General features: G+C 37.0%; 3 protein-coding genes and 2 long non-coding RNA genes across 5 annotated transcripts; 2 read left to right on the plus strand and 3 right to left on the minus strand.

Moving 5' to 3' along the window:
* Positions 1–32,742: 32,742 nt before the first annotated feature.
* On the minus strand, positions 32,743–34,117 carry eny2 (ENY2 transcription and export complex 2 subunit). The gene is made up of 5 exons (XM_065239875.2): positions 33,983–34,117; positions 33,597–33,670; positions 33,287–33,357; positions 33,136–33,210; positions 32,743–32,973 (listed from the first exon to the last, which is right to left on the minus strand). Exons 2-5 carry the CDS (start codon positions 33,662–33,664, stop codon positions 32,900–32,902), a joined length of 288 nt encoding a protein of 95 aa, XP_065095947.1. The 5' UTR covers positions 33,665–33,670; positions 33,983–34,117; the 3' UTR covers positions 32,743–32,899.
* Position 34,118: 1 nt separating this feature from the next.
* On the plus strand, positions 34,119–115,878 carry LOC135717684 (uncharacterized). Its single transcript, XR_010520336.1, has 3 exons — positions 34,119–34,174; positions 34,450–34,538; positions 115,636–115,878. It is a non-coding gene; the product is annotated as an uncharacterized lncRNA (long non-coding RNA).
* On the minus strand, positions 88,547–93,975 carry trhra (thyrotropin-releasing hormone receptor a). Its single transcript, XM_065298537.2, has 2 exons — positions 92,763–93,975; positions 88,547–92,116 (listed from the first exon to the last, which is right to left on the minus strand). Exons 1-2 carry the CDS (start codon positions 93,540–93,542, stop codon positions 91,685–91,687), a joined length of 1,212 nt encoding a protein of 403 aa, XP_065154609.1. The 5' UTR covers positions 93,543–93,975; the 3' UTR covers positions 88,547–91,684.
* Positions 100,288–103,349, plus strand: tmem74 (transmembrane protein 74). The gene is made up of 2 exons (XM_065239874.1): positions 100,288–100,672; positions 101,310–103,349. The coding sequence occupies exon 2, from the start codon at positions 101,363–101,365 to the stop codon at positions 102,212–102,214; it is 852 nt and encodes a 283-aa protein (XP_065095946.1). The 5' UTR covers positions 100,288–100,672; positions 101,310–101,362; the 3' UTR covers positions 102,215–103,349.
* A 7,866-nt stretch (positions 115,879–123,744) lies between the features above and the next one.
* Positions 123,745–125,381, minus strand: LOC135717681 (uncharacterized). The gene is made up of 4 exons (XR_010520335.2): positions 125,185–125,381; positions 124,739–124,787; positions 124,299–124,342; positions 123,745–123,876 (listed from the first exon to the last, which is right to left on the minus strand). It is a non-coding gene; the product is annotated as an uncharacterized lncRNA (long non-coding RNA).
* Between the last annotated feature and the right edge of the window lie 18,798 nt (positions 125,382–144,179).

The following is a 144,179-nucleotide window of genomic DNA, read 5'->3' on the forward strand; positions in this document are numbered from 1 at the left end:
CCAACTAGCATGCACTCAAAGCATGTGGCTCACTTTCTCTCTTTACCTAACTGCTAGCTAGAGGTTAAAACCATTAGGTCTTAAAGTTGCTGTCATTAAATGCGGCCTATGCTATCATCAATTGTTGCCCGTGCTGGATTTATCTCCTAAGAGGACAATTGCAGAGATACAGATCTCTCCAGCTTACATAGGTGTTGTCCGCTTCATCAAGCAAACATTTCGAGATTGTCAAAAGGAATTTGAAGCATTAAAGTTTATTACACGATTCTACTTGATGCTGAATTATTGAAGCAGCCCTTAAGAAAATTCACAAAGGTAACTTTTCTACCAAAGTACTGTATAGTAAATAATAAAAAATACATTTATGGGAGATATTTTGCAATTTTGTTATTGCACACCAAGTTACAAATTTCACAGCAAGTTACCATAGTTTTATTGTAATAGACATGACATAATATTATTTGTGGGTCATTCCATCGAACCAGTGCCATTTGCATGTTGTAACTCATCAAAATAATGGATGCATTTTGATAACAGGACATAGCACATAGATGAAATATAGCTGCATTAAATATTTGCTAATAGCATAAAGACACTTGGTGATCTACCAAAAAGTTTTATTTTAAAATAAGCCGATAACATTAAAGAAATAGCATAGGTAACAGGACTGAACATTAAGATTGACATTTACAGTCATAACATCAAAATCATAAAATGTACAGAAAAGAAAATGAGAAAAGGGACTTTTGATCTTCACATGACCTTCAGAAGATCTAGATGATGTCACTTCCTATTGAAAATGTGAATTGGGGGATATTTCTACATTTTTAGAGGGGGGAACGTGTTGGGTAACAGGACTGAGTGAAATCCTGGAGGCATAACTAAAATGTGCATTTATCTAAAATATTAAGACTTTTCAATGGTAAAAAATATTTAAAGCAAACATGGGATATGGACCCACACAAAAATACAAAAAAATAAGATATTCAAAGAATTGTTTGCTTTATATTTAAAGGTAAAGTATAGAGTTAAAGAGCCAGAACAGATAAAAGTGTTATTTTCCAGTGTTCTGTGTAGATTTTATTAATGTTTTAAAATATTTAGTTTACATTTGGTGTTAGATTAACATGTAGGAAACTTTGCTTAAAAATAAAATGTATTTTAGAGTTAGTTTTCTTGCATATAATGACCTGGGAACAGAAATGGCACTGGTTCGGTGGAATGATGCTTAGTGATCTTATTAATAATAAAATAATTGTTTATGGTCTTAAAAAAAGCTTAAATGCTCTTTCATAAGTCCCGTTGGATAAAACTTCGGCTAAAAGAACAATTGTCAATTTTGAATGATTTTTAACACTAACTTTTTACAAACTAATTTGTTCCCATGTATTACATGAATGGCATACTTGCAACACGGACCAGCCTGCTATATTTTAAGACCTTGTGTCACATGGAGTTGTTTTAATCTGGTTTTATATCTACGTCAACCTGTAGGATTAAACTATATTATTGTGTTATATTATTGTAGATCCGCAAACCTGTTGCGAATTTCAAGCAAGCCTTACATAAACAAACGGCTTTCGAAACAGGACTGTAAAATAAAGTGCTGCATATTACGCAGTTATTACATAGGACCTACCACCTAGTATACATACGCCACTGTGAGTTAATTAACTAGTTAATTAAAACAATAAATATGATGCATACAAATGCAAATGCAACTTTTTGTTCAAAGCTATACAAAATGTATGTAATTTTTGTGAATTTGTATCTTTAAAATAATTAAGTTTTCATAGATTTTTTTTTTTATTTCAGGTTGAGGTAAGTTGTCATTAATGTTTTTATATTATGCAATTGTATGCAGTTCATTAACAGCAACTTCTGTTGCCATTAGCAATATTATTTTCATTAATTGTTTCATAAATAGTTTAGTGTCTTATACAGTTGTTTTTGGAAAAGTCTGTGATAGTTTATGTGAAGTTTCCAGCTCTCCTGAAAAATGAACTGCATCCTTTTTCCTAAGCAGTAATGGTAAAATTGTTTAATAGCACTCCACAAAAATTGTAACAACTGACCCCCATACCCCTCCCACTTCTTTGTTCCATTTAAAAGAGATATAATTGGTTGTGTTTCTATGTCTATTTTAGCAAATGACACTGTATAGGCAACAAGCTTATTTCACAGTGGTAATGGCTTTTGAAGTTAGCTAATTCCTTGGTTTTTGGTGGGCTGTGACCCCGTGCTAAAGAGGTGGATTGTGTATATGTTTGTGCTTGTGTGTGTGTATTAGAGAGGAACTGTGTCTATGTAAAAGTGTGTGTGTGCATGGAGGAGAGAACAAAAACAGTACAAAGTTGACGGTCAGTGTTTCTGACTTGATAGCCGGTTTGCCCTCTCGTTCACCTTTAATCCCTGACTGCGGAAGGGGTCACAGAATGGTACTGCGGGGTTTAACCCAAATGACTCGATGGACTGTGGAAATCCCATATAAAATTGTGTCACTCACTGGCAAACACGAGGCATTTCCTCTCTTGGCTGGTCTGAGTTACGCTGAGCCATGAAGCAGGTATAAGAAAAGACAAAAAAATAGGGTTGTTTCAACAGAAAATACTGTGTTTGAATCCATTGTTGGGTCAAGTATAAACATTTTTATTTAACCCAATGACTTGGTTTCTCCCTTGTTGACCCATTGCTGCTTTTTTAAACAGTGTATGTTTTTCTAAAACCCAGTGGTGGCCGGTGACTTATTTTTTTGAGGGCGCTCGATGCGAAGTTGGTCACAACATGTATGTAGCCCGTCATGTGTGTGGTTTGTAATTTCAAAATATGTGTTCTGCGCGTCGAGTGAAACTATGTGCATCACGTGTCTTGTCAAAATAAGTTCCTGCTGCACACGCGTCTAAAGGGTTTATGATAAAAGAGATGCTCGCACTTGGCAGATACTCGCGTAATCAGAGTTTACTGTTAAGGGAGTGTTTTGCGTGTATTTTGTGAACGTGAGCGTCTCTTTTATCATAAATGGTTTTGACGTGTGTGCAGCAGGCACTTATTTTGACAAAACACGTGATGCACACGGTTCACATGATGCAACAAACACATATTTTGAAAACATGAGCAACACACATGACACTCCGAACACATATTTTGAATTTGCACCCCTCGGATGAGCATTCACAGGCCGCCACTGCTAAAACCATGGTTTTACAAATGGTAATCAATACGCCAAGTAAAATGATTACTAGACTTTTGCTATAATAAAAGCATGGTCATTTTCATAACCACTATTTTCTTCCTGACTCCAACTGACAAATTTTGACAGACAGTTAGATAGACATACAAGAGATAAGGTTGTAAATAAGATTTTATCTGACCTCTGTGTATTGAGGACTAATACATTTGTAAAATCTGGACCTGTGTCCAGCACATTTCTCTTGGACGTTGTAAACTACACGCTCAATAACAAATCTCACCGAATTTTGGTTTCACAATCGGACTATGTATTTAAACAGCTGCTGTGAAACTTCTGTGGATCGTTGCAAACCGTCATGTCACAAAATAGTTAGAGCGTAACATTAACAATGTAAAGGAGTCTCTAAAGGATAAAGTGCAAACAGTTTGTTCACTCCAATTTAGGGTTTGTGACACTCTGTGTCAGCACTTTCTAAGGAAATAAAATGCAGAGACTTAACTAGTTTGACATTTTTTTGTGGAGAGAGACAAAATATATCAATAATGAATTTGCTAAAATTTAAACACAATGACCATGTAAGCATTGCTACCTCCAAACTGATTCCTTTTTGTAAGATGGAAGCAATTTCTATACAGTACTTTGTTTTCTATATTTAAGAATATTAAATATAAACAAGTTAAAAGTGAAATTTTTTGCAAACAAATTGGACATACTGTAAGAGATAAGATGTCAAAAATCCCATACTGGGATGTGGTGAGCCTGGACTAGGTGAGGCGCAGAGAACACTCAAGCTAAATAAAGCTGCTCCATTAGGGACTGCAGGCAGGGGTGCCCGCTCTTCAAATCTGCCTAATGGGTCGACCGGGACTTTCATGTGATAAATGTTGTTTACATTAGGCCTCAGGACCCCTACATTACTGTCCTTTAAATGCCTCTTGGCCTAGTTGAAGCCGGGTGTTTCTAACTACTTGAGGGTCCTCCTACGGACTGGCTGTGGAGAACGGAAAAGGATGGTAATTGAGCAGGAGTAGGTGAAGTAGTGGAGTGTGGAGTGGAAAGTATGCGGCCATTGTGATCACCCGGAGGGTCTCAAGTAATGTGGATCTTACCTGAGTGTGGGCTGTTGAGAGCAAACACTGCCCCCTAAAGGCTTGGATATGCTACTGCTTGTTGCATGATCAGGTGTGAACTTGACTGCTCATCCGAGGGGCGCTAATTCAAAATAAGTGTTCGGAGTGTCATGTGTGTTGCTTGCGTTTTCAAAATATGTGTTTGCTGCATCATGTAAACCATGTGCATCACGTGTTTTGTCAAAATAAGTGCCTGCTGCACCCGCGTCAAAACCGTTTATGATAAAAGAGACGCTCACGTTCACAAAATACACGCAAGACACTCTGTGTAAACTCTGATCACGCATGAAATTATACAAGTATCTGGCAAAGCGAGCGTCTCTTTTATCGTAAACCATTTAGATACGTCTGCAGCAGGCACTTTTTTGACAAGACACGTGATGCACATGGTTTACATGACGTGTAAATGACATGTGTGTTTCCTGTGATCTAAGCCATGATCTTTGCATTGCTGGCACAGTGTTTTGACCAATTGAGTTATACAAATTTAGAATGTTTTTAAAATTTGATTTATTTATTTGATTTATTATTAATATATCAATGAGCTTTGAAGATTCTTTGGGTTTAAATGTAAGCCTTGACTTAAGAAGTTTTGACTTAAACTCTTTGGGGACTCAAGTCTCCAAACACAAGTCTTTCCAACCCGTTATGACGCTTTACGCTAGACGTGAATTGATAGAAGGAGAGGCTGGGCTTTCACTTGCAAAACAACAACTTGGCGTTAAAGCTCGTCATCGCACTCCCTTTGGTTATGCGAGAGCACAGCTGCATGGCAGGGCGCCTTCACAGGTCACCTGACGCCACAGTGGGCCACAGAGCAGTATGGATGTGTATACTAAACCTATTATGAATCATTAGAGATGAAGCTTTATACATATTTGACAGCAGGGGAAATGGTTTTGGAATCAGTATGCTTCACTCTGCATGGCTAACAAGGTCTCTTTTGGCTTGTGGTTTTGATTCAGGTGAGATTCTCTTACTGCTGCTGAGATACAACAAAAGAAGTTGATCCGGATATACCAGAAGCACAGTTCAACGCGCAATACGAAGCCCTTCCACTCGGCACAGTACGCACATTATAACCTCCCAAACTTATTTGTTCCCGTGGAGAGGCGGTGTTACGTGAGAACAGAACACTCAACACTGTTTCCTAAGAAACAAGCTAGTGGTTTCTTGTTTTTAAATGTATGATTATCTTACAAACCCCCAGAGGTAGTTTAGCACGGGGCCAAAAAGTAAAAAGGGGGGAAATATAGTGTTGAAAAGACTGACGATGCAGCGCAAGGAAAGAATCGGAACAACACGTGTGAAAGTGTAAAAAAGCTCATTGCAGTCAATCAAGAGACAAAAAGCATCATGCTGGTTTGGTTTCTTTATTCTGGTTTGTAAAATTTAAGCATACAAGATGCCACATCAAGAATCGTATTCAAAACTTTGTTGCAGGGCTGCTTTATAAGCCATGTCATACAAACAGTAGAGGAAAACTCAGATTTTGAGGAATAAAAAATGACCCTGTCTAAAATCCAGGCGGGGCTGTTTCCCGGACAGGGCTTATGCTACTCCCAGAATAAATTTCTTAAAAATATCTTGCATTGACATATCATGACACATACCAGTGTCATTGTTTTGTTCTCGAGATGGACACCAGTATTGATTTTTGTAATTTATGTTTGCAAAAACTACTTAAATGTCATAATATAACTAAGGCCTAGTCCTGGTTTAACCTAAAGCCTGTCCGGGAAACAGCCCCTTAATCTAATTTTGAGATTAGTGCATCAAAGTTTAAATTCATTGATTGATTTCACTTTAATTTCAATATTTGACATGGCCTTACTCAGTCAATATTAAAGGGACACTCCACTTTTTTTTATATATATATTTTCATTTTCCAGCACCTCTTGAGTTAAATATTTGATTTTTACAGTTTTGGAATCTATTTAGCCGATCTTCGGGTCTAGCTGTACCACTTTTTGCATAGCTTAGCACTAAGTTACTAAGGGGACTATTTTCGGTTGCTGTGTAATATCATCGCACCTCCTGCAGCCATGTTACGGTGGTTAAGTCCTTGATTATTACGCCAGAATGAGAGTATAGTTCCTAGCCATATCTTCCTAGAAAATCACAACTTTTAATTTTCTGTCGGTCTTAGTGCATGTTGTAACTACAGAAGAGTCAAGTTTTAAATAAGAAAAATATTGAAACTCTTCTCGATGCTAATGGTCTAATCAGATTCAATGGATTATGCTAAGCTATGCTAAAAGTGCTAGCGCCAGACCCGGAGATCAGCTGAATGGATTCCAAAACAGTAAAAATGAAATGTTTAACTCTAGGGGAACTGGAAAATGAATATATTTTCGAAAAAAATGTGGAATGTCCCTTTAAAGAAAGATATCAAGGTTATATTTTGACAGAATGATCTTTATATTATGTGGGATTATGTTACTGTAGAAAACATTAAATCACTTAAAATGACTTTAGCTGGGTTTTCACAGATTTCTGTATTCTGATTACAAATGGAAATAATTAGCAGAAGAAACTTTGGGAATCAGGTCATTCGGAGAGCCGCATAGTTTCCTGTACGATACATACAAGTGTCAGACTCCTGCAATTGACAGTTATTTTCCAAAGGAAGCAGAATTGCAAAAATCCCAGTGGATCAGTTTGATTTTTTGTTTGTGCGTGTGAATTTATATTTGAAAGAGAGAAAGAGAGGCGGCAAATAGCAGAAACAGGAATAGCACTGAGAAACAGACACACAATGTAGACTTCGGAAAACTCAGACTTAATTAAGAGCTGGGAATGTGCCAAGCAGACAAAAGTAATTGTTCGAATTTGTCTTGGCCAATGCCATTCCCATATGTGCTGACAACATGTTATGATTTAGATTTCGTTATGACATAAACATAGATTGACCTAGATGTGGGACCAATACAGCAGGGCCATTATAAACACCCATTCCTTACTTAACAATAATATTATATAGCACCTTATGTGAAAATCAGGATCTCTGGCTGAATGCAAGTAAATCTGTTCAACATATAGATGACATTCCAAAGGGCGTTGCAAGTGAGATCACTCAGAAACCACCAGTTGCTTTCTCTTTTTCACACTTTGAGCACTGTGAAAACCCTAAGCTTTTGCCCATGTTTATTCACTCAATTAATTGCCCGTTTGGCTCTGTATGACTCTTAGGAGAGCAATGAAAGTGTGTCTTTAAATCTATGCATGTGTTGATATTATTTCATATCAGGCCCTTTCCTCTCTGGGCTGTGTCGAAATGTGCCAAGCCAAATGTTAATGAGTCCCACCTGTACCACTGCGAAAGCGCTCTGCTCATTGGCACTTGTCTAAATGAGCAAAATATTAAAAACACACAATAGCTCCAAAATCTAAGGATGTAGGGATACCACACAAATAGCACCCCATCTGGAATTAATGGATTGATTTAAATGGATTTTAATAGATTTTTAATTGTTTTGTTGGTAAGTTGCTAAAGCTAATGATGTAGTTTCTGTATCTTAAAGTAGTTCATGTAACTAATGATACTTGCATGCGTAATCAGAGTTTACTGTTAAGGGAGTGTCTTCCGTGTATTTTGTGAACGTGAGCGTCTCTTTTATCATAAACGGTTTTGACGCGTGTGCAGCAGGCACTTATTTTGACAAAACACGTGATGCACATGGTTCACATGACTCAACAAACACATATTTTGAAAACGCAAGCAACACACATGACACTCCGAACACTTATTTTGAATGATCTCCCGTCGGATGAGCAGTCACCAGCCGCCACTGGTTTATATGCAAGGATTAAGAAGCCATTTAGTCAGGACTTTTGTGCAAACTAAGCAAAGAACTGATCAGTATTCTAACCTCACCTCTCAGGACTGTTCATGCCCTTCTCGACCTCTCCTTACAAAGCGAATTCTGACCGCCAGCTGAAAATTTAGATCACTGAAATTAAAGTATACTTTCCCCACAATAAGGCGAATGGCAGTCAGCATCAGTGTCACTAATTTGGCAGTCCGTCCCATGATGCTGTTCCTGAGTTTCGTATGAGCTGGTGTTGAAAGAAGGCTGTTTATTGCCCTCGTTCATGGAAGGTTAAGTTACAACTAAGGTTTCATTAGCATTAAATCACATTGCAAGCCATCCACTCCCAGTGGGACAGCGTTGCTCTTTAAGCCCTCAAGCTGGTATTTCACTGGTCTGTGGGGGGGAAGGCTCTTCAGATTGACTGAATGCTTGAGATCGCTGGCTCTTGTCCTTCAGGCTTTTTTGCCTTCAGTAAGTCTTAGCTCTTAATTGTGTGACTAAACCAATTGTTCTTTTAATTGATGCCACTTAACCTCTCCAGCAGACTCTCCCTAAGGTGTGGCACAGGTGAGTACCCTTAGTCCCGTGCGCAACCTGATAGATAAGCGATGACAATGTAGATTTTAGGTGATATATTTTCCACACAACGGTTACTACGGTACACTACCAGTTTAGTTTGACTTTTATTTATGATAAAAAAAAAGATTAAGAAAACCTTTTGCTCTAAAGCTGTATAAATTAAATTAGTTCTGCACACGAAATGCAGTTGTGTTGACATAAATATCTTTTATTTAAAGCTAAAATATATATATTTTTAAATAACATTTTTTTATTGCATTGCTTTAGGTTTATTTTTAAAGAAAGCAGCCAATAGGAGTTTAGTATAAATGGCAAATATTTTTTTTATATTTTTAATTGTCATGTACCTCAAGACGGGACGATTACCGGTTTCACGGTTAAACTTGATAAAATGTCCTGACGGTTAGTATTATCATTTTTAAATTGAAGTATCATTACAAACATGTTTGATTACTGTGATTTAGGGACAATGTATTGCATTCATTCACGGTAAACTTATTAGACAGATTTATTTATTTTTTTACCTGGGACATGAAATATTAAATTGTGATTTTCAAAAATAAAACTTGTTCAAATGTTTTCAGTTTATGTATCAGTTCTTTTTGAACATTTCCATCTCATTTTAACAAAACCGTGATAACATTGATAACCGTGATAACTTTGGTCACTATAATCATGATATGAAATTTTCATACTGTCCCATCCCTACTCAAGACAATTATAATTTCAAAAGTACAGTTTTGCTAGATTTAGGTACTTACTGTACACTGTAAAACATGCTTTTAACCACACATTATGTCAAAAGGGACAAACCCAGCCGTTGGGTTAAATAACCCCCCAAATTTTTTTTTGACTAAACAATGGATTTAAAACAACCCAGCATTTTGTGTTGAAACAACCCAGCATAGTTTAAATTATAACCCAAGACGACCCTTTTTGACCCAGCACTGGGTTTAAAATAATCCAGCATGTTTTAAGTGTGTGCTTTCTTTAAAAAGCTGAGTGGCTATAACACATAGTTTGGTAAAATAAACCCAACTGTTAAGTTTAACTTAGAAATGACCCTACCACTGGTTGAAACAACCCAGCATTTGTTCAACCCAGCTTTTTTTGTGTATTTTTTAATTATATAATTCCACATAGTTACAAAAAGTTACATTTGTGTTATTCCGTAATTTGAATAAGTTAAGTGCAAAAAAGTAAAAGAAAATTATGAGTAAGTGATCCTTTGGCCAGTAGCGTACATTAGTGAACAGTATTTGAAGAGTTTGGTTCCAAAACGCAATAAAAAATCCCTGTTTTTTTTTTAAATGAGTTACCACCAAAATCAGTATTGTCTCAGCTCAGTATTAAAAAGTAATTTCTTAATTTTACGCAAAAGCCAATATCCGCTGTGTTAATCTGTCATCTATTCTCCCTTTTTTCCCAAAACGCAATAAACGCCAGTCCTCCTTCTCTGCAGAATGCAATAAATCCGCTCAACAAATCACAACGCACTATTCCACGCACTGTATGGCGGCGCGTTGAATACACACGAATACACATCTACTTTGTACTTCGTGATCAACAAACAAACAAAATCAAATTAATACTTTGATGGCATTGATAAACCTGTGGTGGTTTTCTGTGACGCGGAAGAAATGTAAGCCATCAAAAAACACTCATCAATTTATGCGAGAGGTACTCGGGAGACGGAAAAATGCCGGCTGTTGCTTGTTCTCCCGACAACATCAAGCTTCTGTCATGCTTACACATTGACACCAGGGGATCTTATGAAAAACTCTCCATTATTTTACTCAAAGTCAACGGAAATTGAGCAGGACCAAAACAATTTACATCTGATCACTGTCAAAAAAGTTCAGCGACGACGTCCCAAGTATAACAGCAGCAATGACAGTGTTCTTAATATGACAAAGTAAGTGTTTTGATTAATGCCATTAATGTTTATTTTTTGTATATCACTAGTCAACTAAATGAATATAACATGGCAAAGATAAATGCACATTTATATATTGATTCAATAGATTTACAGCCTTCTGAAGAAAAAAACTTGTCACTGATTTATTGCATTTTGTGGAAAAATAATCTGTTTTTTTATAATAAATCTTTGAAAATCTTATGTTTTAATAACCTAAAGATGCTATGTGAAAGTTTGTAACAGAAAATAGTGGTTTTCATCTTGTCACTTTCTTGGTATAGAAAACACATTTTTAGCGAAATTAGTCCAAATGGATTTATTGCGTTTTGGAACCAAACTCTTCATTTTAACACACTCCACCTAGTAGTATTAACACATACAGTAAGTATAAAAATAAGAACTTGTAAAGTAGCATACCCAATTAAAGTTGCATTTTTGTGTTTCCTTGTAACTAGAAATGATTTAAAACCCCATCTTACTGGCTGTTGCCATAATAGGCCATAACATGAATTGGCTGCTCGTAAATATGGATATTTGAATATGAACCTGCACACGGGGAAATGACCTCGTGAAATAGCAGAGGTAAAATTTCCTCCTCAAAATTTATGGCTGCTAGGGGTATAGCCAATACTTTTATTGCGGTCTTACGGTAGATCTGGTCACTTGTACGCGAATGCCAGGACCAATGAAGACTATGGGGTTGCTGAAATATGGAAGTAATATTTCCATGTCTTTTTTTTAACCCTCTGAAGTAGTATTTTATAGCTGACAAATCGTCCGTCAGTTTCCCTAAGTTTCCATCATTTATTGTCTCAAAATGCGCATGGCCACGGCACAGCGACTTTGAAGAGCCTAAACCCTGGAGCACCTGTGAAACCGTTTCTTTCTCAGAGTGGCATTTTAACGTTAATTCCTCATTTTGACGAATTCACAGGTCCAAAGTGTACTGCAGGGTGGAGGGCAGAAGCCTTAACACAAGTGAGGTGTTTCAGAAAGAACCGCCCTCCAACTAAATGGAAAAAAACGCAAGCTTAGGCCAAGTTTTGTTTTCACCTGAAGCAGCCATTTGTCTTGGCATTTGCCCAGCACTAAACCGCTGTGTATGTTTCTATGGTCTCGATGGACTCGAATGTGCACTTCAAACACTTAATGTGGTAGGAGAACCGAAGATCCCTGTAATAATCTTGAAATTGTGAAACCGCACCATTTCCTCGCACCAAGGCTACATGAGAAAAGCACATTCTACTTCAGCTTCGGCCAAAAGAATGCCAACTCATCAGCCAAACTCACAGTTAATCAAACAGGGGTATAAAGAGGTACTTGACCTCATGAGGTTGAGAGTCTTCCAAGAGACTTCCTCTGAAAAGTGCTGGATTCTAGTTAAGCACATCACAGGTCTGTGCCACTTGGCTTTAAAGAATGATCTGTTTAAATGCAACGCTGACTGTCACATTTTACAAGGATAAGGCCCCCGAGGGCTGGACCTGATCTCCATGTGGATCTGATAAAAAGCGCGAGTTTGTGGGCTGATCCGTCGTTGTGTCCCTCACCTGCACGGCAATGATGCATTCCTCGCGCCTCATTTAAGAGAACGGGATGGAAGAGGATTACGGGCTGCTTTTGAGACAAGCCATCGCACAACCAGAAAATAAAAAATGACTACCCCCCCAAAAAATGCAGGCCACTTTTCTCAGGAGCTTCTCCGGGATAGAGATCTCTCCAGAGAACTTCCTGGAACATAACTTTGGATTAAACTCATGTCCCTGACATAAAGAAGGCTCTGATAATTTATGGAAGGGATTTAACTGTGAGCCATGGTTGCATAAAAAGGGGATCGTCTGTGTTGGTCCTCTCTGATTAACTGTAAGTGGATGCAGGGTCCACATGTTATCACAACCATATGGGGTATAGGTTATGAACATTACAATTTAGTGTCAACATGACCTTTTAGAAACCATATCCGTACCACAGCAGTGATGTTTGCCAGATAATCGCAGATTTTGTCTAACTTTGAACAAGTCGGAGTTTGATGTTATATAGGGGATTATCACGCTGATACATAGTACTTCCCCTTTTATCGATCTTTGTGCACGTCCACTTTCGGTGGATCGTAATGACAGTCCTGCTGGTCCAGATTGAACAGAAAAGTTGCTGAGAAAGGTACGCAAAGGAACGGTGGTGTTGTAAAAATGTAGTAAAGTAGGGTGACCATACGTGCCATTCTTCCCGGACGCATCCCGTCAAGGATTTCGGTGCGTCTTCCGGAAGTCGTATTTGTTCACTGCATACGCCATTCAGTTAAAAACAATAAGATATACAATCGTAGTTTCATTCTTACCTTAAAATGTAATGGTTGCTTTTCTGTAGTAATCATAATAATCCTCTATGACGTATGCGGTCGACAAATACGACTTCCAAAAGACGAACACAAAATCCTGGACGGGATGCGTCCGGGAAGAATGGCACGTATGGTCACCCTAAGTAAAGTATGGCCAGGACACGTCCCGAAAAATGGCACGTATGGTTACACCGGTTTACACCGGTGGCCGGCATATGTTTTTAATTGTTTCCAATGGTAGCGCTTTTAAAAAATGCCAGCAGCTGGCAGAGCTGACATTGAAAAATGTCAATGCCACTTCTCACTCAGCTGTCCAATCACAGTAAAGGATAGGCGGGACAAATATCACAACAACCAACCAGCGCATCGTTCAACAATTGATAAACAAAGCCGAAGTAACATAGCAACCAAAGCCCTCAGCTGAAAAAGTTGGGAAGCGGCTATAGTCGCCATCCGCCGGTCATTTTCAGCTGCGTTTAAATGCTTTGGTGTGCACGCCCACTAAGTCTGAAGTTCAAGATATATACACTATATGGATTCTGCAGTGCACTCAAACATATGTGAGAATAGCAGGGTGGACCCTAAAGCTGTGTGTGATCAGACCACTGATCGTGACTGGCCAGTGAGGCCCCAGTAAGGTGGGTCCCGGGGTCCTGGGGAGTTATTTTGAATGATCCCTATGACATAGCACTGGACTGATGTGTGCGTGATGTGCGTGCTCTCCGCGCCCAGCCTGTCTCACCTCTGCCGCAATGGAAGTGTTGGAGTTTTGACAGCTGGGTTTGGAGGACTCTGATGGCAGTCTGGAGGAAAAGGGCGTGTGCTCGACATGTGTATGTGTGTGTGAGAGAGCTAGTGTGCGCTTTCACATCAGGTGCATGTGGATTTCTCAAGGGCAATTCTCCAAATATGTAGACCTTTTGACCACATTTGAATTCACTTCATTTGTCTTGCACGAAATGTGGTGATGAATATGTTTATTATCATGTTATTATTAATCATAAAATGACAACCTGGCTTTTTTAAGTGTGTTATTTTAACATTTAACATTTATTCACATTTATTATATTTATTAGACTGTAAAAAGTGGACAGTTAAATCAACTTTTAAAAATTTTCTTCAATAGGTAACTTTAAAGAAATATTCCATTTTCTTAAAAGAAATATCCAGATAATTTACTCACCACCATGTCATCCAAAATGTTGATGTCTTTCTTTGTTCAGTCCAGAAGAAATTATGTTTTTTGAGGAAAACATTGCAGGATTTTTCTCATTTTAATGGACTTTAATAGAGCCCAACATTTAATACTTAACTAAACACTTAACAGTTTTTTTCAACGGAGTTTCAAAGGTCTATAAACGATCCCAAACGAGGCATAAGGGTCTTATCTAGCAATACACTTGTCATTTTTGAAAAGAAAAATAAAAAATATGTACTTTTAAACCACAACTTTTCGTGTAGGTCCGGTCCAGGCGCAACCTAACGTAAATGCGTAGTGATGTAGGGAGGTCACGTGTTACATATATAAAACGCACATTTGCGGACCATTTTAAACAATAAACTGCCACAAAGACATTAATTAGTATCAGTTGACATACAACAACGTAGGAACGGTCCTCTTTCAAGACGCTTTTAAACACTGGGGCGGAGTTTCGCGTTCGTCCTCTGTGACCTCTTGACGTATTGCGTGGGGTCAGCTGGCGCATCACGACCGGATCTACATGACGAGAAGTTGTGGTTTAAAAGAGCATATTTTTTATTTTTCTTGTCAAAAATGACAATCGTTTTGCTAGATAAGACCCTTATGCCTCGTTTGGGATCGTTTATAGACCTTTGAAACTCTGTTGAAAAAAACTGTTAAGTGTTGAGTTAAGTATTAAATGTTGGGCTCTATTAAAGTCCATTAAAATGAGAAAAATCCTGCAATGTTTTCCTCAAAAAACATAATTTCTTCTCGACTAAACAAAGAAAGACATCAACATTTTGGATGACATGGTGGTGAGTAAATTATCTGGATTTTTCTTTTAAGAAAATGGACTAATCCTTTAATTAAGTTGTTTCCTTTAAAGTGAAGCTAAAGTGATTTTTTTTAATTAAAAAAAAAACTTTAAATACAGTGTAGGGTCTGGTGAGGGAGCATTTTGCTTCACAAAGGATGCAAAGAGGAATTGTATAATATGCCATTAGACAGATGCCAATAAACAATAAAATCATTACATTATACCATTCAATCTTTTGCTTTTACTTTCACGTGATATTAAATTATGTAACACTATGTGTCAATGAACAGAATGATGTAAATCAGTAACTTCTTCAAGTTTGATAAAGCCGTCGCATGTGCACTTCTGAATACACATTTGCACATTTGCTTCCTCTTTCTCTGAACTTTGACCTTGTAGGCCTACTTTATCTTATAAATACTAGTTTTATAATTACTAAGATATGATAGTTGTGAAGATGATATACTGTATGAGGAGCTCAGTTGTAAAAGCCTTTAAACCCCAGCTTGGTCAAAAATGAGATAATGATATTAACCGAATGCTCTCAGCACGTATGATGCATTCATCGAATACTTGCTAATCTTAAAATCTGCTTAATCCCGGCCTCAGGCCATTCAGAAATACCAGTGTGTTGGCAGAATCCATCTGATAAAACTACTAATTTACAAGAAAACATGTCAGATAGAGGGGTTTGCATCTGAGCTCTTGTCTTGGTGGGATACTAAGTGGTCACAATGTGCAAAGTAATAAATGCTGTGAACAGGGTGGAGATGTATAGTGTGTGCATGTTTTTTGTATGGAGGAAATAACAGTACTGTGTGTTACCCTCATCAACGGTGCCGGAGCTTTGGGAATAAACCTGGAATGTGGGCTGAGTGGGGGCTCAGCCCTGTTGGGATGCGGGAAACATGGTCTCAGCTGATCCCAATGTGAAGAGGATACCCACTTCCTGCTTTACCTTAGACATCCTCTCCCTAGAAGATGGCTTCATTAAGATCTAGAAATAATATCTAACCTTAAAGCAAATTCCATCTTTGCGTACAATATATAACTAAACTTAAATTGACGTCAGCCAGATGGTGGTTAAAGTGCAGATGGCCAATAAACTTGCTTATATCCAGGTCAACAGAACTGAATTGAGTTAGATTTCAGCAAACACCAGACCTGCTTTTCCTTCTTTGTGCATATGATGTATTGGTGGGGTGATTGCTTTATTATTTTTACTGGCAAGCGACAGCTCTTTCACAGCTGTGAATTAAAACAAACTTATTAAGTCAGATAAGTTCACAAAGGACCATACAAGATGAATCAGTCATACCGCGTGCCTGGCACCTGTGCAACAAACAAGCCGTGTTCCTGCAGCGTTACCGTAACAATGTTGCACGTTTTTTCCAGCAGCATGCTTATGGCTATGATGACTTCTCGCTAAGCAGTAAAACCTTCACACCTTCGTAAGTGCTTTATTGCAGGTACCTTGACTCTAGTTTACAGACAAACACTGTTCTTTATCAGCAAAGCTGACACGGGAAAGAAATCCGGGAAACAAAGAGGAATGCAGTGATATACCGGTTTGCTAATAATTACTCTGACCTTAGCATCATTACACAACATCACCATCATTAGAGAGATGTGTGTTGTTCCATCTTTTAGCTAAGCCTATAAAACCTCCAAAAAAGGTTCATATTTCTTGGATGTGTCCTCTGGGAAGGAAAGTGAATCAACGCTGAACCTACTTTGTTTCTTTTCTCCTGCTGTTTTTCAGGATGGTCATAACCTTAGGTGGTTACTCTCTCGTGGTTGAATCAGGAAGCAGTTCCCATTTTCCCCCATTTTGCCCAAGAAGCTCATAAAAACACAGGACATCCTGTGGACTTTTAATGACACTGTGCGCATTGTAATGAAATGAGTCAAATAAACACTCCCGGTCATGTCAACCAATAAACAAGCATGACCCAGGGAATGGGTAATTTTATGTATCTATTATTCATCCCATTTCATAAAAGGATATTAAATGGTGCACCTGGCGATAGAAATCGGCACGCTCTGTTTACCCTTTGAACCCATGGGTTCATAAATCTTTTGATTATTGTCAATGCCAACTGCTTCAGTCTCCATCCGAGACCTCAGTTGTGGTCACAGTGGAGTTTGGACCTGGCTATTTTTGAATCGGGAAGACTTTGGTGTTGCTACGCCATCAGGTGGCTATTTTGCATCATTGCCCGTTCTGCATGATTTACTGCAACGCATTTTAGTGTGGAATTTAAAGAGAACAGATGGTGCAATAGCAACCCAAGATGACTACAACATATAATGTCCCTCAAGAAAAACATTTAACCACATAAGAAGATATTTTGCAATTTATTATTCGATTCCCACTGATTTTTACCACCAAAGAAAAGCAAGATGAACTGACCGGTGGCTTTTATCTTTCTTTCTGTGGTTTCGTTTATGATGGTGCTGATCATGTTTTAACCGTTGGAATATTTATAGTGAATTTACTTTGAATTAGTCCAAACAATCCAAAGTTGTGATGAAAGTGGTTGCTTTAAAAAAAAATGAGCATAGATAAAAGTGTTTTGCTTTTCAGTTTTCTTATAGCTTTTCCAGATACAGGACCATTAAAAATAATTCAGAATGCCTATTGACAGGTAGCAGAACTCAAGTATGTTAATTCAGACCATTAAAATAACATGTAATGTAATGGCCTCATTAGGAATATCGGCTTGCATGCTTTGCTAAGCTGTAAGTTCTCAAACCTATAAGAACGGAGGTTTGAATCCCCTTTTGGCATGAGCCCATACCATAAGAGCTACTGTGGATGTAGATGGTGCAAATGTTGTTCCTGTTCAAGATGTTGGGTTTTGTATTCTACACTTGTAAGTCGATTTCAATTAAAGGAAAACACCACAGTTTTTCAATATTTTACTATGTTCTTTCTTTAACTTAGACAAATTAATACATACCTATCTTTTTTCAATGCGTGCACTTAATCTTTGTACAGCGCGTTTTGAATGTGTTAGCATTTAGCCTAGCCCCATTCATTCCTTAGGATCCAAACAGGGATGAATTTAGAAACCACCAAACACATCCATGTTTTCCCTATTTAAAGACTGTTACATGAGTAGTTACATGAATAAGTATGGTGGCACAAAATAAAGGTGGCGATTTTTTAGGCGGATAAAAATGAGAACTATATTGTATTACAGAAGAGCACTTAGTTTGCAGCACTTCGACCTCGGGCGCAGTAATATTTACGAAAGTTTGAGCGTTAGGGGGAGTAGTCAGGAGTAGAGCCCTGCAAGCCCGTCGGGGCACAATGGGGCCCGACAGGCTAAGCCCATTATAAATATTATACATCGCCTAAGAAAGTAACACAAACGCAACATGCATACACGCATGCGCTTCACTCACGTGCATTAAATGTGTTCTTCAATTCAGTTACTGAAAAGCCAAGAAAAGTTAGGCCGTTTATTTTCTTTTTTTTTTTGATTGATTGGTCTCGGGTCAGGTCGGGCTGAAAAAATAGCAGGCATTGTCAGGCTGGGGTCGAGTAGGGCTTGAACACTACGGGCCAGGGCCGGGTTAGGGCTGGAGTTTTTGGCCCGTGCAGGGCTCTAGTCAGGAGTGATGATGTTAAAGTGCGCCGAGGTCGAAGTGCTGCAAACTAAGTGCTCTTCCACCATACAATATAGCAGAGATGGGGACTCGAGTTTGAGACTCGGACTCGAGTGCGACTTAAGTCGCACACACAGTGACTTCAGACTCGACTTGAGACTCGTCCTCAAAGACTTCAGACTCGACTCAGACTCGAGCCGTGGGACTCGTGAACAATGTTTATTTTTAGGAAACATCTGATGAGCTCGCAGTTATTATTCCCCTCCCTCCGTTACCTACAACCTGCCCACGACGTAACACGTGACGTATCTGCTCCGCGCGCGTAGACAGTCGGCCAAACATTTTTTTTCTCCTAGGGGGTTTTTCAATCCGGGGAGGCAGCCTTTTTGGGCTTAACTTCTATACGTTACATTAGTAATACGTTGCTTATAATGTTGATTTATAGCCACAGCAAATTTAGCTGCTTGTGCTATCGTGTATTATGTTAAGCTATCTGTCGATTTTCTGTGCTTTTCACTACATCTATTATGTAAAGCTGCTTTGATACAATTACCAAATTGTGAAAAGCGCTATATAAATAAAATTTAATTGAATTGAATTGAATTGAATTAGCGAATATACATGGAAACTACACCAGCCACTGCTGTGCTATTCATCGGAAGCTGTGAAGGAGCCGCGGTTCACCTCGCATGCGATTCGCGGATTAATATGCAATTTAAATAGGGTAAGTTTATCATTAACATGTTTCTAAGGCTTGCAAATGTTTAAATGGTTAAACAATTTAACCGCAAAAAGGCGCTTAAGAGCAGATTTCTGTACGCACATGCGGTTAAATGTGTCTGGTCCAGCTCCAATCAGGTCCAGAGTTGCGCTACTGTGTGTCATACTGTAGGCCATTAACATACATTTGCTGAATAGAGCAATGAAAAACAACGTAACGTTTTTATGTGATGCGACTGCATCTTCTTCCTGAAGCACTGTTTGGAATTCGCCCTCCACCTGTGTGTGAGCACACGTTTAAGTGCCCTCAGTAGTGCACATGGAGAGAAGTGTTTCAAAAAGTAAGCCAACATAAAATCGTTCTGTTCTTGACAGGGCACATACACACAAAATAATCTCACATTATTCTTTTTGTAATAAAAACATTTGTTTATGTCTTAAGAAACCAGTCAGAAACCAGTCTGTGCTTATTTTTTTCTTAAAGAGACAGTAACCTTAATTAACCTACTTAAGTCTGTGTCATTAATGTTAATCAAACAACCCAAGACAAACAGAAAATCACTTTTGTTGCCCTAAAAATAATAATCATAATATTTAATTTGTACAATAAAGATTTGTTGATAGAAGTGTTATTATTCATTTAATTTGATTTCTGTACCTAATGCTAATTTTAGACCCTACTTAATGTGCAACTTTGTTTTTTTCATAAATTATTTGTTATTAGCGTTTCATTTGTTACAATGAGACTTGAGACTTGACTTGGACTCTAGCCCGGAGACTTGAGACTTGACTTGGACTCAAGCTTAAAGACTTGAGACTTGACTTGGACTCGAGCTCAAAGATTTGTGAGCATCTCTGCAATATAGTTCAAATTTTTATCCACGTTTTATTTTGTGCAACCATACTTACTGTGCTTTTACACCGGCGAGAGCGTCATTAGCATCAATTTTTAATGAGAGCCCATCGGTGAGCTCCGGCAAATAACGGTGCGGCACGTCATGTGCGGTGTGAGCGTCGAGGAGAGATGAAATCAGCTCAACTTTATGGTAATGAGCTATGACGCAGGTCGGCGGCAACCAATCGGAAGGCGGAAACCTCCACTTGAGAGGAGTGCAGAGAATGCATTCGGGCATAGGGAAAACATGGAAGTATTTGGTGGCTTCTAAATTCATCGCTGCTTGGATCCTAAGGAACCCAGATAGCAAAATCTGCCTGGCCCACCACTGGGCCACATATTTGCTTGAGTTCTGGCCCAGTTCTGGCTGGGTCCCCGGCCCAGAACTGGTCCACACACTAAAAATTGGATCAAACTATTAAATCTGGGCCAGTTGTGGCCCACACCCAGTAAAATAGATCTTACATACTGACTTGGCCCAGATTTGGCCAGCACACTGTTAAGTGACCTAAATTGTTTATTTGGCCCAGGTCTGGCTACCACACTGTAAAGTGACTTAAATTGCTTATTTGGCCCAGGTCTGGCTAGCACACTGTAAAGGGACTTAAATTGCTTATTTGGCCCAGGTCTGGCCTAGACCCTTTGTTTTATATGGCCGTCAACATCTGCATGGTCCCTGGGCCAGATGTGGCCCAGAAGCTGGTAAATATTGTATATTTTTTATTTTTCAAGAAAAATACACCCATTTAAGAAGATTAAGAGCCTTTTATTAAAAAAAATACACACATCACATTAATGTGAATTAACAGTTAACAAATACATAAATATGAACATGTTTTAACATGTACCAGCAATTAACCAAATACATTGTAATTTTGAACATATTAATTCTTAACAAATTCAGTACACTTTACAAAAACTCAACAAATACAAACAGACATATATCTCTTACACAACACATTTTACAAGCACATAACCCACTTTATAAACAATTTAAAGGGATAGTTCACCCTTAAAATTATAATTTTCTCATAAACCACTTACCCCTGTGTCGTTCTAAACAACCAAGTGCTCCGATTGTCTTCAGAATACATTTTTAGAATTTTTTTATGAAAACCGGGAGGCTTTTGTCTGTCCCATTGACTTAAGTTAGTCTCACAATCCGTTTCCCAGAAAAGAATGAAAGACATCGCCAAAAAGGTCCATGTTCCATTAGTAGTTTAATAATAATATTATGAAGTGACAAGAACACTTTGTGCACAAAGAAAATAAAACGAACGATTTCAACAATTTGTTCTCCTCCTTAGTTGTTGAAAGTGTATTCAAGACCAGACTACAGCGATGCTGCTGACATCACCTGCAGCTCACGTCACTTGCTGATGTGGTTACCAATGTTTTTTTTCTACGCTCTTTTTTTTAAAGCATAATGCAAACATTGTAACAACACTTAAACAGCCCAAATAAATGTACAAATTACTTGGCAGCCTATTCTGTCTGTACGCTGGCAACTACGTCAGCAGGTGACGTCAGCAGCAGGTGACGTCAGCATGATGCGCCGTAGTCTGGTCATTAACACGCTTTGAACGACCAAGGAGAAGAACAAACTGTTGAAAAAAAAATTAATTGAAATACTGATGGAACACTGAACTTTTTGGCAATGTCTTTCATTCTTTTCTGTGAAACGGATTGTAAAATAACTGAAATCAATGGGACGGACAGAAGCCTCCCAGTTTTCATCAAAAATATCTAAAAACGTGTTCTAAAGACAATCTAAGCACTTGTTGGTTTAGAACGACAGAGGGGAAGTGATTGATAAAATTGCAATTTTGGGGTGATCTATCCCCTTAAGCAATTACAGCGAGACAACATGTAAAACAAATTAATTAACATTTAAAGAAAAAAATTCTCTCTCAAACACACACCACACACACACGTTGGCATATATGGTTTACTGGGACAATTTCATAGACACAATGCATTTTATACTGTACAAACTGTATATTCTATTGCCTTAACTTACCCCATTCCCTAAGCCCAACCATAACAAAAATCCGTTGGAAGTCTTTAATCTATGAAAAAGTATCACTTAGTATTGTGTCCCTTTAAAGCACGTTTATAGCATATTAAACATGTCATTATACACTATTCCCCATAAACCACATATACCAACCCACCCGCACACACACCTCTCACACACAAACCAAGTAATTAAAACAAGTTAAACACATTTAACCAAAACACCACCACTCTTTTTACAGAACAAAACATTCTCCTTTGCAGACAGAAACACAGGCGCTAACACAAACTGCTTTTCTTTTGCTAAAGTTGTCTCTTGCACCCACCCTCTCGATCGAGCCACCTCTTCATTGTCCCCTCCACAACTGTAAGGGACCTTCTCCGAACTGCATCTTTAAAATAATTAATCCATATTGTCATTGTGAAATCTTTAACATTTAATGAGCATATTAAAAAGAAATGTCTAATTTTTATTAACAAATAATTAACAGATATATTTACCAATCACTACCTCTATGAGTTGGAGGGTGGCAAATAAAGTCTTTTCCATCCAGTTGAGGTTTTAAGCCAGGGATTTGTCAGTCGCCCTCTTCAATGCCATGTGCAGTCTCGTACATCTGTCCCGCCAATAAGCCCCAACCAGTTAACCTGAAACAGATTTATAGTCTTAATAGTTGGTCATAGTTTCATACACACAGGTCATACAGTAGTTGATTGCTTATATCAAAGAGGTGATGCATGCTATTTTTTTGTGTGCTAATTTAAGAAAAGTTGTGTGCAATCCATAGAAGTAAACTGTTGTGTGTTTGTTGAAGTCCAAGAAAAGAGATTTAAGTTGAAGAAGATAACTGGCGTCATTGTTTACTTACACTGTAAAAAATTTCTGTAGAAATTACAGTTTTACTGGGTATTACTGGCAACTAGCTGCCAGTAACTTACTGTAGATTTTACATTTATGTTATTTACTGGCAACAGTTTGTTCAAGTTAAATGAACATGAAACATTTTCAGTCTTTAACTTCTACAGTAAGTTACTGGCAACCAGCTGCATAATTACAGCATTTTTTACAGTGTAGGGTTTTGTACATTTGCACATCGTTCACATGTCTCTAACACTTACACATCAAAGGGTGTGTAAATTCTTGAATCTGAAAATATGTGCCCTGCTGAAAAAAACAGCATACCAGCAAGACCAGCATATGTTGTGTTTTGGTGCTGGTTTGCTAGTGAACACCAGCTAAAACAGCCTCAAACCAGCACCATCACCAAACCAGCATTAGCACCAGCATCCCATGCTGGTCATACCAGCAAGCCACAGCATGTTGTGTTTTGGTGCTGTTATGCTGGTGACCACCAGCAAAGACCAGCATAATTCCCATGCTGGTTTGATGCTGGATTTTTCAGCAGGGTGCTCTTTAACTTCTTAACTACTTTAGCTCAAATAAGGTTGTGTGTACTGCTCCTTTTTATGAAGACATGAACGTGTGTCTGAATTCTCTGCTTGATTTTTAAAAACCTGTTAACCTGCACGAGGACGACGACTGGTTATTTACATCTTTCTAAATGGATTCAGCTTACTAACAACAATATTTAAGCTAACGTGATGAGACAGGGGTAGCTGCAGCTTGGAGCAATGGGCGTGGCAAGAGGTAGGGGCGTGGCAGGAGGTATGGGGCGTGGTAAGAGGTTTCTCATTGGTCAAAGGAGCTTCCTCCTGGCAACTGCGTTGGCCAATCAGCCGTAACCATAGTTATACGTCATTTCCTTTAGCTAAAAAGAAATCGTAATTTTCTTTTGATGGAAAGAAGAAGATGGATATAATACATGTGCGATATAATTTGATGGTCTCTTTGCTTGATGTCTTTTCAGCTTCGGGGATTATTTAATTGTTGTTGACAGATACATGTTACAGTGAGAAAAATTAATGACTGCATTTGCATCGAAGACATCCGAGTCGGCGATTTATGTCGATGTCCGTTCTGTGCTCTCAGTGTTGTTAGAATATCGCAAGATACAAAGCCATTTGCAAAGCCACAGACTTCGCGCGGTTCGCCATGAAGGGGGGTCACTGTGCGTTCTATTTAGATAGAGAGTTTGATGGCTTCTGTTCGAAGGAATGAGTTTTGAACACAAGAACACAAGCCTTTGATGACAACTTCAATTGACGTTTCAAAAAAATTATTGTAAAAATGACTGAATAAATGTTTTTTGGATAAAATGGTGTTTGTTTTGCTTAATTGATTAATGTCACTTAAAAGAAGTGTATTAAACCGTTTTTACTTCATTTAATAATTATATGGTTTGATCAAACACGTATATGCCTTTATACAGCCAAAACATTTGCTGTACCATTTTTATAAAAAATAACATTACTTTTAGAGACATTTTTATCTTTAAAATAATATTTTGTTTTTTAATGATTTTTTTATTGTATTATTTAGTTCAAATACAGACATTTCAAGTATAATGCAATAAAAAATTATGAATACAAAGCAATGTAAATACAGCTCAAAATGTGTAAATCGGAGAATAACAAGTATAAAATGAAAAATACAAATGAATACAAAATAAAAGTTTATGAGTCAAAGTAGTTATAGATATTTTCAAAAACTTTTTGTTTTGTTATCTCATGTTTGAAAGGGTTTCAAAGTATACTGCGGGGTCTTATAAAAGGTAATATAGGAGGGTTTCTTTTATTTGTGTATTATGCATATAAAACGTCGACAAAATAATTTAATTATATACATTTTTTCCAGAAAAATATGGGTTTTGGAAACAAAGTAAAATGTCATGAGGTTCTAAATTCTAATACTGGGAATTTCTATTTTAGGAATATCTATTTTGAAGTCAGTCCAAAATGAAATAGAAAAAGGGCAATACAAAAATAAATGTTTAATATCTTTAATTGATGTTTTACAAAAAGTGCATTTATCACAAACATTATAAATGTTTTTAATGATTGATCCTGAAAAAGTTGCGGTGGTGATGACGTCATGTAACCCGCGCCATACAGAAGGTGTCGAAGGTAACGTACTTTTGAATGAATTCTCAATATCAATATTGTTATTTTAACAGTGAAAGAAATGTATTTTGTATAGTGTTATATATGCAGCTAAATGTTGTGCTATATGAAGAGTTGTCATTAGGGGGCAACAGTGTTCTATATTAGAGTGAGTTCTGTACTGAATAAAGCAGTAAAAGAAGTGAGTGAATCAGCAAACAGCGTGTGAGTGTTGCTCTATGTGTTACGATAAAATTGTTTATATACATACATCAGCAAGCAACATAGTATATAGTGATTAAGTTTATGGCTCGCTTTTATGCGGATCAGGAAGGTTTTCGCGTCCAATTGAAAAGACCTTACGGCACGCCCCATTCCTCGTGGCACGCCCCATTTCTTTCCGACCTCTTGCCACGCCCATTGCTCCAGCCTGCAGCTACCTCTACTTGAACGTGATAGCTGGCTAAATGTGCAGGAAAATTCACGGTTTTGAATATGTAGCAAACAATTCCTTTTCATTGTTATCATGCATTTTTAACATATAAAAACTAAATCAGTGACTTACCAGTTATTGATGATGGTGTCTGTGTCGAACGGGAGCTCAGCTTTGTGCTCTGCTTGATTCAAATCATAACAGCAGTCGTGATGTTCCCGTTCAACAGCTAGAGGGCTGATTGCCACATCACGGAATCGGGCCGTGTACTGTATACTGTCCGTCTGAAGCATAAACATTTTTAAATTGCCGCCAAACAGCGTTACAACCGGCATGTGTCAGTTGCACTGGCATCGGGCCACATACTGAATTTCTGACATCATACACATCTTGGCAGTATCATATCAAACCATAATCGGTCCAGGCACAATGCAATGTAGTCGGTCCGACTACACAATGCCAGATTCGGCCCGATTACACTGAGACACTACTTTAGTAGACCCGGACTTAAGCTGAGTATGCTTACACTCGGGCCAACAGCTATAAATAGTGTTTACTACTGGTATACTATTTCCTCATCTGGGCCAGTTCTGGCGCATACACTAAAAATCTGTCCGGCTTTCAGCCGACACTGGCGGAAAAAAGCCAGAATCGGGCCAGAACTGACTGCTATCTGGGAATGAATGGGGCTAGGCTAATGCTAACACATTCATGACGCGCTGTACAAAGATTAAGTGTACGCATTAAAAAAAGATAAGTATGTATTAATTTGTCTAAGTTGAGGTAAGAATATAGTAAAATATTGAAAAACGGTGGTGTTTTCCTTTAAAGTGTTTGCTGAATGTGTAAATGTGTGGTAGCAGAAGAATTGCTGTCTTAATGGCTTTGATAAGAACATCATGGTGATTACTGACTAAGATAAGATTACTACTGATAAATAGATCTCATCTCCACAACATATATCCAATGTATTTTTCATGCTTTAAACACAAATTATTAAATTACAAGTAATTATAGCAAAACAGCAATCATAAAGGTTCCTAAAATGTTTATTAGTCCTATATATACTATAAAATGAAATAAATGGTTCTTTTAAGAACCTTTGCCTGAAAGATCCTTTGAGGAACCAAAAATCTCTTCTATGGCATTACTGTGAAGAACTGTTTAAAAGTTGTTGATGAAGCTATGTACACGCAAGCATGTCCTTGTCTATTGCAAAACATCTCCATTTGTGAAGAAGGATGGAATGGAAACAGCATGAGGGTGAATAAATGATGATCTTTTAGTTGTTGGTATTGCCTGCCACCTGTTTGTATGATGGTCATATCATTTTTGAAGTATTTCATGGCATAACACCTGGTTCCATGCCAGCTTTTGGATGGGCTAGTTGCTGCGCTACACAGGTCATGCACTCTCCACCTCCTGCAGTGAGTCTTTTTCAGACATGATTAACTGCCGTTCCTTCTCCCACTCTTTCTTTCTCTTTCCCTCTTTTCCTGTTGAGATTCTTCCTCTTAAATTTAGCATCATGTATTCCAAGTTTGTGGCCCATGTAAGAGCACATGTGTGTTCCAAATTCCCACAAGTAAACTGCCGGAGGTTTCATGGTTGATGAGAGGGGTGAACAGAATGGGACGGTGGGGCTGTTGTGGAGGGGTTACGAAACGCTGCTGTAAATTCAGGCGGGGGGGCAAAATCCAGTAAGATGAAACCGTTTTCTGCTCGTGCATCAGCACACAACTCGGGCCGAGACAAGAGAGAAGAGGCAGGCAGTAAATCCATTGGAGTTCACTGATAGCGTTGTTTGCACAGGCCAGCCGCCTCCTTTGATCAAATCGCCGGGGGAGTGGGGGTCGTGTGTCGCTGCCAAAGGTCGGCTATATATTACGCTCCTAAAAGTGATTACTGAAATTCTTAACTGAAAACATTCTGCTGCCAGGGTGTGCCTGCAGCCCCTGCAGTGGCGTCTGGCCCGCTCAGGGGCCTCTCTCCTGCTTTGTCCACCAAAGACATCGTCTCTCTGGATGTGTTTCCTATCACGGGAGGAGGGCCTAAGAGAGCCCCGCTTGGAAACATGCTATCCAATTGCAGCACCATTGGGTAAAATCCCGCAGCTAAAGCTTTGAGTCAGGAAATATAAATGTGCGCCGCACTTCAAAGGGAGGAACAGCAAATTAAGCCGAGTCTTGGAACAAGACAATAAGTGGCCTCGCAACTGAAACAGTATAAACAATGTCTGGTTTGTGTTTACCTCCCTGCCTATCTTTTTCACTGCGCTGGACACACCAACTCACCAGCTGCTCAGTCTCATATTGTTGGTGTTGTTTTAAATAAATGATCATGGAAATGTTTTAGTAATGAGTAAATAGAAGTGGCTCAATTTAAACAAATATGTACCATGTTAGCTACCAATACCTAACATAACCCTGCTGAAAAAAACAGCATCAAACCAGCATGGACCAGCATGGGAATTATGCTGGTCTATGCTGGTGTAGCTGGTGGTCACCAGCATACCAGCACCAAAACACAACAAATGCTGGTATGACCAGCATGGGATGCTGGTGCTAATGCTAGTTTGGTGCTGGTTTAGCTGGTGCTGATGCTAGGGTGCCCATTCGTGCCAGTTCGGCCGGACACGTCCCAAACATGTTTTCGGCATCATTATCCGGAAGTCGCGTTGCTCGACCGCATACGTCATCGAGGTTCTCACATTTCAGTTAAAAAACATTAGAAAATTAAGATTAATTTCTTTTAGGACATAAAATCATTGTAGTTTCATTCTTACCTTGAAATTGAACGGTTGCTTTTTTGAAATGAAACACGAAATATTACACCTTGATGACGTATGCGGTCGACCAACACGACTTCCGGAGAACGAACCCGAAAACATGTTCGGGACGTGTCCGGCGGAACTGGCACGAATGGCCACCCTAGCTGATGCTGGTGCTGATGCTGGTGCTGATGCTGGTTTGATGCTGGTTTGATGCTGGTTTAGCTGGTGTTCACTAGCAAACCAGCACCAAAACACAACATATACTGGTCTTGCTGGTATGCTGTTTTTTCAGCAGGGAAAGAAATACATAATTGCCAAATAAATTGGAAACAACATGAGGGTATGAGTAAATGATGATCTTTTAGTTAGGCATTACCTGCCACCTGTTTGTATAATGGGGACCAAAGCCCACCTGGCACCCGCGAGGCAGTGGAAAATCTGTGTCCTTTTCAGAAGAACTGTTTGGAAGAAGTCCCACAGTGTGTGTTGCTGGGAGCGACTCCATGCTCTGGCCCTCAGGTTTGGAAAAGAAAGACCGTTACCGATCCAACTTCATATGTTTCAATTACATTGGGTTATGCTTGTAAGACAACAAATAAATCTGCACTTCCACAACATTCCTTCCATAGCTGCTGCAGATTTAAAATGTTGCCGTTGTGGGATAAACAAGAGAAATGTGAAGTCGTGCTCAATGAAACTTAATACACATTTGCTGATCATTACCTTGCCTTGTGTTAACTTTGGCAGAACTCGGCTTGGCTCTTAAATTTAAAGGGATGATGTATTTCCTCTTGTTTGTTATTTGCAACAGGCTACTGAGAAAAGATATAAAAGAGAGGGAAACAGATAGAGAGGCGAGAGAGAGAAAGAAAGAAAATTATGCCTGTTTGACCGGCAGGCACATGCCAGAAATAACAGAGTGGACCCGGCTCTAGAGTCTCATTAGCCAGTGGAAAACAGTTCCCGGGAGGCACAATGGGGTGTAAATACATTTAAAACTGCTTAGACCTGAGGAAGCCCTCTGCCAGCTTTTCCTTACTCATTCTCAGAGAGGGAGACTGATGCTCAGCCATACCAATGCAGACCTGTGTCGTATGTGTCATAAATTCAGGCGCTGCAAAGTAAATTTTACTGAGTGTATAGCATACTTCCTGGGAAAGCTGAAAAAACAATAAACCCTAGAAATGTTATACATTCTGTGTCTATCCTTGGTTTCACGACAAACTAAAAATAAATTACAAATCGTTTTGACTTTTTCTTTAGACGGTTAGTGCACTTTAGTGCAAAATTCCATTAATCAAGGTTATACCATCTGTCGTTTTGTTTTAAACCTCTGACAAAAATTGCTTATTTTTACAGCTGAAACATTATAATATTTCCAGACGCTGTTAAAAAGCAAAAAAGGTTTCAGTTTTATTATACAACATTAAAATTATATTAGCTTTAAATAGCTACAAGTAAAAAGTGTTGGAGCATGTTTTAGTTTAAACTTGAGTTTGCATTTAAACAGATTTTCAAATGAAATTGTTTTAAAGGGGACATTTCACGAGACTTTTTTAAGATTTAAAAGAAATCTTTGCTGTTCCCAGAGTATGTATGTGAAGTTCTAGCTCAAAATAACACATAGATTATTATAACATGTTAAAATTGGCACTTTGTAGGTGTGAACAAAAATGTGGCGTTTTGGGGTGTGCCATTTTAAATGCAAATGAGTTGATCTCTGCACTAAATGGCAGTGCCGTGGTTGGATAGTGCAGATTAAGGGGAGGTATTATCCCCTTCTGACATCACAAGGGGAGCCAAATTTCAATGTCCTATTTTTTCACATGCTTACAGAGAATGCTTTACCAAAACTATACTGGATTGTTCTTTTTCAAATTTTCTAGGTTGATAGAAGCAATTGGGACCCAATTATAGCACTTAAACATGGAAAAAGTCGGATTTTCATGATATATCCCCTTTAAATTATAAGCATTATAAGCATTTTAAGGCTGGATTTAAGTTACTGGGGGGAATTAGTATTTTTAAGTTTTGATATGTAGTTTTATAAGAGTGGCACATGTAGTTGGAATTTTGATACCACCGATATAGTTTACCTTAAATAAGGTTAACTAATTTTTCATCTGAAATTAATGTGGCCATGAAAAACATTTAGCTTACATTAAAATGTAAGTTTACACAAGAAAGATTAAGATTGACTTTGGATAGCTTTGTTACATCCACATCAAAAGCTAAATGTTATTGCATAGTTCCATCATACTGTATGAGGTGTGTGTTATTACTTTTTAGCCTGTTTGTTTTAAGTTTGCTGTTGTTTTAAAAATTGTTAATAACCTGCCTCTTCAAGCCAACTATCAGAAGGGTGGCATAGCTCGGCTTCCACCCCAACGTTACCCAAACTCTGGCTCAATTAACTATTGACACAGCTGCTATAATACGGCACTGATATTATTCTGAGCCTCTTAACATTCCTGACCTAGACACAGTCTCACTGAGAAATTAGAAAAATAAAATCCCCTTTAAGAACTTTGAAAAAAGGGGGCTGAACATGTTTTTACTGAATCTAATGATATCAAACTAAAGTATGTTAAAATTCATGGTAAATTAATCATGAACTGAATGATTGTTAATTTGCTAAAGATGTATTTACTTCTTTGTGTTTGCCGGATAGGGTTTAGATTAATTCAGGACTAGTCTTTAGGGTGCTTTCCCGTACAGGGATTAGCTTAAACCAGGACTAGACCTTAGTTTAATTAGGAAATATAACTAGTTTTAACAAACATGCCTTACTAAAAACATTACTGGTGTGCATTTTCAGGCAAATCAAAGAGCACTGATTTTAAGATATGTCAGTGCAAGTTGTTTTCAGTTTGGAAAGCTCTTACATTTATTTAGTCTAATAAGTCTAGGACTAGTCTAATCCCTGTATGGGAAACTGCCCCTAAGACATTTAAGTTGTTTTTACAAACAAACCTTTCAATACAGGTGTGCATCTTGAGACAAATCTATGGCACTGACATATGTCAGTACAAGGTGTTTTTAAATTAAGACAGCTCAAAGGTCATTTTAGTCTGAGACTAGGATAAGCCCTGTCCTGGAAACTGCCCCGTAGAGCATGGCTAGACTGGAAAGAAAGAAAATTGTATCAGGCTAAACATACATTTGCATCAAAACAGTTCAACTTGTCATATGCAAATCTTTAGGTTCAATCTTTAGAACAGTGGTTCTCAAACTTTTTGGCGTGTGGCCCCCCTTATGTACAATGCATGCGTTTATGCCCCCCAAAAGAAAATTTAGGACATAAAACTTCCAAAACTTACCATTTTAATTAGACAAAACACATTAAAGTACACAATGTGCTGTTGGCTAGTAGCCTTATTTTTCTGAGGTTTGATTACACAGAATTTATATTAAATTAATGTATTTTATAAAATGTGATTAAACCGGGGCCCCCTGGCACCATCTCAGGGGCCAAAGTTTGAGAACCACTGCTTTAGAATTTAACACTTCATCAGAATTGTTCAAATCAGTAGTAGTCGGCAGTAGAATTAACATGTGTTGGACTATAATGCTTTTAACAATCAAATTAATTAACATTTTCAATGGACCTAAATGGGTACAATACTGATTAAAAGTTTGTAAACACTTATTCTTTATATTTTTTTCCACATTATAATGGAATAATAGTAAAGTTATCAAAAACATAAAATAACACAAATGTAACTATAGGAATTTATGTTGTGATTAAATGCATGAAAAATAAATATTTTATCATCTGCAGTGTACTCATCCTTTGACTAGAATGTGCAAAATCTTACTTTTGGTGTTTTATCAAGCAGATTTAAGAATTTAAGGAGTTCATATCTGTTCTTGGCTCTTATTGGCTGCTTTTTCTTCAATGTTCAGTGTAAGGCATCATTTCAAAAACATATAATAAAACTTTAGTTTTCTAACAAAATTAATAGGTTTGGCACAAGTTTAAAAACGTAATTTCAAACATTTAGAAGTGGTTTCCCGGACAGGGATTAGCATAAGGCCTTTGCTTAATTAGGAAATATGAGTAGTTTGAACAAACATGCCTTACCTAAAACATTACTTGTGTGCATTTTGAGGCAAACCAAAGGGGAATGATGTATTTTAAGATTTGTCAGTGCAAGTTATTTTCAGTTCGCTATTTATTTTAAGTCTAGGACTAGTCTAATCCCTGTCCGGGAAACCGCCCCATAACATAAACCTTCAGAAAAAAATTATAATTGTAAACGGTTTACTCAAATGTTTCCAAACTGTACTTTTAAATGAATGAAGGCTGTAGAAAATAAAATATGTACAAACATGATCGTTTTATTGGCAGTAACAAAAATACACGAAGAGCAAAATCACACCATAAAACCAGTTGAACCCATTTTTAGTACTCTGGCATAACTGTTGGCATAATTCCAATACAAAAATGACAGATACTCTCAGAATATACTGAGCATCATGTAGAGTGCTGGGCAAGGAAAGCTCTTATTCTCTGCAGTAGCTCCTTCTTTACACTGTCAGGAACCAGGGCTGAGAAAAAAAGGACTCAAATTTAATCCAGCCATTTGTGATTGATTAACAATCTTTATACAAAGAAAAGCAGTATGCTATAAATGCTTTACTCTCTTGTATGTTTGACAATTTTTGTTTAATATGTAAATTGTGCTGGATGCACAAGTAAAATCATCTTACCTCTTCCTTTAGGAGTAACTCCAGCGACCAAGTCCTCTACAGTAACATTCTCAATACCCTTTTCCTTTATCACATCTGCAAAAACAAACAACGCTGCTTTATGTTGAAATAAATACGCTAAGACCAGAGAAGATCGCAGCAGTACTCTTACCTTTGCACAATGCTTTAAGCTGGTCTCTCCAGCCACACTCAATGAGCTTGGCACGGAGCAACTCCTTTAACCTGATCAAACCAAAACAAAGAATGTGATTCATGTAAAGAAAGATTTAGCCGGTACACATGGGTTGCGTCAAAAAAAAAACTAAATTCTAAAAGTGGCCTTTATGTAAAATTGCCTGTTAATCCTGGCTTACTAGGTATTGATGCTATTATACCTAGTTTTTTAGAGGTAACTAGCAACTGTATAGCGCAGATCTAATCAGATGCAGCCATATAGGAATGTGTTAAAGATAGGCACTCACCTCTCCCTCTCACCCATCTCAATTAACTTCTGGTTAATGGCAGCCCTCATTTGTGATTCTTTATTCATATTATTCTGAAATAATAAAAACAATAGAAATAGTGAAACGTGACGTAAAATGAAGCTCGTAATTCCAGTGACACCAACTGCTTTTAAAACACTATTGAATATTCTGGTTTCTTTCAGTTTACGTAAAATATAGTATATAAAATTCTAACTATACTAAATGCACACTGCCAGATAAACACTACGGTATGCAATACTGAATTGCTACTAAAGCAACGAGCAAATGTAAGTGTGCATTTTTTGCAAGAGCATTACAGCTGTGTTAGCATATTAGCCTCGTTGTTAATATATTTCAAACAATGTAATTTCAAATTAAAATACCAAACAAAGATGAAAATACGCATAATGTTCTCATCGGCGAGTGTTGAATCTTCTTTGCTGTTGTTTGTGGCCGGCCGATGCGCACAGCGTTTAACATCCCCGCAGAAACACGTCCACCTGCCGAAGGTTCCTACTTGCAAGTTCCTAAGCAATAACAACTTCCGCAGCGTGGTTTATTAAGCCAAATAAGGGGTGAGCCTAAAACGTTTATTTTTCATACACATATGAGTGCATATAAACATAGATGGATGCTACATTTATCTAATTACATTAATTTAACCATGACATGAGGAGTCAACATGGATTTAACGTTAGGCCTACTTCTGTTAACTGGGGTACACATTTAAATAGTCAAATTAACCAGTTAATTTAAACCACAGATACATTTAACAAGTAATTTGGTGTTTTTTAATCATTACAGACTTTGACGAAATGTAACTTTACATATTTCTTCACTATTCATGTAGGTATCATGAACCACAAGATGGCATTGTTGCATTTTGTAGAAAGCCGCATACAACATCCACAGGTGCATGTGGTCGTCTTCTTAAAACAGGTAAGAGATGTATTTTAATGAAATACACACTAACAACTTTATTTGCCATCACAAAACAACAAAACTAGTTTGATTGGGACATTTTTACATTTACTTATTTAGTAAGTGCTTTTATCTCCAAATGAGGTAACATAGCAGGTCAAATCAACAAAATATAGCAACAGTGCATAAGAGCTCCGAAACTATAATAAAAGTTATATTATAATAAAAGGAAAATAAAATTATAATAAAAGGAAAGGAGAGAATAGGAGAATAGAAGTTAAAACTAATTGTTTTTGTCTATATAAAAAATAGTTAAAAGTAGTAAAATCTAGGAGAAAGATCACATGACCTAATATATCATCAATAAGAGTCAGGCCTCCACAGACTACATTTTGATGTATTTCATTCATGCTTTAAAGGGATAGTTCACCAAAAAATGAAAATTCTGTCGTCATTTACTCAGCCTCATTCTGTTACAAATATGTATTAATTTTGTTGTTTTGATGAATACAAAGAAAGATATTTTGAGAAATGTTTGTAACCAAACCGTTCGTAGACCCCATTCACTTCTATAAGAAGATTATAGAAGTAAATGGGGTCCACGAACAGTAAATTATCAGTAATTAAAGCGCAATCAGTAATTTTAAAGAGCTCCTATGCTCAGATTCACGATTTTGCATTTCCTTTGCTGTGCAAGTGTGTATTAGTAGGCTACATGTTAACGCCATGCGAAAGGTACAAACCCCAAAGTAAACGATGACACAATGTAAATCTCTTTTCTTGGACTACAACAAACACACGGATTGTAGGCAACAGTTTACTTCCTGGTGCTTGTTGACGTAAACAAGACCGACATTATCATAATTCCTGCCTGTAAGTTAACTCCTGTCAGCATTGCATTATGAGTGAATCTTTCAAACATGATAAGGAGCGTCACATTTCCGTCTGACATCAGAGCTATTCAGGCCAATCAGAACATACAGATTTGCTGGCCAATCAGGGACACAGTGCTCTTCAAATCAATGAGTTTTGTACAAAATCAGTGCATTTCATGAGCTACAAAAAAATACGGTATGTGAAAAACAATGTGTTTTTTGAACCATAAACCACGTGAATACATTGTATTATACCAAATACACAAAATAACGTTTGTTTTAAGTAATGAAATGGTGCACTTTAACATGGGTCCTGTTTTTGCTTGTCTTCTCATTGTTACAGCGTTAACATTTACTGTATGTATTGGTGTAAATTGTGTCAATGTAACTTTTAATGTCTCATTTGTAGTCACAGATCTCATTTCGAAAGAAGGGAAACTGTATTGGTGGGACAAAAATGATCTAAATTTTACTTTCCAACCATCAGCTAATTAATCCATGGAACTGTCATAAGCTGTTATAAAGTGTGACGTTGTGCTTCTTATGGGGCCTTATTAAACATGATTTGAGAACCCCATGCGACAGTCTATTACCATGGATTTGCTCAACTTTAGTTTAATTAACCACTCTGCTGAGCTCCTGAATGCCTCATGATTTTTAATTGCCCACTGTTTGAGTTCTAGGCATCACAAGCTGTGTTGAAAGGGCTTGTGTTTATAATGTCTTAAGCAAGTTTCAAATGTGGATTTTTATGTATGAAAAATGTTCCAATATATTGTGTGTTGAGTTTAATATGGATGAGTTTGTTTGTTAAAGTCACGAACTGAGGTTATGAGATGGAGGAATGGCTAAGCGTTCAAGTGGAAACCTTCTGTTTTGACAGAATGATTGATGGGTTATGAAGTCTATTATGGAGTCATTGTTTCCACCTAAATGAGAGAAAAGTATGTGAAGATTGATCTTATTCACCTGTGAAATCCAGAAACAGCCTGTTACCTGACAGATTTCTGCTTGTTTAGTCTCTCCTGCAAACGTTTTGTGCAATTAGAAGTTTGATTTTGAATTGATCAACGAGCTGTGGAAACATGATGTGTTTGATGGCGATGTGGAACACAATCTGTCAGTGTTATAAATGCTTGAAGATGAAGTTTTATTATTGTTCATCACAGTTTTGTGAGTGATGGGAACCATTTTTATCCACTAACCATTACCAGTGAAGTGAAGTGAAGTGTGCAGATGCTGAGACAAGCGGAGGAATTGATTGGGATGGAGCTTTTCCATAAATGAACAGTTAAGCTCCTGAAAAAATGGCAAGTTGGTGATCGCACTTTTCAGGATCATTTCATTGTTACAGAAAGTTTCTCCAGGTCGTGACTGTTTATTGTGGTGATTTTTCTCCTCTACAGCCCACTTACTGTTGCTAATGCCTGGCAACTTCACATCCGCCATTTAGTTTGACACAAACCAGAGCCATTTGCCTTTGTTATATAATCAAGACGTCACCAAGAAAATCGTGATCTGGCTTGGCATTATTAAGAAAGCCATTACATGGTGACTAATACTGTTTAAGGGCATCAGATGTTTGTAGGAAATTCCTGCTTTTTGGTTTGAATCACTGTTTGTCAATTCCAGTCCTCGCACTCCCCTTTCAGAATGTTTGGGATGTCACCCTATATAAACCTATATAAATGAACTCATCAGCTTGTTAGTGTATTAATAAGGAGACAACTACAGCATTAGGCTTGTTTGACTTCAGTGGCGCTGGGCAAAAAAAAAGATTTTTCGATTAATCGTTTTTTTAAATGTGGTCGATTCAAAATCGATTCTCAAAGAGCAGAATCGATTTTTTCCTTCATATGTATTTCCGCAAACATTGAACGTAAGATTAACGTTAATCTAATTACTAGTCTTTACTAGATGTCACCCTCTTTTTTGCCTTGCGCTATGTTACCAAGGAGCGAGAGGCAAGCCTGTCATTCATTCATTCAGTGCTTAAAATGGCAGGTTCATGTGTTTCATCGACGTTGATGCCACCTTCACATAAAAAGTCAGAAGTATGGAAGCATTTTAGATTTCACAAGCAAGACGACGACCATATTGTGTCTTTTAATTTCTTTTTATTAATTACCCACTTGTAAACTGCTGTTCACAGTTCTTTTTTATTAATATAGTATTTGTATTAAATCTATATTCATTGAGTTGAATCGAGAATCGAGTATAAAATCCGACCCGAGAACCGGAATAGAAAATTGAATCAAGGATCGAAATCGAACCGATTTGATAGCTTGTGAATCGAAATCAAATCGATTTGTAACATCTGAATCGATACCCAGCCCTACATCGTAGTACCACGAAAGCGATTCTGTGTGCTTTCAAATCGCAGTAATGTGATGCCACACGCTGATTCTTTTGTCCGGTGCGGATGAAGTCGAGAAATCATTTAACTGGCTGATGAATTGAATCAGGTGCTTAAAGGGATAGTTCATCCAAAAATGAAAATTATATCATCCTCTTCTTACGCTCATGTAGGATGACCGCACAACCTACTGCACAGTAGTTCTGTGCATGTACTGCACAGCATTTTGAACCTTTGTACAACGCGCCGCATATAATGGAAATTTGGATTTTTATCAGTGTTGTTAAAGCCCCCCTAACCTAGAAAATGCACTTTTAAACGTGTTTCTTCTAGCAGAAAATGAGTCGTCTGTGTGTGTGCAGAAACATCCTGTTATCAGGGTTTCCCACAGCATTTTGCAGTTCGGGTGGCCCGCCTAAGGAAACCCTACCGCCTTAACTAGGTCATCCAAAAAAAGGAAACCCTGTGTTATTATACAAATCCATCTTTTCTTCTTTTTGTAAACTCCTTTAAACCGCAATAGTTACACAAAACAGGCTGTTGGGGATCCCCTATCTATGTGATGTCACATTGATTACACCCCAACCATAAACGCTCACAAACTTCGCCTTATAAGCATCTAGTTCAACTTCCTGCCAGAGACACATGTTTTAATGTGGTCCAAAGCATATGTGTAAGCGCTCTACCCCATACTGTGCATATGCGGAGAGGGAACAAAAGCTTTCTTTGCATTTAAAGAAACACACACACAAAAACAGCACCTTTTTATTGCAGCCACAAATGGCCATGTTCAACATCGTATTATGAAAGATCTGTAGTGTATTTTGAGCTGAAACTTTACAGGCACATTCTGGGGATACCAGAGACTATTTTTGTATTGCTAAAAACACCTAGGTTAGTGGCCCTTTAATTGTCATGTTAAGAAAACATGCATGCGTTATTTAAAGGGTCTTAAAATTGTGGCGTTGTTTCTACACTATTTGACAGCGCTACGTCAAAAGCAGAAACCCTGCTCACACAAATAGGTGCGTTCAACTTCACGGGGCACCGCAAGAACTGACAGGCAGATGACATCAAAGGGCCGAAAGAACGATTTAAAAGCAGACTCCTTTGTATAATTTCTCACATCGCTCTCGCGGTACTTTGATGGTTCTTGCGGTGACGCATGGAGGTGAACACACCTAAATAAAACAACAATTTTTAAGCCTGACTTTTATCCAGTGGTTGAGAGAAAAGCAGAGAATGCTGTTAATAAGAGCCTGTGACAGCCGTCAATTTGGTGTCTCTCTCTCCGTCCATGTGAAAGAAGATATTTTGATAAATTATGGTAAACGCATATTTGACAGTAGTGACTTGGGTACTGTGCTTCCAATCATTTATCAAAATATCTTCTTTTGTGTTCAACAGAAGAAAGAAATTCATACAGGTTTAGAACAACATTACTATAACATAAAAAATAAATAATGTTTTTTTGGGGAACAATCCCTTTTATTAAATAATAAGACATCTGAAGCATTCTGGGATGGGGTGGGCCGTATGTACTGGAATTAAGAAACACTGTTTTAAATAAACATTGTTTTGTCTATAAGCCAAATAGTTTCATCTTTCAATGCATTTCTTTCCGGTTCGAGCTTTTGCGCTACTTGGAACTTGTGAGTATTAAACCGAAAATATTGTTGGGTTTTGCCTGGCAAATCAGTAGCAACGTTTCTGATTTGCTTTGAATAAAGGCATCTGCAGACTGCATAATATGACTAAATGTGAACTTGAATTCAGTTTACTAACTAAATGGTATTCAGTCTTTTTGACATCACCTCCACGAACAACCTGGAAGTTTGGTGGGACGCTCAAGAGTAGGGCTGCAGCTATCGATTCTTTTTGTAATCGATTAATCTAGCACTGAATCGATCGATTAATCGAGTAATCGGATAAAAATTTTGTTTGTGTTTTTAAACAACCAAAACAAATAATGCATAACGAAAATGACGTGGCTGTAAAATGTTCAAGCATTTGGCTTTTATTTCTAAAAAAAACAGAGGTATTTGGCTCCAAAAAATAAGCCTATTAATTTATTATTTATTATATTTATTTTATTTATTATTAAATTGAGTGCCAGTGCCAACAATTAAGCACTTTAATTTATTAATATGCATAACAGGTTTCATGCTGTAATCTAGCACTGACATCAAAGTAAATATCTGGTTTATGTACATTTCTACACCTGCAGCATTTACCATTAGGCTACTAACATGTAATATATAATTTCTGGGGTGAGCCTATTTGCTATGGTAACAACCTGTGTGTGTGTGCGCGCGCACGTGCACCTGTGTTTCTGTGTGCACGCGTGCTGTGCTTGAGGAAGAGTGACACCCCAGTCAGACGTTCAGTTGCTTCATTGCATTTTGGTACGGCAGAAAAACATACATTCCTTTTCAATAGAACGCTGCATTTGGTTTGCATCACTTGCATTGCGGTGCATTTTAGGTTAAGAATCCGTTCGAAAAAAACGCGTTACGACATCACGTCCCGCTGTATACAGTGAATGCATGCTGAAATTATTGTTGCATGGCTACATAAAAGTTTAAGCATATGATGCATTGCGAGATCGGTCTGACTCGCGTGAGAGAGAATAACTTATGCTAAACTCCAATAAAACAGAGATTATTATAATGGAACAAAATATGTCAGATTACAAGTTGCCCATAAATGATTGCACTGTGGAGCCGTTTTTTTGGTACACACACCTGTAAAGTGCATGCGTGTTTGTGAAGGGGTTCTTTTTTAAGCAATTGAACGTGAATACGAAAACATCAAAGCTAAACATCATATCTAGTCAAACCGCTACAAATACAGTATGGGATTAAAATCAGCGAAAGCTATGTTACCTTGTTTCATCGACGCTTGGTGAAACAGCAGTGGATGTTTTCAGTTCAGATGCTGAATGTAATGATAATGTAATTGATCCCAAACTTTAGACAGTCTCTCTCTGCCGTTTATGGACATATTCGCTCCGCCATCGCGCCAACTAAATTCAAAATGTACCACGCGCTATGATGTGCTTCCTGAACATTGAACAACGGTCCGTGTGAATCAGATCTCGGCGCGTGTAGTGCGCGTCATAGGAATTTAACGAGGCTTCGAGGCAGAATTTTTGCCTCGAGGAATTTTTTGAATCGAGTAAATCGAGTAACTCGATGAATCGTTTCAGCCCTACTCAAGAGTGTAACTAAACTCGTGTTCAAAGGCGAGCGCTTTAGACGCGGCGCGACCTGCGTTTTCTATGCATATGTTAATGAACCCTAATGAAAGAATTCTTCCAATAAGTGGTCGGGACTCGGGACACAATCAACTTTGGCATAAAGCGGTGGGGACATCTTTTACCCACAAAATTACGTGAGTGTGGCTGCTGTGAGTGCTGGCAGCATAGGGACTGCAGCAACCTTTAACCCGCATGACAACAACGGCCCTTGTGGCCAAAAAAACAGACCGGCCCAACAGGAATTCTCCCGGTCCTCCCTATGGCCAATCCGGGCCTGGTTAGGATGCGCAACCATCAGTGGCGGCTGGTGACTGCTCGTCCTAGGGGCGCTAATTCAAAATAAGTGTTCGGAGTGTCAGGTGTGGTTCCTTTTTCCAAAATATGTGTTCTGCGCTTTGAGAGATCCTGTGTGCATCACGTGTTTTGTCAAAATAAGTGCCTGCTGCACACGTGTCAAAACCATTTATGATAAAAGAGACGCTCATGTTCACAAAATACACACAAGACACTTCCTTAACAGTAAACTTTGATTACGCATGAGTTTATGCAAGTATCTGGCAAACGGGAGATTCTCTTTTATGATAAAACCGTTTAGACGCGTCTGCAGAAGGCACTTATTTTGACAAGACACGGGATGCACACAGGATCTCTCGACCCGCAGAACACATATTTTGAAAAAAGGGGCAACATACATGTTTTGTCGAACTTCGCATCGAGCGCCCTCGAAAAAAGAAGTCACCGGCCGCCACTTGCAACCCTACTTCTAATATGGCAAAGTGATTTCTTTTGAATGTTGCACACAACATACTTTCTGATATATATATTACTGAAATAAGTGTCCTAAGAAATCAGACCTGTCTCTCTGACAGCTCTGCACTTTATCACCGATGGCCATTCAAAAAAGCAACCATGCATTCTGATCCAAGCAACACATAAATGAGGATCGCACCAGCCAAACAACTTTAAGATGGAAATGCTAATGTATGTATTGCTTTCTTCTGGTATTATAGACTCCCTTGGACTCAACAGTAGAAGATGCAAGGAGAAGTCATTATTTGTAAAGGTGCAAGATTCCACACATGGCCCGGAAAATCGCACAGACATGCTATAAAAAGTGTGAAAATAGCAGTTGAGGAGGTTACCCTAGACGTAAACAGTGCAAGAGAGTATACCACAGTAAACGTGACATATTAATACTTTGAAAAATAATATATAGGGAAGGCAGTGCTTAATAAAGCCAGATGATGTTCCTGTTCCAGCAAAATATATCTGTCAGATTTCAATAGTGTGATAAAAGCACTAAAGTAAATTATCCTAAAGTCTTTTTGCCTGTGCTCATTAACTGATGCCGTTGAAGAGATGTTCTCTTGAGAGCTGGAGATCAAGAGGGAAACACTGAAGATTTAGGGCTCAGGTGGGAACGCTGAAGTGTAGGGAATGTTTCCTGCTCATCAGCGCTAAGAGATTCACTCCAGCTTTAATCAGGGACGAACTGTTTCGGTTCCGAGCATGCAGTGGCATTCATTTCATGATTAGAGGCTGCTGTGGGAAATTGGTGATTGTGCCATTGATGAGATCTTGTTTGAGGTGCCAAAGAGAAAGCATTGTAAGTGCATCCCTCCAGAGAAGCAGCAAGGGCACGCTCGTGTCTGGCACCAGAGCCGTCAATGACTGTCAATTCCAGAGCTTCATTAACAGGGCATCAGCATTCGCTTCATACCCTCCAACCCCAGGGTAACCCTTATCCCATAATTCCTCCATCTGCTGCAGCCGTTACGGCCTAAACATAGGCTCAACTTGTTTGGTTTCCCTTTCCACTTCACATCTATACATAGCATCTAATCTCAACGCCACAAATGGTTTTCGCTCAGAGTTTTCTCAGTGACCACCTGAGGTGAGATGCTTGTATCATTTCTTTGACTCTGCAGTGCTTGGCCACCTGCAGCTCTACAGTGTTGTCGCTTGCTTAATGAGGTAAGCCAACGTTGAATTCGAAATGAGGCAGTCTGTTGTGGTCGATAGAAATGCTGCAAATAAATCAAGAGGTGAACTTCATAAAGGAAGGGGGATTTATGAGGCCAGCTTCCACCCATGTATTTCATCACAGGAAGAGATGTTTTAAAGCATCAGCAACACTGCTTAAGGGCGTAGATATAGCGAAAATAAAAAATTGAGAACCCTTCGGTCCACCTTAGGTAGGTTGCCACTGACATTATCAGTCAATAGTCTCACTCTCTGTGTATCTTGTGAAGGCAATAAGCCACTGTGGTGTTGTGTTTACTGGACTGGAGTTAATTATATTTTGACGGGTGATGATAGACTCAATGTTTTTTCATTCTTGCTCCCAGTCTTTTTCATTTCCTTGTCTGCTTTTTTCAAATGTGGCAGTATAAGGAAGTAGCACTTGCACATGAAGCGTGAATGCTTCAAGCTTGCAACCTGTGTATTAACCAAATCTTAGCGTTACCCTTACTTTACTTTTTTAAAGTGCAATACTACCAGAACCATGTGCAATAGCTGTTAAGACTTGTTTACTTGCATATATGTTTTTATATACTATTTAAATTCATCACAGCTCTGTGAAATATCCCAGAAGCTCCATTGTCATGGTCACAAAATGGTCCCTAGCTGTCAGCAAGGGTGTCCCTAGATATGCATCGATACATTGATTTTATTTCTAACGATCTGATCTATCGATGCCAAGCATTAAAAATAGTTTTGAGGTACCTTTATTTTGACACTCTCCACGTCCTCATTGTTTGATGTAATGTCCATCTACACATTTTCACCAAAACGCACATTTTTGTTTATTTTTATCTGCTAGCATCAGCAAGTGAATGCGATGCAGCAAAAAACAACAACAACGAAAAAAAAAACGGTTGTAGCAGCGAAAACCCAGCAAATAAGTCAAGCAACTGGGCAGTGGACAAAAAATAATAGGCTGTATTTACTTAAAAATGCTGTGCATCATTTTTGCATCTACTTTTTAAAGTAAATTTTACATGGAATTTTAAACCTATAAGTATTTAAAAAAATGGATGCAAAAATTATGCACTGTATTTTAATATTTTTTAGTAAATTCACAGTATTATTCAGTCCCTCCAGAAAAACGTGATTATGCGATCGCATGAATGAACGCATAATCACCCAAAGTCCGCATATTTATGCGGGGGACGCATTTTTCAAATACGCCGCACTTTTGTAGAATATAGATTTCCGTGCACAAAATATGCGGGCTTGCATGATTTCATAATTCCTGCATTTTCGTAGCAAAAATCACATCTATCTTAGCAGAAAAGGATAAGAACTAGAACCACTTGTTTTGCCAAGAGTACTTACCCACAGGCTGTGAGGGCCCTCAACTCACATTTGTTCTTATGTGTTTTATTACTATTTATTGGTAGGAATTCAAGTATTTGTTTTCTTTTTAAATTGTATATGTGCGGCATTAACGGCATTAACTGCACAGAGCCGTAGTTCACTGACAATCGGGACAATTTTGCATTTACTATCGCATACATATCGCATGTGTTCCCATTTTAACAGGGCACATGGCTATGCTTGTGTGAGGTAAATGCAACATTTTTTAACTTACAAGTTCAAGTCTTTATTTTGCCAGAGCGACCTTCATCGCCTGGAATTCATTTTGGTGATTTGGCTCACACAAGACAATACAACATAGTATTGTCTTGTGTGAGCCAAATCACCAAAATGAATGAAAAAATGTTGCATTTACCTCACACAAGCATAGCCATGTCCCCTGTTAAAATGGGAACGCAGGCGATACGTCTGCGATAATTAATACAAAATTGTCCCGATTGTCAGTGAACTATGGCTCTGTGCAGTTAATGCCGCTCCATCTGAAAGCAGCTGATGGCAATTTAATACTAATCAAGGACCTGACATTACTGACGAGATGCGCATGAAAATCACATGCGATTTATCGTGCAGCCCTAGTAAAAGTAATTGGTTAACTAGGCACGTAAAAATCGGTAAATGAATCGGATCGAATCGGAGAAAATCTATATCCTATCGTATCAAGATGAACGGTCCGATTTACACTCCTAGCTGTCACTAGGGCCCTTTCGAAAAGTAAACCTTTGCACCTAAAGACCTAAAGTTCATATTAGTACACTCTAAAAACAAACGGTGCTAAATAGCACAAAAAGTGGTTCTTGGCTCGTAATCATAGAGGAACCATTTTTAGTGCCATATAGCACCTATGAAGCACCTATGAAGAACCATACGGGGGTAATACAGGCACTTAAAATGGTTCCTCTATGATTACGAGCCAAGAACCACTTTTAATGCTATTTAGCATAGTTTGTTTTTAGAGTGTACCTCAAAAGTACACAGCATATTGGTACCAAATGTATCCAGTTCTATACCTAAATTATACCTTTTTAAAGGGTATTGCCCATGAAGGTCTCACTGGGACTATTATTTCCGACAGTGCAGCTTTGGACTATACCATCAGGTTGCCAGATACATTTCACTGCTAATTCTCTCATGAACAAAAGCAAATGTGAATAGGATATGATTTTTATAGGGGAAGTTTTTTTTTGTGAGGGTGAAAACGGTTTGCTTTGGGGCTGTTGTCAGTATGTGAGCTCCTGTTCCGTTGTTTACCATGCAGCAGTGGGCAGAGGTACACTGAGGATATTTTTCATGTCATGTTAGTGAGGTAGACAGCAGCATTGCCCCACAGGAAATAGAGTTAAGAAATAGATCCACCTTGGCAGGGTGCAGTGCACTCGTCTGCATTAATAATCTGTATTCATGTCATTTTTCTATTCAACCTTTGTAATTTTCTCCTTATGCAGAGGTCATTAGAAAGGATACATTATACAAAATAGGCTAATTATAAGCTCTAACTACATGGGTAATTCACACCACCACAACACACGTTTTTGGAAGCACATTTTTTTTATATCAGTAACTGAATAGAATAGAATAGAATAGAATAGAATAGAATAGAATAGAATAGAATAACTGTGGTTGCAGTCAATGTTTTTTGGATAAAAAGACCAAATCAGGTTGTATGGCTTAAATCTAATAAGCACCAGCCTCTTCAATCAGCACCAGTCACCATACCAAATTTGACCACTAGCTCGACCAGTGAGACATTGTGAAGGATAATACTAATGGGTTATTGATGATCTTCTCTAGCCACTAGTTGAAGAAGCTTTGCCACAATGATTTATGTGCAGAGTAGACTCATATGGTGAATGAGCTTAGATCAAGAAGACTCAGACTAAAAGACAAATAACCCAAGCTTGGACCTATAGTTTTCTAAACCAAAGAAGGTTTCCAGGTGGTATGTTTACCTACAGTATAATTGGATTAGTAGTATTGGTAATATAAAAAAATGCACCAAAAATGCCCAAAAAAGTATATATATACAATTTATATATAAAATATTATTATTATTATTATTATTATTATTATTATTATTATATACAGAAGTTATTATTATAACTTCCAGCTACGACTCAGGAAGTTGCTCAAATCCCTGTCGAGCCACAGAGCGCCACTCACATAGTTTAACATTAAATAACATCATATTTATCCCTAATCATTAAAGATTAGCATTGGCTGCTAACGCATATTTTACATTTTGAAGTAGACGCTATCTGACGAAGCTCGCGCTATCAAACGTGCACTTCCACTTTACGATAACTCCGAGTTGTCCTATAGACGCGACTTGATGCGTTGCGGCGCTGAGTTGCACGTCCGGTACAAATTATGTCACTGGGGCATTATCATTTTATAAAGAGTGCATATTAGTACCTCACAGATGAATATTGGTACTTCACAGGTACATATCTGTACCTAAATTGTACATATTAGGACTGTCTTAAAGGGTACAGTCCAAGTGACAGTTTTTGTACCATTTTCCTGATGATTTACCATGAAAGTGAACAGAAACCATATCGGCCCTGATCCACTTTTACTGTGTGAGAAACAGAAGCTGCTATATTCCCTTAGGTAAAAAAAATTCAATTATTGGTGAACTATACCATTGAGAATGAGAAGGTGATGTGGTTGCCAATAATATGTGTGCACGTGGCTCTTGTTAGGACTGTACATTTAGTGCTTTATGGTTAATCTTTGTTTTACCATCATAGATTTACTCTAAATGACCAGAAAGTGCTATTCATTTACCTTTGGAGATAAACCGTATATACCATGCAATCAATAGTGTTTACACAAGGTTCCTGATGTTAATATACACATAAAGATTACCCATGTGGTCTAAAATGGTACTCGTTTTAACCAGTTAAATAAAAGAATAAACCCTTTATATTAAATTCACCTTCTAAATAAATGTTTTTACAGCCAACCAATTCTTCAAATGTCTTACTGGGACCAATTTATGGTTGTCACTTATTGACTTTGGCCTTGACTTGATTTGTTTCCTTTACAAGCTATAGACCAATTTTCCCAGCACGTTGTAGTATGACCTTGTAGGTTACTTTTGACAAGGGGCATTTGTCAAGAAAAGCGATGTTAACAGTAAATGTAAACCATTCCATTTTTGTGACCGTTATACTTTATCAAGCAGTTCTGTAGTGTGTCTTTGTAATTTTGAACTATAATCCTAGCTGGAAATAAGAGATTGGATATATAAAATATGAGATTGTTCAATTTTATGTACCATGGAATTAGTTTTAAAGATTCGGTCCAGTGCTAAAGAGCCAGTTCATTATTAGAAGAGAAGCGAGCAGTGTTTCATCTTCTACCACCACTTAATATTCAAAGACAATTTGAAGGTTGATTGTCTTTGAAGATACTGCTAGACAGAAACCAGTGAGATACAAAAATAGTCAAAGTTTCAGGTCGATAGCACTGCACTGTTAGACATTTCTGTAATTTTTACAGTTATTTACTGTATATCACCCAGTATAATACTGTAAACTATTTATACAGTACATAACTGTAATTCGCGTTGCATTTTGGGAATTTTCGGTGACATCATACATCATATACAGTAATCTACTTTATTTTTGAAAATTGCTGTATGCTACTGTATATTTTCTAACAGTTTTTTGGCGGTATTTTCCTTATTCACACAAATCCTTATATTATTTTTCTCAAAATCATCATTTTTGACAATTGTATACACACAGGCGTTGACTTATTTTAGCTAAGGAACCATGTAGCAGCACAGGTGTTCAGAGGACCGATTTCAGGTGTGCACATAAACTGAAGAGTTTTCAAACAAGCCTTTCCCTGGGACAGCGGCGCTTTTCAGTTGAAGATACACGAGAGGAGAGACTGAAAAAAGACCAGCAAGGTAAAATAATCTATATAAGTTATTTATTATCAGACCCGCGGTTGTTGTTTACACGAACGGGACATTTTAAAACCGTTAACCGGACGCGTTGCTTAACGTATAACGGTAATATTAGTTTGCAAAGTCAGTATAAACCAAATTAATAAATCATACTATGTGTATGCAAGCCTACGAGCACACGCGATGCGTTAAATTACACGCTAGTGTTTTCCTTTTATAAAACTATTATGAAGAAATGCTTAACGTAGCCTAATGTATACGTCACTGATATGAAAAGATCAGATTTAACGTTACCTGAGAGAATAATTTATTAATATAAAAGCATATTTAACAAAGTACCCTAAATTACATGAAGCTGGGAGGAAAACTCTAAATGTGTAAGTTACCACGTTGTGTTTATATTCTCATCCGCTTGGCTTTACCTGTTACATAAATTATGCGTTATTAATAAGGTGTATAACTAAATTTTATCTTTCAAATTCGTTAAACTACGTTAAGCATTTTAGCGTATGTTATGTGTGTGTGGTGGCCAATCGGAAAAACATTATATTTTAAATGTGAATATGTTTAAACATAAAGGCTGAAACCTAATTTGCATAAAATAAAGTTTTAAAATGTGTTTTTGTTTTGTATTAAATTGCTTTTGAGACCAAGGTAGCTGTACAGTAAATATTCAGCCTCGATCAGAAAACCACGTCCCACTGTCATAACACACAGACCTGTGGCCATGTGTAGTGATTTGAGTAGTGTACATCTACTCTGGTTATCATTTCAAAACAGTATTTACTGAAAAATATGAGTGTTTAGCATCATGTATTAAATGTGTTAAATATGTCCTTTTTTTCCCTGCCTTTATTCTGCTGTCTAAAATTCTTTGGGAGGATAAATGAAGGAGGATATAACAAAATACACTGCAAGAACTGGAATGAGAGACAAGTGAGGATGAAGAGGACAACAGAATATCCATCCTTTCTTCACCACCTCACAGAGTTTGAGTGAAACAACTTGTATTAGGTGAGACACTTCTCAATAAGATACAGTGTGTGCTCCATAAATGGGTTAGTTAGGTCTCCCTAATTAACTATCAGCTGTAACAAACAGTACTGTAATAAACTGTGGTTCAAAATAATTATGACCATCTTTCTTTTGCTTACAGGACTCACAGGATTATTTTATAACAAGACTGATTATTTTATACCAGAAGTATGGTATTTTTTTGAAGCTACTGTATTATTTCTTATGACAATTCATTTTGATGTGCATTCAGAACTGTAAGTTGGTAAGTACATTTACTGTATTTACTGTAAGTAAAGGCTAAAGAGTATATCTCCTCTAGTTCTAAGTTCTAGTTCTAAGTTTTAACAACGTTCCCAAAGGTCCCAATAATGTTAAGCCAACATAAAAGTGTCCAGTTTTTAAATTGTTTAGGAATGTTTCTTGATTGTGCGAATGTTAGAGGAATGTTACATTTTATTTTCAGACAATGTCATGTTTAAATGTACTCACAATGTTTAAAACACATGTTTAGTATATTTTATGAATGTTTATAAATAATAAATAATAGAATGTAATGTTTTTTTATCATTACAAGCAAAAACATTCATAACGTTATTCGGAACTTTGGGAACTTTCAAGGAACGTTCTTAGACCTTTCTCTGTGGTTGAGCATTGTGTTAGCATCATTAAACGCCATGGGTTCAAACAAGGGAATGCACATGCTGATAAAAAATGTATACTTTGCATTGCACTGTATGTTATTTGCCTTTTTCTGTAAATGTGAAGATAAATGTAAAGACAGACAGTCATTGTTTCATTTTAAACCAGTTCTATTTTAAGAGAACTTAACTAGACTAAATAAAATGGTCACAAAAAATTTAATTTTGCTATTATGATGCTGGTTTTCTGGTTACAGTGGTAGTGGATCATGATCACCTCTCTAGCTTCAAAAGTAGGATGCAGAATGTATAACACCAAATCATTATAGCATAACTCCATGTAACTTGACATAATTTAAAGTCATCTAAAGGCAGACATGATTGGGTGTGTGAAGTCCTATGCCAAAGACTCTCCAAATACTGCATCTACACATTCTTCCTGATGTGTATATTTTGTTGGTATATCCTGGTTGTTGCAGACCTGACAGTAAACTTGACTGTGAGCATCCTATCCATCAGGTATAGCTGTTTACTTGCATTACTCATTTAGAGAAATGACGGGTCAAAATTGATTATATGGATTATATTTTCATCACCCCTTTTTGTATGTCTTTTGGACACTTGAAATATATAGCATGTATAATGTGGAGCCATTTTATAATGCGGTCACAGACTACTCCCATTGTAACTGGAAAACCAAAGAAAATCATTGTTTAAATTATACAATTATAATTTTTGGATTAACTAAACCTGTAATCAGTGATATATGTATGTATGTTTATAATTTATGTTATTTTAAATGTATTAAATGAATTGTAATTTCACACAACTTCTTAAAGTATTTGTATTGTTTTAAATAAAGGCTTCAATATTTGAAATTGTCTCTTTGAATTAAATGTTAGCAGTATCTGTAGGTTAAAATGTAAAAATTAATTTTATCTAAAAATTATAGCTAATTTAAATATAATAAAAATGAATGTATAAAAAAAAAGAATAGTAGTATGTTATACAGTAGTATACTGCAAACCTGGGTTTTTTTACGGTAGCACACTGTATTACATATTTACAGTAGCATTTAAATACTGTAAAATGGAAATACAGTTTAGAACTGTAAATCTTATTTACAGTAGCCTACTGGCAACAGTGTTGCCAGTAGGTTACTGTAAAAATCCTTGAAAATGTCTAACAGTGTGGCGAGACAGAGAGCCATGCTTTTTTCCAGGGAATTTGAAAAGATGGGGCTGTACCTATTTAAAAAGCATCTAAAGGGTGCATTTTAGTACTTCATCAGGACCTTAAAGTTATATATGTACCTATGTACTGTATATTAGGGATGTGCATTTATGTCATTTTTTCATTTTGAATAATCCATAGGTCTGAAAAACGAGTACTAAAAACGAGTACTCGATTAACTGGGGGCGGTGCAATCAAAGGGGCGGAGAGTATACGTCATGGTGAAAATGAAAATATTTTTATTAAAAACACTCAAATAAAACTTAATTTTGAACAATTTGACAGAACAAAGAACACATAGATTATTAATTAATTAAATGTTTTTAACAGAAACCTCTAACATGAAAAGCTGTGTGATGAAGTGAAACTAAAGGGTTAATAAACACAAACTGATGCGATTTCTATATGACGCACTCTACATAATATTAAGCCTTATATACAACATAAATGTATTATACAACATGCATATATCTCCACAAAATGCAAGACTTAAACTAAGTTATGTACTGGACAGAAAGTTTAACTCCTGTTGTGGATGTGCACAGCGTGCTTTAAAACACATCCAGTCAAAGCACAAGCTTGATAACATTAAGCAGCTTTTGCTATCATTTTAGCATTTAGCTGTTTCGTGTCATCCTCTCGCCTGTTTTCAGTCAAGCTTGTATGGCTCTCTGGGATCTGTTGACATTTGATGTTTAAATATGAAATGATATGAGGAAACTTGTGACGTCACGGTACATTTTGCATCTGACTGACTGTATTTTCGTCCTACCAGAATGAGTCCCAAAATCACGGCATCCTTTTTAACCATAGTGCCTCAGTGATGTGAAGTGTGTTTAGGCTTCACAGCATTGCGCGGAGTGGCGGGTTGCAGTGGCGCGGGTGTGTGAACTTTATCTGTTTGTTTTTTAATCATGCATGTTAACGTTACTGATGTCACATGCCGGTCTGCGTAGCTCAACACAATGTCAAACACGCACCCATCCTTTACTACCACAAGCTTTTAATGCTAACAAGACATCGAAATGCTGCCATAACCACAAATTAATTAATTAGTTAATAAACCCACATGATCATCGTTTTCGTGATCGATCATCGATGCCACGTTCAAGTCCTCAAGCAATCGAGTACTCGTGCCCATCCCTATTGTATATGGTACATATTAGGACCTTTTCGAAGGGTACCTTCCTTGTGACAGCTCTTGTACCTTTTCTTCTGACAGTGTAGCACATACAGTGTTGCATATCACATTATTCAGTCAGTTATCGTCATGCTAAAACACATTGCCATAATTATCTGCAACACGTGCTTTCAGATGGAGCAGCATTGACTACACAGAGCCATGTTTCACCGAAAAGCTTGCCCATGATTATGAATGTGATTTTGCCTATACACTGTCAGAAATAAAGGTACAAAACTGTACCTTTTCTGTCACTGGGGCTGCACCCTAAGTTTCCGTTTGATACCTTTACAGGAATACAAAGTTTTGGGTAGATTAACGTACCTTAAGGACCTACATTGTTATAAAAAGTCAAAATTAGTACCTTTGAGATACTAATATGTATTTTTGAGGTACTAATAAGCTCTCTTTGGTCCCAGAATGTACTTCTGAGGTACTAAATTAAATCCTTTGGTGCAAAGCTGTACTTTTTGAAAGGGTACAGCCCCAGTGACAGAAAAGGTACAGTTTTGTACCTTTATTTCTGAGAGTGTAGCTTCTTGGTTAAATGTGGCTCTGTGTAGTAAATGCCACTCTATTTGAAAGCAGGTGATGGTGATTTACTACTAATCACGAAACTGGCTTTACCAATGAGATACGCATGAGAATCACAGGTGATTTTCGCCCACCAATTACTTTAGGGCGATTTTCCTACACTCTAAAAAATATTGGGTTGTTTTTAACCCAGGGCTGGGTAACTATTGGACAGAACACATTTCTGGGTTAAAAAAGACCCAAATAATGGGTTGTTTTAACCCAACTGCTGTGTTGTTTCAACATGGTTGATTAACAATAACCCAGCAGTTGGGTAAAACAACCCATTATTTGGGTCATTTTAACCCAGAATTTTTTTCTGTCCAATAGTTACCCAGCCCTGGTTTAAAAACAACCCAACATTTTTTAGAGTGTAAAAAATCTTGTCCCTTCGTTTTCTTCTTATATTACTTTCTTTAGGTTTAAAATAGATGTGTTGCGTACCGCCAGACACAATCTTTCAAGGAGCAGACAGCCCCAAGCACGGCCCTTGAGTGAAGGACTTGTGCCACTGAGAGTGATGGTGTCAGTTTCTCTATGGAGACTCAGAGAGGCCTTACCCTTCCACTCAAAACATCACTGGCAGACAGTGATTAATAACCACTGAACCATTAAAAGTCGAAGGACTGACTTTTGTGGCATACTGGTGGCTTACTGTAGCACTGTTAATCATTAACTTTGTTTATGTGGTGAGTGAGTCACAGTTTAAAATAGTGTTAATACAACCACGACACTCAGTTTAAAACATTGACATGTTGTTTTCTCGGAATATTGCGCAAATGCACCTTCTTAGGAACCATATAGAAATATGTGTCTCTGCAATAGCCGAATTGAAATCAAACAGCATTTAATTGTTTAAGACAAAAGGATTGATAGTATTTTACTGTAATACACTAAACACCTTTACAATCTCTGCTTGGTTTCAGCATCATATAAAGCACTACGATACGATTACCTGCTGCTCTCAGAGGGTGAAAGACACTTTGACTGCTTGGTAATTATATATTGTTCACCGCTCTTTGTTCTTGTAGTAGCTTGAACGTCATTTCATCATTTTCCACCTTTGCTTTTCATTCATATTTTCATCACCTGTGCAGATAACAAATATAATGAATGTTGTTTTTTTTAAGCATCTCATTCTTGTTAATGTACTATAAGATAGTTGTAAAGTTGGTGGTAGCACATTTGTGTATGAAATGGATTTGATGTTTTTTATTACTTTAATATATATAAAAATGACATTGCACCCCCCCCCCAAGTTCATTGACCATTTACAGTACCATTATGTTGTTCGTAACACATAGGACTTCCTCTACTTTAATTTAATATACGTAATACATTAGCAATACATTAAACAGTAAAATTATCACTTTTGTTTAAGAGTGTACCATAGCCCCTCATGAAGTGAATGGCTCATTGTGAATGCTGCTGCTTCTGATTAAATGCAAGTAAGGTAATGAGGCAGCTGCCATAATTTTACTGTATAAAAATTAACCAAGAGCAGCCTGAGAATAATATTTCGTGCTTCAGCCTACATAAGCTACATATATTTTTTGCGGACACCTTGGGTGCCTTTTAATCATTGAAATGGATCATAATGTACTCTCATTGTATTTAATTCTCCTAAATGGATATTCATAAAATTTTTCCCTTCCACAAAAAGAAAGAAAGTTATGTGTGTTTGAAAAGTAATAATACCAAGATTTTTTTATTGCTTTAAAACAGCTACTATGGAGAAAGTATGAAAATTAGTTATTCATTCTTGACAAATGTATTTTATTTACAGCAAGAGTTTAAATGTTGTATTTTTGCAATCTCTAATTAATTGAAAGAGCAAGTATTATCCGATTCACGATTTTACATTTCCTTTGGTGTGTGTGTGTTGGTACATGTTAACGATATGCAAAAGGTACAAATCCCAAAGTAAATGATGACGCGAGTTATCGTTTCCAACTTAAATCTATTTTCTTGGACTACTACAAACATACAGATTGTAGGCAACAGTTAACTTTCTGGGCCTGTTGACGTGGACACCACAGTAATTATCATAACCCCACCCACTTCTGAAATACAGCCCTTTCGGTAGTCTATGTTTTCATATTTGAGGAATTTTGTACTGACTAAACCATAATCCAAACACAGATTTTGTGCAGTGCAAAGTAACACTTGTTGTTTGTCATTTCTACGATCACAAACGCAGACATGGTTTTATTGTTTTACTATCCTTGCCCCACCAATCTGTTACTTCCTGCTTAAGCCGTGCTGGCAAAGTTGATCGATCAATTTGGTCATCTGCATTTTCTGAATCAGATTCAGCTCATATTGAAAATGTAGTAAAGAAAGACGATATTAACTCCTGTCAGTATTGCATGGGAAGCTTATCTTCAAAACATTGTAAAGAGCGTCACATTTTCGGCTGACGTCAGAAGTATTCACTATAATCATAATGTACTATAAGGTTTTTAGATCGGTGAGCTTTGTAACAAATCAGAGCATTTGAGGAAGGCAGGGCTGGAGCTATAAAAAGTTACGTATGTGGAAAATAATGTTTTTGGAACCATAAACCACGCAAACACATTGTATTATACCAAATAAACAAAAAAAGTTGTTCTTAGCAATGAAATAGGTGCTCTTTAAGCATTGCAGTTTTGCCTGATGTGATGTATATATAATCTAATGAAGTCATTTAAAATCACTTTTAGGTTGCTCCTGTGTAAACATTGTTTGTGTAATAATCTTTCAAGAAACATATTTTCCTTTCCACGTTTTATTGTGTTTTTTTAACAGGAACATTTTGTCAGTGTTTGACGTCCATCTGGGGGGAGTGTGGATGATGTCAAATGACTGTAAACAAAAGAGGGAAAGTACAAAAAAACAATGTTTAATATCCTCTCACTGTTCCCCTCATCAGTGCCTTTTCATACTGCTCAATAAGCGAGATATGAAAGAGGAAAGTTGTTTACTCTCTCTCTCTCTCTCGCCCTCTCTCGCTCTCATTTTCTCCCTCTCTCCCCCCTCCGACCCCCCCCCCCATCTCTCTCATACACACTGAATGCATATTTTTTTACAAACACTCTTCCCTTCCTTTGAACCCCAAAAGCTTGCATCACATCTGAACTACAAAACTGTTGCATTCACTTGTAGTGTTACCATAGCGACCAGATGATGGCTAATGCTAACTTGAAAAGACATGCCATTTAGCGGAAGGCTTCTCAATGAATTCTCTGTATTTGCAGATGATCAGAATGAGCACACTGTTTTCCTTGTATACCTCTGTAAATTGTCTTTTTTCCATAAACCCATTTATGTTTGTTTATTTTGTTTCAGGGATGCAAATGCAAAATTTTAAATCAGCAAATACAAATTTTAACTCATGAAAGTAAATAAAAAAAGACTCAAACACTCAAAACACTCTTTGTCCTATACATATATAACCCTTCAACATATGTAACGCAATGTGTTTTTCAAAACCTCCATGCTTTGTGTTACTATGATTAAGCACTTGACATTCACTTGAACTCTACCTCACTACTGCAAAGTGCCATACTTATTTAGTATTTTTATCTTGTTTACTAGTTAAAATATACAAACATCCTTATACAACATGAATAAACAAACAACAGAGAAAAAAAATGCATGAAATATTAGGAATTATTTTAAGAGAGTATAAAGGTTTTAACATCTTAAGTTTTAAACATGTATATTTCTATATATTTTGATATATTTTATATTATAAATAAAAATACCTAAATTACGTTTTTCTTGAATTCAAACATGTATGTGTGTATTTATATATAAATAATATATAGGGTTGCCGCAGTGACATAATTTTCCCACCGGTTAATCGGTGCGTCACAAACTTGGTGATCCCGGTATCACCGGGTGGGAGGGGCTTATAAATGCGCATGGAGACGTGCAAATTTTACTTTCACTTTTGAATTACGCAACTGTTTAAATGCATTGCTTGCGTACGCTGCGTTAAATCGCTTATGAATTTGCGTGCAATGCGAGTGCAACAGCTGGTTTAATTAAAGTCGCCATGAAACGGAAGTAGCGATTGCCTTATTTTCCCCGTGGTGACGTATATCCGAATGAAACGGCTTTTGAGATGAAATAAGGCAGGGCTGGATTTGAATTTGTCCATCGAGATCTGATTGGATCGTTTGAAGTTGGGTCGTGTTGCTAATTGCTAATCACTGCGATCTTCTCCCGGACCCCGCCCACCTGCCATACTTTTGACCGGAAGTGAAGAGAGATCGTTTTGAGGAGGGGAGGAGATTTGCATTTTTGATTAAAGATTATGAGCACACACGAATTTTTAAAAAATAATGAAGCTCACAGATAAGTCATTTGTTAATAATACCACACTATTAAAAATACATATATAGTTTTTCATTTCAATTTCATTGCGACTTTAAGTGCTTGAGTCAATGTGCGCAGGTAATTCTCACAGAACCCGCCAGTCCCAAGCAGAGCAACCGGCTACTTCTCCATAAAAGCGCTGCTTGAATGATGGGTTTAATATTTTTCTTGATGAAAAACACAACAACAAAACGATCTCGCTTATATTAAACATCATATATGTATATTATAACAAAAACGAGAAAACACGCGGCTTCTGTCATCATCTGGTCAGTCAGCTCGCCTCGCAAACTCTGACAGAAATAAATGAAATCTGACACCTGCTGCTCTGTGACGTGACGCGTTCAGCTCCGCTGAATTCAGGCAGCAGACACATTCAGTTGTAAGTGTTTGCTCTCTCTAACGAAACTAAATTATTTAATTACACGAAAATATCAAAACGACAGTGTTGCGGTGGCCAAGTGATCTAACCGGTGAGAGGCTGAAGCACCGGTTATCACCGTTTCACTGACTATCGCGGCAAGCCTAAACAGTACACACATATACATATATTATGCAAACACATTTTATTTTGTTTGTGATTAATCGCGATTAATCTTGTGACAGCCCTATAGTTTTTTAAGTATGTATTTAAAAAAAATTCTGTAGAAATTACAGCGTTAATTTCTTTGTCTTTGTCTTTATAGAGTAAAACTAAAATAATTGCATTAAGCAAAGCATTCTGGGAAACAAAATCTGAAGCAAAAAGAAAAAACAGAAAAAGGTTTATGATGATTTCTGGTTCCCAGAATGCTTTGCATGAGGCAGCTATTTTAGTTTTACTCTGTAAAGACAAAGACTTGTAAATGTTAAATTTTCATTTAACTTTGAACAAAATGTTGCCAGTAAATAACATAAATTTTAATCTACGGTAAGTTCCCGGCAACCAGCTGCAAGTAACACTGTAATTTCTACAGACTTTTTTACAGTGTACTTTACGTAAGTACAATCTATACTGCATACTTTTGACTTTTACTTCGTTATATTTTGTACCAAATTATCTGTACTTTTACTTTACTACATTTCTACAACATTTGTACGAATGTAGTTTAATTCAAATTCTCTCAAAATAAGACTTATTGTATACATACATTAGGGATGCACCGATAGGATTTTTTGGGCAGATACCGATACCGATTTAAACAGACAACTTCTGGCCGATACCGATATTAAACACTTGTATAATACTATACAGTTGGTCTATTAGCTAGTTTATTTTTTTATATTTCTTTAATAAACATAAATAATGCCAGTGCTATTGCTTTAAAGAGAGTATAAATATTGCGACTAAAAAAAAAGTTGGACTTCTTTTCCCCCACTAAAGTGCAGTCTGTTTCTTTCATTGTCCAAGGCATTTGAGCCAGCTCAACAAAGGTTTTCTGTCGGTGCTTAAGTATAGTGCACTAGAACATTAAATCATTTAAATTGAACAATGCAACTCATTGCCTTTATGCGGTTAATTAATAAACAATCAATATCGGCCTTTCTCATGCTATTCTCATGCTCTTGCCTTCATCAAAAATCGGCCAATAAATATCGGCAGCCGATACATCGGTGCATCACTAACATACATGCATGCATGCATATATAGTTTTTCGCCAAATCGTCTTGTTGTTTACATAAGAAAATATACTTTTTTTGCAGTGAAACCCATCATGTGCTCTAATTATTGAAAAGTTGCATACGGTGCATTTACGGTGTCTGTTTTCTCTGAGCTAAAATGATATCTACCTGTGTGATATCTGCCATAGTTCAAGTTAATTTTTATGTAAAATGAATTTGACAGGTGTGGATCCGAATTCAGTCTTTTATTGTACAGCTGGAAAGCTCCTTTTAAAAAGAAGCCTTGTATTATGGACACAGCAGGCTGAAACTGTGAGATAAGGCCTATTTTGACGAACCTTTGACTGACTGCGCCATTTATAATAGAGCTATTCAACAGGCTGAATAGAGCGAACATACTGAGCTTCTCGCTTCACAAGCTTTGTATTTTCAAAAATGAAAAGACTGCTCTTTTCTGGTCAAGATAATATTTTACAGCATTAAAATCACCAAATAATACTTATGTCTAAGCTATAGCTCTTAGATCATGGCTGGGTTTGCCGGGGTACAGTAGATTTATAAAATAAATGTTGAATTTCCAAAGTATCTGCCATTTATCCATGTTCTGGGATCCTTGAGTTTTTTTTTCTGATTCATCATTTCCTGTTTTGCAAGGCTCTGTTAGGCTATGTAGAAACAGCATTGTGTAATGTATGTTCATGGGACAGTACAATGAAACAGTTGGGCTATTTACAAGCTGCGGCAGGGTTAAGAGATGCTCGATAGAGAAAGAACAAGCAATACGCAGACTTTATTCAGTTTTCAATGTATTCCATAATTAGCCAACATGTGTTCATGTGAATCAGAACATCCTTGCATTTCCATGGGTTGAATAAACAAAGTGTATATTTGTTTATGCATTCTGTCCACATGTTGGACTATTGCAATAAACATTGCTCTTAAAACCAAATAGTTGCTTAATGCTCACAATCAGGCCATTAACACAAGAGATGCTGTGATATTTATGGCATAAATGCCACCTGCTTTCCTCTTCAGATTTGCCACCCAGGGGCCACATTATGTTTTAATAAAGACCAGGTTGAGATGGAGGAAGCAAACATTAGCCATCTGGAAACATGACTCAATGTTCAATGCTCTCCTTGTATAGTTTGCTGTATTGATTGGTTATTTTTCAGTCCAGAAATAAATGGACATCTGACGCATAGACATAAAGTGGCACCAAGATTGTTTTTACTTAGAAGGCAATAATTGTTATCAATAATTATTTTTTACATCAGGAAAAAAGCTGTATGTATATAAAGTATACAGTTAAAGAGTCACATTACAGAAACAGGCCTGGAGTCAGTGGGTTTTTTGGGGCCTTGGATGTTATGACTTGCCATGACATTTATGATTATTTCAGCCACTTATAAAATATTAATGTGCTCCTGTATAGCTCAGTGGTAGAGCATTGAGTTAGCAGCATAAAAGGTCATGGGTTCGAACCTACACACATACTGATAAAAAAGTAGGGGAGAGCGGGGCACAACCTAACGCTTTTTGGTTTTGGCTCAGTCATTCAAAAAATATTTGAGTTTGATTTAATTATATTTTACACAAGCAACACACACATCTCTGCTACAAATGAACCATTGAAGTTTGTTTCTATTACGTACCATTCTTGGACAATTACACTAAATGTGACAGAAGTGCAAATGTTACAACTTACCCCATAGGTTGGCTTAATTGTAACAGGCAGGGGGTTAGTTGTAACACTTGCTAAAAATTAAGTTTGCAAGCTAATGTTTCAAATACTATTTTGTCTATATACTTGAAGTGGATATTGTTTATATATCTGTCTATAATAGACATGTATCCACACTTTATTCATTTATCTAGCCCTTTTCTAACAATAGTTCAATTATAAATGGATACAAATGTCTAAATATGTTAAAGTAGCACAATTATGACAAAACATTTTTTTTATACATGACCCAATCTGTAATAATCATACTACAGTTTCAAAATCAAATTCTGAGATAATGAGTATCAAAGTCTGATTTTAGCCATTCATTTCATTATGATTTCAATCTTTGACGTGACCTTATTCAATCAATATTAAAGATATGAACAAAAATACATTTGACACATGATTTTTGATAAGACAGCCACATTTATTTTGTTGGCAGCCAGCAATCATTTGTGTGTAGCCTATTTAAAACAACGACAAGAATTACGCTAACGTTAGCGTTTTCATATCGTTAGTGCTGAGGGGTTAGTTGTAACAGTGTTACAATTAACCCCGCTGGGTCAAAATATTTTCAAGCCCACCAAAAAAGTTGCTAAGAGCTGCAGATATATTTCAAAACGATGCTATGTTTTAGTCAAGACACTGATTAATATGACATAGTATTGGATTTGGTATCTTACACACCCAACTTAGAAACCGAAAAAAAACATATGATGAAAAAATGTACTTACATGCCACCAAAACACTCGTTCATCAATAACTCGATGGAAACATTATACATTTCCAATAATTTGCGGGAGATCGTCTTTTGGCAGCATGAAAAACATACCGGAAAAACAAAACACTCAACCTTGTGCAACAATGTAAACAGTACATGTTACAACCCCGCTTTAGTTTTTATCCCGCACACCCCTATACTGTACCTTGTAATGCACTAAGTCGTTTTGGATAAAAGCATCTGCCAAATGCGTAAATGTAATGGATCGGATTAAACTATTCAAAAGAAACTTTTCTACAATAATATGTTAGCATCAGCCATATGTTAGCTTTTTGGAGAAAATCTTAATTTTGTGTGGTAAGTAAAAATGTATTGGATTTCAAAGATATAAAGCTGTTTACTTTTAAGCAAGACTAGACAATTTTGCCTCGTGTCATCATAATCTTTATAATTCTTATCATTCATGAAATACCGCAGTATTGAGCTGGTAATCTTCACAGTTCTTATCATTCACAAAATACCATGGTATTGAGCTAGTAGCCTGATATGACACCATAAACACTCAGGACAGGAAGCAGAGCCTTCTGCCGCAATATTTATTAAACAAATATGACCTACTGTCACAGTAAATCCATGCCTCATACATCAAAATCCAAACCACCCAGGTCATAATCTATTGGATCTGGCAGGTGGAATGAGAGTGCGGACCATCCATTTAAAAAATATCATTTTTCCATAATCATCTGCCTTAAACAGAAACAACCTCTTATGCACCCGAGTATACGTGATCTGCAGTACATTACAGATCTGTTACTTTTGTCTACAGTACAAGTCATTCTGATTGTATGTGCAAAGTATGTGCAAAATTAATTATATATATATATATATATAGGTTCCTTTGTGAACCTTTATGCGCACACAACACATGGAATGTTGTACCTTTTGGGTGCAATATTATACCATAAGGACCTATTCTATACCTTTAAGAACCTATTGTGTACAAGTTAAATGCTAGGGATACAAACATTTCACTTTAAAGATACACAAGTGGTCCTTAAAGTAATGTACCCAAAAATGTTTCATATACCTGCATGTAAAGGTACAAAAAGGAGCATTAGGGTACCACTCAGAAAATGTTCAGATTTCGTACATTTTATTCTGACATAGTGCATGCAGGGTGCACTGTAAGTTGCTTTGGAAATTTCCAACATGCATGCATTTTTTTGTGTGTTCATCTCATATGATCTGTTGTACTTTCATTCTTTCGAACTGTTTGTCCTGTAACTAATGTGTTTTTTACCCTGAGTGAGTCATTGTTATATGTTCCTTCTATTGCTCTGCTCATAGAAATGGTGGATATGATACTTAGATTTTAAGATGCGTCAGACCAAAACAAACTAACACATCTCTGCCTCTCAGAGGGCGCAGAAGAAAGTCTAAATTGATCTCTCCCCCATCGCTAGTTCATTAAAATGCAGTCAAAGCTATTTTTCCAGGATTGTGTATGACACTGATTGATTTTGAAAGCTAGGGTACCCGCGGACAGACTGAAGACATGCTACAGTGATTTGTATCTTTGGTCACGGTTGCAGGACGATTTGCTAGTAATTATAATTAAATCACATTATTTACCTAGCAAGCTTTTTCCTCGATAGTTTAGAGCAGTGGTTTTCAAACGTTTTCCACATGCGCCCCCCTTGTGTACGGTGCACCCCTTTGTGCCCCCCCAAATAAAATTTATGACATACATCATTTTAAATTATACAGTGTAGTGCTGTTGGTTAGTAGCATTATTTTTTAGATTTAATTATACAGAATTCCTGATAAAGTAATGTATTTTATAAAATGTCATAAAACTAGGGGCCCCCTTGCACAATCTCACAGCCCCCATGGGGTCCTCAGTTTGAGAACCATTAATTGCACCAGGGACAGATATCTAATATGGAGTCATCAAATGTTTTCAAAGTAAAAATATGTTAAAATGTTAAATATATTACACTTTATATTATGTATAGTTATTTTCAACCCAGCCAATGCTAATCCATTTTAAACCCTATTTTGTCCCTATTTGATCCAATGCTGGGTTGAAAACACTGACACATGACACCAGTTTAATGTGCAGCTACTTACAGTTAAAGTGGTAAATTGATTCTTCTTAAAAGGGTAAACAAGTTTTTGTTTTGTTTATTCAGTGACACTAGTGGTGCAGAAAGCTAGTTTAATGTGGAATGTTTGTAATGCGTTACAAAAGGTAATCAAAGTTCCACTTATTCCCAGGGTGCTGGAATAAATTACACAATTGCTTAATTGATCTCTGGCTTTATTTTTTGATTTGTCGTTATCATTTATTTATTCAGCAACAGTCAGTGACTACAAAGGGGAGAAAGATGTTTGCACTTGACAAATATTTTAATAATGGTGCAATTAAAACAGAACCAGCAGAAAAGTATGTTCAGAATTGTTTGCTGTTCATGAGCTTTTGGTTAATAACCTTAATAACAGCAAGCTTTATCATACTAATGCCTGCTCTCTGTTCACATTAACCTTTACATTTTGACGGGTCGACACGAGTTAAAAAAAAATAATAATAATTTCCAAATGTTTTTCAGTAAGTGGGTTGTTTTCAGTCATTAGAGACTAGAGAATTTATGTGGGATGTGGATCAAAACTTGAACCTGATTTTTTTAAACGAGGAAAAATAAATATTTAAATATAAATTGACACTTAGTTTGAGTTGTTTCGCTCAGATGTTTGTACAGTTTGTTTTAACTTAATGCTTACTGAATTGCCAACGACCTAAATACAGTACATTTATTAATTTAGCAGATGCTTTTATTCAGTGCGTCTTACAAATGAGGGAGCATTTAACATGCTTTCAATGAAGTTATACAATACAATGCGCTGAGAAACTTCAATCAACCAAATATTCCTGAATAATACATTACAATGTTAAACATGTTTTAAATGTATTCATCCAATAGTTACGATTTCAGATTTTCTGAAACCCATTGTTTTTTGATCACTTATATATAAGGATTAAATTTCATTGTTAATAACAATACTTCATTGTGTAACACTTCAAGATACAGCTTCAGATCAAAACTGCATCAAAATAAATCATTTTGTGCGAATGGGTGATTCTCGCGAAAGTAGACTTATTAGTCATAAAACATTTTGATAAAAAAAGTAAATGCAAAGTAAGAATATCAAAATAGGAAGCATAGAGTTACAAACATCTCTTCATATTTTGCACATGATTTCAAATGACATCAAACAAACCAAATTTTTTTTTTCACATTTAAGGGGAAAATTTTAATTACCCCAATATGTCCATGACTGGATTTTGATTATTTGACATGGAAATATTTTTAATTAAAAAATCTAAAAAAAATAAAAGCTTCATTGCATGTTATACTATAAACCTTTACAGTAAAGAAACATGTGGTATTTGGTGATCATTGGTAAATGTAGAGACAATAAAAGGTTAAAGGTAAAATGGTCGAAAAGGGTTGTACATATTTTCCTAACGAGTAATGTGTGTGTTTTGGGCGTAACGTGCAATAAACCAATGAGAGTCTCAGCTCTCATCCCCTTTAAAAGCCTGTTGCGCTGTCGCTGTGCGTAATCCCTGTTTAGATGACGGACTTTGTAAACTGAAAAACTAAGCGGAGGAAGAAGATCCCCAGTTTAAGAATAATGTTAAAAATGTGTTGTTTTCATTTTTATTTCATTTTTTTATTAAAACCTTTAAAAGCCTTTTTCTTTTAGTCATAGAAGTACAAATAGCAGGCTTTGAATTGCTGTAAATGTACTGATATCCTACATAATCATTGTAATCTCATAAAATAATTTGCAAATATGCAAGAAAAGGTTTGTACTCTAAAAATACAAACAAGACATAAAGGATTTACAAACGTGCAGAGAGCCGAAGCGTTTCAGCACTAGAACAGCGCCATATGGGATTTTTACAAAGCATTAATTAAAATGTTTCTCATCTTACCATATCTACAGGTACAGTGTCATCATGTACAATAAATCCGTAAGATAGCATTCAAAAACATTTAAAAACAGATGCATTTGTTTAAAGCAAAGCATTTATTTACTTACCAGGCTGCAGGTGAAGCAGCTCTTTACGCCTTCTAACGTCTCATAATCGGTCCTCATTTATGTCCAAGAGACTCAATAATAATCTTTTACATTCAATCCTTTAATCTTTCATATTTAAAAGCGTTGTTGTGCTGCTGCGCATTCATGTATGTGATAAGCAAACCCGCGTTGTCGTCCCGTTTATAGGCGCATATTACTAATGCGCTCTTTAAATAACAAAAAAACATATTGCGCCATTGACTTTAGACTTTAGACAGGTTTTTGTTGGTCAATGGCGTACCCTATTTTGCCTCAATATAGCAACGCGCCAACAATAGGCCTGAACACACCTCGTTTTCAGACCAGAACCTCCATGGGCGCAAAAGGGGGTGCAAATGCATTTGCTATTTAAACAACGTGACGCTAAACGTGAAAATTATAATTGCGCAGGGTGGAAACTAGCAAAAGACACTTGCGTCGCACATTGCGCTGCATTGCGGCGGGTGTAAGACAGAGCCCTATATGTGCAAAAGAATGGCTTCAAGGGCTTTTTAAAAATTCTGATGCTGGACACTTTCTAAATCTGGATTTCGTGAGAATCACCCAGTTAGTATGTTAATAATAATTTGTTAGTAATAATGTTTAGTCTTACAGTGAAGATACATTTATAAACTTTCAAATGGTACCATTGTACTTTGTTTAGCAATTACGAGGCATCATGATCATAACCCCCCCCCCCCACACACACACACACACACACACACTTGTATATGTAAATAATAAAGATTTTTAAATAAATAAAAGGTATTTACCTTAAAATGTCTTAAAGAATTTGTCCAACCAGCACCTTTATCATCTGTTTTCTATTTCATCTAATCAAATATGTAAAAATTAACACATTTTATATCTGAGGTTGATAATTTCCCACAATGTGTAAATTTCTGGTGTCATTTATGTTGGTTTGATTTCAGAGAATGACTGCTTGATTTTTGTCTTTCACCGTGTATACAGTAGCTTCATCATTTATGTTCACTTATATGTGCATGAAATTCGATCACTGTGATGAATGTGCTATTGATCTTTCTACCGCTGACCTTTTCTTCCTGCTCTAGAGTAATCATCACCAAAGAAAATGACACAATTTAGCGAGCAGGTCCTAAACCCCCTGTGATTCAGCCACTTGATCCTGCTTAATGCCATTGACACTCACACTCAAATTTGGAGATTAAGCCTCTTCTAATTATCAAAGGATAGATGATGTAAACAAAAGCTCCTGCCAAATTTGACTTTGGTACATTGTCCATTCGGGAAGAAGCATACTGATAAAACGATAACCTCAATGCACTCGCAGTCACCGGATAAAAATGTCTGCCACATGCATAAATATAAATGTAGGTAACACAATTTCACTTGTATGTTTGTATCGAACATAGCCGTGTGTTTTAAGTAAACAGTGCGGCAGACCTTTTACTTAAGGGGAAATACTTAAGTTAATAAAGGCAGATAATGCAATTCAATTCTGTAGGGTTTAAATGTGTTTTCCTTCCCTCTGTGCTTCTTTCATTACCTTTGAGTTTGAATTGGGTGTAATTGTTCTCTGTTTTCTTTCGATTAATGCGTAGTGATGTTGAAAATGCAGAATAATGTGATATTGTATTCCACAAGTTGTTAACAGATGTAGAGTTTTTCTGAAAAATGAAAGCAAGCAATCAAACCTACAAATAATTGAAAACACCATCATTTGTCACAGTCCCAGAAGAGCAAACACATTCTTTATCCAATCTGAAATCAATGTATCATTATGCTATAAAAGTATCTTTAAAATTGTTGAACACTGCAGTATAATGCCTGAGCCTCACACATAGCATGACAAATAAAACTTAAAACTTCGAAAAGTAATAGTAAAAGAAAGAATAAAACTCAACAGAGATTTGTTTTCTGACTCATTCCTCTGTTAGCCATCTGGTAAAGGCCATTGACTAAGTTTTCTCAGAAGCTAAGTTTGCTCTAACGCTCTATGTTCACTTCAATGACAGTAAGACATCAGTGCTGTCATGGCTCGCAGCTGTCTTCTGATACAAGCACTTCACGGTAAGAGCTGATCGCAGTCCACCTCTGCTCCATTTTTCATTCCATTAACATTTAATTTCGCCATCCCCGTTCTCTGATAATCACGTCTCCCCCTACACAGACATGATGAAGGCCACTCACCCACCACACTTACTGATACTCTTTTATTTGGTCATATGAATGCACTACTAAGAGCTCGAGGTAGAGAATAGGGTTGGAGGTGATATTAAAATGGATTATGTTTAATGAGTTCCTCTGATGATCTTTATGCAACTGTCCGAGTTAAGCACTCAAATCTTTTCTCTGGTTTTCCATGATTTTACAATAAGATGTATCAATGTGATATGGTAAATACAGACTCATGGCAACATTTTGTTTCTATCTTTCGTTCTTTCATTCTTTCGTTCAGTCTATCTTTCATTCATTCGTTCGTTTGTCCGTTGTTTCGTTCCTTCACTTGTTCTTCCTTCCTTCCTTGCTTACTTCCTTCCATCTTTCCTTCCTTCCTTCCTCCCTTCCTTCCTTCTTTCCTTCCATCTTTCCTTCATTCATTTCTTCTTTTTTCTTTCCTTCTTTCTTTTCTCTTTTTTTCGTTCCGGCTTTCGTTCGTTCGTTCCTTCCTTCTTTCCATCTTTCTTTTTTTCCTTCCTTCTTTCCTTCCTTCTTTCTTCTTTTTTTCTTTCTGTCCTTCTTTCGTTCGTTCGTTCGTTCCTTCATTCTTTCTTTCTTTCGTTCTTCTTTCGTTCCCTGCTTCGTTCATTCCTTCCTTCCTTCGTTCTTTCCATCTTTCTTTCTTTCCTTCTTTCTTTCCTTCATTCTTTACTTTATTCTTTCTTTGGTTCTGTCTTTCTTTTTTCCTTCCTTCTTTCCTTCTTTCTTCTTTCCTTCTTTCTGCCCTTTTTTCTTTTGTTCGTTCCTTCCTTCGTTCTTTCTTTCCTTCTTCTTTCCTTCTTTCGTTCGTTTCTTCATTCTTTCTTTCTTCCATCATTCCTTCCTTCTTTCCTTCCCTCTTTCCTTTCTTCCTTCCTTCTTTCCTGCTTTCTTCTTTTGTTTCTTTGTTCCTTCCTTCTTTCTTTTTCCTCCTTTTTTCTGTCTGTCCTTCTTTCTTTCCGTCTTTAGTTCCTTTCTTTCCGTCTTTAGTTCCTTTCTTTGTTCTTTCCTTCTTTCTTTCTTTCTTTGATTCTATCCTTCTTTCTTTTGTTCGTTCCTTCCTTCGTTCTTTCCTTCTTTCTTTCTTTCGTTCCTTCCTTCCTTTGTTCTTTCCTTCTTTTTTTCTTTCGTTCCGTCTTTCGTTCCTTCCTTCCTTCTTTCCTTCCCTCTTTCCTTTTTTCCTTCCTTCTTTCTGTCCTTCTTTCGTTCGTTCGTTCGTTCCTTCATTCTTTCTTTCATTCATTCCTTCTTTCGTTCCCTCCTTCGTTCATTCCTTCCTTCCTTCGTTCTTTCGTTCTTTCTTTCTTCTTTCCTTTTTTCTTTCTTTCCTTCTTTCGTTCCTTCATTCTTTACGTCTTTCTTTCTTTGGTTCTTTCTTTCTTTCTTTCTTTCTTTCATTCCTTCTTTCCTTCTTTCTGCTTTCCTTCTTTCTGCCTTTTTTGTTCGTTTCTTCCTTTATTCTTTCCTTTTTTCTTCTTTCGTTCCTTCCTTCATTCGTTCGTTCTTTCTTTCCTTCTTTCTTTGGTTCTTTTGTTCTTTCTTTTGTTTGTTTGTTCTTTCTTTTGTTCTTTCCTTCCTTTCTTCCTTCCTTCCTTCCATCCTTCCTTCCTTCATTCTTTACTTCCCTCTTTCCTTCCTTTCTTCCTTCCTTATTTTTTCTTTTGTTTCTTTGTTCGTTTCTTCTTTCTTTTTTCCTTCTTTTCTTCTTTCTTTTTTCTGTCCTTCTTTCTTTCCGTCTTTCTTTCCGTCTTTAGCTCCTTCGTTTGTTCTTTCCTTCTTTCTTTCTTTCTTTCTTTCTTTGGTTCTATCATTCTTTCTTTTGTTCTTTCCTTCCTTCTTTTCTTCTTTCTGTCCTTTTTTCTTTTGTTCGTTCCTTCCTTCGTTCTTTCCTTCTTTCTTTCTTTTTTCGTTCCTTTCTTCGTTCGTTTGTTCGTTCTTTCCTTCTTTCTTCTTTCTTTCGTTCCTTCCTTCATTAATTCCTTCCTTCTTTCTTTCATTCTTTCCTTCTTTCCTTCTTTTTTTTGTTCGTTCTTTCATTCTTTCATTCATTCATTCTTTCCTTTCTTCCATCCTTCCTTCCTTCCTTCTTTCCTTCCCTCTTTCCTTTCTTTCTTCTTTCCTTCTTTCTTTTTTTCGTTCCTTTGTTTGTTCCTTCTTCTTTTTTCCTTCTTTTCTTCTTTCCTTCTTTCATCTTTCTTTCCTTCTTTTGTTCCTTCCTTCCTTCCTTCCTTCCTTCCTTCCTTCCTTCATTCTTTCTTTCTTTCTTTCTTTCTTTCTTTCTTTCTTTCTTTCTTTCTTTCTTTCTTTCTTTCTTTCTTTCTTTCTTTTGTTCCTTCCTTCCTTCCTTCCTTCCTTCCTTCCTTCCTTCCTTCCTTCCTTCTTCCTTCCTTCCTTCATTCTTTCTTTCTTTCTTTCTTTCTTTCTTTCTTTCTTTCTTTCTTTCTTTCTTTCTTTCTTTCTTTCTTTCTTTCTTTCTTTCTTTCTTTCTTTCTTTCTTTCTTTCTTTCTTTCTTTCTTTCTTTCTTTCTTTTCTTTCTTTCCTTTTCCTTCCTTCCTTCCTTCCTTCCTTCCTTCCTTCCTTCCTTCCTTCCTTCCTTCCTTCCTTCCTTCCTTCCTTCCTTCCTTCTTTCTTTCTTTCTTTCTTTCTTTCTTTCTTTCTTTCTTTCTTTCTTTCTTTCTTTCTTCTCTTTCTTTCTTTCTTTCTTTCTTTCTTTCTTTCTTTCTTTCCTTTCTTTCTTTCTTTCTTTCTTTCTTTCTTTCTTTTCTTTCTTTCTTTCTTTCTTTCTTTCTTTCTTTCTTTCTTCTTTCCTTTCTTTCTTTCTTTCTTTCTTTCTTTTCTTTCTTTCTTTCTTATGTGAGGTCAGAACAGCCTCTCTAATTGGCAGTGGTTATAAATGGCAAGCATGGAAACTTTTTCTAAAGTGTACTGTGGTGATGACCAATAGTGGCACACAGCGAGCTTACTGTGGTTAAGATAGGGCTTGACATTTACTCAGCACTGTGCCAAAGTGATCGTAACGAGGGGGTCCACATGATGTGCTTAGAGGAAAGCTTCAGAGGTCGATTTTTGCATCGTCCTGCGCTTATGTTTTCCAGGGAAGGAATGATTTTTGTTCTGAGTAAATGCTTGAAACAAGCCAAAACTCTTCTGTTTTTTAGCCTACCCACAGCAAAGCACTCTTACTTTGATACTTCTCTGGAAATCCTTAACTTAATGGCTTCCTGTACTGACTGTTGGTTGCTGTGCCGCCATACTGTGAATGTGCAGGTGTTTGTTCAGAGAGCAGATAAATGCACAAAGGAAAATTGTATTGCTTTTAACATTTTATTTTAATGTTGCTTTGTCATAGCTCTGGCAAATTAATGGAGTTCTTAGTTATAAAGAAAAACATTAATTAGAAATAGAAAGACAATTGTTGACATACAGTACGAGAACTATACATTTATGATACAGTACATTGTCAGAAAAACTACAAAACTATACCTTTTCTGTCACTGGGATGATACCCTCAAGAGTTCCTTTTTACCTTGTATGGGTAAACAACACATTGAAATGTAAACAAATAAACAAAATGTTTGCCTTTAAGGACATGTTTTGTACCAGTCAAATGTTAATGGTAAAAACCATTTAACTGTACCTTTAACAATAGGAACATAAGATAAATTAATGTAACCAAAAAGCTTTAACATTTTGTGTACCTAAAGGTAAAAAATGGAACCTTGGGGTACCACGCCAGCGACAGAAATGTACAGTTTTGTACTTTTTGGAAAGTGTAGCATTGACCTGATAATTTGGTCTTGAAGGAATGTGAATTTGAAAACAACTCGAACATCACTAAAATCACTTTTAAAACTCTAGAGGGAGACACACATAAGATGAATATGTTTGTTTCTCAGAAACACCAGAGATATTCTGAGAGGTATGAGACTTTATTTGAAGACTTCATTTGCTCTCCACTGAATCTTATTTCCGTCTAAAAGAAACACAAGTTAACTAATTTCTTTTTGTGAACATATATATACACACACACACACACACACACACACACGCGTGCACGCACACACGTGTCATAGGTGTCATAGCTCTGCAATCAAAAAATGTGGTTATTATTGAAGTCAATGGGACAAAAACAGCCACTAACAATAAACGAGGGAGAAAACAATTAAAAACTGATGCTACACAAAAACTAAAAATGCTTCAAAGCCAATGTTTTTACCAATCTTTGACATGCCCAAGACTATGAAAAAGGTTTTTAAAAAATCCAGGTTACAATCACTTTTTATATTGAAAATCAGTCATTTTGTGTGTGTTTTTTCCCCAAATCAGTGACACCACGTATAAACTTGGCAATTAAAGAGTTAAAATCATGATATTTTTGTGAGGATTTGGTAGTTTTGATCAGTACTGAGGTTGATTAACAGATTTATGAAAAATAATTTGGAAAAAATATTCATCTGATACATTTTTATAGCCGTTGAACAACATGAAAGGCAGTAAATTTGAACAATGCACAAGGGTTAATGAAATGTATAGCTTAAATAGTATTTATGCCAGATGCATAAATTGCAACACTCTGAATACAAAATATGACCTTTGCATGTAACCTTTTGCCTTAACATCAAAAACATTGTTTTCAAGAATCTTATGTTTAAGGTTGTTTTATTGTACCATAATGTCTAACAAACAGTATGCATTAAAAACTCTTTTAGCTAGCAAAAAATAAATAATTAAACAAGCAGACAAAAAAGGCTGCTTGCATTTTGAGTGCATGCTGTTTTCTTATTCTTTTTTCAGCTCGTTTATCAGCACGCCTTTGATAAGCTCTTTTGTGTGCTCTCTGTGTGTTAGGCAGGGAGTGCATGTGACTCGAGCATCCATTAACCATTCTTAATCACAACGAGAGCTTCCGAATATTCCCAGCGACATCGAGGGGATGAAAGAAAGCTGTCGGGCTATTATTGCCAATGCTGTAAATACCTACCACCCTCAAAGAAAAATATTACAGCTTACTGTTTACATCAAGGCTTGTCTAACCAATCTACAGAGAAAAATTGGAGAAATATGAATTGACCTTCTAATCATTGTTATCCTTGGTACCTGGTCAGGGTTCAGTTCCCGGGAAATGACATGCAAGATTTCTCAGAATGTTCCTTTCACTGATAACATGACATCACTGCAGTAGCACTGTGTTCCCAAAGACGAGATTGTTTCTTTTTTGGGGGGTTATGTTCACTTTCAAAACCTGTTGTTAAAGCTGACGTCTGTTGGAATGCTTCATTCTCTGAAAAAGGTACAAATGCTGTCACGGCGATGGTACCCTTTCAAAAAGTACACTTTTGTGCAAATTAGTACTTTAAAGGTACAAACTGGTACCAACTGTCTACATATCTGTATCTAAATTGTACATATTAGGTCCTGCAAGCACGTTACCTTTACAAACAGTTTCCATTTGACTTTCTATGGCTTTGCTCTTGGGTTATGTATAGTTGAGCCTTTCTTAAATGTTTATTTTTATAGGAACTGGGACTGTTTGTCTCATTGTCCTCGGGTTGAGGACGAGACCGAGAGAGAGAAACAAAATCCTATTAGCGTAGGGGCCGTTCACATGTAATGCAAGTGTCACGCAGAGATATGGTTTAAATCAGCTTGGTTCCAGACAGGCTAACTATTGTGGCATAAGTATGTTACCCACAGATGAGGATTTAGCAAATTGTGGCGCCAAGGCGAAGGTATCTATGGTATCTATAGGTCCCCCATCCGATCTTTAAAAGAAAATGAAACATGCCGACCTAGTGGCCACGCCCTTAATTATGCAGAACTTTAAGGCTTAATATAATTTTAAACGGATGAGTAACAAAAAAATTCTCCGCCTATATAGACCAAAAACACTTTTTGTACCAGGCTGTAAACATATTACTTTCTACTGTAAAGTTGGGCATTTTAACATCGAGGTCTATGAGAATCGACACCCTTTTGGAGCCAGCCTCTAGCGGCCTGTCGATGAATTGCAGTTTAAGTCACTTCCGTATTGACTTCATCAGAGAGATCAGAAGGTTGCCCCTACTGCTGGGTTTTAATGAACATGTAATGGGTTGTTTCACAGCGATGCCATACTTTGTTGGTTCTTCAAATGACCATTTAGTCAAATGTTCTTTAAAGAACTATTTCTTTTATACATTTATATATGTTTTATTATATCATTATTTATTTTAGATGATAAAGGGGCTTTAAAGAAGCATTTAGACAGAAAAGGTTTTGCAAAGGTTTATGGCATCGCAAAGCACCTTTTATTTAAAAAGTGCATATTTGTGATATGATTTACGAAATCACTGTAGTGAAATTTACCTATATTTTACGTGCTATAATTTTGTCTGGTGGAAGGTGTGCTTTGATACACCTTTATTCTACATGTTCTGTGGTTTATTTTGATAGGTGCAGTCTTTGTAGTGTTAAGAGAAGGAAAGCTTTGCACCTTTGCCATGTTCTTAAACATTAAAGTCTTTCCGCTTGCCAATATAGTTGCTATTTTTCTGCACTAAACAAGTGCATTTTGTCCAGATGTTTTCAGAGATGATGCTATAGAATAATAATTTAATAAAAACCCAATTTTGACAAAAAAATTGATGTTCCTGTTTGGTTTTTCCATATTTTACCCAACCATATGAAGAAACAACCAACGGGTTTTAAAGTGTAGCAATGTCACAAGAGATCATCCTTCATGTTGTCAGATACTCTATTGAAAATGCTCCATTGATTCCCTGAGGAAGAGAGACAAATTACTGCAAATTACTCCCTTACTATCTGTCTGGATAGCAAGGGAGGAAAGTCTGATAGGTTGCCTTCTGTTATGAAGTTCAGAACAAAATCTAATTAAAAGGTTGCCATCGTTTACTTAATTAATTTGATGATTATCATATTACTTGTGTAATTATTTTTCATGTTTATGTCCTTATTATAAATATGTTTGTTTATTAAGGCTGTCAATTGATGGGTCAGCTTTGTGTAATTACTTTCATTCTTTAAAAATAATGTTACATTCAAAGGCAATCAATATTAGGAAAGCGTCTGATAAATGCCGTCATCTAAATGTAAATATACTGCAATATATGCAGCTAAAGTCATTTTTTATTCTGTTCTAAATAACATCAACAATCTTACATAATGTAAAGAACATTCTGTGAATATAACCGTAATATCTTTAATAGCCAAATTGTGAAAACAATAATTGAAATAGGGATGCACCGATAGGATTTTTTAGGGGGGCGATACCGATACAGATTTAAACAGACAACTTCTGGCCGATGCCGATACCGATATTAAACACTTGTATACAATACTATACAGTTGGTCTATTAGCTAGTTTATTTCTGCATCAAATTATTTTTACTGAACATGGATTGGATCTAATTAACATTTAACTGACCAACATAATAAGAGAGGCACAAATTAAGCTAAAACAAATATAATAAGACAGCATGACAACCTTCAAAGGTGGTTTTTGATATTCAGCATTTATTTTATTAACAACATTAACTATTTTTTACATATAATGGATTTTTTTATGCAGTTAATTAATAAACAATCGGTATCGGCCTTTCTTGTGCTATTGCCGATATGCCGATGGTTTCAAATTCATCAAAAATCGTCCGATTAATATCGGCGGCCGATACATCGGTGCATCACTAAATTAAACTTTAAGTCTGCTCCTCTAGACGATCAGACGTTAATCTGGATTTCACAGACTTGTATTGTTTTTAAATATGCTCACCAATAGCTTTAATACCTCAGGGATTTGGCTGAGAGCTTCCAGATCCCAGAGGCACAAAACCGTGTGGACCTAGTGTCAGTTAAAATGCCAGGGAGAAATCCTTTTGGCACTATTTGGTAGTCAATGGATGTGTGTTTGCCAGTGTGTGGCATTTCTTGACAACTTTCATAACATAAATAAATTCAACTATTCAAGGCAAGAAATTCATCTTTACTAAAGCCCACAGACTCCTTAGATCTCTTCTGGTCATAGTGACTTTATGATTTTGTACAATCCCTAAATTCTTCTGACTTTCCATGCTGGTTCAGGCTAGTTTATGTTGGATAATGCTGTTCCTTGACAGTCTTCTGGGAGTTAATCCAAAACACAATTTATGTCGGTGACAAACAATTCTGGTCTTTACAACAGAGCCTGATAAACGTAATGGTTGAACTGTATACCCAGCTGTGAAAACAGATGAAAGATAGCCGGTGAGCGTGAAAGCAGCTGATCTCTCAAAATGTGTTTGCGGCCTGGCCTGCAACCCTGTGCACACAGATACACCCTGGGCTAAATCAGTCATGCTGTTTAAGAGAACAGTCAACTTAATCCTTTTGTTTTTATTTCTTAAACATCTCTCCATAAGTAGCAAATATTTGTCTACTGTTTTCTCAGATTAAGAGGGAGGGGTCTTATTTGAGTCACGATCCACCCTTCCTTCCTTCCTTATAAACCAAGTCAAAGGAAGCATGTTATAAACAATATTTCTTCGTTTTATGTAATGAATTCTGTGTCAATGTGACAAAGCACCAATATAGTTAAGTGTCAGTATGATTACTGTTTTCATTTTTTTATGGTACCGGCGAATGAAGCATATAATACTGTCTGTGATCTATTTAAGGGTTAATTAAAGGGAACTAGATATCAATATCTCAGAAGGATTTAATTTGGTTTCACTTCATCTCTGGTATTGGAAATGCTGACATTCCATTCTTACGCTTGCCCATAACAGACCACCAGCTATAAATCTCACAGCCTTCTGCACAATGTCACAGTATTATTAACTGCTTTTGAGTCCATTCACTTTAACCCTTACAAAAATTAACCATGTTTTTTTTTTGTTTTAACTGCAGTAAAACCATGGTTCATTTTTTGTAAGGTAACCCTATTACATATCATGCAGTTATCCAAGACAGCAGTGATAATGGACATAGACAGGGAGAGGTGTTTGGGTCTCCACTGACAAATTGGGCAATTTTCCGAGATTGCTTGTGATCTTGATGATGGTAACTTTTGTACTTCCCTAGGGATTGTTAAATTCAAACCGACCTGGAGTCAGATTTTAATTTTACCCTGACACTCTAGTGAGGCAAAGTCCGTTCCAAAAACACTGTCTATACCTACTTATTATAAGGGTAATGAGACATGCGTTGCATCCATGGATATGTCATGATCAGGCTGGTTATTTACTTAGCAAGCAACGCCAAGTTCATTTGCATTTGCAAATTAGTAGTCTGGCCAATTGGGGGTTTACTAAAATGTGCCTGATTACTTAATCTACCTCAGCTGTGCAGATTTCAGTCCTGAAATGAAACACAAGGCCGGAATGATTTTATTCATATTTGTACATACAGTGTAACGTGTTTTTATAGATTTGGGTAGACTCTGAAATTGTAGTTTGGTATTGTCAGTATCTATATGTAGTATTTACAACTTTAAAGCTGTGTAAAGTTTTTGATAACTTTAGAGATCTTTACAAACCCTTTGGAAGAATAAAGACAGAACTAATCATTTGTAAATGATGGAGGAAATGTATATACCGTAAATGAAATGTAATTTCAATGACAAAAAGGGAAAATTCAATGATTTTTTTTGTAATTTACTGTTTCTACACAAAATCAGCCTACATAATGTTAAGTAGGGGAGAGCGGCCAGGCACAACCTAACGCTTTTTGGTTTTGGCTCAATCATTTAAAAATTTTGAGTTTGATTCATTATATTTTTATACAAGCAACCCACACATCTGTGCTACAAATGACCATTTCAAGTTTGTTTCTAGTACTTTCTATTCTTGGAAAATACACCAAACGTGACAAAAGTGTAAACGTTACAACTTACCCCACAGGTGGGGCTAATTGTAACAGGCAGGGGTTAGTTGTAACACTTGCTAAAAATGAAGTTTGCAGGAAAATATTTCAACACTATTTTGTCTATATACTTGAAGTGGATATTGTTTATATATCTGTTAATAATAGACGGGTATCCACACTATTCATCCCTCATCTAACCATAGTTCAATTATAAATGGATACAAATGTCTAAAAATGTGAGAAAAGCAGCACAATTAAAAAAAAAACATTTTTATAAGTGACCAAGTCTGTAAAAACCATACTTAATAAGTCTTATTTTAGCTATTTATTTCATTAATCTTTGACATGACCTTATTCAGTCAATATTAAAGATATGAACAAAAATAATTTTTAACACAATTTTAATAAGATAGGCACATTTATTTTGTTGGCAGCCAGCAATCATTAGTGTGTTGCATTTTTAAAACAACGGCCAGAATTATGTTAGCTGTTTTCATATCATTGGTGCTGAGGGGTTAGTTGTAACACAGCGTTACAACTAACCCCCCTGGGTGAAAATATTTTTAAGCCTACCAAAAAAGTTGCTAAGAGCTGCAGACATATTTCAAAACGATGCTTTGTTTTAGTCAACAAGACACTGATTAATATGACATTCAGTAGCATTGAATTTGGTATCTTACACACCCAACTTAGAAACCGAAAAAAAATATAATGAAAAAATTTACTTATGCCACACTGAAAAAAATGATTCATTCAATTTACTAAATTTTTTTAAGGTAAGTGGTTGCAATCAATTTATTTAAGCTATATTAAAAAAAAAATGTAATACAAAACAAAACAAAAAACTTTTTTTAAATGTAGCTTAAATAAATTAATTGCAACCACTTACCTTAAAAAAATTTAGTAAATTGAATGAATAATTTTTTTCAGTGCACTAAAACACTCTTTTATCAATAACTCTATGAAAAAACATGATACATTTCCATAAATTTGAGGGAGATCGTCTTTTGGCAGCGTGAAAACAATACGGAAAAAACTAATCGCTCAACCCTGTAAACAGTCCATTTTACAACTAACCCCACGTTAGTTTTTCCCCCACACACCCATACATTTTGTTAAAATATGGTAAATGGACTGCATTTATATAACGCTTTTTAACAGACCTATGGCCATCCAAAGCGCTTTACAAGTAGCATCACATTCACCCATTCACTCACCAACCACCAAGCTTCCGATTTGTAGGCAACCTACATGAACAACTGAGCCAATGCCGCCCCAAATATAATCTTGATATCTTAAATATTGATAGAGTCAGATCATGTCAAAGATTGAAATCAATGTGAAACCAATATTTAAATTATTGATTTTAGACTAGATTTTACAGGCAGGCTCACATATGGACTTCAAAGGACCCAAAAAGTTCTCTGAAGTTGTACTTTGCCTTTGTATCTGTATCTGTAATTCAACTTTAAAATAGTACGTACATTTTTGCCCTGAGAAGCCAATTTAGACTCTCTCAAGAGTCCGTTTGTATTGGGGATGAGATGAAAATGATGCTCATATCTGTCCGCTCCAGCATGAGTCAAAGATGATCCGCGTCTTTCACCAAGAGGTGTGTGAGTCACAGATGCATATCGGTGTTTTCTTGGAAATGCAATATCTTTAGAAGAGAAAGAAACATGAAAAACATGCTTATTGGGCTCATATCACCTTTGCATTCTTAGCGTGACCAACCCATGGGAGCGCACAGATCTACGAAAAAATATTTATTGGAAATATGGTATTTACTCCCTTATTTACACTTTTTTTGAGGATTATAAAATCAGTTTTTTCTTTATAATTCCATCAATTATCTATTTTTATTACATAAAATTTTAAAATATGTAGGTTATATTCATAGATTGGAAGGCTTTTCAAAGATGAGGTCATCTTTAAAAGTATCCAATCTACCTGAATCCCTAGTTTTGTAGACACAAGAAAAGCACAAATCCTTAAAGGAAAACAGTCCTGGTAAACATGCATAAATTTGATAATACGCAAAGTGTCCAACAGATGTTGTGAAATGAGTGTTAGTGGCTTTAACACCTTATGGTGTACATAAATTTGTATATGTAGTCTGAGCCTTCCATGTAAAATGAATTACTGTATGCCACCAACTTTTTATTTCCGTATGTAGCTTTCCTTTGTATTTCCCGAAAGACATCTTTCATTTCAGTGGTTTATCTATAGCATGCAGTTTGATTAAACCAGCAGCATAACATCTTAATATTAAAAACAACCTTATTTTATCCCTTGACGCGGTATGGCCTTTCACAGCTTCAGTGTGGTAATTCCAGATGATCTGTTCATTTGAGTCACATCCATGGTTGTTAGCAGGTGCGTTGGGCTGTGTTGCTCTAGCATGACAGGAAGTTAATGGAGAAGAAGAACTACTTGACATTTGAAGTTGCTGACATTTTAAAACACACCTTTACCTGTGTAATTGTCTGTTCATAAATTATTAGTATAGTGTTATTTCCTTCTTGCCACATGCAATAACCAGGCATAAGGATACCAAAGTGTTTAACATGCATCAAGCAGAAAAAGTGGTAAGGGGGCACACATTGTTTCTCTTATGAATATTACGTTTGTGACATCATCTGATTAAAATGTAATAAAAACGATATTCCATATTTAAAGGCAAACAATGGTAAATGGGCGCTAACCTTCTGTTTAATGCATGTCTATATTTATTTATTTATTTTGAAACCAAAAAGTACCTTAACCAAAAACCACATCCTTGGGAGGGACAAGAAAGACTATACATTTAAAACCGCCAGCTAGTAGACTTTCCCTGATTGATGTGACTTCTCACACTGCCATCAGCTGTCTTAATAAGGAACCTGATAAGCATGCATATGAGTGACCTCCAAGCAGCCATTGGAGAAAATGGGGTCACCAGATATGCATTTACCCGATCTGTCTCATAATTCAAAAACTTTCTATCTTATTTTTAACAGTCTGCACGAAACACATACCGAGACCGCAAACAGTCCCTTGACGCAACAAAACCTGGCAAGCAAGCACAGGAGACAGTGGGTGAGCTGGCATTAGGTTTGACGAAGCAAACACAAAGTAAGAAATGGAAAATCAGATTCCAGTGGGGGTCCAGTGATGTGCAAGGAAATATAATTCATACTAATAGATTAGATAATTATATCTGAAATGGTACACACTGATGAGATGGTTATGCGGGATAACTTCATATCAGCGGCATAATGCGATGAAATATAAGTATAAATGAATGATTCAGAGCAATCAAGGCATATTTATTCATGACTCCACATTCCAAAAAGATTTGGAAATTTGCACTTTATTTAGACATCTGATTTAGAAAACCGATGCGATGTAATATTGAAATTCGGTGATTAACTTAATTACCAATTTAAAGCCTTTTTGCCCCAGGTGCCCAGTTTTTAGACTAGCTATTAGTTAAACTAGCTGTAAAGCAAATGATAAATAAAACCACAAGCAAATATGTTTTGTTGGTTGTAGCTGTATTGGTTTAGCTGGCTGGCCAACAAACAGGCCAGGATGACAAGGTGTGACTTTTTAAGACAAGCAAACCAGCTTATGTTGATGTTTTGTTTTTAGCAGGGAAAATCTCAAGGATCCCAGTTTGTAAAATATATTGATATAATGTCATCTCAATTACACATTAAATTAGAATAATTTTTCTTACTGCCAATAAAGGCTGTAATTGTATTTTTATTTATGCACCAAGCTATTAGACTTGATGGTTCTCGTTTAAGTCACATAGTTTTAATCATAGTCATTAGTGATTCTAAATTAGTAATGTGCACATTTAAAACAATAACTGCATCTGTTTATGAGGGCCCTTGAGTTTGGCCTGTTGGAGTCAATGGACTGATGTTGCTCTGTATGTTTAAGTGGCACATAACTGTAATAGCATTGGTTTAACCAATGGTGTAAACACACATGTACGTTTACCAGTGGAAGATAGAGGGAGGATGTGGGAAATAAGACAGATCTGCATGGTAATAATTTAGACAAGCATTGCATGAAAACCAGTTCACACCAAATCCGCTCTAAAATATTGCATTGTTTCAACCTGTGGTTGGATCAAATGTGGACAAATCCAACAGTTGGGTTAGACATAACCCTGTGCTGGGTTGTTGTTACCCAACCATGGGTTTCCTGCTGTTGGGTTTGTCCATATTTGACCCAACCATAACTTAAAACAACCCAACATTTGTAATTTTGTCATTTTCAGACTGCTGAAATTCAAAAGGGCCTTTGAAGTTCTATGAAAAAGATTTATTGTCGTGTGGGACGTCAAAATGTTTCAACTGCCTTGTGAGAAATCAGCCGATGGAAGTTTGAACCCATGAGCAGATGGGTCTCCATCGCCTGAGCCCCCCGCACTAAACTTTTGTGCCCTGCAATACTTTTTTTTGTAAGAAATCTCTGGCGTTTTGCTTAAATAATTTTTTGTGTGTTGTAGTTGCACACACAAATTAGTGGTAAGACTTTACAAGGTTCCATTTATTAACATTAGTAAATGCATTAGCTAACATGAACTAACAACGTGCAATATTTTTAAACACTGTTTATTAATCTTTGTTAATGTTAGTCAGTACCATTACCAAATGTTCAGTGTGTGTTCATGTTAATTCATTGTAGTGTTGTAGTTCTCAAGACCACTTTTTAAAGGTCTTGGTCTCGTCTTGGAATTGACCGCTTTTTTACTCCGTCTTGTCTTGGTCTCAGACAAAGAGGACTCTGAATTTTATTTCAAGATCGGTCAAGACCACAACTGATGGCACATCACAAATTTATTTTTTATCATTAATTTTATGCAGTTTATTTATATTTGGCATATGATGTTGGCATTGTTTAAGCATTGTTTAAGTTTCTCCCAATGACAATTTTTCTAATTTTATCACTAAAAATGCCTGCATTGTGTTAAGTGGATGGCAAGCCATGGAAAGACAGTTCAGAATAAATGGTTACGTTGATTTCAGCTCTTTATAGTGTTTATTCACTTTTATTTGCCTATAGACAAAGATAAATTCTCACATATCTGCAATGTCTTTGATTATTTTATCAATTTTATTTCTCTGATGGCATACACACACACACACACACACACACACACACACACACACACACACACACACAAGTGCACACGCACGCACACACACACACACACACACACACACACACACACACACAGAAAAGACGTCCCTAATCATATGCATAATCCACATTTTATCATAAGAGTTTTAATGCAGTGACTTGCACTGGTCTTGGTCTTGACTTGGTCTTGGCCTGTCTTGGTCTTGGTCTTGACTTGGTCTCGACCCTTTAAAGTCTTGGTCTTGTCTGAGTCTCGGCCTGTCTTGGTCTTGGTCTTGGTCATGACTTGGTCTTTGTTAAGGTGGTCTTGACTACAACACTAGTTCATTGTGCATTAACTAATGTTAATCGATACAATTTATTAGTAAAGGTTAAAATTGACATTAACTAAGAATAAAAAATGATGTAGGAGTATTGTTCATTGTTAGTTTATACGAACTAAATGTCACGTTAGAAAAAGCAGCCGACAATAGTCCAGAACTGCTTCAATATTCTTTAAAATTCATCTGTAAAAATGACATCAAACCAGCACATATTTTTATGTTACTTTAACTTAACAAATTAAGTTAAACAATTTCAACTAGTTTTTATAAGTTATGTCAACGTATTACAAGTTGAAACTTAAAATAGTAGGTTGAATTGACTTGTATAACCAAGTTGTTTTAACTTCAGGCTACATTTTTTTTTACAGTGCAGGGTAAGACCTCAAGCTTCTTGATAAAATGCCATGAGTAAGATTTTACAAATTATGAAAAGGGTGACTACAATGTAGATAATAAAATATATGAGAGTTTTGGTTTATTTTGGATGCCTTTAGTCACAACATAATTTAGATACATTTGTGTTTTGACAATCATAATCAGAGCTTACTATTATTTTAAAATGTGAAAAAATATAAATAAAAAAGAGCTAAATGTTTTTTTCAAACCTTTGACCGGTATATATACATTCACATACTTTTAAATAGATTTATTTAAAATCGAGCTCCTTTAATCTTTGAATACTGAAAGAAAGGAAATGTCACTGTGATTTATGTTGTAAATACAAAATACTATTAGGGTATTTCTAAATAGCCAGAGATATTCTGGGTTTAATCCTACATGTAATTGGGAAAAGCACCCACTCTTTCTTTCAATTAAACTCAGAACACCCTGACACCATAACAATACTACGATTCAGGTTAAGTGTGATTTGATTAATCTCTAGTTTAAATTGCTGGCTTTGACTTGTTGTTTTGGATTAGTCAGAGATAAAGTAGCTTATCGGATTTGTCTATCCATGGTCCGGTTTTATTAACCCAAACAGACCTAGTATCAATGCCCTCGCCAAACCTTTCCCTCCGAGTTTCTTCTGCAGCTGTCCACAAGAAACTCATCAACTTGAGCTGTGACGGATATAAAATAATGGTTGCCTAGCAACCCCAGTTTGAGATTTTTGAATGCCAATGAGACTTCACTGGTTCATTCATTCCAACATGGGAATGATAGAGGTTAATCATTAATTTTAGGCACCGTTCGGGGAGAAACATCTGCTCAATCTCCCATCCCATGTAATATGCACACTGGGTGAAGTGTTATATGGCACAGTGTGTCAACTTCAGAAATAATCCACAGGGAATTTTGCTTATCAGTCAGATGTTTGATTTCCCAAACTATAACACAACCAGCTTGCTCTTTTAATGGAGTCAAAGCAATTGCTGAGGCACATTCAGCTCAATTCTGCTTCGGTACATTCGGCTCATCCCTTTTTGGGTTGAAAATAACCCAGCATTTTTTAGTGTGTATATTATGGATTGATGTAATGAGAAATGTTTTGGTTTGATGTTGGTTTAGTAATAGGGCAGAACACCTGGGGCCAATTGCATAGCTGCTAAGTTAAGGGCTGTGTCCAAAATAGCACTGTATACCCTTATATAGTGCACTATTTAATAGGACAGCCATTTGAACATGCATTATCAAGTGCATTCATACAATCCCATAATGCACTGCAATAATGAGTTCAAATTCAATTGGACAAATCAAATTTTTTGTAATGACCAGTCTTTTTTTAATGACCAATACACAAAATAACATACATTTTAAATGACGAGCCACACACAGGACGGGCTAAATGCATGTTGTTACGAGCTTCGCAACGTGCGCCCTCGATAAAGAAGTCACCGGCTGCCACTGCGTGTATCTGCACATCAAGACCATACAATCTTAAGAACTTTGAAGAGCAAAAAGTTGCCTCGGTGTGTAGGCAAGATTTATTTAAATGATATCAAGTGAGCTTTACTTTTGTTATCACCTAACCAATGACCTCTTCAACAGCCTGTTATTACGTGGTCTAGACTTGCTTTGTTCATCTCGTGCAGTGATTGCCGTGCCATTAAAGGCTATAAAGCCTGTATCATTTACAAAAGCTGCAGTGCTCTTTAGATTTTCTTAGAATGTGCTTCTGAAATATCATTTTTTATTATAGACTGTTTTTAATGAAAATTGATTTGGGTTGGAAAAGAAGAACCTTAAAGAGCTATCAAGAATGATTGTTCAGTATGGTTAAAAGTCACAAAACATCAAGCAGTAAAGTTAAACTTTCAACATTCACTAAAGCCTTTTGGTTTAAACATTAATGTTTAAAATGATTTAACATTTATAATTGAGATTATGTTTAATGCAATTCTCATGTTTTCCAGATTTATATATAACTGGTTTTTGGAAAGCTTTATATGTTTTAGAAAAGAAAGATGCATTGTGTATTTTATGTATTTTGTATAGCTGAATCACAAGACACTAACTCTGATTATGAGATTATGCGAGTATCTGGCAAACCCGAGCGTCTCTTTTATCATAAACCCTTTTTATCATAACCACTTATTTTGACAAGACACGTGATGCACATAGACGTGCCGAACACATATTTTGAAATTACGAACCACACACATGACGGGCTACATACATGTTGTGACGAATTACGCATCGAGTGCCCTCGAAAAAAGAAGCCACTGCATTTGTGAAAATAATGCATTTCAATTACTGACTAAAAACCTTTTCAATGCTATAAAGGTGACATTACTGAACCGAAACATAAGAGATAAAAAAAAATGCTAATTTACAAGCAAACATGTCAGATGCACTTTAAGGGTTTTTCATCTGTGCTCTTCAATTGTTGATTTTAATTAAGGCTACAGAACAAAAAACTAAAATTAAGACTATGAAAAGGTAAGAAATTGTTTTTTCAAGAACCTTTGGTGGTTTATTTTTGGTTTAACCAAAAATGCTGTACACAGCCTGCTTTACATGACATTAGTCATTTTCATCAAATCTCATTGGTGTGCAGGAGAAACAGCTGACACATTACTGATATCTCATTTGTTTTTTTCCTTGTGGTTAATCTGTGGCAGTGTTTAATGTTTACAAACAAAGCTGTTTTTCATTTCATTTGCATGATTACATGATTTCTTTGGTGTTTTATGTGTTTTTGACAGAGAAATGTTGAAAATTACAGTTCCTGTCACACATAATTGAATGAAAACAAAACAGAGGCAGCACTTGTCAATGTGAAAATGCGTTAAAATGTGTGAGGCATCTTGGGGAGTCATGTTTTGATGAACGGGAAAACCATGAGTAATAGATTTCTGTCTTTTATTTTGAGTAAGACAGATCGTGCCTGATAGTTAAAACAAATATTGGTTTAGATAAATGGTCTACTCCAAAACCAATCAGTCTGGAAAAGGCATTTTTCACACCCTTAAGTCAACATTTGTATATAAGTGTGAATAAGAAAACGGATACTGGACACATCCACATGAAGCCAGAGCTTTCCCTATCCAGTCTTTTTTCCAAGTTTTGAAAAATGTCCGTTAAACCGGTGTGTGTATCAGATCAGTATGTGGTGCTTTAATTTTGCCACAGAGATAGACTGAAAATGGAGAAGATGACTTTAAACATGCACATAAACCTTGCTGTGTCCATAATCATTTGTTGCTTGCCGTAGCAGCAAATGAGCAGAAGATTTTGCTTTAGTAAAGTTAATAGGCTCACTACCTTCTGCAGCACGAACACAAGCATGTAGTCCGTTATTGTTTTTGTTGCTGTGGTGTCTGACTCATACCTGTCAACCCTCCCGTTTTTGCCAGGATTCTTCTGTATTTTACCATTCTTTCCCACCATCATCCCATCATTTCCCATGTTTCTCCCGTATTTTTAGAAATAATTAAACTTATTTCAAGAATTTTTTTTCTTACCCCAATGGCAGATTATTATATATTTTTTTTTGCCTGTTTTAAGCACAAATTCACTTAAATTTTATATTTTTTTGTTTTAAAACTAGAATTATTAGGTAACACTTTATTGTTAATCATAGAAGAACCATTTTTAGTGCCATATAGCACCAGTGAAGCACCTGTGTAGAACCATATAGTGCTTTGTAGAACCATATGTGGTGCTATAGTGGTGCTATATGGCCCCTATATGGTTCTACACAGGTGCTACACAGGTGCTTCACCGGTGCTATATGGCACTAAAAGTGGTTCTTCTATGGTTACGATCCAAAGCAACAGTTTTGGTGCTATATAGCACCGTTTGTTTTTTGAAAGTGTATTTTCAGGTTACAGCAGCAAACTTTTAATTTTCCATCAGGCTTAGTACACAATGTAACTACAGAAGAGTCAAGCTTTAAATAGGAAAAATATTAAAAATCTTTGGTCATTTAGAGTTCAAATGTTTATCTCTAGGGGAGCTGGAAAAAAGCCTATTTTCAAAAAACGTGGAGTGTCCCTTAGCCATACTTGAGCAGCAATTTATTTGTATTTTTTCAAAATACATGTAGCTATTCAGATTTAAATTGAAGCCTGGATGATTGTACAGTGCAGTATCCTAAAATAGTCCTGAAAGTGGATTGAACGGTTATCTTGTGTGGGTCAAGTGTTGACATAAGTGGGGCTGTGTTTGGGCGGTAGCAGTTTACAATAATCTGTCCTGCCATGCTTCTTGCTTTTGTTATTGAGGGACCTTTAGTTCAGTTCAATGCTTTATCTCACATTTAACTTTAAGGCTAATGCTGGATGATGTTGTTTGTGTCTCGTTGGCCCTAGCCACAGAATTCAATCTGTTCAATATGTGCAGAAATTTAGTTATATCCAATTAGACAAAGCATGCAAGAAATTTTTGTAAAGATTAAAGCTGATTTTTTTCAATGTGTGTTCAATGAAAAATTACTTGCAGGAGTAATTTGGGTGGACTGATAAAAAAGATGCATGCATGTAATGGCCTGTAAATTTAACTAGACAAAATCTTAAGGTGTGACTTTGGTAAGGTCAGTTTTTTGGTCATATAATGCCGCATGTAGGCCTGTGCTGTCAAGAGCGATCCAACATCACGCCTGAATAATCCATACGTTGCATTTAATTTTGCTTACTTCTGCAAAGTTTGTTATTTATTACCCTTCACAGATTACTTTGTTAATAGCCCACTTCGCTATATAGACTAATTATTTATTATCGGAGAGCGGAGGGAATGGTTCTGTTGCATTCATCTTCTGCACTAAATATGTCTGAGTCGCCGTAAGCTCAATATGCTTTATCAATGAGGGACCAATAACAAAACTGCTTCTGCAATGAAATCATGCTCATGTTTGACCTTTAACCTGGCCAACCATAAACCCGGCGTGGTCTAGGCTGTCTTTTGTCACCATACTTGACAAAAAAATCAATTTGATATCCGGATGATTTTGGAGAATTGAGGTTAAATCTGTTTGATTGGATTTTATGTTGCAGCATTGAAGCACATCACAACAAACGGAAATGAATTCTGATACATTCATACACAGCCTGCAGCATTAGCATAACTTCTGAGCATGAAATCGCATTTTGCACAAATGGGATTGACAAACCAAGAGAGATTCCCAAACATCTTCTACCACTTTATTTTTAGCCAACAACTGTACAAAATACAAATACAAAACATGGTTTGAAACGGCAGGAAACAGTATTGAAACATTAACATAATTGATTTACTGATACGTGTACTCTCCATTTTTTTGCTCACATCACAACAGCTGTAAATTTTTTTTCTTACTGTTCATGCATCACGACTGATGATGAAAAAAAGAAATTATTTTGGTTAAAAATGCTATATCAAAAGCCATGTTTACTTTATAGTAACCTATTAAAAACTACAGGATCACCACTATTTACAGCATAAAGGTATTTACAGAAACCAAATTATAAGTAAATTACTTTCTATTAAATTTTTTACACTCTAAAAAATGCTGGATTATTTATAACACAGGGTTGGGTCAAAAATGGACAAACCCAATTGCTGGGTTAAATTAACCTAGAAAATTTCATATTTGACCCAGCAATAGATTTAAACAACAAATCATTTTGGGTTGAAACTAATGAAAAAAAAGAAAGTACAACCCAGCCAGCCAAGTTTGTCCTTTTTTGACATTTTTTGTGTAAATTAAAATTTAATCAGTAACGACCTAGATAGCAATATATCAACTGGATCTGCTCTGAGGTCGACAACTCAGGTGCAATCCAGCCCATTGCAATCTGGAAAACATCTAAAACACATACCCCCGGTTTCACAAACAAGGCTCAAGGCTACTCTTAGACTAAAACACATGTTTGAGCTGCCTCAACTGAAAATAACTTGCCCTGACAGAACTCAGTGCCATTGATTTGTATCAAGATACACACCAGTAATGTTTTTTTTTTCTAAGGCATGTTTATAAAAGATGCTTAAAAGGATAGTTCACCCAAAAATCTTTTATTCACTCTCATTTTGTTACAAACCTGTATACATTTCTTTGTTCTTATGAACACAAAGAAAGATATTTTGCGAATGGACCATATTTACTTCCATAGTATTCTTTTTCCTACTATGGAATTAAATGGGGTCCACAAATGGTTTGGTTACAAACATTTCTCAAAATATCTTCCTTTGTTTAACTACTGTAAGGCCTAGTCCTGACTTTAACTAAGCCTTGTCTGTGAAACCAACAGTGACAGCTTGTGACTGCTCATCCGAGGGGCGCTAATTCAAAATAAGTGTTCGGAGTGTCATGTGTGTGGTTCCTTTTTTCAAAATATGTGCGCGTCAAGAGATCCTGTGTTCATCATGTGTTTTGTCAAAATAAGTGCCTGCTACACACGCGTCAAAACCGTTTATGATAAAAGAGACGCTCACTTTCACAAAATACACGTAAGACACTCCCTTAACAGTAAACTCTGTTACGCATGAGATTATGCGAGTGTCTGGCAAACACAAACGTCTCTTTTATCACAAACCCTTTAGTTTTGTATAAAAAATATATATGTTGACAGTGGCGGCCGGTGACTTCTTTTTTTGTGGCCGCTCGATGTGAAGTTCGTCACAACATGTATGTAGCCCGTCATGTGTGTGGTTCCTTTTTTCAAAATATGTGTTCTGCGCGTCGAGAGATCCTGTGTGCATTACGTGCCTGCTGCAGATGCGTCTAAAGGGTTTATGACAAAAGAAACGCTCGCGTTTGCCAGATACTCGCATAATCTTATGCGTAAACAGTACTGTTAAGGGAGCGTCTTGCGTGTATTTTGTGAACGTGAGCGTCTCTTTTATCATAAACGGTTTTGACGCGTGTGCAGCAGGCACTTATTTTGACAAAACACGTGATGCACATGGTTTACATGACGCAACGAACACATATTTTGAAAACGCAAACAACACAGATGACACTCCGAACACTTATTTTGAATTAGCGCCCCTCGGATGAGCAGTCACGAGCCGCCACTGTATGTTGAAGTGCTTTATGCATAAATGTTATGTAATGTTATGGCCAGACAATCTGCAGCTTATATTATTTGGGTAAATTTGTATTTTTTTAAAAACTTACATTTCAGGTAAAACAAATAAAAGCTGAGAAACAATCCACAAAGTGTGAAAGCCATCTCAATTTTTCTATAAAACCAGCCAATCATGTTAAATAGACTTGTGTTAACAGTTTGTTTGTTAATAAAAGTATCTGATTGTCAATATACTATTACAAATGGCTTTGCAGAGACAGGTAGCAAAAATCTGAACAAGCCTTTCGTACAGTATGTGGTTTCTTTGAAATGTGTAAACATCAAGCTGAATGCATAATATTAACTGAAGCTCTGTCCCAGCACATACAACATATACATATATAAGTACAGTATAATGAATGTTGTGACATTCAGTACACTCTTAAAAATTAAGGTGATAAACAATGCCATAGAAGAAACATTTTTGGATGTACACTAAAAAATTTGCTGTAAATATGCAGCTGGTTGCCAGTAACTTACTGTAGAAGATAAAGACTGAAAATGTTTCATGTTTATTTAACTTTGAACAAACTTTTGCCAGTAAATAATATAAATGTAAAATCTACAGTAAGTTGCTGGCAGCTAGTTGCCAGTAATACCCAGTAATACTGTAATTTCTACAGAATTTTTTTTTTTACAGTGTATGGTTCCATAAAGAACCCTTTGAATATCTATAAAAACCGGTTTTATAGATTATAAAAATGTAAGAAAGCTTTTAAATCTATCACTTGGGATCCTTTAACCGTAAAGGTTTTTGAAGAACCAAAAATGGCTCCTTTTGAAACCTTTATTTTTAGGAGTGTATTAATAATGGATCCAATGTATGCTTCTTGTTTGTGCTTTGTAAAGTTTAGCACCACACTTGTGATGTCATGATGAACCTATACACAGACTCACAGAGACAAAATTATCAGTTTCCATCCGCTGTTACCGCCAGTGTTAACGGTCTCGGTTTTGTATTGATGCTTAAATCGTTACTATGGTAACCAATGTAGATACCCCAGACACTCACTACACCATCTGAACCACATCATATTTCATCAATTACAAAATGATAGTGTGAACGGTAGTTTTAAAGATTAGATTTAAAAAACAAATCAGATTTGTGTGCAGTGCAATGCTTAGGTGGCATATAATATGACACCCTAGTAGGACCAGTTTACACTGTGAAACTATTGACACTGCAAATTAAGCTGAAGTCCTCCTGCTTCACCAAACATACCAACATAGATTTAAGCATTAGCCACGTTGTCCTTACTAACTAATGAGGACTCTTTAAACGACAACCTCTTCCTTCCAGGCAGGAGCTCTTCGGCCGCTTCACGGATGTCATCTAGTTCTGTGGTGTAGTGGTCTGGGCTTTCGCCATTGGAGGTCTCCTTTATGACACTGTATGTGAGGGCCACGCTGTACGTTGGGGGCTTCTCAGAGCGCTGGGGCCCACAATGGCACAGTTTTTGAAAGGCGGCACGAAACTTCTGGGACATGGCGTTGTAGATTATAGGGTTGATGGCACTGTTCATGTATATGCAGAGACGGCAAAAGAGAAGGAACCAGGTGTCCAGATAGGCCTCCTTCAGGAAGGAGTTGACCACCACCAGAGTCCGATAGGGCATCCACAGCAGAGCAAACAGGATCACCACCACTGCCAGCATCTTTGTCACCTACATAATATAAACAAAACAACATATCAAGCGGTTGTTTTTTATTTATTAAGACATCAATTAAATGAATTGATTTAAAGGGCTATTTAAATGTGCACGGTGCTTTTAATATATATCATTTGATATTTATAATATAGGTAATGACAAAGGAATGCCTGTTTTATTATAGAGGAGGCAACATGAAGGCATATTTTAATTTCTTATTCAATCTTGACCTTTTGCAACCTGATTATCACGGTACAGCTGATGCATTGACAAATATGACCAACCCATAACGTGTCGGTTCGTATTTGGAAGAGTCTGGTTTAAAAAGTATGGCTTTCTTCACACGATTTTAGACAGCCAGACACTAAAAGCCCCCTGAGGCAACAAAATTACGCGCAGTCGCTCCGAGTTTATCAGATGGACTTTGATTTCACAATGCATTTGAACCTTTACCTGCCCTAGGCTGTCACAAGCATTTCTCAAACAAACAAAATACAGAAACTGTTCGTTCATGTTCACGAATTCCGGCTTTTTAAGTGTCTGAATTCAAGTCGCCATAGCGTACCGTTAACTCTCCACGCGCGCAATTACGCACGGTAACGCGCGCCAATAAAAACTTATTTCTTGGTTAAATAAACTTTAAATAAAACCTGCACTTTACCTGCCTCCGAGAAGCTGCTGTTGTGCTGGAAGAGCTCTTTGAGTTCACTGATTTATTCCCTAAAGACGACTCCTTTTTCCAATTCCTTCGACTTTCCATGGGATCCGATGGGAGTGGATTGAGAATCAGAATTCTCGCGATCAAACCATATAAAACAGTAGCCAGCAAAAGCGGGACAACGTAGAACAGTGCGAAATCGGTAAAATATATCGGTAAATACATGTTTCGCGACACTTTGTAGGCGCACGAGGTTAGGATGACGTTCTCATAAACTATCTCTTTAGTGTCGGAAAGATAAAACCACATAACGCAATAGAGGGACGTGAAAACCCAAACGAAAACGATGATCTTTTTGGCTCTGGAGAGCGTGCACAGGAACTGTGCTTTAATCGGGTGACATATTGCGATGTAGCGTTCGATGGTGAAGGCTGTGATGGAGCATGAGGACGCGTTGATGCCCAGGTACTGAAAGTAAGTGATGGAGAGACAGCCGGCGTATCCGTACACCCACTGGCCGAAAAGACTCTCTGTGATGTTGGGCAGCCCCGCTGCTGTTAGGACCATGAGGTCGGCGACCGCCAGGCTCACCAAGTAGCAGTTAGTCGGGGTACGCATGTGCTTTGTGGTTAATACAACCAGAATGACCATGACATTGCCAACAATTCCAATCCCACAAATAAGCATCACTGATAATATGCTTACGACTTTGTAATCGACACTGTAATCAGTCCATATCGGAAGAGTCTGGTTGTCAAATGGTAATAAAGTGCTGTTCTCCATATGATCAACTTGGATGTTTTCCGTTTGTGGCTCAAAAATTACTTCTCAGCTGGCATCCGCGCAAAAATGTCATGTTTTAGTATCCCGTTAAAATTCAAGAGAAAGAAAATTTCTATAAGATTTTTTTTGCATTTTAAATGAACAAAAAAATCCAAGTGCAATGTCCGTCGTAATTTGTGTGATATGCAATCTTCTGCCCGGTGCGCGTAACTGTGGAGAGCTCACTGAGGTGTTGCAGCGCCCAGGGCTGAACAGGCTGATGTGGTCTCACAATACGAGTCCAAGAGCGTCAGAAAAGGGCAGGTTGTGCCATGCGTGATCCTGCAGCAGACAAGAGAGAAAGTGTTCGCCTGTCTGTTCAGTTAGGCTTTATGTTAAAAGGGAAAAGTCTTAAATATACTGTAGGCCTATTTCCGATTCTAATTAGAGTGTTTTTAGTGCAATATGGTGTTTGTCTACAAGTCACTTTGCTTTATCATGTCCAAATAACGCTTTTTGTTTGTTTCGAGCTACAGTATATGAGGTCAGAGATTGTTCCAAGTCGGTCAGGTTTGTTTACACCTAGAATTCATGAGGTTCACACCCAGGAGAGAGCCAGGCCATTATTGACACTTGACTGAGTCTATTGAGGACCTGTTTGCATCATCACTAAGTGCGCCCTAATGTTCTGGACTTAACGGGTTTAAACAGTCTAATGTGTATTTACAGTATGAGGATAAAGTGACCACTGTGAATATTGGTCTTACTTTGATGTGTTTTATTGTCATTAAAATAAACCATTAGTCTGGCAAGGGACATGAACATTCTGGAACAGCACCAGGGAGAGCAAACAGTGACAGACCTGTGCATTTAAATATAAGGCGGAAGATAGCATTTTTTGGGGGGGGGGGCAGGTACATTAGCATATAAAAATAAAGTGGTAACACATACAATATGTATTTGTTAACATTAGTAAATGCATTAACTAACATGAACTAACAATGAGCAATATAGTTTTTCAGCATTTATTAATATTTTTATGTTACTTAATGCCAATTATACCATGGGGCTGTTGAATTCTTTATTCTGATTGGTTGAGAAATGTTCCATCACTGAAAAAAAGGCTGGATTTACTTAAAAATGTAGTGCATCATTTTTTAATCCATTTTTATGTAAGTTTCACATGGAATTTTAAGCAATTGATGCAATTTCTTAAAATTTCAAGTCAAACTTAAAAAGTGGATGCAAAAATTATGCATTATATTTCTATGCATTATTTTTTCAACAAATGCACACCTGACCTGCACAGCAAAATCACCAGTGTTAAATCAACACTGCTGGTGTTCATATGAGTAACACTAGACCTGGTGGTCCCCATATAAACACCAGCAGTGTTGATTTAACACTGGTGATTTTGTTGTGTGTCAAATGTCTGTTATAAAGGTGGTATAAGCCAAATAATTGACTCCAGTTCTCTGAAGTATTTGAAAATAATGCACATCTGCAGTGCGTATCACATTGGGTGTGCAATATTTTGTAATAATTCAACGGCCAGTTCATCAATTATTCCTTACTTCAATTATTCATGTTAGTTCATTGCAAACTTGAAAACAGTTCCAACTTTTTTTTTAAATGGTTTAGTAAAATTAACATTAATTAAAGGATAATTCCGGTATTTAACACTTTGAGTCTCATTTCTGGTTTGTTTTGGATGAACTACAGTGATGGACACAGAAATTTTGACAATGGGTCGTGTCTTGACTTTTTGACTTGTTTAGAAGCGTCTCTTGACTGCTTCAGAATGGAAGTTAAGGGCCATGCACAAACATGCCATTAAAACAACACTTATCATTTTCAAAACTGTACTACTCACCGAGTGGTTCGTGGTGTTCGTTGATGATTAAAAACAAATATATTGGCGCAATGTATAATTTCAATCCGTGTTATTTGCTATAGTGGAACTATTTTTTCAGATACCTCACAACCGCGTATATACTTCTGCTCTATATGTGAGTCTGAAGCGTTAGCACACTCCCGACCACTTGATGGCTCAACCACTTTGCCATACAAGTACGCTCGGTGTCTAGCGTATAGACAATCACAATCGAGCTCAACTTCAAACCTAAAGCTGCTCACTGAGCCATCAAATATGGAAAAAATTTCTTCTGAGAGAAACTGAGCGAAAAAACTACAACCACATGTAAACAGACCCTTTTCTGTTGCCCGGCGGCGGAGTGATATATCAGTGAGCAATGAGTCTTCCAAGAGAAGTCAATGGAATTTTACAAAATGCCAAATAAAACACGACAGAAACTGTATTTCACTACACAACTTGTTTTTAATCATCAACGAACACCACGAACCACTCGGTGAGTAGTACAGTTTTGAAAATGAACGTTAAGTGTTGTTTTAATGACATGTTTGTGCATGGTCATTGACTTCCATTCTGAAGCAGTCAAGAGACGCTTCTAAACGAGTCAAAAAGTCAAGACACGACCCATTGTCAAAATTTCTGTGTCCATCACTGTAGTTCATCCAAAACAAACCAGAAATTAGACTCAAAGTGTTAAATAACGGAATTATCCTTTAACATTAATAAGTGCTGTAGAAGTAGCTTATTGTTCATTGTTAGTTCATGTTAGCTGAATATCCAGTAAACAATGGTAAAAAAACTGTACAACCTTATTGTTATGTGTTACTAATAAAGAATTTTTATATAAATATTAAACACACGCATATTAATGTAAATGTTTGTGTTTGCGATTCTCCAAAAATGTAATTTATATCTACATTCATGCACACGCTTTTATACACAATCTAAAAATGCAGTATTATGGGTCAAAAAGGGACGAACCCAACCCGTTTAAATTAACCCAGAAAATATTTGAAACAAACCAACACTTTGAGTTCAAACAACACAGCAATTTAAATTACAACCATATAGGTTCAGTTACAACCCAATGGGCTGTGTTCATCCCTTCAGTAGAAAATAACCCAGCATTTTTAGAGTGCATTCAATCTATACATTTTTTAAAATCAGTAGATGTGTCCCCTGAGGAACTGAACCCATGACCTTTGTGTTGCAAATGCAATAGTTGTGCTACAGGAAACCAATGGACACAATTATGTTAACAAAAATAACACATCAGCTCTGTGAAGTGAAACTAATTTTAACTGAATGAAGAGGTCAAATCCTATAGGAATATTAGGTTTAATAAACCTTTCCGTTGTTTTAACTGCCTTATTTCGAATGTTTAATGTTAAATGGTTGGAAAGGGTTTCTGCAAAACATCAATCAAAAGCATGACAGTTTCCTTAAATAAATAAATCAAAATAATTTTTGATGGCTTTTGTTCTCTTTTTGGACTTGACAGACTGTCCTTTTAAAGTATAAGAGAAGTTAATAACAGTTACTAATCACTTTACTAAAGCTGTCATGTCACCTACATTTATCAGGCTGTTTTTAATTGATTTTTTTACTATTCTGACATGACAACATTTTGCATTATAAAAGCTATTACAGGTTGATAAGTGCTGTGAGTCATTGCATCTTTTCATTGTGAGAAGGTCAGATCTATTTGTAGACTTTATGATATTGTGGGATTTGAAATCTCCAAAGCCATAAAGACTAAATCCATTATGCCCACATAAAAATCAACAACATTTCAGTTTTGAACATTTTAGTTTGTTGATCTTAAAGCAAAAAGCATGGAAAATGTAATCAATCTCTGAAATAAAGTCCATACCGTCCTTACCATTGTGTAGATGATCATTACCCAAAGAATGGTTGACTTTACACAGACTGCTTTGTGTCATGTGTTACACTGCCATCTAGTGGACATATTAAATGACAACACTTATTGTTACCAAACTTAAAAATAAAAGAATATAGAAATGTTCGTATATTGGCCATAATGACAAGCATTTCCTCATTTTAAGAAAGGACTGCAACTTTTAAATATTTTGGATGAACATTGTAAAACTTTAATTGATCAAATCACAATGTTATTTATCTTATTGGGTCATGTTGTATAATATGATCAACAAATAAACAAAGAAGGAATAAGGATTATTGTTTATGCTTGGCAAATATCTCTGTGGCAAGGGAATCTTATTAAACTGATGAAAGTTCACTTTCTGTGATGGATCATCAGCCAACATTAACTGAGAGATCTAAGTGATTATCAAGCAAGAGTTTATGAATATCACAGTGTGACAAGCATCCATGAAGACAAGCCTCTGGTTTTATCAATTGTTATGGAAATCTAATGAATAATTCATCGTTTGCTGGACTATATGAATCATTCATCCCAATTGAATCTTATTTCTGCAAACTTCAGAGTTTAAAACACAACAATGTTGTTCTGCTCTCCGTCTATTATAGTGCCAGCAGACCACTTGAGGCTTGGCAGCCTGCATCTTAGAGGAATAAATAAAAATTCTGGATGAGACTCAAGAATCTAATTTTCCTAATGACAAGAGCCCATTTTTGCATCTCACCTTGCATGTATAGTATGCGCATACGCTATGCTGTATGGCCGTGCATTTTGTGTTTTATATGCGTGCGATTACATCATCCTTTCACCCATCCAATGAAACCGTTTTATTAAATGAGATTCATTACAATAACAATACTTGCTCGAGGACAATGGAGTAAATTCCATGCCCATAATTTAGATTCCAGTGTTTGGTAAAATACAGTATAACTTTTAAATAACTTGCATTCTGTAAAGACTTTTAGATGAAGTCATTGGTCAGTGCTGCCAAGGACTTTTAATTAAATTATAGTGGAAGTTGTGATAGACAAGAAAAGCTGGTGGCAGGGCTAAGACACACTGACAGAATAGTTGAATAGTTTTTTCAATGAATCAAGAGTCCCCTCAAAATATATAACACCCTGTCCAAATTCCCTAATATAAATCCCCTATGTACTTAATTCCAAACTCCTAAAAAGAGGCTTAGATTTTTTTCTTAAAATGACATCCCTTTTGATGGCAGACAATGCAAAAGACTGATTTCTGGATCAGATGACGTGACATTTGCAGTATCTGGTAGAGCTATGGGATTTGCTGTGCTCAGGACCAAGGACAGCTCCTCCCAAACCCTCTCAGATTTGCTTACCTAAACCTGATTACTCATAAAAAGAGGATGCTCCCAAGGGCACAATCGTGAGCTGTCAACATTTGAGAAACATCTTTGTCTGTATTACGTCACTCTCTTTTAAATGCGCTCTTAGAGACCAAAGAACAAAGACTCATCCAGCGTCTGAATCGGTTACAATAGCCAGCAACACTAACCAAGAAGCATCCGTCTTAGATCTGAACATTTCCAGACTTGAAAAGGTTTTAATGTCACTCAAGGTAATCAGCCACATTACAAGAAAAAGCGTTTTGGAGTGGCACTTTGCACAAATGGATAACATAGATCAGTAGGTACTGTACACAGGTGAGTGCAGGGAAGTTGTTCAATGTGTATTCAAACAACATGAAAATAGATTTTAAAAACAGCATGCTTCTGTGCATTTGACGGTTTATGGTTGAAACTCAATTTTGTCCTTGGCAGAACATGCAGGATTGGCTCAGCTGACAGAATGGAAATCTCAGAGGGGCACACAGCAAAAATTAGCTGTGCACGCTTCTGAGATTTCCATCCTGCTGAAAACAGTCTAAATTGACAGCTACATACAATTCCTTTACCTCTATTCATAAAGCCGTGACAGATGGTAATTTATGACTGTGCTGTGTGTTCTCCCCGAGCTGAGCCTCCTCCAGCCTGAAACATTAATCTCTGATTGAGTAAGCCCTGCATCTTTGCAGACTCATCTGGTAAATGAAAACTTGCCTGGCTTTTGGCCCAAGTTATTCTTTGTGTTGGTCAACACATTGGCACAACTCTGTGAAAATCATATTGATTGGTTGTTAAGTGTTGATTTAAGCCTGCTGGTTGTAACTGCATGGTTAGATATGTGAGTGAACTTTGAAAATGTTTTGGGTTAAAGCTCAACATGATTTTTGTGGATAAGATATTACCTATTTTTGACGGTGATGTTTTGGTTTTGGGAACTACAGGAATACTTAGTTGTAAAGTTTAAATGCTGATAATGTACAAAATCGTGAAAGGCAGTAGATCCCAACCATTTTTTACTTTAAGACCCCCACTTTGTAAGGTTGTAAGACTCACAACTTCTACCCAATTAAATAGTGCTTGGAATAACTAGGAAGATATATTTTTGTTACACACACAAACTCATACATATATAACCTAACATTTACACAAATAATATATTATTATTTATAATATTTGAATATACAGTGATAAATCAAATCAGATAAAAACTTTTTTAAATGTTTGTTTTGTTGTATTTTAAATAATTTTGGAAGTTGTTTTAGGCTACTAATTAAGAAACATTGATACGTAATTGCGTATTTAATGTATTTATTTTTAATATGTTAAAGTTTTCTTAGATAAATACAGGCTGGTTTGGGTTATTTTGGATAAAGTATGTAAAAATACAATAGATTATACAGACCTTGCTAAAACTGTCCAGAGCTTTCATCCAAGCTTTCAAAAGCACCAGATGGAGGAAAAATGGGTGTGTTTTAGCACAGTCGAAGATCCTTACTGGTCATAAAGTAGGAACAGTCTCCAGTCATTTCCAGTCAGTTTCAGACTGTTTAACACCAACAAATTATTACATTTCGACCCCGAACATTATTTCCCATAATTCAAACACAATTTTAAACCTCTTATTTATTAGAAAGCGCTATATGTGATGCAAATCAGCTAGGCGTAGCCTACCTGCAGGCGAATGTACGAATCCTACTATTGTAAACGGTTAACACTTAATATTCTCGAGCAATGCCTTCAATATTGTACGGCTAGCAAGCAACGTCATCGACACTTAATTAATATTCAACAGACGAGTGCTGCTATAGGACGGAAAATGTACGATTGTATTAATATTCATAAAGAAGTCATTTGCCATAGGGCGACGTCGGCAAGACAAAATGCATATTCACGATGACACCCTTCGTCATAGTACAATTAGTAAAAATCACTACCCAAATTTCAGTTGAGCTTTAAAACGGAGCGTGTGAGGGAGCACGGCGGAGAGCGGCTACAGCGAAGAAAAATGTTTATCCAACGACAAGGTAATATGACAAAACAACAATTTTTGACTAAACACATAATTTGCATGTAATAAAGCCTACTATAAATCGCCGGAACGTGTCCTGTTAGTGTTGTTTTCTGTGCGGGATATTGTGTGACCCACCGATGCATCCGGATGGACACGTGCCAAAACTATCTATCTATCTATCTTATATACGTTTCAAACAAAAGAGTTTTTATAAAATACATTTAAATGCATTTTCTCGACAACATAAAATAGTTATTTAGATTTAGTGTAGTCGGTTTGCTTGCTACAGGGCGATTATTTGTAGGGTGACTTTATTATGCTATATTAACGTATAACTTAATTCTAAGATTCTGAGTCTACCCCGTCTGCGGTTTATCCATATGGACTAATACTGTAGCTTATCTGGGGTTTTATACGGATTGCCTTGATAATTGGATACAGTATGGCTAATCGGTAACTGTAATCGTCTTTCATTAGTGAGGCAAAGGATTTCCTCCCAATACAAATCATTAACTCTGGTTGTAAGTTGTAGCGTAAATAGATTAGTGCAGCATGCACGCACAAGCACGTGTCCCCATATGCAAGTATGCTCAAGAATACTATACCTTACTATGTTTTAAATTGCGAGTTATTGTCATTTGTGTTCACAGAAATGTTGTGAAGGGCTTAATGTGACGTGAAAATAAACTAAGCTGTGGGAGTGATGGCTTCGGTGGAGTTACTATATATGAACAACATAGGGGTTAGACCTGATCCCCCTGGAGTTCTAGACTGGTCCTCTAGTCCTCTTCATGTCCACATGCTTAACAGCTCTGTGGAAGAGTCATCTCCCACGCGGAAGGCGCCTGCTTGTGATAGACAATGTAATTCAGCACCACGGACGGCTCCCGTTAAAGGACAGCATGGCCAACACCGCCACCAACCCACGGAGAAGGTCAGAGTTTGTTGCGACGAGGAGCTGGAGACCTCTTTTACGTACGTCGATGAAAACGTCAATCTCCGATTGGCCACCCCGGACGCGAGCGAAAAGAGTCTACGCCGCGCGACGCCGCTCCGTGACTCCGCGAGCGAGATCCGTGCCGAGGGTATGCAGGAGTTGTCGCTAATGTCCGACTTAGACATCAGCTCGGAGAGCTCAGGCAAATCCGTAGATTACGGATTTATTAGCGCGGTCACGTTTCTTATTACCGGAATCTCGCTGGTGATCATATCGTACGCTGTCCCGCGGGACGTCAAAGTGAACCAGGAAAACGTGTCCGCGCGCGAAATGGAAAGACTCGAGAAGGAGAGCGCCCGTATAGGCGCGCACCTGGACAGGTGCGTCATCGCGGGCCTTTGCCTTCTCACTTTGGGCGGTGTGGTGTTGTCCACTTTGCTGATGATTTCCATGTGGAAGGGTGAGATGTACAGGAGGAAAGCCTTCGCGTACTCCAAGCACTCCACAAAGCTTTACGGTTCGGTTAATTTAAGAACAAGATCGAGCCCCAGTCGGTCGTCGCCACCGCCGTGTGCTGGTGGTCTTGTGGAGGAGGACAATGCTGATGTTATCAGTTGACTGCATCTTTCCATCTCTTGTCATTTATCCCTGTTGAACTGCCTACAGTACATAAATAACGTTGACCTTTCCAGCATGGCCGAACAAACCTTGTGTGTGACTGTAACCATTGCTTAGGCTACTGATCTGGATAAACACAGTAGCACGTGACAGTTTTCTCAGGTTCTAGAAATATACAGCATGATATGACTGCATTAAAGCAAGTATCTTTCTGAATAAACTAAGTTTAGAATATTCTAGTTTTGTGACAGAGAATAATGGCAATACTCAATCTTAAAGAATTAATATTCTGAGAGCAGTGAGCTCCAACAATGAATAAATACATACTGATTCACCAGTCTACTTCTGCTTTTACTTCTCTTACTCAGAATGCTGCTGCTAATGTTGACAATCGTATACTGCCTCTTTCCTAAAATTTTAAATCTTTTTCTGCATAATGCTCACTTCAGCCATATGTTATGGTGTTTAGTAATCGAGGGCTACACTTTCTTGTTCAGGTAGCAAGCCATGAATTATCCTGAAGAATTTGCCATGTGCTATAAAAACGCTGGGTTATTTTTAACCCAGCACTGTATCACAAATGGGACAAACCCAGCCGTTGGGTTAAATTGACCCAGAACATGTTTATACTTGACCTAACAATGAGTTAAAACAACCCAGGATAAGTTAAATTATAAAACATTCCTTTAAAATAACCCAGCATTTTTTTATTGTACACTCCAAACATGGCAATACATTTTTGTGATTTTTTTTCCTGTTATTTTCTCACATTAGCTTTGTTAATATGTGAAAAGGGCAATGCAGAAATGTAATCCGTTTTCCCAAGCACTAACATTTTTATAAATATTTAATGGGGGTACAGTAGCTGCCACAATCATCTGCTAGCTTTTGGAAATTTAAAGCCATCTCTCTGAGAGAGGAAAGCTTATCTATCTTTACTGACACAGACACAACAGACAGATTAAACACTTACAAGGCCTATATAACAATATGTTAACTCACTGAAAAAAACACAATGTTCACAGGATTTATCATAATGCTATAAAATATACTTGCATATGTTGATTTGTATCAATGCACATGTGGATATACTGTAACGCTGCTGATGCTACTGACAATTCATAAAACACATATAACAAAGATTCATTTTCTGGTGAAAAATAAAACTATATCATTCTTGATTTTGTCTGTGTTTTATTGGTTCAAGATAAAATAATAAGCATTTGATGGTGAAGTGTTTTGACTGTAATTTTGACATTTGCAATCAAAAGTCAGTTGTCTGAACCGGTTTTCAGTCTTGCTGAGCAACATGTAGACAAATCCATGAAATAATGAAGAAACTAAATTAAAGGTTTGCATCCAAAAACTGTGACTGTTGCTCAGTAGTCGCTTGGGCACGGTGGCCTTTTAACAAAGACAAAATCTTACTATGTTATGGTGCTACTAAATATTATTTAGTTACTTCACAGTGCAGTGTCAATGCTATATTTCAATGTTATTGCAATTATTAGCAAAAATATTGTTTTGAAAGTATGGCACTGGCTGCACAGAGCTTTCACGGACAAAAATTTCTTACATTGTATAAGCTATAAAGCAGTTAAAATTACAATACTAACACTGAAAAAAATAACTTTCTTACTTTGTATTTTTGTCTTGTTTTCAGTATAAAATATCTAAAAATTCTTAAATCAAGATGTTTTTTCTTGAAAGCAAAATTATCTACTGTAAGAAAAAAAGTCTAGTTTTTAGACAAAAAATATAAAATTTAGCCTAATTGTTTAAGAAAAAAGTAAACTTATTTCAAGATTTTTTTTTCTTATCCCATTGACAGATTTAAGCACAAATTCACTTAAATTGTATATTTTTTGTCTAAAAATTAGACTTATTTTCTTAGGTCATTTTGCTCATCAAGAAAAGCATCTTAATTTAAGAATTTTTAGATATTTGTATAGAAAACAAGACAAAAATACTAAGTAAGAAAGTAATTTTTTTGCAGTAAATAGCTCAAAAGCTAATTAAAATGTTAATAAAAAATGTTATTAGGTTTATTTGAATTCCATATTTAGGAGTTTACTGATTCAATCTTTTTTAAGGGATTGTTAACAAAAAAATTGTAATTTATTTGGAACACATTTAAAGACTACATTAAAGGGATAGTTCACCCAAAAATAAAAATTCTGTCATAATTTACTCACTCTCATGTCGTTACAAACCTGTATAAATGTTGTTGTTCTGATGAACACAAAGGGAGACATTTTGAGAAATGTTTGTAACCAAACCGTTCGTGGGCCCCATTTACTTCCATAGTCTTCTTTTATCCTACTATGGAAGTGAATGGGGTCCACGAACAGTTTGGTTACAAATATTTCTCAAAATATCTTCCTTTTTTGTTCATCAGAACAAATAAATTCATACAATTTTGTAACAACATGAGAGTGAGTAAAGTATGACAGAATTTTCATTTTTGGGTGAACTATCCCTTTAAATTTCAAGTTTCTCGATTTATATGGCACATTTAAAACAGCGCAGAGGCTGACCCAAAGTGCTGTACGGAAATGCATAAAAAGCAAAGATAAGAATTATACAAAAAATAATTATTTTATAGATTATCTTAAACCAGGGCTAGGTGTTAATTAGGAAATATAACTAGTTTTATACCTTACTAAAAACATTACTTGTTTGCATTTTGAGGCAAAATAAAAGGCACAGATGTATTTTAAGATATGTCAGTGCAATTTTCAGTTTGGACAGCTTTTACATTTATTTTAGTCTAGGACTAGTCTAATCCCTGTCCGGGAAACTGCCCCATAGTCTTTTGTGGACCATCCAGAGCTCATTCTGCATCCCCTGGATGTTAACTTCTTAATACTTGTGCCTACAGAAACTCTCCCGTACACAAATACCTTATTCAAAAAGTCACTTGATTCTACAGAAATGCTCTAATACTCAATGGACAGTGTACTTGTACCCTTGGAAACCATATGAAAAAAATTTCCAGTGCTATTGATTTCTCAAAAGTGCACTCCACTGTGACAACTACAGAGACCTGACCTTGGTTCTGGGCGCTCTTGGCTGCCTTTTCTCTGCATTATTTTTAGCATAAACACAATGTGGGTATTTAAATGGCTTTCCGAGATTTATTAACATTAGACTTGATATCTCTTTGTAATGTAAATTCAATCCTTTAAGCTCTTTAGCTGAAATGGAACTATGCCCTGCCGCGTCCTGAGTTAGCACCCAGATTTGTTTCTCCTATCCGGCTCTATTAGCTAGAAGCATTTGTTGTCATCATGAGGTGAAGCCCATGGGAAATGTTTGAGAGGCCTTGTTACTTATTCACCTGTCTGGATAAACTATGTAGATTTGATTGCAAATGGAAAAGAATGTCACGTGTAGACTTTATACACACTTGTTCGCAAATGCTGAAGTGCAAATTCTTTTTGTGTCCGATGCACTTAATTGCAAGGTGTTTAGGTTTAACGCATCCAAGTTGCATTATATACAAAAAATGAAAAAGACCTTGCAAGGTTTTCAAGCCTCCTTTACCTTACATGCATATGATGCCATTTTAGCCAGGCTGGTTTGCAATAGTGCCATAAAAATGGTCCCTTGTGTTCAGTCCTGGCAAAATAAAACTGCGAATAAACTAATGCTCTGTTTAGATCAGTCGGAGGCGGGTGAAAATGCCACCCAACATGATCTGTTTCACATTATGTTTGGTATTTTACCAAATACGCAGGAAACAACAGCAAAAAGATTCAAGTTAAAACAAGGTAACTTAAATCCGAAAGTATATGGGTCTGATCTTCATGGGGATATCATTTGAAAATAAGCAGCACACCCTAAGCAAATGTACAACACAGATGCAATGACATGCCCTTGAACAGAGGCTTCATTCTTGTGTGTTGACATTTGTCAAGTGTACTTCCCACAAATGCCCAGCAGGTGGCACCTGTAGATCTAACTAAGTTGAGTGCTGGATCCATATCTTACATATCTTATATACACAGCTTATTTGATTTCATAAATTGCTTGCAGGTATCAGTTTCTCTTTGCTATCAGTTTACACACATTTTATTTTTCTCCCACGTGGTAAACTCCAGATTTTCAAAAGAATTCCAGAAAGTTTTTGCATGCAATCATATTGTATTAATCAAAATAAATGCATACAAACAACTTAAACGCTCCCTGCTAATGCATCCTTAGCCTCATTACAAACAGCCCGTGTAACTCACTGGTCTTGTTATAAAAACACACACAGAGCTCTGACCTCTTACGTGACATACTATGTGCTTTGGCTTTATTTAGGACCGCTTGGGCAATGCAAACTTTGTATTACGTGCTTCTGCCTCGCCAAGAACTCTCTACGGCCCAAGCGATTAATTATTTATTCCTGTCAATAGCTGTTAATGGATACGCTACCAGCAGCGTGTAACAAGGGTTTCCTCTCATATATTACTATAGGATCAAGGCTGCTTTTGTTTGCATGTCACGTTCGTGCACCGTGTAAAGGATTACTGCAATGTCATGTTTTGTTTAGCACTAACGTTGACAAGACGTCCGATGGCCTGATGTGATCTCGGCCAGGGCCGCCTTACCCCTCCCACTTGGATATCTGTAAAGCAGAGCAGGCATTTTGCGGGAATCACTGGCGAACGATCGTATCTGGGCCGATCTCGGGTTTCTCAAGACCCGATGCTGTGCCTTGTCATCACTCTTAACCTTGGAGCTGGGCTTCGCCTTTTGGCCCTGCCAGTGGCTTCTGTAAACATGGAGGGAAAACAGTGTGACTGCCATAAAATAAACACAAACGCACATATTACCAAAAGCACATGCAAATAGTGCGCAAAACACACACACTCTTTATATCTCTCCAATCTCTCGGTCCCAGCAGAAACACAGGCACAAATTGAAATCAGGATTTCCAGAAAAAAAAAACCCGAAAGGGATACGTGCAAACATATGCTTTACATAAAAGACGGCAGTAACTCAGTTGAATGTGACTGTGGATAGATTTGACTTGACATCATTGATAAACTATTGGCCAGAAACAGGAAGCACCCTTCCTGGAACTTAATTGACACTGTATTCTTAACCCCCACTACAACACACAAATACCATCTGGAGCTTCTGAATACCAGCTGTGGTATGAAGTTGTATAAATGTGTTTTATATGAATGTGTTTCATAGTTTTGTTCCCAAGTAGATCATTGGTTTTGTGAACCTGATCTGTTATATGACAACAAACTGGTCAATCAAGCGATAATTACACTCTTTACAATGCCATAGAAGAACAATTTTTTGACTGAATGATTCATGAACATCAGAAGAACCTTTTTGTTTCAAAAAAGGTTACTCTTAGTGAAAAAAGGTTATTTATACTTTTAAAAAATGTTTAAAAGAAATGGTTCTTGTATGGCATTGATGTGAAGAACCTTTGTATACACCTTTAGCACTGTAAAAAATTTCTGTAGAAATTACAGTATTACTGGGTATTACTGGCAACTAGCTGCCAGTAACTTACTGTAGATTTTACATTTATGTTATTTACTGGCAACATTTTGTTCAAAGTTAAATGAACATGAAACATTTTCAGACTTTATCTTCTACAGTAAATTACTGGCAACCAGCTGCAAAATTAAAGCAAATTTTTTACAGTAGGATTAAAGATATTCATTACACTCTCAATAAAATATGGAACAAGAAAGAGTTGTCACTGGGGTGGTACCTTTTCAAAAAGTGCACTTTTGTACCTAAAAGGTGCATATTGGTAGCTTAGAGGTACATATACTATTATCTTAAAGTTACCAAAATTGTATATATTAAAGGAACAGTATGTAAGATATTTATATCAATTAATCATAAAATGGCCCTGATATGTCAATAGACATTAAGAAATCCTTTTCATTTCAAATACTTATATCACTCTCAACACTGGTCTGGCCAGGATATTGTCATTTAAAAAGTGGAGTTGCAGCCCTCAACTGATGTTTAGGTTGTCATTTTGTGTATTGGCCACTAGTTGTGTGATTGCAGTACCAGTTTTAGCCACAAGTTTTGTGATTGCAATACCAGTTAGCCACAAACCTACATACTGTTCCTTTAAGATTTTTAAAAAGTACAGTATTGACAACTTTTGTACCTTTTTTCTGAGATTGTACCTATTCATATCCCTTTAGCTAAAATATAATAATTCCACCGTGTATGAAAAAATTAAACCTCTCTGTGAACAATACACAAAAAAATTTTTTTATAATACACTAAAAATTCAACTCTTACTTGGAATAATGCAGGACAGACTAAATTCTAAGTAGCTGAGCTCCACTGAAATGGGAAGCGAATCTTTTCAAAATGTGCAAAAAAAAAAAAAAAATACAAATTAGGTGCGTTTCCATCAAGTTGTTTATGTGAATGACAGTGGTATTAGTAACCTAGTAACCAGTGGCGGCCGGTAACTTCTCTTCCGAAGGGCACAAATTCAAAAGATGTTTTTACTGTGCATCACGCGTCATGTCAAAACACGTGCTGCTGCACACTCAGCGACAGGGTTTATGATACGCTCACGTTTAACAAAATACATCATATATGTGTGTGTGTGTGTGTGTGTGTGTGTGTGTGTGTGTGTGTGTGTGTGTGTACACACCCAAGGGTGTTTCCTCCTAGGACTTATTTTCCTCCTAGGCTTAAAGGAGACATATCATGCTAAATCCACTTTCTTAGCTCTTAAATGCATTTTGTTGTATATTTGTAGTGTTTAGAAGTACATACAAGTTGAAATTAGTCTCTTCAGGTGCTTTGTTGATATCTTTATATTCTGTTTTGGTCATATTTTCCAACCGGTTCTGATTTTTCTATTATCTATTACGTTTTTTGAACAATTACGTCATAGTATTTGCAGCGGAACTGCTAAATAAGGACATCGACTGCCAGCCCAACACTACGAGCAATCCGCCATTTTCAATTTCTTGCTGCGATATTGTAGTCCAAGCTCAAGGATGCAGAAGTTGCGAGAGAGTAAATCAAAATGTTCGGTTGTTGAACCTGTGCCTGGTTTTATTTTTCACGGAAATGTCATTTTTTAGTGCCCGAAGCACTTCAAGGATAACTATTTCACCAACCTCCACCAGTATAAAGTAGGATTTGCCGATAGACTTCTTCTGATTGAGGGGTCAATTACTTCTATCTTTGGAGACGACAAGCAGAGCACTTCGGTAAGCTGTAAATAACTTTAAAAACAGTAAAGTACACGGTTGTCATGGTTTAGCAGTGCTGTTTCTCAATCCGAAGGCTGCAGCCTGCGGATGTCGCATGTGGTCATCAACCCGGGATTAAGTTATAGCATATTAAAACAACTTACAATTAACTAAGAGTAATAGTCAACTTTATAATTGTTAATATTCTGAAATAAGACAGCCGGCATTAACACACCATTGCGAATGCGATACCTCCATATGAAGACGTTGTTCTGCAGGTTCGTCATCTTCATTTTCATCTCGCTCCATTTCCGACTCTGGCGCGAACATGTAAGGCTGGATGGACAAGTCTTCCGTTGTTGACATTTTGTGAATAACGAGTGAATAAAAAGTTTCTGTGCCGCTAGATAATCGTATCTCTGCTATAAAACTACAACAATGGCTGAACGGGGTGGAGTTTAACCGAGTGTCACCTCCTCAACCTGGAGAGGGGGCAGGGTATGACGTGCGGCAGTGGCTCAGTGGTTCATGTAGGTTGTCTACAAGCCGGAAGGTTGGTGGTTCAATCCCTGGCTCCACTGGGCCACGTGTCGAGGTGTCCTTGAGCAAGACACCTAACCCCAGCTGCTCCCGACGAGCTGGCTGGCGCCTTGCATGGCTGACACCGCCGTCGGTGTATGAATGTGCGCGTGAATGGGTGAATGTGAGGCTAATTGTAAAGCGCTTTGGATGGCCAAAGGTCTGTTAAGAGCGCTATATAAATGCAGTCCATTTACCATTTACCATTTAAAAAGACAGCACCAAAACGAGTTGCTCTCAGATGCACATCAGAAAAGGGGTAGAAAGGGGGCCTGTGAGGCTATAATAATGAGGAATTCAGACCCAAGCATTGCAGTTTCGCTTTATATAGACCACAAATAGATGATTTATATGTAAAAAGGACAGATTTAAAAGCATGATATGTCTGCTTTAAAAAGTCGGGAGGTTTTTTCTCCTAGGGTTTTTTTTAAACCCCAGGCAGTCAGCCAACATTGTCTTAACTTAGCACCCTCTTCTATATGTTATATTATTTATACGCTCACTTGTAAACTTTATTCATAGCCGCTGTATTTTGCTACTTATGTTGACAAAATGCGTAGTGCACCAACCCAATCTCACGGCAAGTCGTGTTATAGTAACAAAAATTTAGATTCATTTATTAGTCTTTGATGACACGAATTTCCACTGTTTTTTGTGTCTCTTGAGACGAATGTTTTTTTCGTCCTTCCCAGCACGAATTTCTATCAATGGCTGTTCGTGTCTGTGGCAGACGACTTTCTTTATCGTGTCATTTTATATTTTGTTTTCTTATCATTGTTTTATATTTTTTGACCATTGTCGCTTGGGGTTAGGGTTAGAATCACTTTCTGCGACTTCCTAACTCAAATCCCAACCCTAACCCCAACTCCAGGCGAGAATAGTTTTAAAGCGGACGAAAAACATGTAGAAAGCAATGCAAAAAATTACATACTAACGCAAACCCCGAATCTAACACTAACCCCAAGCGACAATGATTTAAAAATAGGAAAGAACGATGAGAAAACAAAATATAAAATGACACGATAGAAAGTCATGCCACAGAAACGAACAGCCATTTATAGAAATTTGTGCAAGGAAGGACGAAAAAGACATTCGTCTCCAGAAACACACAAAAAAAGCAGAAAATCGTGTCATCAAACACGACATGTGAGACTTGTTGAGTGCACATAGATTCACATGATGCGCCAAATAAATTTTTTGCAGAATGATCTCATGGAAAGTCGTGTTATAGTCACAAAAAACTTGATTAATTTATTTATTATTTGTGTCCATGGCATGAAATTCAGCTGTTTTAGGTGCCTTGAGCATGAATGTCTTTTTCATGTCACTTGCACACATTTCTATAAATAGTTTTTTTTGTCCGTGACACAACTTTTTATCGTGTCATTTTATGTATTGTTTTCTCATATTTTTTTCCTATTTTTTTACCATTGTCGCGTGGGGTTGGGGCTAACTCAAACCCCAACTCCAAGCAAGAATAGTTTTAAAAGCAGAAGAAAAACATGTAGAAACCAATACATAAAAGTACATCCAAACCCCAAATCTAAACCTAACCCCAAGCGATAATTATTTAAAAATAGGGAGAAAAATGAGAAGAAAATACATAAAATGACACGAAAAAGAAAGTCGTGCCACAGACACAAAAAACTTTTTATAGAAATTCGTGCTGAGTGACACAAAAAAAGACTTTAATGCTCAAGGCATGAAAAAAGCTGAATTTCATCCCATGGAAACTAATAAATTAATAACATTTTCCGTGACTATAACACGACTTCCCGTGAGATCATGTTGATGTTTTGAAATAATGAGCCACACAAATGATGGGCAAAATAAATGTTCGCATTGTGCACCCTCGATAAAGCAGTCACTGGCCGCCACTGCTATTAACCAACAGTAAAATGGAGACAGGACTGCATTTAGTTACAATTTGAGAATTTTGACAAAATTTAATAGCAGTGCAGCTTGCAATTGCCAAATTGAATGCTGTGCACAAAATAAGGAATGCAGAATTTTTGATGCAGGCACTTGCATCAAGGGCATTGCGACGACGTCAAGCAAGCGTAAAACTTTTTTTGCTTATTAAGAGATTTTTATCAAAAATTTGGCATTTCCAACACTCGTTTCTTATGCGATACTTCAAAATGCACATAAAATCGATGTGATGGAAACTATCCTAGTGTGAATTAGTCACAGGATACTTTAAATGCAATAATGCTGAAAACCAACAATGGCACCTCCTTACACACAAACACATTTACGTTTATGCATTTGGCAGATGCTTTTATCCAAAGTGACTTATAGTGCATTTAAGCTGCACATTATCAGTATTTGTGTTTCCTGGGAATCAATCCCACAACCCTTCACCTGCTAACGCAATGCCCTACCAGCTGAGCTACAGGAACACTTCCAAAAGTTCACATGTGCTCCTGCAGCTCACGAGTAGAGCATTGCGTTAGTAGCGTGAACGTAAAAGGTCATGGGTTTGAACGAAGGGAACACAAATACTGATAAAAATGTATACCTTGTGAGTCACTTTGGATAAAAAAACTTGCATGTGTGTAATCTCTAAGGCACATCTCCACAATCACCCAGAAAAAATTCAATTGTTTTTGATTGACAGAGTGAACTTTATGCAAATTTCTCCAAAGTCATGGTTGTTATTGGTTAGTTTGGCTGGTGAGATTGTGATGTGCTGCATTACATCCAAACGAGTCTAACCCTAATTTCTCCCCGGGCGCAGAAGGGATAGCTGCTCACTGCTCCGTGTGGTTGTGGGTTCACTACTCACTGGAATGGGTTAAATGCAGAGGTCACATTTTGAGTATGCACTTGACAAGCCTGTCTCACTTTCACTTTTTACTTTCACCATACGGAAGATAAATCAGCCGGATTGAAAAGCGAGAGCATGATGAAGAGATCTGACAGGTGTTTGGCTTTTAGCACCGATGTTAGCTCATCTCTCTCTCCTCGTCCCGCTTGTTCCAGACTCTCTTTTAACAATAAATGAGTTACTGAGGTAAGAAAGCTATGAGTCATCCACCTTTTTTCAGATAAACAAAAGGACTCTCGCTTTTGTCTTATGATCGTGTCAGAGGGTTCGTTTTGCTTCTCCTCTGGATTCAAGGTTGGCAGAAGTTGCATTTGAGAAGTAAGGGTTGGGGGGGTTAACAAATCTCTGTCCTGACCGACATCCTCGTAGCTAAGGTTTGTCTAAGGCTTTAAATTTTGTGCGTGTGTGTGTTGGGAGGATAAGGATGACGTGATTTTCTTTATCCCAGCCAATAAAAGAGAGTGGCCAGCACGGATCCGGTTCTGTACGTGCCGTCAAATTCAATAAGGTAGTGCTTTAATGTTTTCTTTTAATCAACCAAATTGCATTATTCACCGCCAGGCGGTCCGTTCCTCCCCAACGGCCACCCGGCGCAAAAGAAAGGAGGAACGGGGGTGCAGACAGGACACCTTGTTCCGTTCACTTTGAAAAGCGGATTGATAAGATGTCCATTAGACACAGGTGGGATTTTTAAAGAAGTGTAGGTCAATGTGTGTATAAACCAGCTTGGGCCTGTCTGCAATGGTGACATAAACTCTAAAGGACTTAATTAGTCGGAAAAGTGTGTTGTTTTTAGTTGTACAGTCAAAAACACGAAATGTTGGATTTACTTAAAAATATTTTGTCAACAGGTTCCACATAATTTGTTAAGTAAACTCAACGAACAAAAATGTAGTTCATTTAACAAAAGAAGATTAAGTAAACTTAACAAATAACAGTTGAGTTGTTTGTACATAAAAAAAATAATTAATGATGACAAAAATTTGAATAATGCCATTTTATAAACTCCACCCCTTTTATCTAATAACTCCTTAACACTCAATCAATCAATCAATCAATTATAGTGCAGCTGCTTAATACAACTAATCATATTAGCCTCTTAATTATAACTTATCAAGTACATCACAAATATATTTGAAATGAAATGTTACATTTCAAAACATTAATTTGTTTGTTTTTGTTCTAATAATATATCAGAACAAGTTAATTCACTCATAGTTGGCCACAGGTACCTTTCTAATGGTGCTACACTTCTGCAAGAGGGTGCCAGAACAAAAACAATTAATACACTGCAACATCATCAGCCAATAAGATGCCAGTCTGTATTGATTTTATTAATCTGTTAATTTTACACAACACTGTTATGTTGGCTGAACAAATAATTTTTAAGTAAAGCTGACAAGACACACCGTTTTGTTGAATAAACTTAATAAAATTAAGTTCACGTTGTTAAATTAATTTTTTTAAGTAATTACAATATGAAAGGATTAAGTAAAACTGGCAAAGGCGAAAGTTCATTTTTTTTGTGTAATATGCTTATGACTTGCATATGTAATGCTCAGTTTACTGTAATAAATCAGACTTGATGATATATGCATGTTTGAGAACCAAAATCTGTGGTTCAGTCAGTGAGTGAATCATCAATGAGTCAGTTCATTAAGGAGTCGATTCGTTTGACTGAATCAGTTCATGATTTAAACTAATTACTTTCTGTGTTTGATTCAGTCCAAACTGGTGCATTGTTTTAAGAACTACACCATTCAAGGATTTTTTTTATTTATTTTTTTAATAAATATATTTAAGTGTGTGATCAGTGAAATAGAAAATTGAGTTCAACTTAGAACAAAATTGACAATTTACGTATTATGAGATGACCTCTAAACTTACTGTGCAACGTCTAGTGTTTCTGCATGTGTCTTGGACTACTTCTTAACTAACTTTCACCGTTCAGTTGGTTAACTGCCTTGTAAGCACGTCAGATTCGGAAGGTTTGCTGCAGTTTTATATACACTGGAACAAAACACTTGGTTTCCCCTGAATTTATCTTTGTAACTTCATGTAATATAGAGTCACAGTTGATAATAGGTCAATAAAATGGGCTTCATACAGGCTGTGCTCTGAAAACTTCTGCCACAAAGCAATGTGGTATTTTTACAACTTTCAAACGGAGTTCATTTATTTCTCATCAGCTCAAAAATAAATTTGTGTCTGTTCTAATGTCCAAACCAAATAATGCCTAAGTATCCAATTCAATGTTCACTATACATAGCGCACATATAAGGTTGCACAAAGATGGGTGGTATTTGGGAGGTATAGTGGGCCAATAGGCCAAAATGCCAGGGCTGATTTTTTTGTCCAAGTCCAGCCTACCACTGCCTCCGCTCTTTAATACTGCCAGTTTTCACAAGTAATTTCTACGATATACTGTAGTATCTGCCAAAAAAGATGAGTATTAATTTAAATGTCATTTACTCAATGATTTTATTAACCCATCTTGGTGGAAGGAAGGGGATTCGTTATGCTTAATAGATAACGTTGATAATGCTTTAATTTAAAAAATCTTTAATGCTTCATAGCTTCAGTGCACCACAATCACGATTAAAACCCACTGCTACATTGTGTTCCCTCAAGATATTTGTGGCTTTCATAACTAAAAGACACTCCTTAGATTTTATAATTTCTATGATAAATAATGTTACAGCGAGAGATGTTATTAAAGAGAACATGCAGTGCTCTTTTCATCTTGTGGTACCGTCTGATTGATGTTCCCAGCATGACATATCAGTACAATTTGATTGTGTGTGTTTTTCATCCCACAGACAGACCTCATGCAATCACTACTCTCCTGGCAAATCTGATCCATGAGATGTTGGAAGAGAAGAAACCAAAGCGGTGACTTCAGCCACAAAGTCACTTTGAGTGAATGAGGAATCGGGTAACGGGATCAGGCGACATTCGGTGACTTCAGGCAAGCTGGCAGTCAGCCAGGTGAGCCGGACTCACAAATGGACATTGATTTTTCAATAAGGGCTCTCCGCGCTGTCAGCCAAGCGTGCCACAACGATATCCCAACTCCTGAGAATAGGCACTTGGCTACCTGGATGGTGGTCTAACTTCCTATACTTCAATATTGTATACATTTATGCATTTTAGATATTTTATCAGCATGTGTGCTCCCTAGGGATCAAACCCGAGACCATTATGCTGATAACGCAATGTCTTACCAATTAAGCTACAGGAACAGTGTGTGTGCATGGATGTGCAACTAACACATTCCTATTAGAGGGCAACTTGAAAAGAATTGATTTCTTTATCCAAGAACTCCAATTATTGAATTATGGAAATTTGGGTAGAACTGTGACCTAGGATGAAAAAAGTTATAATCTTGATATTACAGTCATAATAAAGTTGGAACTGGTTGTTCTGCGATTCTTTAGCTTTACTGTAAAGCCAGACATCTTTAATGCGTCCCATCTATCAGGCCTATTCAGCCTGGCTGCAGGACACTGCTCTTATTGGGCTGGCCTTCACCCGACCCTCTTTTTCACTCAGCAGGAAGATGAAATTTTCAGAAGATTCATTCCATTGCTCTTCAGGATCAATTTGTGAATAACAGCCTAAAGCTTGGTGCTCGCCGCTTTATTCTGGTCATTATTTTGCCGTCTGAGACAAATTGGCCATTATATTTGCCATGCAGAAAAGTAATCAGTCTTTATATGCTTAAGGACATTTAAAGTTATGACAGTAATAGAAATTTTGTCCAAATGTACAAATATATAACACTGTGCTAGTTTTTGGATATTTTAATGCAAAATTCTTACAAATTGTGCCTTTAGGAATAAGCATTTAACAAATTATTTTTTTGCTAAATCCCTCCAACTTTTTAACATTTCTTTTCCAGGTGAAACATTGCCAACATTAGCACAAGAATCTGGTTAAGTTGGTGCGCTACCATTTCAGTATATGCAAGATCTCACTGGGCTCATATTGTACAATCTGTTAATCGTAATGTGCACAATGTACCCCTGGCTTACAGTGTCCCACGGAGAAAGAAAAACATAGTGGACGGAAACAAATCGCTTGCATTAAAATTTTATGTCAGTAAAGTCGTTTTGTTTAGAAACGAATTTCAACCCTCGAAGTTGCCAGATTGCTATGAGAATTTGATAAATACTTCTTTGTGTTTTTGGGGAAAATCTCTAGGCCTTGGAGAACAGCAGATTACAAAATCAATATTCACAGCGTTGTAAAAATTACTAGTTTTGCTTACATGTAATTATCAGATTTCAAGGCGATTTACCCTGACACTGCTAAACGAAATTGATTATCTGCTGGGCAAAATAACAGAGGGTCTTGCGATCTATATTCAGGCCAGAGCTCTGTTGCAAGCTCATAAATTATGAAAATGCATCGAAAAGTGGATAATAAATATTATTTATACTAGCTGTGAGGTAGAAGCCATCAAGAGTATAATAAAACTTGACTTGGCTAATGCTTACTGAAAATGGTATTGCTAAGCACAGGGCACACTTGTCAACAACTATGAGGTCATCTCACGCCGTAATGAGATTACCTAATCGTAAAAACGAGAGCATGCTCATGCAGATTTAGGGACGTAAAAGGGTTATTGGGGCACTAAAATGACAGCGGGGTATAATCAGCTACAGTACAGCTGAGAAATTGTGATTATCCAAAGATCACAAAATCTAATGTGCCAAACAGCATTACTATTTAAGAGGCAGCTGTGTTAAGTTGACACATGCACCTTCGTGTTTTTAGTTATATTGCTGGACCTGAATTCTGTTTCCCCAGAGGAAAATCTTACATAGCAGATGGAACTTAATGGAGGTCACAGTTATGGTTTATTTTATTTGTCCCCCCCAAAAAAAAAAAAATCACTGAGAAACAAAAAATGATTAAAAGTGTATAAAGATCAGGTGGATAGCATACAATCCAATTAAAGGTGGCATAGAAGAATCATTGTTGGTTCTATAAAGAACCTTTAATATCCAAAAAAACGTTCTGTTTCTGGTTCGTTATAGTGGATAAAGGTTCTTTAGATTATAAAAAAATTAAAGAAATCGCTCTTTGAATTCAATTTTAATTTGATTTGTTTATCACTTTTTACAAATGTTTAATTGTTTCAAAGCAGAACATTTACATTAATAGATGCAGGAGAAAACACAGAAAAATTGATAGACAGCATAAGCAGCAGAATGCAACGGCAAAGATTTTGTGAACTTTTAAAGTCCCCATGAAATCAAAATGAAACTTTAAAGGATTACTCCACTTTCATAAAAATAAAATCTTGATAATTTACTCACCCCCATGTCATCCAAGTTTTTATGTCTTAATTTGTTAGTTCGAGAAGAAATTAAGTTTTTAAGGGAAACATTCCAAGATTTTTCTTTAATTTTAATAGACCAATAGACCCCAACAGCTTACAGTTTCAATGCAGATTAAAATTGTGACGCTCACATTTGGGGACCATTTTAGACAATAAACTGACACAAAGACATTAATTAGTATCATTCCACATAGAACAATGTTGGAACAGTCCTCTGTCTCTACACTTGTAAACACTGGGGCGGTAGTTTCGCATACATCATGCGTGACCTTTTGACGTGCTTACGCAATGTGTAAGGTTCGTGCTGGCGTGTCACACGGCTAGTGCAAGACAAGAAGTTGTGGTTTACAAGTGCATATTTTTTATTTAATGATAATAGTTTCACTAAATAAGACCCTTATGCCTTGTATGGGATCGTGTAGAGCCCTTTGAAGCTGCATTGGAACTGCAATTTTAAACTGCATTGAAACTGTAAACTGTTGAGGTCAAATAAAGTCTATTAAAATGAAAAAAATCCTGGAATGTTTTACTCAAAAAAATAAAAAATAATAATAATAATCTTCTCAACTGAACAAAGAAAGACATTAACATTTTGGATGGCATGTGGGTGAGTAATCATTTTTACGTGATTTCTTTTTTATGAAAGTGGAGTAATCCTTTAAAACAAAATTAAACTTAAAACTTAATATGTTATAAATATAAATCTGTTTATTCTGTCCTTCTGTACACAAATGGACAGATAGCTAACATGACAACATTAACCTTAATGATAACTGGTGCGGCCCAAAAAGCTGACAAAATACGCATACAGAAGATATAAGCATTCAAAACATGTGCGCTTTTTATTACGTCATCCTACACTTAAAGGAATAGCCATTTTCTAAAAAAGAAAAATCCAGATAATTTTCTCACCACCATGTCATCCAAAATGTTGATGTCTTTCTTTGTTCAGTCGAGAAGAAATTATGTTTTTTGAGGAAAACAGTGCAGGATTTTTCTCATTTTAATGGACTTTAATGGACAATTTAACCACAATTTCTCTTCTAGATCCGGTCCAGCGGGACCTAACATAACTGCGTAGTGACGTAGGGAGGTCACGTGTTACATATATAAAACGCACATTTGCGGACCATTGTAAACAATAAACTGACACAAAGACATTAATTAGTATCATTCCACATACAACAACGTCGGAACGGTCCTCTTCCAACACACTTGTAAACACTGGGGCGGAGTTTCGTCATGACGTATTGCGTGAGGTCACGCTGACGCTTTCAGGACTGGATCTAGACAAGAAATTGTGGTTTAAAAGTGTATATTTGTTATTTTTCTTGTCAAAAATGAAAATCGTTTCGCTAGATGAGACCCCTATGCCTCGTTTGGAATCGTTTATAGTCCTTTGAAACTCCGTTGAAAAAAACTGTTACGTTTTGAATTAAGTGTTAAGTGTTGGTGTCCATTAAAGTCCATTAAAATGAGAAAAATCCTGCAATGTTTTCCCATAAAAACATAATTTCTTCTCGACTGAACAAAGAAAGACATCAACATTTTGGATGACATGGTGGTGAGTAAATTATCTGGATTTTTCTTTTAAGAAAATTGACTATTCCTTTAAGCTTATCATCAAATTTTCTGTCCATTAGGGCTTGGGCGTCATGACCTCATTACTTGGTATGGCGGCCATGTAGATTGCCTCTTTACTGCTACTCGGACTACTGCGCACTGTTTATAGACGTACTCCCTCTCAATCGTTATTTCAACATCCTTTTCATAATTCCCGGTCTTAATTCCAGGTAAATTCCTTTTTGAGATTTTAATATATTTTTTCTTTCTTTTCTTTCTCCCAACTCTGCTTCTTCTCCTCGTGCGACTTGCTGTATGTTTACATTCGCGAGGCCATCAACATGGCCGCCACGTCCCAGGATGCAACGCGGCACCCAAGCCCTATCAAATGCTCGCTAAGTGTCCTGCCACCTACATTGGGCGGACCTCCACCTGAAATCACAAGCACCTAAAATTAAACATTTGTTTGTACATTTTATTTGTAAGTGTATCCAAAGGTCACTATTTGAAGATACTCTTTTTCAAATCTCATTAACTGAAGTCTAAAAATGCTGGGTTTTTTCAACCCCAAGTTGGGACAAACCCAGCTGTTGGGTTAAATGAACCCAGACAATGTTTATATTTGACCCAACAATTGGTTAAAACAACAGCATTTGGGGTTGAAAAAAGCCAGCATAGGTTAAATTACAACTCAACGGGCTGGGGTCGTCTCTTTTTGACCCAAAGCTGTGTTGAAAATAACCCAGCATTTTTAAGAATGTAAAATCGAATGGTAAGGAGTGCACACAGGGCACACAGTTTTATCTTGATGACAAAGTGAACACAACACATTAATGATGTGAAACCTTATTATGTTGGATAGATGTAAATCATTCCCTCCTCTGACATCTCCAGGTATTCAGCAGACCGTTTCGAAAATGAGCAAGCCTATGTCAACAGTTTTCTGAGTGTAAAACTCCATACTTGTATTTAATATTTAGCAGTAAAAGAATCACCTGCGGGTTTTTGGAACCGATTGATGCTCTGGGAGCACATAACATTCATGTCCAGCCAGACATTTTTTCATATATTTTATTTGAATATGATTCGCCAAAATATTCCTTTCCCTTTTTCCGAACCCATGGCTCGCAGTAAAGTTAGCAGAACGGGCGTTATCCTCTTTTTACTATATGCTGTATTTCTGAATCAAATATGAAAAGTGATTTTACAACAATGTTTTGTATTCATTGCCATATATTGTGCCAAATTACTCATGCCTTTGGATGTCAATTTTTTACAAGGCTAAATAAATTGCTTTAAAGTTTGGAGGCCGCTCAGAAACCATGACAGTAATGACTTTAGCAGTATTGAGTTTACCAATACTGCTTAGAGCACCATCTCCTATCCTGTCATTTGTCAATACGGACCATTATGCATAATTCATCCTGAAAACAGATCAAATCGGCCTACTGTTTCACAGTGAGGGATAAGTACGCTAATCTCTTAAAGTGACCTTCTACTGGAAAAAATGTGCTTATTTCTTAAAGTGATCTCATAGGATAAAGACAGATCAGAATATATTGTAAGCAGGCTTTTATACTATAGGTAATTTGATAGTTTTTCTTGATAAGCCACTTGATATTACATACTAGCATCAGTTTTGCTCCTTCATCTGACCTGCAGAAAGCACACGCACATATAATTGTCCCAAACATTTTCTTTCGATATCTGGAACGGGTTCGCTGATCTTGGTCTGGACGGCCATTAGTTGCCATTAGCCTGCTGCACGGACTCGGCTCCCCTCACCTCATACGATTACCCAACAGATCTCATTCGAAACTGTCTAGATTCCTGCACCAATTAAGGCATTTCTCACATTCTCCGTTCCTTCTTTCACGCTCCTTGGCAGGAATGGCGACCATGTTGGTCAAGTCGTCTCGAGTCTCGCCAGCCAACACCGCCAATGTCGATTTGCGGAGGCTGCCGAGATCCGAAAAAAAACAAAAGGAGGAAGTCTGGGCTTCGAAGAGCGTTGAGAAACATGCTGGGCGTGCCATTGTTTCTCAACCGCCAGAGGTTTTTTGGCAGGTTGGCGGACCCTTCTTTTCCCTCCAGTCAGCCCAATCTGTCAAAAGCCTCATGGAGGAGACAGAGAGGGCAACGTGAAAATGAGTAGCATTTGTGGGCTAAGATGGATGTTGGCGGAGAGGTGGAATGGAGCGATGGAAAGAGGAACTCCGATGAATGAATGAAGTTTTCCGCCACATCACATGAGTCAAACAGCCTTGCAGCGCATACCACAGACTCATAAAATACTGTTGTTGTTTTTTTATCTATCGTGGTTTATTTTGACAGTATAATGATTTTCAAGATTTTCATTTCTTATATGCAGCATCATTATTCAACCTCAGACAATGCAATGTTAACTGACAGAGGCAAGTTTGACTAATGCACTAGGCTCAGAAACACATGGAAGAGAAATGTCTTATTTTTTGTACAAGGGTGTTTTAGTTCTTGATGACAAAATTAGAGACTTTTGAGTGGTGTCACATTCACTTAACCCACCCTGATATGTTATGGTTATTAAAGGAAATGTGGTTCTTCATCCGAAAGAGAAAAATCTGTCTTTGTTTACTAACCCTTATGTTCTTTTAAACCCATATTATTCTTTCTTTTTTTTAAGTAAAACACCACCGTTTTTCAATATTTTACTATGTTCTTACCTCAACTTAGATTAATTAATCTATCTTTTTCCAACGCATACACTTTAATCTTTGTACAGCGCTTTGTGAATGTGTTAGCATTTAGCCTAGCCCCATTCATTCCTATGGCTCCAAACAAAAGTTTTATTTTGTGCCACCATACTTACTCCTGTAACTACTCGTGTAACAGTCTTCAAATAGGGAAAACATGGAAGTGTTTGGTGGCTTCTAAAATCATCCCTGTTTGGAGCCATAGGAATAAATGGGGCTAGGCTTAATGCTAACACATTCACGAGGCGCTTTAAAAAGATTAAAAGTGCATGCATTGAAAAATATAGGTATGTATTAATTCATCTAAGTTGAGGTGAGAACATAGTAAGATATTGAAAAACGGTGGTGTTTTCCTTTAAGTAACACAAAATGATCATTTTAAAGAATTGGGCTGCGTCCGAAACCGCATACTGTATAGTAGGTACTGTATAGTATGAATCCTGGTAGTATGAATGAGATTCGGACGTACTACATCCCCCATGTTGCTACATCACGTGACATACGTCGTCATCACGTCATGTCATTCCAGCGCGAAAACAGCCGCATGCCTCTTCTTCTACATTGGATAACTCCTCTGCCAGGGCATCATGGGATAGTGCCCTGGTGAAAAAATAGTATGCTAAATATATTTAATTTTGATATACTTAAGTATACTTGCAGTCACACTAATGACCAGTATACTTAAAGTGTGCTATTGATTAGTTTATTTAAAGAGTGCTATTTTGGAACAACTAATTTTGTACTTAATATATTTTAGTTGTATATTAATTGTAACAAAGTACAACTTTAAGTGTATTTAGTGTACTTTTGTGTGCTAAAGTGGAACAACTTTAAGTGTATTTAGTACAATTTAAGTACATGACTGTTTTTGTGCTAAATTCATGCTTGATAAGTGGATTTAGAGTGTGTTTTATTTATGTTAGGAGTACATTGCAAATGTATTATGAGTGTCTTGCAAACATACAATCAGTATACCTTAAATAGACTGTTTGCGTACATTCTATATATTTTTGGCCAATCCAAAACTCTAAAAACTGCCCTGGTGAAAAATGAATATGCCAAGTACATTACATTTTGTATACTTTTACATACCTGCAGCTAGATTAGTAATGAGTATACTTCAAGTGCGTTAATAATTAGTTAACTTAAAGAGTGCTATTTTGTGAATAGATTACTTTAGCTGGTAACATAACCAAAATATTCTTTTCCAAATAAATAAAAGCTGATTAAAACAGTCAAAAACAATTCATTTTAAATATATTTAAAATATAGTTTTATTCACACCATTCAAAGTGTACAGTATTTGCCTAAAAATTGAACAATTACTCATTGAAGAATTTCAAGATGATTGAGTTTACAACGTCTTTCTCTCCCAAATCAACTTTAGTCTGGCAGGTTTTGGTTCAGCCTAAGGAAATCTGAAAAAGAGAGACAATAAGCTCAATTAAAAAGTGTTTAATATTAAAACATTACATTAATTTAAGACTTACTGTATTAAATCTATAGTTTACTGGCAGAGATTGTATAGCAGATATATTTTTACCTAAACTAGAGCTTGACTTAAATGTCATCATATATATTAAGGGGCGGTTTCCCAGACAGGAATTAGACTAGTCCATGACTAAAATAAATGTAAGAGCTGTCCAAACTGAAAACAACTTGCTCTGACATATCTTAAAATACATCAGTGCCCTTTGTTTTACATCGTAAAGCACATAAGTAATGTTTTTAGTAAGGCATTTTTGTTAAAACTATCCTAATTAAACTAAGGTCTAGTCCTGGATAAATCTAATCCCTGTCTGGGAAACCACACCTAAGAGTTTTCATTATAATGACTTGCCTATATGGGCTGCAAAATCCTCCTTACATAAAATACTTCAGCTCCTAAAGAAAGATTTTATTGTATTAAATTTAAATGTAAAACTTGTCAGAAAGAAAATGCAACAAGCAGACAATTGGGTGGTTTCCTGGAAAGGGATTAGCTTAAAACAGGACTAGGCCTTAGTTTAATTAAGAAATATAACTAGTTTCAAAAAACATGCCTTAATAAAAACATTACCTGTGTGCATTTTGAGGCAAAACAAAGGACACTGGTGTATTTTAAGATATGTCAGTGCAAGTTGTTTTCAGTTTGGACAGCTCTTACATTTATTTTAGTCTAGGAGTAGTCTAATCCCTGTCCGGGAAACCGCCTAAATATGTATATAACGTTATCTAAACTGAAGCTTGATTTACTACTACGAATGAATTATTATATCTTAAGAGTTTAAAATGACTTACCATTAGCTGCAAAGTCCTCCCTACAAATGTCTTTGAAAAACTTTAGCTTCTGAGGAAAGAATGCAGCATCATTAATACTAAATACAGTTAGGTAAAAGCCTTACAAACTCTAAACAGTCAATAAATGCTTAACTTTCACGCTACATTTAAAAAACAGATTTGCTGACGCTACCTTTTTTCATTAACATATACATACACACCAATACATATATTTAACAAAACAATCGGGTGTACTAATTCGATATAACAGGCTGACAGTGCTATCTTTCAAACCTTTAACATTAGCTATAAGCTAAGCTAAGCTACACAGCAGCTTATCACTAATAGCGAGTTGGACACCGCGTTATTGACAACATTTCGCATTCGAAATATGATAGTCTACTGATAAACTTCAGAATGGTCAAACGATAATCAAATATAATTAATTTTAAGATATTTTAACGTACCTTGGGACTGAATCCGTCCGTCTTGAACGACTGGTAAAAATCAAAATACGTGCGTCGTGACGTCATCACACACGTCAGATGCATTATTCAAATCTCAGAATTCACTTTTCTCTGAAATGCATTTACGAAAACTGTTTAAGTTAATTAATGTGTACAGCTAAAAGCGGTATGCAATTGACTCAAAAACTACAAAAAAACAAACACTCATATTCCCCTTACGAAAATGAATGTTTTTTTTGTGGTAAAAGTTTTTTTTTTTTTTTTTTTTTTTGGTGTATTGATTATTATTAGCAAAACCATGGTTATTTTGTGGTAAAACACAGTTAATTGATTTATCCAATGCTTGACTATAGTGAAGTTAAAGTGTACCTTATTATGTTAATAGTATATTACAAATGTATACATCTACAATATAAAATGTAACTGAACATACTGCTCTCTCGTAATTTTAAGCCCACGTTATTTCTCCATAAAATAATATACATTTGTACACCCCATATACATATCAAAATGTACTTAAAATATACTGTTTCTAAAGAATACTAAATAATGTATTTTAGAAATATACTGTCAGTGCATTATTATAATGATAACTTTAAGCATACCGATAAAGTATACCTAAAATACATTTTAAAATAAGTTTAAATTTAGTATACTTTAAAAATTGCACAAAACTTTAACTTTAAGTATATTTTTCTAAAGTATACTTTTAAAAAATATACTAAAGTATAATTATTTTGAAGTATGTTAAAAGTTTAATTGTAAAAAATACGCGCAAATATGTTGTAAGCATACTTTAAATATGTTTAAAGAAAGTACATTCCTTTGTAAGTATATTTGTAATGTACTATTGCAAAGTTAAATATACTTGAAATACAATAAAGTATATTTGTTTTTCACCAGGGTGAAGTGTCCATCGTATGCACACTGCAAAATCTAACCGGAAGAAGTAGGTCATCCGGGTACTTTTCGCATACTGTTTTTCGAATACTATGTATTCGGACATACTACTCGCCTCGCCTACTGCATTTCGCCTACTAAATAGTAAGAAGTAGGCGGTTTCGGACGCAGCATTGGTCTCGTCATGCTTCATGATTATGGCACTTTTAAGTTATTGTTTGGTTAATTCTCACCTTTACTTGACAGACAGTATGTAAGGACGGACAAGCAAGTACACGGTGAAGAGATGATCATGTGATCAGCAAGAAGGACTTCGAAAATTGAACTCAGGTCACCGATGTCAGCGCATTGCCCACTACACCATCGGCTCCAACAAAAAGGTACTTTCAAACAACATGCTGTTAACTTTGTGTGAGGAACGTTGAAATTTTAGCTCATTATTTTGAGTTTTTATTGCATCATTATCAATTCCATGCGAGTAGATCATTAAAAATTATTATTAAATATATCCATACGTTCAAGCTTTTTATGACATGCAGGTTGGAAACACAAAAATATTCCCACTTCAGCTTGAGGTTAGTAAAGTTAAGAGTATTTACTCCAGAGTTTTAGTGTTTGGATTACGTATCTGTTTCTCATGGGGAAGGTTTACACCCGAAAACACAAACCTCCTTGTCTGAACGCTCCAATGCAAATTGACTGAATAATGTTATACTGACAGCTTTTTAATGGTCGTTGCGAGAGCCATGAACTGTACCAATATTACCTTTGAAAAGGATAGATATTTTTGGAACGACGCTACAGCGTTGCAGGCCCTCGGAAATGTACATTAATGGACGCTCGAGTGGAGTTGCGGCTGGTTACGGGAAAATTAAAGTAGAGGCGATACTGACAGCACTGAATCTTGCTGTGCTAATGTAACGAAACATTTCTCACTTTAACACAGTGATCTGAAAACCATCTGTTTCAACAGCTCCCACTTTCCAAAGCACTTTCTTAAAATGATTGGCACATGTGAGAGGCCTGATTGGGTTTAGCTTTTATTTGGCTGGTTGAGAGTATCTTTCTGTTTTAATTTACAATATCTTTTCTCAGCTGTTCTTTCAATTTCCTCATGATTATTCACATTTTCATTTGATTCAGACGTTGAGCATCGAGATCATCAGGGATTTCTATTGTTAAGTTACTAAGGGGATTATTTTCGGGCAGTGCGTAATTTCACTACGCCTGCTGCTGCCATGTTACAGCAGCAAAGTCCTTGATTATTGATTATAATGTTGGCCCATATTGCTAGCATAGCATCTTGCAGTTGATGGAGATTTGTGGGATGCACATTCAGGGCACGAAGCTCCCGTTCCACCACATACCAAGGATGCTCTATTGGGTTGAGATCTGGTGACTGTGGGGGCCATTTTAGTACAGTGAACTCATTGTCATGTTCAAGAAACCAATTTGAAATGATTCGAGCTTTGTGACATGGTGCATTAACCTGAGGATGTGTACATGGTGGTAATAAAGGAATGGACATGGTCAGAAACAATGCTCAGGTAGGCCGTGGCATTTAAACGATGCCAAATTGGCACTAAGGGGCCTAAAGTGTGCCAATAAAACATCCCCCACATTATTACACTACCACCACCAGCCTGCACAGTGGTAACAAGGCATGATGGATCCATGTTCTCATTCTGTTTACGCAAATTCTGACTCTACCATCTGAATGTCTCAACAGAAATCGAGACTCATCAGACCAGGCAACATTTTGGTGAGCTCATGCAAATTGTAGCCTCTTTTTCCTATTTGTAGTGGAGATGAGAGTTACCTGGTGGGATCTTCTGCTGTTGTAACCCATCCTCCACAAGGTTGTGAGTGCTGTGGCTTCACAAATGCTTTGCTGCATACCTCGGTTGTAACGAGTGGTTATTTCAGTCAAAGTTGCTCTTCTATCAGCTTGAATCTGTCGGCCCATTCTCCTCTGACCTCTAGCATCAACAAGCCATTTTTGGCCACAGGACTGCCGCATACTGGATGTTTTTCCCGTTTCACACCATTCTTTGTAAACCCTAGAAATGGTTGTGCGTGAAATCCCAGTAACTGAGCAGATTGTGAAATACTCAGACCGGTCTGTCTGGCACCAACCATGCCACACTCACAATTTCTTAAATCACCTTTCTTTCCCATTCTGACATTCAGTTTGAAGTTCAGGAGATTGTCTTGACCAGGACCATACACCTAAATGCATTGAAGCAACTGCCATGTGATTGGTTGATTAGATAATTGCATTAATGAGAAATTGAACAGGTGTTCCTAATAATCCTTTAGGTGAGTATATTTTTGTAGAAGATCCCTAAGTCCTGCCTACTTTAGTTGTGTCCTTACATCCTGGTCCTGCTCCTGGTGGGAGGAGATGCATGGGGTCAAATTCTCTTCTCCCTACTGCGTATCTGCTTTCACACACTACTCCAGGACAGATCAGTCTGGATAGACCCCAAAAAACAAATATTTTTCTTTTAAAACTCATTATGTGGCCACGATTGTAGCAGTTAATAACCTTGCTCTTTATCCGCACCTCCCACGGGTAGATGGCCGTGTAGGGCTTCATCCCGCAGAATGAGAGGAATGTCTTCATGCTGAGTGGAGTCCACTGGTCACTCGAAGGTCTTCAGCGAAGGCCACAAAAACTCACTCCGTCTGTGAGAATTCGCATGCACTCACACCTCCATAACCACGCAACCAGTTCTTGAAAGCATTGACGTTCTGTGCTCAGATTACAATGTCGATGGTATACGTTTAGGGCTAAAGGTTTGTCTGCTTCTCCGTGGGCCGTGGCTCCTGGCGCCTCCATTGTTTTGTTTTGTTATTTCGGAACTCTTGAAAGTTAATTTTCTCTGGGTTGGTGTGAAAGTTGTTCTGGAGGTCTCCATTTTTTATTTACACATCTGCAACAGGCCACACAGAGATAAAACAATGGCCAACATCACATCACTGCCTGCTGTCAAATCTTGTTAGAGGGCCCGACTGCTTTGAAACAAAACACACGAGACTGGGATCAGGCCAGTGGGAGTTACTGGGAAGGGCAGATGTGAAGAATCATAAAAACTTCTAGTCAGAAAATCCTCAATGTTATTAGTGACGTTTTGTAGAGACTGTTGCCATTTTGTTGCGTATGTAGTGGAGAAAGTGTAGGAAAGTGAAAAATGATGATGATTACTATTATTATTATTATTGGATTATTATTTTTACAAAATTGATTGATTGATTGACACTTATGCTACTGCCCAACGTGTATTGGTAATGCTGATTAATTCCTCCGTGTACACAATTAACGTTCCTATGTTATTTCTATCCTGTGATGGACAGCAAACTAAACATGTCAGAAAATGACCGCAAACCCTGCAAACATCTGGTTTGACCTTCACATGTGTTTCCTAAACCCTAAGGACGTTGAACATACGTTTGCTTGTCCTTATGTTACCCTTAAGATTCAAAGGCATTTACAGTAAATAGGCCAAAAATCACAATGAGTTCAGCAAACTTTTAAAGCTATTAGACATCCTTCAACAGCCAATTATCATGGATAATCAATTAGGACCACCTCTGTGGCTTTTTTGTTCCTTGCATAAAAAACCCGGTATTGATTGTACTATAAAGGATTGCGGTACTGCATTCGAAGGGTTTGGCCAGAGGCTGATGAGGACAAGCTAAATATATTCAGTCTAAACGATCAGCTCAGGCTTTTTCTGTTGCTTCGATGTAAATCTGTGAACAGTTAATGGCTAAAAGGCTTCAAAAAGCACTCACTTTTCTCATTGATTATCTCAGGCTCACTGACATGAAAGAATCAAGTCTATTTTCCTCCTTTCTCTCTCTGAATGTCTTGTAAAATGGGAGTTTTGTTGGCTGTTGCATGGATGGAGAGCAGTGTATCAGGGTCGGACGAGCAGAAATACCCTACCGGCGGCACTTGATTTAAAGTCCATCTTGGACGTCATTGGGTAATAGGCGGCAAGCAGCGACCCTGAAATCCAGAACCTTTTCTGATTAATGAAGGAAAACGAACGTTTGGGAAGCCCTGGAGGTGAATCGGATGGAAATAGCAAATAAGGTGGATCACGTAATAATGCAATAGAGATATCAATGTCACCGTGTGTTACAAGTCCTATAACAGAGAAATCATTGTATTGATTTGATTATGCTTCAGCTATTGCCATTATTGAATTTGAATATTAATGTTTCACAAAATTTTGACCTCCAACATTTGTGTGCTTTTTTGTGGCTGTGGAAATGCATCAAAAGTGATTTAAAGTGCACATATTCATTTCTAAAAAACAACGATATTTTGTGTATTTGATATAATGCAATGTGTTCGAAAAAACACATTATTTTCCACATACCGTAAATTTTTGTAGCTCCAGATTTCACTCTTTTTCTGAAATGCATGGATTTGAAAAGTTCTGTGTCCCGGAATGGCCAGCTAATCTGTACGTTGTGATTGGCCTGAATACCTCTGACATCAGCCGGAAATGTGACGCTCCATAAAATGTTTGAAAGATTCGGTTGCTAACAGGAGTTAACTTACAGGCTTTGAGTCCAAAGCGGGAGGAATTATGATAATGTCTTGTCTACATTGCAATCCCAGGAACGATTTGTTGTAGTCCAAGAAAAGAGATTTATGTCAGATAAACCGCGTCATCGTTTACTTTGGGTTTTGTACCTTTTGCATATCGTTAACATGTACTAATACACACTTACACACAAAAGGAAATGTAAAAACGTGAATCGGATAATAGGTGATCTTTAATGTTAAAATAATCCTACATAATGTAAAGAACATTCTGTAAAAATATAACCTCAATATATTTAATATCTTTAAATTAATATCTTAAGATTTTCCAAGCATCCACTAAACTAATATTGCTACACTGTCAGAAAAAAATTGTCAAAAAATGGTCTCTTGCTGTCACCGGGGATGGTACCATTTCAAAAAGTACACCTTTGCACAAAAAGAGTTCATATTAGTTCCTCAGAGGTACATATTGGTAAGCGACACACAGCGACAAAGTCGCCTATAATGTGAATGTACCTTTAACATTTAATAAAGCACTTCAATATTTGATTGACAGGACAGCTGCCTCTGGTTGCCTAGCAGCATATAAAACCACCCCGCACTGCTTTTTTTTAAAGGTGCGCTTTGCGTTTCAAAACATTTAAATGTGTTTGGTGTAAAAAAAGTTATCGTTTGGATTTGAGTTCTTGTTATTTTCTCGACGTAACAGGGTTGTGTTAGGGTGTTTTCACATATACACTGTTTAGGTCGACCCAAATGACGTGTCGCTCCGAGTACGGTGCGTTTGGGTCAGTGTGAACACAACAGCCGCACTCGGGTGCGCACTAAACGACCGCTCCGAGACCGCTCTAAACAGGTGGTCTCGGAGCGGCTGTTGCCGAACTCTGGGGCGACCCACCTGTGGTGTGAACACTGCTGGACCTCGGGCCGAACCAAATACAGGAAGTTCTCCACATGTTTGAGCCACTGGGCTTTCGTTGTGACGTGAGCCGGGTGTTATATTGTGGGTTAACAACAAACAAGCCAATCCTGGTCCGTTGCATAGAGATTCGCTGTCTCCTTTACGTTTGAGCTGATGATTTTATAAATGCATAGCTGTCCTCCACACACAAATAGTGACATTACGGGCTTTTAGCAAACGGCTCCGTGAGAAAGGCTTTAATAGAACAGCTACGCAATTTCGCGTTAAAGCAAAGAAACTTCGCAAAGACGTGCATCGTTTATCTCCACATCTTGATAGCTGCGCTCTCCCTGTCAGGCTGGTTGTCGTGGAAACGTGGGGGTGGTCATGAGACGGTAAGAGCTGTCAGAGACCAATGACAGCGCTGACCGTTGTCACATGGTGTACGGTGCGGCATTTCGAGTAAAGTAAAAAATATATATATGTGAACACGGACCGCACTAACTGAAAAATGATACAATGTATTTTGGTGCGCTCCGAGGCCGCACCACGGTGCGCACCAACATATGTGAAAACAACCTTACATGCTTTCTTGTAAGTTAGCATTTTTTGTCCGTCTCTTATGTTCAGATTCAGTCATTAAAATACCTTATTTTTAATGTCACATAAGTTGTTTCAAAGGTATTTAACAAAACCCTCTAAGTGCATGGTACATTCAGGTTGTATGCAGCTCTTCTGAGTTTGAATGTGATGCACGGTTGTTTCACATTCGTCTTCTGTGCACTGTGGACTTTGCTAAAAAATTCTTTGTGGTGTTTAACGGATTCTGCCGACAAACCGGTATTTCTGAATGGCCTGGATTTGACGCGAAAGTAGTTGATGGAGGAATAGTATGTGCTGAGAGTTTTCAGTCAATATAATTCTCATTTCATTTTTGACAGATGTGGCGTTTAGCAGCTTATGCATCTGAGCTCTCTGTGTATTTGTTGCACATTTCTTTATTTCTTTAACCATTTTTATTTTATTCAAGCTGACTTTGGCTCTAAAACTGTTTTACTGAATATACTGCATGCATTGCACAGTTCACTTCAGGATATGTGAAAACATCTTTGAGACTGATGTTTTGATGTTTCTCTCTCAGCGGGCATTTGACCAGACATCCTAAGAAGGCGTAATAAGAATTTGCAAGATTTCTAGTACATTCTCTGGAAAGTCTGTTAAGGTTTGGTTTTAAATCAGTTTAGTTATTAAAGTCAATATGGCCTCTCGCTGCCCTGACTGGCTGGTCTGCGGCCTCGCCATTTGATAAGTTGTATATAATAACATTTTACTAAGTTCGTAAAGCTCTCATGGATCTATTGCTCTCCTCCATAAATCAGGAGGTGTTTAAGGCGAGCTTGTAAAGTTGATGCAGTGGAAAAGGGAAATGCATGAAGGGGCAATACTCCAACGACCAAATGGATTCTGCCTGAAATAATACCCTTATTCACTATATTAATCAAAAATGAAAATGTAAGGTAATAAATTTTACTTCTGCACATAATTCATATCGGGTATTGGTTGGAATTAAATCTGTCAAAGGTACTTTTTTCCAATTACAGGTTAAAGGGTCAAGGTTTGGCTGGTTAGCATGTCCCCTGTAGACACTAGAAAATATCATAACATAACACCTGGTTTTCTCCATTAATAAAATATATTTTATTTCCTAGTTACATATGATATTACATTTTATTACAGTATGTGGTAGTTTCCTGGACAGGGATTAGACTAGTCCTAGACTAAAATAAATGTAAGAGCTGTCCAAACTGAAAACAACTTGCACTGACATGTCTTAAAATCAACCTGATCTCACAAATTTCCATGTTATAGTCACAGAATATTTTGCTCATTTATCCGTGTCATTGTCATGGATCTCCGCATTTTTCCGTGTCCGTACCACAGACTTTCTTTTCTGTGTCAGTTTCACGTATTGGTTACCAATAATTTTTCCTGTTTTCTTACCATTTTCACGTGGGTTTGGGGTTAGAACAACTTTGTGTAACATAAAATGACATCCTAACCCAAACCCAACTCTAAACCCCAACATCAGGCGACAATGGTTAAAAAATTCAGAAAAAAATAGTATAAACCAATAGTTAAAGTGACATCCTAACCCAAACCCCAAATCTAACCCCAAACCCACGCGAAAATAGTAAAAAAAAAAAAAAAAAAATAACAATTTGAGTATACGTGAAACTAACACGGCAAAGAAATTTTGTGGTACGGACACGGAAAAATGTGGAGATCCCTGACAATGACACAGAAATTTGTGCGATCATGTTCTTAAAATACATAATGTTTGTTAATACAGTTTTATTTCCTAATTAAACTAAGGTCTAGTCCTGGTTTAAGCTAATCCATGCCCGGGAAACCAGCCCTTAATCTTTTGTCAGTACATTTCTGAGGGCTCTTAAAATCATAAATTGTTGGTAAGTTTTTTATGGTAATCAAGGGTTATTTGATGTCCTCAAAAAGGTATGGGTGCAATTTTAGGAGAAACATCTGAGATTAGGTATATCCTTAAATAAAACATAACTCAAAACCCTTTCAAATCTCTTGAGCTATAAAAGAGCAGGAACAAAATTATCCTCTGGGCACTGTCCAATGTCTGAGTATAGTAATGGTAATATGCATAATAATGGCAAACAATTTCTTTCCCTTATTTCCCTACTATTATTTCGCTGAAGTGAAATCATGTGGTTTTGAACTTACAGTATGTCACGCTGCTACAACACAGACTCATTTTGCATCCTGTCATCCTGTGCCCATGTAACACATAACACCTGTTTTCTTTATAGCCTATTCTCCCTATTCGCAGACTATACCGCTCTGTAGCTGGTTAACAGCAGGAATAACCTTATACACACATTAGCAATTCAAAGTCTATGTCAGGGCATCGTAGTTCATCCCTTTCCCCAGTGTTATAACCCAAAGCCAGAGACCCCACTGAGACCCATTTATAACCCAGTGTGAATCATGTTCTTACAGCCTACCGGATATGCAGTCGCCTTATCGAGGTCCACACACTTCTCTGATCATCCACAGATGTTCTGATCCCAGACAACTGAGAATGCAAACATGGGTAATGGCTTTTAGTTTCAAGTATTTATTGAGGCACATACTGGTACCTCAAAGTTTCATATCTGTACCAAAATTGCATACATATTAGGTACCGTCCCAATGATGACGAATGAGAATGTGCATTAGAATTGCTCCGTTAGGTAGAAGTTACCGGTATCACTGCACAGCATGCAACAACTTTGTTTTTATCAAGATGGTTCGACAAAAGAAGTGTGTTTTTGGATGTAAGGAGAAGAAAACCTTATTTAGCTTTCCATGTCTTAAAGGTGGGGTACATGATCTCTGAAAGCCAATGTTGACATTTGAAATCACCTAAACAAACACGCCCCTACCCCAATAGAATCTGGACCTTCTTTTGATAGACCCGCCCCACACATACGCAACCCAGGCAAAGATGTCAGTTAGTAGACACGCCCCTTACTGCTGATTGGCTACAAGTGTGTTTTAGTACTTTGCTCGACTGCCTTTTCCAAAGTGTTTTTCAAAAATTATGCACCCTGCCTTTAAGACAGAAGTAGGGTGGCCATTCGTGCCAGTTCCGCCAGACACGTCCCGAACATGTTTTTGGGTTCGTTCTCCGGAAGTCGCGTTGCTCGACCGCATACGTCATCGAGGTTCTCACGTTTCATTTAAAATACATTAGAAAATTAAGATTTATTTCTTTTAAGACATAGAATCATTGTAGTTTCATTCTTACCTTGAAATGTAACGGTTGCTTTTCTGAAATTAAACCCGAAATATTAAACTTTGATGACTTATTCGGTCGACCAATGCGACTTCCGGAGAACGAACCCGAAAACATGTACCGGACATGTCCGGCAGAACTGGCACGAATGGCCACCCTAGACAGAAGTGGATGCAGTTAGTTTTTCCCAGACAGCAACGTAATTGCAAATGGGTTTATGTTTGGTCCCTGGCTGCATTTTGGAAGGAATTGCTTTACAAACAAGGCTCCGTTTGACACCGGTTATCCCACTTGTTTACAACTGATGAACTGGTCCCAACTTTAAAAGACACTGTTTAGGTGTCGCAACCATAGGCGGAAGTAGGGCTGCAACGATTAATCGTGCAAATGTGCGTTTTCTCAGATAAATAATTTTAATGAATTACAGTGAAATCCCGGCACATCCCAAAGCCAGGGGGCGCTCTAGTGCAGAAACTCCCTTTGTGCCACAGAAAAAGTAGCATTACAAATGCTATTCCAAGAAATGTCTATAGAAATATTTATATCTCTGTTCTTCAAATTGTTTCAGGTATTTTCATATTAGTAAAGAATATTTTGAATGCTTTTATTTAATGTTGCTTTTTTAAATGCACGTTATAAACGACTCCAACTCATAATGTTCTTAGATTGATAAGGACTTTTTACCAACCAAATGCCGTAGTGCACGCACAAGCTGTGCATGAAACACAGAATCGATTCAAAATTGATTCTGAATTGATTTCAGAGGCATTTTAAGTGGGTCACGCGAATAATCGTTGCAGCCCTAGGTATAAGTAAATCAAAATCTCACGTTTTTTTTTTTTTTTTTGCAATCAGCGCATACGTTCATGTAATGTAAACAACACAAAAAAAAACATTTTCTGCACCAGTTGGCATTGTACTGCACTTACAACATTTACACATTTTAAACGGGCAAATGCAGAACAAAACACATCAAGATTTTCGTCAATTTTTTTATTAAAATAGTGGATAAACAAACAAGGATTAATTACCAGATAGAGAGGTACTGATGAAACTTGCTGTTGTTGTTCCTGTTAATCAATTACTTACTCATTATTCGATTCTGGATCATATGTGTTAGCTGACTGTAAGCCATGGTTATTAAAAAAAGAAAAGTTTTATTTAAGTTTGATTTCCATCAATGTCACATCTGTTAGATTAGTATCCAAAGGTACTCGTAACTCTTCAGCTCCGCCCACCGTACTCCTCCAAGTGTTCGTGCAGTTGGTTTGTTTTAATTTAAGCCTTCATAACTACAAAAATACAGCTAAGTAGCACAATAAAAACATATTAATAAACATGTTTTGACAAAAAATGTATCCTTGACAATGCAGCTACTGCATTTTGTGACACTGTTTACCATGCGTGAATTCATTTAGCAGATTTGTAACCAAATTAAAGGCAGAAATTAAAAGTCTGCAGATTCCATTTGGGCCTGCAGATGAGTAATGCTTTATAAATCCTCTTTTATAATCAAAGAAGCATGGCTCAGAGGTTGCTCAGATTTAATAAAGCTCTCAGTTTCATGTAAATGTTAACACTCAGATGTTTCCCCTAATATATAGGGGCCTTTGAATATCCAAAATCACATATTTTTGCAAAAACTGTATAATTTATAACAGTATATATCATATCATAAAGCTTCTTGGAGAGTAACTTTGTTCCAGTTATTTCAGTCTCTTCTGATCCGAGTAACCATAGCGGACTTGTTTCGTGTTGCTTCAGCCATTGTCTAAGTGTATAATTCTGTTGTGTTTCATTTACATTGAAGCTTTCTTGCTTTGAAAGACATATCACAACTAAAACATGAGTTCTAATTGTATGGAGCATGGTCAAATAATTCCATTGCTGCCATAAGTATATATTATTAAACAATTATTATGAAAAAATATTGCCCAATTTTTTATTTATTTATTTAAACATATTGGTGGGGTGAGAGCATGAACTTTTAAAATTTGAAAAATAAAGACCACCCTAATGTAACATACAGTAGCTCAGATAATTTTGTTTTTGCACAAATTTGATGGTAAATCTTTGACTTTTAATTCAATTCTTAGCACAATGTGTCACCCATTTGTGATTTTTTTTCCTACAATTACTGTTCAGAAGGTTTAAAAGAATGCATTAAATAATGTTACATTGTTTTGTGATACCTACATTGAAGGTTTTTGGATTTATTAAGTGCAAAAATTATCCAGAGATGGATTTGCCTTTAGAAATTAATTGGCCTATTACCTTACATTACCTGAAAGGGTCATGAATAATAATGTTGAGCTCTGCTCTGATTGGCTGTTTCTCATAGCATTTCAGTTCAGTAGCTCTGTGTGTGTGCAAACAGATCTTATGTTTGAATCTATATTCCAGGAATTTAAGGAATAATCAATTGTTTGGAAATTATTAATGGACGTTTCTGAGTGGTAAATTTGTAAAATGTGGTAAAATGTCATAGTTTTTTTCAAACATATGTTTGTAATTTATCTTCACTTAAGCTCAACTATGTGGCTTGTTGTCACTGCTGTTGACAAAGGTTTGATGATTGTGTTAACAGTAATGCATAACCTACGTCTCACACGCAAGAAAATGATTATTAATGGGAACTACCATGCCCATGAAAAGATGAGAACAACATGTCAAAAATAACTGATGTGAATAACATTCCAGGATGGCCTTAGGTTTCCCACAGCCCAGGCATGCTGCTCTCTCTCTTTATTAAATTGGAAATCTATGAGAGCAGTTTAAGTGGACACAGAGACCTGGCATTTCATCATCTCGCTTCCAGTACATTGTGTGATTCTTGCATGTTTCAAAGGAGATGTGGTGGACTCCTGGAACGATTAGGTTACTAAACTGCTAAGCTATTATAGGGGTCATATCATCCTTTTATATTAGTACTTAATTTTTGAGGTTCACTATTGAATATTAGTATCATTTTTGTGCCAAAAACAGACAGATATTATTTTTTATGACATTCTCCACCCTCTTGCTGACTCTAAGAAGTAAAGTGTCTTCTTTATTTGCTTTGCATTTACAGTAAAACAGCCGCGTAAACGCTCTCTACACATGCTAAAAGAAGAAACTGGGCTTTATTATCTGAATTATGATGAGATGGATTCACGAAAAGGTAAATACAGCAGGGAAAATAAGTATTTGACACATCAGCATTTTTATCAGTAAGTGGGCTATTGACACAAAATTTCCACCAGATGTATCAAGCCAAATACTGAATTCATACAAAGAAATCAGAACATTTAAGTATACAAGTTAAGTCATAATAAATAAAGTACAATGACACAGTATAGAACACATGAAGAGAACAAGGGGCAAAATGGCATAGAAAGCCAGGGGATCACCTGAAACCCTACCCCAAGAACACCATACCAACAGTTAAGTTTGGGGGTGGAAGCATCATGGTTCGGGGCTGCTTTTCAGCAAGGGGGAACTGGCAGACTTACTATTTTTGAAGGCAGGATGAATGGAGAAATGTACCGGGACATTCTGGAAAAAAATCTGCTGCCATCTACCAGAAAGCTGAAAATGAAACGAGGGTGGACATTTCAGCAAGATAATGATCCCAAACACAAGCCCAAGGAAACAATGAAGTGGTCAGTCAATCACCTGATCTAAATCCCATAGAAAATCTATGGAGAGAACTGAAGATCAAAGTTCATAAAAGATGCCCAAGGAACCTTCAAGATTTAAAGACCATTTGTGTGGAAAAATGGGCCAGAATCACCCCTGAGCAATGCAGACGACTGGTCTCTACATACAAGAGGCATCTAGAAGCTGTAATCGCCAACAAAGTCTTTTCTACAAAGTATTAAATAAAGTACATTCAATACTTATTCCCTGTGTCATTTCAGTTTATTTATTATGACTCAACTTGTATACTTAAATGTTCGGATTTCTTTGTATGAACTATATATGGCTTGATCTGGTGGAAATATTGTGTCAATAGCACACTTAAAAATCCCCTTACTGATAAAAATGCTTATGTGCCAAATACTTCTTTCCCCACTGTATATGTGGTTTTATCAATGTGGCATCTCATATGTTTTAAACCTCTTTTACAGATACACATCAATTTGTTCCTCTAGCCCAGCTGGTACAGCGTGTGTTTACACCGCAAAGGTCATGGGTTCAATCCCAGGAAACACACATATTGATAAAATATATAGACAGGGTGGAGTCTGTAAGTCTGCCAATGCATAAAAATAAAAAAAGATGCTTGGCTAGGGACATCAACTGATCTGGTCCGAAACTGCTGCGAAAACCATGTCGAATTTGTAGAAGGGGTGTGTGGTTGCCAGGCAGAATCAAGTGTTAAGACAAGCAACATGAAAAATAACAGCACTTGATCTGTCAGAAGTAAGGAATGGCAAAGCTGTCTACGGGACGTTGTTTGTTATGAAACCCGGCTCATTAATCTCTGCTCTGTTGCTGAGACAGGGTCAACGTGTCATTTTACCCCAGCCCACTCTATACAATAGAATTGGGCTTCACCGTAACAGTAACCCACCCACTTTTCCATACATGCTGACCCCAAAACATCTCACTCCGCCAGTCCAAAAAATGCTTATACACCCACATTCTTCCTGAGAACAAAAACAAAGGGTCCATATGGACCAAACTTAACAGCCCAAGCTTTGGCACTCATCTCTGGGCCTCCTATTCCAGGGCGGTATGGAGATGTCCTTCTTAGGTCATGCGTCTTTGCTGGAAGTTCACATAGTACGATTCGTCAGCTGGTCCAACCTACAGCGAAGTGAGAAGACATAGCAGAACTCAAGGCAACAGTAATGTTTTCAAAGAACATAACTTTGGTTTTTAATCTGACCTTTCTGAAAAAATGAGTCCAATTTGGGTTTTGAAGAGCTGCAGCCTCATCATAATACCGCTGGTTGAGGTTTTTGTTAGTGTGTTTTTTGTGTGCTTTCTACAGTTGTGGATGAAGGGTCACATTAGATGCAGCTTGAAATCAAATAAATGAAGTTTATAGTGGCACTTGGTTATGGGTCAGATGTCAAACATCGAAACTGTTGTATTTGGAGTTCGTATTGTAACCATATTTCTGTTTGCATAACTGTCATGACTAAGATTATGATTTGATTATGAATCATTTGATATCACAATTTCAAAGCCTTTCTAACAAAATTAAACATATCTGTGCCAATCACAGCCTAAAAATACAGACATTTTTACATTACAAGGTAATGCAATGTTTGACATTTCGTTTGTTTGTAAATTCTTTACCTGAATTCAGTTCTTTTAAGTTTGTCACGCTTGAATATATTTTAATTACAAAATTCACATTGCATAATGGCGTGAGTTGGCAAACGCAAACTCGCATCAGTAGGTGGGCTATTTAAACACAACCGTCTTCCAACAGCCTTTCATTACCATTGTTTTCATTCAACCATCATTTATTTAGCTCGCCAACCACTTAGACTGTACGTTTGTTTCCTTGTCCAACTTCTGAATAGCTCCTTATTCTTTTCAGTTCTCATTCCAGATGCGGTAAATGTTGTTGGACATCTAATATCGCTGCAGAATTTGAGTAGATCTCTAATTGTGTTTTGTATTATTCGTCCATCAAAAGCAATCACTTCAGTTGTGAGAAATTAGTCACGGCTCTCATAAAGCAAGATTTCAGAAAGCGATAAATTTGTAGACTAGAAATTTTAACATCCACATGCTGTCATCTTTGCTGTACATAAAAAAGACAAATCAATGCTTGTTATTCAATTCATCTCAACCTGTGTAGCTCAACCGGATCATGGGTTCGATATCAAGGGAACACACATACTGATAATATGTATAGCTTGAATGCAAGTTGCTTTGGATAAAAGCGTTTGCCAAATGCATAAATGTAAACATGTTACTTTTTTCGATTTAAACAGGATATAATACGTGTATCATGAAGGTCTAGTTGTGGATATCCAGTTTTCTTGAATTACAGTGCATTGAAAATGCGCTGTACTGTTCTTACTGGGCTTTTTATTATTATTATTATTATTATTATTATTCTTCCAACCAAATTTCCGCAATTAATACGGCTCGAACCGTTTAACTTAGAAACTTCATTCAAACTCTCAAACGTGCGGACTATTCGGGAATAGTGTGCTATGACTTTTATAAGCGATCGGGGGTACGGTCTTCGCCCCAGGGGCGAAAAAGCAGCCGAAAAATCCCATAGACTTAACATTGCGACAAACTTTGACGAGTCGTAGCTCAGACCTAGGATTTCACAGAAACTTGTGACTTGCCACATTTGAAGAGGCTGGCAGGCTCTGTAAGAACATACCTCACTATGGGGTGTAAGCTGTACCCCTGGGGTGTAAGAGGTCCCCAAATTTCCCCATAGACTTATAATGGGGCAGGAATCATGCCCATATAAGGAACTAAAAACGTCCCGGATGGGATATCTTTGCAGCGCAGTGTCATAGAGACATGGGGGTGGGCTCATTTTACTCAGGCATCCAATCAGTCCCTTAGGATCCTTATTGAGCTATCAAGCCACGCCCCTAGCAACCATTTTGGGCACCCTAGCAACATCTCCCATAGACTGCCATTATGAAGTGCCCAGATGGATATCTTTGCAGCACAGTGTCACAGAGACATGGGGGTGGGCTCATTTTACTCAGGCATCCAATCAGTCTCTCACCATCCTTATTGAGGTATTAAGCCACGCCCCTAGCAACCAAATATGAGCAGCCTAGCAACATAATAAACAAAGCCTTATATCTCTGGATCCGGACATCATAGAGACATGGGGGTTGGGTCTTTGGGTCATATTAGCTTCATGCTTGCTTCATGCTAAGTCATGCTAGCTTCGTGCTAGTTTCATGCTAGCTTTATGCTAATTTTATAATAAATCTTGCTAACTTAATGTTAAATCATGCTAGCTTCATGTTAAATCTTGTTAGCTTCATGCTACATCATGCTAGCTTCATGATAATCATGCTAGCATCATCTTAATCATGCTAGCATCATGCTAATAATGCTAGGATCATGCTAATTTCATGCTAAATTCATGCTAACTTCATGGTAATCATGCTAGCATCATGCTAGCTTTATGCAAATTATGCTAGCTTCATGCTAATCATACTAACATCATGTTAGCTTTATGCTAATCATGATAACATCATGCTAGCTTCATGCTAATCATAGTAGCATCGTGCTAGCTGCATGCTAATCATGCTAGCATCGTGCTAGCTTCATGCTAATCACGCTAGCATCGTGCTAGCTTCATGCTAATCACGCTAGCATCGTGCTAGCTTCATGCTAATCATGCTAGCATCGTGCTAGCTTCATGCTAGCATCATGCTTATCATGCTAGCATCATGCTAATCATGTTAGCATCATGCTAGCTTCATGTTAATCATGCTAACATCATGCTAGCTTCATGCTAATCATGCTAACATCATGCTAGCTTCATGCTAATCATGCTAACATCATGCTAGCTTCATGCTAGTCATGCTAGCTTCATGGTAATCATGCTATCATCATGTTAGCTTCATGCTAATCATGCTAGCTTCGTGTTTATCATGATAACATCGTGCTAGCTTCATGCTAATCATGCTAGCATCGTGCTAGCTTCATGCTAATCATGCTAGCAACGTGCTAGCTTCATGCTAATCATGCTAGCAACGTGCTAGCTTCATGCTAATCATGCTAGCATCGTGCTAGCTTCATGCTAATCATGCTAGCATCGTGCTAGCTTCATGCTAATCATGCTAGCATCGTACTAGCTTCATGCTAATCATGCTAGCATCGTGCTAGCTTCATGCTAATCATGCTAGCATCGTGCTAACTTTATGCTAATCATGCTAGCATCTTGCTAGCTTCATGCTAGCATCATGCTAATCATGCTAGCATCATGCTAATCATGTTAGCATCATGCTAGCTTCATGCTAATCATGCTTACATCATGCTAGCTTCATGCTAATCATGTTAGCATCATGCTAGCTTCATGCTAATCATGCTAACATCATGTTAGCTTCATGCTAATCGTGCTAGCATCATGCTAGCTTCATGCTAATCATGCTAGCATCATGCTAGCTTCATGCTAATCATGCTAGCATCATGCTAGCTTCATGCTAATCATGCTAACATCATGCTAGCTTCATGCTAATCATGCTAACATCATGCTAGCTTCATGCTAACATCGTGCTAGCTTTATACTAATCATGCTAGCATCGTGTTAGCTTCATGCTAATCATGCTAGCATCATGTTAGCTTCATGCTAATCATGCTAGCATCATGCTAATCATGCTAGCATCGTGCTAATCATGCTAACATCGTGCTAGCTTCATGCTAATCATGCTAGCATCGTGCTAGCTTCATGCTAATCATGCTAGCATCGTGCTAGCTTCATGCTAATCATGCTAGCATCGTGCTAGCTTCATTCTAATCATGCTAGCTTTGTGCTAACTTTATGCTAATCATGTTACAATCGTGCTAGCTTCATGCTAATCATGCTAGCATCGTGTTAGCTTCATTCTAATCATGCTAACATTGTGCTAGCTTCATGCTAATCATGTTAGCATCGTGTTAGCTTCATGTTAATCATGTTAGCATCATGCTAGCTTCATGTTAATCATGCTAACATCATGCTAGCTTCATGTAAGCTTCATGCTAATCATGCTAGCATCTTGCTAGCTTCATGCTAGCATCATGCTAGCTTCATGCTAATCATGCTAGCATCATGCTAGCTTCATGCTAATCATGCTAGCATCATGCTAGCTTCATGCTAATCATGCTAGCATCATGCTAGCTTCATGCTAATC

The sequence above is a fragment of the Paramisgurnus dabryanus genome, chromosome 13, assembly GCF_030506205.2.
Source record: "Paramisgurnus dabryanus chromosome 13, PD_genome_1.1, whole genome shotgun sequence".
In the NCBI taxonomy this organism is placed as follows: domain Eukaryota; kingdom Metazoa; phylum Chordata; class Actinopteri; order Cypriniformes; family Cobitidae; genus Paramisgurnus; species Paramisgurnus dabryanus.

What these genes read in the sequence shown, in the direction of transcription:
- tmem74 (XM_065239874.1), top strand. Translation starts at nt 101,363, where the DNA reads ATGGCTTCGGTGGAGTTACTATATATGAACAACATAGGGGTTAGACCT.
- trhra (XM_065298537.2), bottom strand. Translation starts at nt 93,542, where the DNA reads ATGGAGAACAGCACTTTATTACCATTTGACAACCAGACTCTTCCGATA. An exon ending in CAGCAGCTTCTCGGAGGCAG is followed by an intron (nt 92,117 to 92,762) that starts GTAAAGTGCAGG and finishes TATATTATGTAG; the next exon opens with GTGACAAAGATGCTGGCAGT.
- eny2 (XM_065239875.2), bottom strand. Translation starts at nt 33,664, where the DNA reads ATGAATAAAGAATCACAAATGAGGGCTGCCATTAACCAGAAGTTAATT. An exon ending in GCTTAAAGCATTGTGCAAAG is followed by an intron (nt 33,211 to 33,286) that starts GTAAGAGTACTG and finishes TTGTTTTTGCAG; the next exon opens with ATGTGATAAAGGAAAAGGGT. An exon ending in AGTTACTCCTAAAGGAAGAG is followed by an intron (nt 32,974 to 33,135) that starts GTAAGATGATTT and finishes TTTTTTTCTCAG; the next exon opens with CCCTGGTTCCTGACAGTGTA.